The 144,179-nt window shown below is 39.6% G+C and overlaps 2 protein-coding genes and 2 long non-coding RNA genes across 12 annotated transcripts in view; 2 read left to right on the top strand and 2 right to left on the bottom strand.

Moving 5' to 3' along the window:
• Positions 1-1,919, bottom strand: part of LOC6586689 (WD repeat-containing protein 6) — a 3,363-nt gene extending 1,444 nt beyond the window's left edge. The window contains exons 1-4 of one of the 4 annotated variants that reach the window (XM_044009346.1): positions 1,717-1,918; positions 1,619-1,656; positions 925-1,123; positions 1-872 (exon numbers count right to left, since the gene is read on the bottom strand). The exon at positions 1-872 is cut by the window's left edge and continues 1,444 nt beyond it. In XM_044009346.1, the coding sequence (XP_043865281.1) occupies positions 1-872; positions 925-1,123; positions 1,619-1,656; positions 1,717-1,786 (1,179 nt within the window). In that variant the 5' untranslated portion in view covers positions 1,787-1,918. Of the gene's footprint in view, positions 873-924; positions 1,657-1,716 lie in introns of all 4 variants that reach the window. The other 3 variants (XM_015160263.3, XM_015160266.3, XM_002012263.4) reach the window with 3 other exon arrangements.
• Positions 1,920-39,142: 37,223 nt separating this feature from the next.
• LOC6586675 (stromal interaction molecule homolog) lies at positions 39,143-136,011 on the top strand. 5 transcript variants are annotated; one of them, XM_032733358.2, is made up of 11 exons: positions 39,143-39,295; positions 67,888-67,975; positions 73,767-74,209; positions 97,888-98,051; positions 103,538-103,630; positions 103,692-103,805; positions 123,205-123,437; positions 134,635-134,750; positions 134,810-134,982; positions 135,040-135,631; positions 135,686-136,011. In XM_032733358.2, exons 3-11 carry the CDS (start codon positions 73,864-73,866, stop codon positions 135,856-135,858), a joined length of 2,004 nt encoding a protein of 667 aa, XP_032589249.2. In that variant the 5' UTR covers positions 39,143-39,295; positions 67,888-67,975; positions 73,767-73,863; the 3' UTR covers positions 135,859-136,011. The 5 variants fall into 5 exon arrangements, with proteins under 5 accessions (XP_032589249.2, XP_032589250.2, XP_043865271.1 ...); XM_032733359.2 differs by lacking the exon at positions 67,888-67,975; XM_044009336.1 differs by lacking the exon at positions 67,888-67,975 and having other exon boundaries at positions 39,145-39,295; positions 135,682-136,011.
• A 3,023-nt stretch (positions 136,012-139,034) lies between these two features.
• On the bottom strand, positions 139,035-143,136 carry LOC116804692. 2 transcript variants are annotated; one of them, XR_004364698.2, is made up of 2 exons: positions 143,049-143,136; positions 139,035-141,152 (listed from the first exon to the last, which is right to left on the bottom strand). It is a non-coding gene; the product is annotated as an uncharacterized LOC116804692 (long non-coding RNA). The 2 variants fall into 2 exon arrangements; XR_006357429.1 differs by lacking the exon at positions 143,049-143,136 and adding an exon at positions 141,502-141,630.
• LOC122757401 lies at positions 142,312-143,311 on the top strand. The gene is made up of 2 exons (XR_006357430.1): positions 142,312-142,637; positions 143,083-143,311. It is a non-coding gene; the product is annotated as an uncharacterized LOC122757401 (long non-coding RNA).
• The last annotated feature ends 868 nt before the right edge of the window (positions 143,312-144,179 follow it).

Genomic DNA, 144,179 nt, shown 5'->3' with positions numbered 1-144,179 from the left:
TATAACTTTTAAAGTGGATTCATGCGCAGCACTTATTATGTATGCAAATTTGTCATCAATCCTTAACAGTTTTAGGACAATAGATCCCATGTTGCCATGCAAGTCTTTGAGCACATGTTTTATTTGTAATTGTGGTGAGCTTTCTCGTGTGACAATCATAACTTTTCCATTACGGCAACTCATTAATAAACAATTTGAGTTAACAAGTATTGCAGATGTAATCCAAGATTTACGACAAGTGCTGATATTTATACTACTATCAACTTCCATATTATTTCCTTTCAGTAAATGGCAGTTTCCATATTCATCAGATATTAAATAGAGGTCTTTGCTAAGAAAATGAAATGATTGAATAAGACCTTCAAACTTTATTCCATCATATATTAGTTCGATATACCCTGTATCCACATTATAGTTTAAAAGTGTAATACGTTTATAGCCACAAGTAGCAATTAATCCGTCGCACACAGCTAAAACTGTGCACTTATATGAAGGAAAGATGGAAACTGGTTCCCAAATTTGACTTTTTTGCAAATTCATAAGTCGCATGTAGAATAGGTGATTCTTATTGCTTAGGGCAATGATGGTGCTGTTAGTAAGATATTTAATTTTTACCAAATATTCATTAGATAATCCCATATGCATTAGTTGCTCTGAATGGGCTTGATTTGGACTTAATATGCTTTTTAGATTATATGCATATATATTTCCAGTTGAACCAGTGCTATATAGGCTTGCAGAAACATTATCAAAAGCAAGGCGCCATACCGGTGCTCCAAACTGCTGACGTCGTTTTAATAACATTTCACCTGTTTGACTCCAAACACATATATTAGAATCCTCACCACCGCTTATAACAAAAACTTGGCCTTCTATAAAATACAATGATTAATTTAATGTAGCTATTTTATAAAGTTTACTTACCGTACTCTGCTATTATAGCACAAATTACTCGTGCAGTATGTCCAAAGCAACTGAATGAGGGTTTTATAGACGATGCATCAAATTTTATACCTGGATTAGTTACTAATTTCCAAAACTTTAAAGAACGGTCATCGGATGTAGTTACCAACAACTGAGCTGCTAAATTGAAGTCAATAGAAAACACAACACCATTATGCGCCTTAAGACGCATGAGAAGTGGATATATGAAGGAACGTGTACTAATATTAAAATTAAGAGGAGAATGTGGCTGCCAAATGAGTATTTCTCCAAATCCATTTCCACTTATTATAATAAGCTTGGTGTAGCTGTTACCATATAAACTTGTGCTATATAACATAGAATAATCAGTACACCTCGCTAGCTCTAAAATACTACATTCTCCAAATTGCAAATTACTCGTGTTATCGTATTGTAAACGCAGAAGCGAACTATGAGCCATATGTAAGGCAAATTGACAGCCTTCTTCGTTCTTTAAAAAAATAGCTGCATTGATCCAGTCCTTTGTCTCACCTTCATAAATTAATATAAAGATATCTTTCTGACTTAGATCATATTTATAAAGAGAAAACTCATTTTCGGCGTAAAGTAATAGCAACCCTGTAAGCTCACATTTTGGGTTACATACAGAGCCGTGTATTTTTTTATAATGCATTTTATTTGTTACGCGTATTACCGAGCTATTTATAAGGAAGAACGCTTGACTGCCAATAGCTAAAAATAAAAAACACGTAACTACGTGTATAAAAGCTACTTTTAATTATTATAACAAACCAGTAAATAGCGAGTTATTCGAAATATTCAATAACAATGCATCCGTAAATAATATCTGCTTTTCACACATCTTTGGATTTGAAAAGGATTTTATATGAAAATGGCTTTATTTTAATACAGTTGTCATGCAAAGAACTTGATGAAAACCTTGTATTAAACATCCTTATTATCGATATTTTCTCCGATGGTTATTATTTTTATTCATATATGTACATACATATAATCACTAATGCCAAAGGTAATTACACCCATTCATATACACTTCGCGTCATCAGGTTAGCGCCCCCCCTTACACTCATTTTCTTTTACGTTTTTCTCTTTGTCTATTGCACGTAACTTCTTGGTTTTTTTTTTTATTTCATTATCATCATATGAGATGTCTCTCATACCAAAAAAAAAGCGCGAGTAAAAACCCGTTATGTTTTATTTTCTATTCTGCTCTATTTTCGCAAAAAATGTGTGCACTTATTTTGCGTCATCAGATTAGCGCCCCCAAATGCAATTGTAATTATCTTGCTTATTTTGGCAATTACACTCACCAAATTTTTTGTGAAGCTCAAAGTATTCAAGATATTTATAGTATGGGTGAAGAAACAGTTTTATCTTTGGTTGAAAATCAAAGATTGAGGCATACTTTGAATCTAGACTATGCAACCATAAAATTGCTGAAAAATCAGGAAAAAACACAAAACTAAGTGGCAATTTTCTTACAAATAGGGAAAACTATGGAAAAAACTATATAAGCGGCAATAATCAAGTGATTTCAGAAGGAAATAGAAGAGCATTAGTTCGAGAAGCTTCGAATTCCCACGAATCGACCACCAAGATTAGGGTTAAAATCAGTGTTAAGACGAGCTTATCAACGGTCTAAAGAGCAATTAAGAAAGTTAATTACTTAAAGAAACAGAATGTAAAAAAAAAGTCACCAGTCGATATGCTGAGAAAAGAAATACGCATTAATTTTGGCCGGGCGAATATGACGTGGTCTACCCAATGGCAGCATGCTGTCTTTTCTGATGAGAAAAAATTGAATTTGGAAGGAACTGATGGACATAATTATTATATCCATGACCTACTTATAGAAGAACATTATTTGGAACGGTTTCCAAGCCGCTGCGGCGGGGGTGGTGTGGCATTTGTGTAGGTATCAATATCTTACTACAGCACTTGCAAGCTTCAATTTTTTGACATCGCGCATGAACGCATAGGACCATAATATCGTGTTTAAAACTGCTGTTCCGCATTTCTATAACCTGTCTGAAAACCGGCATTAGATTTTCCAGCATGATAATGCCCCAATTCAGACCGCCCGATCCCTGAAGTCCTGGATTCAGGGCCAAAAAATTGATCTCATGGAGTGGCCACCATACTCACTCGACCTTAATATCATTGGAAACGTCTGGGGATGGTTGGTCAGGAAAGTATATGAGTCCGGAAAGCATTATAGTACAAAGACAGAGTTAATCGAAGGTACTGAACACGCTTAGTCAACCATATCCTTGAATAATATTGAACAACTTTATAATTCCATTTCTAATCGAATTTTTTAAGTAATTTCAAACAAAAAACGGCACTACGCACTACTAATATTACTTAAAAATAACAATAGCTTAAAATACAGGTGTTATTTTTGGTCATTAGCTTAAATAAATTGAATTTAATGCAGGGGGCGCTAATCTGATGACCAAATTTTTGTTACAAATTTTTTGTACATTTTACAAAAAAAATTATTAAAAAATAATCCTTATTGTTACAGTAGCCATTCTTTTTGTATTTTAAAGAGAAATAAATGGAGTATAATATAAAAAAATTTCAAAGATGGAGCTCTGATGGTTTAGATTTTATTTAGCTTTGAGGTTGAGTGTAAAGGGGGGCGCTAACCTGATGACGCGCAGTGTATGTATATATACACTGACCAAAGAACACATAGATGAGACATGTAGAACAAACTTTTTCACCATCGAAAAAATGTGCATTAGGGACTACTCACCTTCGTAGTTGCTCGGCTCCGTCTCTTACGGCTCGAGCAGTGAAAATACAACACTACAAAGTCAGTTCGTTGCGAGCGCTCAAACGAAATGGTCCCATTCTTATATGAAGCAAGGCTATGCGCTATTTGTCCTACTCTCTCTCTTACTCTATCTCTCTCTTTGGTCTTTCAAATCACCGAACTCAGCAGCGCACAAAAATTGAATTTTGTTCGCGATGATCCCAGCTCTTTCCCTTTGAAGTGAAGGGTATACCTTATCATAAAAGCGTTTGTCACGCTCATGCAAACAAAATGTAAGCGTTTGTATGGTTATTCGTGAGAAAGGTATGAAAGCGTTGATACTAATGGAAATGCTTTCGCGACGAGTGTGCACACAGACACACACACTTGCAGTCTCTGGAAACATGAGCACTCGTGTTTTGGTAGTGCTCGCTTTCTCACTGTCTCTTTTTCTTCAAATAGTCTAAGTCCCAGCATCGCGGACGAACGAAACAAAATGAGCCATGCTTACATACCGACACTAACCAGAGAACACATAGACTAGACACACTAACCAGAGAACACATAGACCGGACAAGTAGTGTAAAGCGTTTTGCACACTTTTTTTCGGGAGTTATCTCCCATACACTTCGTATTTGCTCGGCTCCTCACTTTTTGGGTTTGGGCTACGAAAATATACGAAAGCACAATCATTTTACTTCATGCGCTCGACCGAGATGGTCAAATTTTGAACAAAAGATCCCTCTATGCTCAATGTTTCCCTTGCTCTCTCTCTCTCTCTCGATGCTCTCTGCTCACCCAAATGTGTATTTGTATGTATGCATGTGAGCACAAGCAGCAGCTCACAAAAATTGAAATTTCTTCGCAGCAAGAAGTCATGTCTTCCCTTCTGTGTGAAGAGTATACCGAACTTTTCAAACCGTTTGCCAAGCTCATACAAAATATTTGCGTTTTCGTTATTATTTGTGGGAAGGGTATGAAAGCGTTGGTGCTCATAATGAAAATGCTTTCGCGACGAGCGTGCACGCACACACTCTCCCTTGCTACATGTACTATGAGCATTTGTATGCCTGTGTGCGAGGCTCTTGCTGCCTGTACCAATTTTAGGGCCCAGCATTTGCATTAGGTCGATCTTGTGAAATGCTCACACTTACATACATATGTTTGATTGTGTGTACGCAGGGGCCGCGATGCGCACAAATGATGGGGTAATCATTGTGGAAGCATTTGAGCATTTCAGTGCCTTTATATGTATGTGCGTATGTTTGTGTATGTTTATGTGTGTATGCATGCGACATGAGCATTGACGTGTGCCTACGACAACTTAGAATTGTGTGAACGATTTTGGGTTTTAATTGAAGAGGCGCGCTTATATTTAAGTACGTGATTTTATGTCAATGATCGTGGGTTTGCCTATCAGAATAATTTTTTTTACAAAAATGTAGTACCTGATTAATCCCAGTGGGCAAAATGGGATGCGATTTTCGAACCAATGCACTTGTGCACACATATGCCGGTCAATTTGACCTTTTTTATGAAATATTAATCCGCATACAGGTCAAATTGACCCTTTTTGAAAGGGTGCATACGTATTAGTTAACAACAAATATATTCTTCAAGTTAAAAACAAAAATATTCTACATTGCAACAAAACCCAATGGGAATTGTTGCAACGCAAATAAAACGTAACAAGCTGATCAGACCAATAAGCCAAAACTGCTGACACAATGTCTAGCGGACTTCCTGCACACGCCAACCAGAGCTCCAGCAATTTTAAGAAGAATTGCACAACGGTTCAACAACACCACGAGCGACGCCGCTGCCAACGTCGTCGACTGAACCACAGCTCAGCTAGGGATAGAATTGATTTAAGTAATTTAGTTGCAAATTTGTTCTTGAATAAAACGGACTGAATTTAAGCAGTAAAATATCAAAGCATCTTTTTTTTCCGTTTAAATAAAGAAAGAACTTAACTGGCGCCCGAGCAGGGACCGGCTTCGCGCGCAATACAGCAAAACGTTTAGTACGTGCGTGATACTGCAAGTTAAAAGCAGAGTCAGTTTAAATAAAACGAAAATTCGATCGCATTGCAACACAGCAAAACGCCTGTACGAGCGCGACCGAAAATCACTAAAGCAACTCACGTCGCGTAAGTTCGACGTTCAGTGAAATTCGTTAAAGGTAGTCTGTAACGTGATCGTTCGATTGCCCATCGGTGGACGGTAATCCTGTACGGTCCGCCCACAAGATACTTCAACGGAGTCTGGTCGCAGTATCCCCAGTAGGAACAGCCAAAAAGGATGAAATCCGGATCAGCAGTGAAGACCGCCATATCATCATTATTGTAAGTTAGAAATATAATAATACGAAACTAACAAAACTAAAACGAATAAGTGTAATACAATATAAGAAAATTTAAGAAAAATCAAAATTAAATGTTAAGAAAAATTTTTAGAAAAATAAAGAGAAACAAGTAAGAAAGCTCTAGTCGAGACTACTCGACTACGAGATCCCCTGAACCCTTGGAGTAATAGCTATTTCAATAATTTTTCGCGTCTTTCAGCTTACACAAGAAACACGCACACACACACACACACACACGCACACACAGGCATACATACACACACATACATACACACACATACACACACACACACACACACACACACAACCACACACACACATACACAAACAATTACATACATATACACACACAAGCATAAACACGCATGGGCGGCAGTGAGCGCTTACTATGAGAACTTAATTGCTTAATATTATAACATAATTATAACATGGATATGCATGTAATTGCCAAAGCACAAGTCTCTAGTATTTGAAATACGCTTTTTACAAAAGTGAGGGTGAATTTAAGGGTGGGGGGTAAATTTTAACAAAAACCGAAATTGTATAAATTGCATATAACATACATTAAAAATTTGGAGACTAGCAATAAAGGTGTAGGAGATATAATTTTATAACTGGTTTTCGATAAGGGTTTTTATCGATCGGGATGAGTTATCGATTTTTAATGATAATCTTGATATGCGCGCTGTAATTACGGATATTTAAAAAAAAATTTGAAGTCTTTAGCTCTTATATCTTCTGAAATCGACGCGTTCATACATACGGACAGACGGACAGACAGACGGACAGGGCCAAATCAACTCAGCTCGTCGCCCTGATCAAGAATATATATACTTTGTGGGGTCTGCCACGCCTCCTTCTGCCTGTTACATACATTTCAACAAAACCATTATACCCTGGGTTCAGGGTATAAAAATAAAATATTAAGAAAACACAAAAAATAAAAAAGCGTAAAGCGATCAAATTTAAAGTGACTACAATAGTAGTATAAAATAACCCAACTTTGCGATTCCCAAGGGACCCTCCAAAGTAGAAGGGAAAAACCAGCCACTGGTCTTAATATAAAATGAAAATAAAAAATTAAAATTTAAATTAAAAAAACAAAAAAAAAAACAACAAACAAAAAAAATTTTATAATAAAAATTTATTTATAGAAATTAAGTTGTACTAATGATAATCATAAACTAACACTAACATCAATAAATTCAATCAGAAATCCACCTGTAAACATAAAATAGATCAAAGTCACAATAAAAGGCAGTTAATAACGTATGGCTAACGAGAATAATTTGATTAGGCCCCCAGTGTTAGTCGAACAGCCCCAAGTAGGTGCACATATTATCAATAGACAGCAACAACGACATATAGACCGTCAGAACGAACACTTACAGAACAGAGGTTACCACCGCGTTCAATACGCACAAAATCCCCCTCAGATGATGAGAACTGTACCAATTGATTTCAGAGCTCAAGTGCCAATGCAACATGCATGGCCAAATACCATGAATCCGGGACACCAATACCATAGACAACAATATTACCAAACGCAACCTCATCAGGCAAACGTACCGCCCCGACCATTAGCACCCAAACCACAGCCTCGCCCGAACCAATGGACGTTGACAAAAGCATCCAAACACGGATAGTAAATTACATGAACAGGCCAAATTTTGAACCAGGGAAAAGACCCCCACCAATGGCAAATACAACAGATAAAAGACAAAGAAATTTTAATATTCAAACGGGAGAGGAATATCCCGACAATGACTACCACAACGCTTCCATAAGTATGGAAGAATACGGACAGACTATCGAAAGCTACGAACAACAGACCGAACACGAACAATCACTACAAGAGTACGCACAACAAATTGAACAAGATGACGACGAACAAGAGAGCCCCATTGAACATGATAGCATCAATTTTTTAGAATAACTAGCTCTTCGCTTCCTTACATAGAATGTAAGACAAAAAGCGGAGAGATACTTAAAATACTAATTGACACAGGTTCAAACAGAAACTACATACAGCCCAAACTAGTTTCTAACCCGATTCCCAATCAAAAGCCTTTCGAAGCCGTAACAGTCGGCGGAAATATAAAAATAACTCACCATAAAATCGTTAATCTCTTTGACAGACAAGATATCCAAGTAAAATTTTTCCTATTACCTACGTTAAAATCATTTGACGCAATTCTGGGCAACGACAGCCTAAAAGAACTAGACGCTGTAATCCATAGCAGCAAAAATCAATTAATAATTAAAGATACCATATTTATACCCCTTAGACAGAAAAAAATCGAGGCAGTTAACACTGTTATACCACGGACAGATCACATGACTATCGAACAGAAACAAAGATTAAAACAATTAGTTACGAAATACCCCAATTTATTTGCCACCCCAAACGAAAAATTAACCTACACAACCAATGTAAAAGCAGAAATTCGAACCAAGACAGATTCACCCATATATTCTAAATTTTACCAATTCCCAATGTCTTTAAAAGACGAAGTCCATAAACAAATACGAGAACTTTTAGAGGACGGAATTATTCGCCCATCCCGATCACCCTACAATTCACCCGTGTGGATTGTTCCCAAAAAAATGGATGCTTCCCAAGAGAAAAAGTATAGAATGGTTATTGATTACAGAAAGCTTAATAAAGAAACAATAGCAGACAAGTACCCTATTCCAGAAATAAACGAAGTACTAGCACAACTTGGGAATAATACAATTTTTTCAATGCTTGACTTAAAAAGTGGTTTCCACCAAATTCCATTAAAAGAAGCAGATATTGAAAAGACCGCCTTCTCCGTAAACAACGGAAAATACGAGTTTACACGACTCCCTTTCGGTCTGAAAAACGCACCCTCTATTTTTCAAAGGGCGTTAGATGACATTCTTCGTGATCATATCGGCAAGATATGCTTCATATACATAGATGACATTATCATATTTAGCAAAGATAATGAAACACATGCAGAAAATCTTGACACAATTTTTCGAACTCTTCAAGAAGCTAACATGAAATGTCAGTTAGACAAATGCGAGTTCTTTAAAGACAAAGTAGAATTTCTCGGCTTTGTCATCTCAGATAAAGGCGTCGAGACTAACCCAGACAAAATAGCAACCATAGCCAAGTATCCCTATCCAAAAACACTTAAAGATTTGAGATCTTTCCTCGGACTCTCTAGCTACTATAGAAGGGTCATAAGAGATTTCGCTAAGTTGGCAAAACCACTTAGCTCTCTTTTAAGAGGGGGGATGGACGAGTGTCCAAAAGCCAGTCTTCAAAAAACTAATTAATCTCAATCAAGAAGCCATTGATTCCTTTGATAAAATCAAAAACGCTCTAATATCCAATGAAGTCATTTTACAATACCCAGACTTTAATAAGGAATTTCAATTAACAACAGACGTATCTAATTATGCAATTGGAGCAGTCTTATCTCAGAATAAACGACCCATATGCTTCCTTTCAAGAACATTGTCAAAATCTGAAGAAAATTATGCCACTAATGAAAAAGAAATGTTGGCGATTATTTGGGCACTAAAAGCCCTCAAAAATTACCTTTACGGTAAGGCAAAAGTAAAAATATACACAGACCATCAACCACTTACACATTCGCTTAGCAGTTGGAATGGCAACGCTCGAATCAAACGATGGAAAACGTACCTAGAAGAGTTTGATTATGAACTCCTTTATAAACCAGGCAGGGATAACACAGTAGCAGACGCATTGTCAAGAATACCCATAGTAAACCAAATCAATTCAGTAACATCCACTCAGCATAGCGCAGAAAGTTCAAGTCATAACCTAATACCTAGTATGGAGGTCCCGATAAACGTGTTCAAGAATCAAATATTCTTAATCAAAGCAAATACAGACGACTATAAATTCCAAATTCCTTTCCCAACTTTCCATAGACACCTAATAACTAGACAAGAGCTCACAGAAAATAACCTAGTTCAGATATTAAAAAGTATTTAAGCCCTTCTGTAATTAACGGAATAATAACGTCAGAAGAAATCATGAACCAAATTCAACAAATATACCCCAAACACTTTAGGAATTATAAAATCAGATTCACCCAGACACAAGTGAAGGACTTGACTAACGAAACAGAACAGGACGAACATATACTAAAAATACACAATAGAGCTCAACGCAACGCAATAGAAAACAAGTAAGAAGACTCTAGTCGAGACTGCTCGACTAGGAGATACCCTGAACCCTCTAATCTGATATTCTAATCACTCTGCACTTCTTTTCGGCACACATGCATACACACACGAACATATTAGAACGCGCTCTGCTAACTGCGCAGTAAACAGCGACTGCGCTTGGGCTGCGCTGCAATGTGGACAACATTATAAGAATTTATTTGTTGAATAATTTAATTTCTAGACATACAATCTTAATGAAACTTTCAAAACATAATTATAATATTCAAATGTGTGTACATTCCAAAGCACAAGTCTCTAGTACTTGAAATACGCCTTTTACAAAGGTGTTGGTAAGGGGGTGGATATAGGGGTGGGGGGTAAATTACAACAAACAAGTAAGAAAACTCTAGTCGAGAGTTCTCGACTAGATACTACCCAATTAGTATGGCTGAAATTTCAATTTTTATGTATTTAAAAATATAAATAAAATACCAAACTCATTTAATAAAATATAAAAATATTTTGAAACAATTAAAAAAGTTAACATCAGTTGCATCGATCGGGATTCGAACCGCAACTTCTCGATCGAGCGTCATGCAGCTAACACACTAGGCCACCTCACTCCTGCTAGTGGCGCTGGCAAAACTCAAATAGATTCACTGCTGCAGAGCCATCTACCAAAACTAAACGAGACTAACTGCTGATGTGATTCTAAGAATCTGCTAGAATAACCAAACTATTAAAAACGCACATAAAGTATGGTTAAAATTTAAATTTCGGTGTATTTAAAAATAAAAATTAAATAGAAAACTCATTTATGAAAATTTAAAAATATTTTGAAACAATTAAAAAAAATTAACATCAGTTGCATCGAGCGTCATGCAGCTAACACACTAGGCCACCTCACTCCTGCTAGTGGCGCTGGCAAAACTCAAATAGATTCACTGCTGCTGCGCCATCTACCAAAACTAAACGAAACTAACAGCTGATGTGATTCAACGAATGTTTCTAGAAGAAGTTTGAATGTATGTGTGCACACGCATACGATGCTGTTGTAGCTGCTGCACGTGCGTTTGTTAATTGGTCAAATACATGATTATTTTTTATTAATTTTTGACTGAACGGAATTTAATGAAACTTTCAGCATATGATCTACATATTATATTAAATATTTGAGAAATTAAAAAAAAGAAAAATCATTCACAATTACCTATAGTGGCATCTGATTTGAACTTGAATGTTTTTACTCGATAAAAACATAACGGGATGATTTATCGAATTTTAAAAGCAAACTCGACGTCCGCGCTGTATATACGGTCATTTAAAAAAAAAATTCTCTCTTATATCTTCGGAAATCGACGCGTTCAAACATACGGACAGACGGACAGACGGACGGACGGACAGACGGACAGACGGACAGACAGACAGACGGACAGGGCCAAATCGACTCAGCTCGTCGCCCTGATCAAGAATATATATAGTTTGTGGGGTCTGCCACGCCTCCTTCTGCCTGTTACATACATTTCATCAAAACCATTATACCCTGATTTCCCATTTTCAATGGGTTCAGGGTATAAAAAGAAACAGTTAAAGAGGACAGAAACACAACAGTACTAACCTCAACAAATAGAGTCATACATAAAAGTAATATAAACAAGTAAGAAGGCTCTAGTCGAGACTGCTCGACTAGGAGATACCCTAAACCCTCTAATCTGATATTCACTCTGCACTTCTTTTCGGCACACATACATACACACGCACGTATTAGAACGCGCTCTGCTAACTGCGCAGTAAGCAGCGACTGCGCTTGGGCTGCGCTGTAGTGTGGGCAACATTATAAGAATTTCTTTGTTGAATAATTTAATTTCTAGACGTACAATCTTAATGAAACTTTCAGAACATAATCATAATGTTCAAATGTATGTACGTTCCAAAGCACAAGTCTCTAGTACTTGAAATACGTCTTTTACAAAGGTGAGGGTGAGGGGGTGGATATAAGGGTGGGGGGAAAATTACAACAAAAATCGAAATTATATAGAATATATATAAGTCTACATTTAAAATTTGGAAGCTCTAGCTCTAAAGGTGTAGGAGATATAATTAAATAACTAGCATTCGATAAGGTTTTTGATCGATAATAAAATATCGGGAGTAGTTATCGATATTTAAAGAAAAACTTGATATGCGCGTGATATACACGGACCTAGGAAAAACAATTTCAAGTCTCTAGCTCTTATATCTTCTGAAATCGACGCGTTCATACATACGGACGGACGGACGGACGGACGGACAGACAGACGGACAGGGCCAAATCGACTTAGCTCGTCGCCCTGATCAAGAATATATATACTTTGTGGGGTCTGCCACGCCTCCTTCTGCCTGTTACATACTTTTAACAAAACCATTATACCCTGATTTCCCATTTTCAATGGGTTCAGGGTATAAAAACTGTTGACATTTATAGACTACTACTTTGTTTTGTGTAATAAAAATACCTAACGTAGAAGAAACTGATTATGAAAACCTAATTGTGAAACCAGTCGTAAGAAATAACGTTTTCATAAATATAGAGTATGAATACAAAAATGTAATGTTTGGAATTATAAAAAATTTTAAAAAATATAATAACATTAAAATTAAAATTGTTCAAAAAAATAACATTGTCAACCTTAGCAATAGTACATGTTTGCCTAGGCTCCTCAATGGAGAAAAGTCGCTATGTGAGTTCAGTAACGCCGAGCATGTGGAACCCATCGAAGAAGTGATCAACAACAACTTTTATGGAATGGTGACATCGACGACAACAAGTACATGGTTAAATGGCACCTATGTCATTCGCTTTACCAACGAGTCCATTTCAATTGGCAACCGGACTTTCAACCACCTAGAGAGCAGCACACTGAGAGTCGGCTCCTCGATAATCCAGATGACACCAGAACAATCGAGACGACTCCAAATTCTATCACTAAAGGCTTTGCAGGCATTACACATCAACAATAGCCAAAGACTAGAACACCTAAAACTTACGACACATGCAATATCATCCATAATATTGGTCTGCATAGTCGTGATAATCATTGTCATTGCCTTCCTCTACACGAAGAGGGCGAAAAAAATTACGTTACTATTGGACAATAGCCAAGTAAAGAAAGTAACAGAGGCACCAAGACGAACCATAGAAAACATACAGTTCACGACATTCCCTTCCTTTAATGATCGCTTGAGGACAAGCTCAAATCAAAGGGGGAAGAGTTAACAACAAATATATTCTTCAAGTTAAAAACAAAAATATTCTACATTGCAACAAAACCCAATGGGAATTGTTGCAACGCAAATAAAACGTAACAAGCTGATCAGACCAATAAGCCAAAACTGCTGACACAATGTCTAGCGGACTTCCTGCACACGCCAACCAGAGCTCCAGCAATTTTAAGAAGAATTGCACAACGGTTCAACAACACCACGAGCGACGCCGCTGCCAACGTCGTCGACTGAACCACAGCTCAGCTAGGGATAGAATTGATTTAAGTAATTTAGTTGCAAATTTGTTCTTGAATAAAACGGACTGAATTTAAGCAGTAAAATATCAAAGCATCTTTTTTTTCCGTTTAAATAAAGAAAGAACTTAACTGGCGCCCGAGCAGGGACCGGCTTCGCGCGCAATACAGCAAAACGTTTAGTACGTGCGTGATACTGCAAGTTAAAAGCAGAGTCAGTTTAACCCTCTAAGACTACTTTCTAAAATAAAGGCAGAAATTAGTTCGAATAATTTTTTTAAAAGTAAATCGGGGCCCCTGAGCTCAAATATGAACTCAGAAAAAATCTAGAAGCTTTCGTTTACCTGGAAGGTGAGAAAATGTAAATAAGTGCCTCAAGGCACTCTTGGGGCTTAAAGGGTAAAAAAGTAGTTTCCAAATAAATTGATTTTTTTTTTTTTAATATATGTTTTATTTTATTTATTATATATATATATATATATATATATATATATATATATATATATATATATATTTACATTTTCTCACCTATAAATATATATATATATAAATATATTATCATTATATTTTTATTATATACATTTTATTTGTATCGATGATACTCAGCAAAACAATTTTTGCTGGCCGAGCAGCATAAATGCAGTTTGCATTTTGTGCAAATGCACTGCGTTTGTGAAGTTTTGCAGTGCTTGCACCATCTTTTTCCCGTATCCAACCACTCGGGAAAATGGTTCTTAAGGTCACACCTTAAGTCCATTATTGGGTGATTTGATTTTTATACCCTGAACCCATTTTCAATGGGAAATCAGGGTATAATGGTTTTGTTGAAAAATATGTAACAGGCAGAAGGAGGCGTGGCAGACCCCACAAAGTATATATATTCTTGATCAGGGCGACGAGCTGAGTCGATTTGGCCCTGTCCGTCTGTCTGTCCGTCTGTCCGTCTGTCCGTCCGTCCGTCTGTCCGTCTGTCCGTATGTATGAACGCGTTGATTTCAGAAGATATAAGAGATAGAGACTTCAAATATTTTTTTAAAATGTTCGTAATTACAGCGCGCATATCAAGTTTATCATTAAAAATCGATAACTCATCCCGATCTTTTTTTATCGATAAAAAACCTTATCGAAAACCAGTTATAAAATTATATCTTTTACACCTTTATTGCTAGAGTCTCGAAATTTTTAATGTATGCCTGTATGCAATTTATACAATTTCGGTTTTTGTTAAAATTTACCCCCCACCCCTTAAATTCACCCCCTCACCCACACTTTTGTATTTCAAATACTAGAGACTTGTGCTTTGGCAATTACATGCATATCCATGTCATAATCATAATCTGAAAGTTTCATGAAGATCGTACGTCCACAAAAAAGTTATTAAGCAATTAAGTTCTCATAGTAAGCGCTCACTGCCGCCCATGCGTGTTTATGCTTGTGTGTGTATATGTATGTTATTGTTTGTGTATGTGTGTGTGTGTGTGTGTGTGTGTTTTTTTTTTTTTTTTTTATATTCATTTATTGACAAAATAAAAATTGCAAGTTGTGTGGTGGCTAGGATAGCGCGCGGTGCTTGCGGGACGGCCGTAAAGCATTGCTTCGCAAGCACTATGCGCTACCTTAGCCTGGGACAGCTCGTCTTCTCAGTCGCTCGACTCTGCGGGAGCTCCATCATCACTGTGGCCGCGAAGGTGCTTGTTAGTTCCCAAGCTTCTTCCGATTCCAGCATGGCGTTGACTAAGTTGTCCGCTCTGATGGAGCGGCCCACTGCCTCTTCCAGACGACGCCTCTCCTCCAGGAACCGTCCACATTCGAAAAGAATGTGGTTGGCGTCTTCCACATGCCCTCGCTCGCACCAGGGGCACTCGTCAGATTCCTCGTGGCCAAAGCGCTTCAAATAGCTCCGAAAGCATCCATGACCCGAGAGGATCTGCGTAAGGTAGAAGTTAACCTCGCCATGTTTGCGGTTAACCCATGGTTCAAGCTCCGGGATGAGCTTGTGCGTCCACCGCCCTTTAGCTGAGCTATTCCACCTTCTTTGCCATCGTGCGATGCTGTTCGCCCTGACAGCGTTGAGTCGCGTAGGCCCGTGCGAATTCCGCTCCACGGCTTCGGCGACCAAATACTCCAGTGGCACCATACCGGCTATGACGAGCGCCGCGTCATCGGAGATAGTCCTGAAAGCGCAGCTGACTCTGATTGCGCTCAGCCTGTAGATCGCGCAAATGCCTCGGCTGTAGCTCGGCGTTGCCATCGCTCTTGCCCATATTGGCGCAGCATAGAGGATGACAGACCTAATGACGCTCATTAGGAGGGAGACGTCGTTGCTGTTTAGGTCCCCGCGTGTTAAGCATGATTCTCGAGAGAGCTCTACAAGAATCAGCTGCCTTTTTATGCACATATTCTAAGTGCTCGCGGAAAGTTAATCTTGTGTCTATCATGACACCAAGATATCTTATCGCCCTCTTTGACGCAATGGTGACGCTGCCGATCTTTACATTGGCAGTTTCCACTCTTTTGCGACTGCTGACTAGTACCACTTCGGTCTTGTGTGCCGCTAGCTCGAGCCCAGCTCCTGTCAACCAGCTTCGTATGCGATTGATACTTTCGCTGCACATATCCTCTGTATCTTTGAGCTCCTTTCCTATGGCTACGACAGCTACATCATCAGCAAAGCCAATGGTGTGCGCGCCTGCTGGTAGTTCCAAGCGCAGTACGCCGTCGTACATGATGTTCCATAGGAGAGGCCCCAGCACTGAGCCTTGGGGTACTCCAGCTGACACTGTATGAGTTTGGGGACCCTCACTCGTGTTGTATACCAGTGTTCTTCCTCTGAAGTAGCTCTTTATTATCTCTCTTAGATATTTAGGGATATTATATTGTGACAGCGCATTCAGTATCATATCCCAACTAGCTGTGTTGAAGGCATTCCTTACATCCAGGGTCGCGATGATACAGTATTCCTTCGTCCCGTGCCTCCATCTGGTGCCTTGAATAGCGGAAGTGGCCAGACCAACAACTTTGTTAAGCGCGTCCGTTGTTGACCGGGCCTTCCGGAATCCAAATTGGTTTGGTGACAGGCCTCCGGCGCTTGCAATCGCAGTCTCCAGCCTAGAGCAGATCAGTTTCTCAAACACCTTTCCCATGGTGTCTAAGAGACAGATCGGTCTGTACGAAGATGGCTCATCTGGTGGTTTGCCAGCCTTGGGTAGCAATACCAGATTCTGGGCTTTCCATTTTGCCGGGAACGTCTCTTGGATCAGGCATTCGTTAAATAATTCGGCGAACGTACTTGGGTGCAAGGCGAGGGCTAGCTTTAGCGCACGATTTGGGATCCCGTCCGGCCCCGGAGCTGTGTTGGTTCTAAGACCTCGGAGAACTACTGATATTTCTTCCTCTGTAACTAAAACAATTTCAGCAATTTCAGTGCTCGTTGAGCCCTGATCAGCAGACTCGGACTCAGGGGCGTGAATGGAGCTTAAACTTTCTGGAAAGAGTGTTTCCACAATCGATTTAAGCTCCAGACGATCCGTAGGCTGCACCTGTCTACCTGCGTATAGTCTTTTAACTACTATCTTATATGCCCTGCCCCAAGGGTCATATTCGGCTGAGTCGCACAACTGTAAAAAACATTCTCTTTTGCTTGCCCGAATGGCCTTCTTCAGCTGTCTTCTAGCTGCCTGGTAAGCTAACTGTTTCTCAAGAAACGTTGGCCTACCGCGAGCCCGTTGGTAGCTTCTTCTCGCCTGGATGCATTTGCGACGAATGTCACCTATTTGCGTATTCCACCAATACGTAGGCTCATGTTGTCGCGTGAACTGCTTGCGGCGTAACATGCTGCTATTGCAGGCACTCTGTATTTGGGCTACCATTTGGCATGCTCTGGCCTCAGCATTACCAATTGTACCCAGAGACTGAATGGCCTCTGAAAAGACCGCGGGATCAAAAGTATCTAGCCGATACGACTCCCTCCACAATGTTGACGCCCTGGCAGGTGGCTCACCTATTGTGAACAGAAGTGCCGTATGATCGCTGCCTGTATAGCTATCGCAATGGCTCCATGTTGCTCCCCGAAAGAGGGATGAAGTGACAAAAGTAATGTCGATAACAGACCCGTATCCCGCCCGACTGAAGGTGTACTCATGGCCAGTGTTGAGCAGTGCAACATCTAGTGTCGCGAAGATCTCCAGTAGGATACGACCTCTGGCATTTGTTGTTGGGCTACCCCATTCTAGCGCCCAGGAGTTAAAATCTCCAGCTATAATGGCCTTCCGACCCCTAGCATCCTCGGCAAGCTCGTCGAGCACCGTCGTGAATTCACTGAGCTGCATGCTGGGGGCCAGATAGCAACTGTAAAGCCACAAGCTACCATATCGGCCACGTACGAACCCATTGAATGACTTAACATTCGAAAGTACGTTCGTTGAGTTGCCGCATACCCACAACGCAGCTTTGCCATTAACGTCTGTTGACCATGTCCTAGGGCAGCTGGTTCTACAGTGGTGAGGCTCACTGAGAAAAGCTACATCTATACATTTTTCCCTAATGGTCTGCTCTAGAAGATCTTGGGCAGCAACACAATGATTTAAGTTAAGCTGCAAAAACCTTAACATTTCATTTTACGAGCAGCTTCACGGTAAGATGGGCACTTGAAGCTGCCTGCTGAATGGTCCGTCTGCTTTTCACCTTTCCGGATGCAGAGGCTACATTTTGGTGGCTTGGTGCATGCTTTGGCACTGTGACCCATTTCTCCACACCTGAAACAGGCGCCCTTTAAGTCACAGTCACTGCCGCAGTTTGCTGCCAGTGTGTGTGTGTGTGTATGTATGTGTGTGTATGTATTCCTGTGTGTGCGTGCGTGTGTGCGTGTGTGTGTGTGTGTGTGCGTGTTTCTTGTGTAAGCTGAAAGACGCGAAAAATTATTGAAATAGCTATTACTCCAAGGGTTCAGCGGGTCTCGTAGTCGAGTAGTCTCGACTAGAGCTTTCTTACTTGTTTACCTTGTTTAAGTTGTCGCTGCAAGGATCGCTGAGAAATTGGCGACTGCATAGTATGTGATGGCGACCGAGTTGATCGCGCAGACAAAGTTGAAGATGGTGAAGATAAATAGTTGTTCTTGAGTGGACGACCTGGCAAGTTTTTTGACTGATATCTCACTAGACCCGCTGCAATAGACTCTCGAAAATCCGGAAGCTGCTCATGGTTTCCTTCTGTATACGTCTGTATAGGATGTAGGCGTTTGTTATGGCCATATCTACTAAATGGTAGAAAATTCGGGTTGCAGCATCTTGAGTTTTACTTCTTATATGGTATCGGCCCATAAGACCATCCATCAGATCCACACCCCCCACATGAGCATTATACTCTCTAATAATTTGTGGACAATCAACTTCTACATGGCGCTTCGACTTTCTGTCGTAACGAGAGGTCTTTGCTGTTCCTTCTTGTGCATGTGACCTCTCAAACGGCTTAACGCCCACATAGGTCGATTACAACCGAACGGCCTTGTTGTCTTTCCACAGTACGTTACTAATTTCTACTCCATATGAGGAGTTTTCAGATCAGTTAATTTTGATGGCAACGAAGAGTCGCCTTGAAAAGCTACATTGTTTATGTGCAATTGCATTGATTGATGTCGCCATATAACTTTACTGGGTTCCTTTTTAATCGATTTAATATCTAATGAAATAAAATAATGAGTTGTATTATAATTCAAAGTAATGACTTGCTTACTAAGCCCATTAAAGCCATCAGAAGATGGTAAAGTTGTATGTGTTGCTCCTTCAATAACTGGCAATGGAGATTGAGGCCTTTTAGGAGCTTTTCGGGAAAACTCATGGTTCTGCACAGTATTTTCAATGTTTTCAAGATTACTGCACATTAAGGATACCGTAGAGGTATCTTCTATTGCAGTGTTTAGTGCCTCTGCTAGGTCTTCATCTTCTTCATCCTCGTTGTCACTTGATATACTCGACATATCCACATCCGACGGGACTGATTCGAACAACTCCAGCAGTTGTTCATCCGTCAAATCAGACCATTTATAGCGAACTTTCAAAGCCATTATACAATTTCTATTAACAAAAATCAACAATAAATAAAAATCACACACAAATCACACAAGAAATGCAAGCAGCTGTGAAATAGCTGCTGACAACTAATTTTGCCGTGGAGCCCCAAGAGTGCCTCAAGGCTCTTATCACTTTTATGATACTACAAAGCACAATTTTATAAATTCGCTTCTATCAACACTTCAAATGACAATATGCAGCAGCTGAAATTTTTGGCGCCAAATAACATATGATTCGATCATATGTTTATTAAAAGTACCTATTATTGTGTCCGAAAGCTTTCAAACTTTTTCAGGGCATTTTGGCAAGTATTTTTAACAGTCCTACCATTTGTAAGTTAACTAAAAGCTCTTAGTTATTTTTTTAAAATTAAAAATAAAATAAGTGCCTAGAGGCACTCTTGGGGCTTAGAGGGTTAAATAAAACGAAAATTCGATCGCATTGCAACACAGCAAAACGCCTGTACGAGCGCGACCGAAAATCACTAAAGCAACTCACGTCGCGTAAGTTCGACGTTCAGTGAAATTCGTTAAAGGTAGTCTGTAACGTGATCGTTCGATTGCCCATCGGTGGACGGTAATCCTGTACGGTCCGCCCACAAGATACTTCAACGGAGTCTGGTCGCAGTATCCCCAGTAGGAACAGCCAAAAAGGATGAAATCCGGATCAGCAGTGAAGACCGCCATATCATCATTATTGTAAGTTAGAAATATAATAATACGAAACTAACAAAACTAAAACGAATAAGTGTAATACAATATAAGAAAATTTAAGAAAAATCAAAATTAAATGTTAAGAAAAATTTTTAGAAAAATAAAGAGAAACAAGTAAGAAAGCTCTAGTCGAGACTACTCGACTACGAGATCCCCTGAACCCTTGGAGTAATAGCTATTTCAATAATTTTTCGCGTCTTTCAGCTTACACAAGAAACACGCACACACACACACACACACACACACACACACAGGCATACATACACACACATACATACACACACATACACACACACACACACACACACACACAACCACACACACACATACACAAACAATTACATACATATACACACACAAGCATAAACACGCATGGGCGGCAGTGAGCGCTTACTATGAGAACTTAATTGCTTAATATTATAACATAATTATAACATGGATATGCATGTAATTGCCAAAGCACAAGTCTCTAGTATTTGAAATACGCTTTTTACAAAAGTGAGGGTGAATTTAAGGGTGGGGGGTAAATTTTAACAAAAACCGAAATTGTATAAATTGCATATAACATACATTAAAAATTTGGAGACTAGCAATAAAGGTGTAGGAGATATAATTTTATAACTGGTTTTCGATAAGGGTTTTTATCGATCGGGATGAGTTATCGATTTTTAATGATAATCTTGATATGCGCGCTGTAATTACGGATATTTAAAAAAAAATTTGAAGTCTTTAGCTCTTATATCTTCTGAAATCGACGCGTTCATACATACGGACAGACGGACAGACAGACGGACAGGGCCAAATCAACTCAGCTCGTCGCCCTGATCAAGAATATATATACTTTGTGGGGTCTGCCACGCCTCCTTCTGCCTGTTACATACATTTCAACAAAACCATTATACCCTGGGTTCAGGGTATAAAAATAAAATATTAAGAAAACACAAAAAATAAAAAAGCGTAAAGCGATCAAATTTAAAAGTGACTACAATAGTAGTATAAAATAACCCAACTTTGCGATTCCCAAGGGACCCTCCAAAGTAGAAGGGAAAAACCAGCCACTGGTCTTAATATAAAATGAAAATAAAAAATTAAAATTTAAATTAAAAAAAAAAAAAAAAAAACAACAAACAAAAAAAATTTTATAATAAAAATTTATTTATAGAAATTAAGTTGTACTAATGATAATCATAAACTAACACTAACATCAATAAATTCAATCAGAAATCCACCTGTAAACATAAAATAGATCAAAGTCACAATAAAAGGCAGTTAATAACGTATGGCTAACGAGAATAATTTGATTAGGCCCCCAGTGTTAGTCGAACAGCCCCAAGTAGGTGCACATATTATCAATAGACAGCAACAACGACATATAGACCGTCAGAACGAACACTTACAGAACAGAGGTTACCACCGCGTTCAATACGCACAAAATCCCCCTCAGATGATGAGAACTGTACCAATTGATTTCAGAGCTCAAGTGCCAATGCAACATGCATGGCCAAATACCATGAATCCGGGACACCAATACCATAGACAACAATATTACCAAACGCAACCTCATCAGGCAAACGTACCGCCCCGACCATTAGCACCCAAACCACAGCCTCGCCCGAACCAATGGACGTTGACAAAAGCATCCAAACACGGATAGTAAATTACATGAACAGGCCAAATTTTGAACCAGGGAAAAGACCCCCACCAATGGCAAATACAACAGATAAAAGACAAAGAAATTTTAATATTCAAACGGGAGAGGAATATCCCGACAATGACTACCACAACGCTTCCATAAGTATGGAAGAATACGGACAGACTATCGAAAGCTACGAACAACAGACCGAACACGAACAATCACTACAAGAGTACGCACAACAAATTGAACAAGATGACGACGAACAAGAGAGCCCCATTGAACATGATAGCATCAATTTTTTAGAATAACTAGCTCTTCGCTTCCTTACATAGAATGTAAGACAAAAAGCGGAGAGATACTTAAAATACTAATTGACACAGGTTCAAACAGAAACTACATACAGCCCAAACTAGTTTCTAACCCGATTCCCAATCAAAAGCCTTTCGAAGCCGTAACAGTCGGCGGAAATATAAAAATAACTCACCATAAAATCGTTAATCTCTTTGACAGACAAGATATCCAAGTAAAATTTTTCCTATTACCTACGTTAAAATCATTTGACGCAATTCTGGGCAACGACAGCCTAAAAGAACTAGACGCTGTAATCCATAGCAGCAAAAATCAATTAATAATTAAAGATACCATATTTATACCCCTTAGACAGAAAAAAATCGAGGCAGTTAACACTGTTATACCACGGACAGATCACATGACTATCGAACAGAAACAAAGATTAAAACAATTAGTTACGAAATACCCCAATTTATTTGCCACCCCAAACGAAAAATTAACCTACACAACCAATGTAAAAGCAGAAATTCGAACCAAGACAGATTCACCCATATATTCTAAATTTTACCAATTCCCAATGTCTTTAAAAGACGAAGTCCATAAACAAATACGAGAACTTTTAGAGGACGGAATTATTCGCCCATCCCGATCACCCTACAATTCACCCGTGTGGATTGTTCCCAAAAAAATGGATGCTTCCCAAGAGAAAAAGTATAGAATGGTTATTGATTACAGAAAGCTTAATAAAGAAACAATAGCAGACAAGTACCCTATTCCAGAAATAAACGAAGTACTAGCACAACTTGGGAATAATACAATTTTTTCAATGCTTGACTTAAAAAGTGGTTTCCACCAAATTCCATTAAAAGAAGCAGATATTGAAAAGACCGCCTTCTCCGTAAACAACGGAAAATACGAGTTTACACGACTCCCTTTCGGTCTGAAAAACGCACCCTCTATTTTTCAAAGGGCGTTAGATGACATTCTTCGTGATCATATCGGCAAGATATGCTTCATATACATAGATGACATTATCATATTTAGCAAAGATAATGAAACACATGCAGAAAATCTTGACACAATTTTTCGAACTCTTCAAGAAGCTAACATGAAATGTCAGTTAGACAAATGCGAGTTCTTTAAAGACAAAGTAGAATTTCTCGGCTTTGTCATCTCAGATAAAGGCGTCGAGACTAACCCAGACAAAATAGCAACCATAGCCAAGTATCCCTATCCAAAAACACTTAAAGATTTGAGATCTTTCCTCGGACTCTCTAGCTACTATAGAAGGGTCATAAGAGATTTCGCTAAGTTGGCAAAACCACTTAGCTCTCTTTTAAGAGGGGAGGATGGACGAGTGTCCAAAAGCCAGTCTTCAAAAAACTAATTAATCTCAATCAAGAAGCCATTGATTCCTTTGATAAAATCAAAAACGCTCTAATATCCAATGAAGTCATTTTACAATACCCAGACTTTAATAAGGAATTTCAATTAACAACAGACGTATCTAATTATGCAATTGGAGCAGTCTTATCTCAGAATAAACGACCCATATGCTTCCTTTCAAGAACATTGTCAAAATCTGAAGAAAATTATGCCACTAATGAAAAAGAAATGTTGGCGATTATTTGGGCACTAAAAGCCCTCAAAAATTACCTTTACGGTAAGGCAAAAGTAAAAATATATACAGACCATCAACCACTTACACATTCGCTTAGCAGTTGGAATGGCAACGCTCGAATCAAACGATGGAAAACGTACCTAGAAGAGTTTGATTATGAACTCCTTTATAAACCAGGCAGGGATAACACAGTAGCAGACGCATTGTCAAGAATACCCATAGTAAACCAAATCAATTCAGTAACATCCACTCAGCATAGCGCAGAAAGTTCAAGTCATAACCTAATACCTAGTATGGAGGTCCCGATAAACGTATTCAAGAATCAAATATTCTTAATCAAAGCAAATACAGACGACTATAAATTCCAAATTCCTTTCCCAACTTTCCATAGACACCTAATAACTAGACAAGAGCTCACAGAAAATAACCTAGTTCAGATATTAAAAAGTATTTAAGCCCTTCTGTAATTAACGGAATAATAACGTCAGAAGAAATCATGAACCAAATTCAACAAATATACCCCAAACACTTTAGGAATTATAAAATCAGATTCACCCAGACACAAGTGAAGGACTTGACTAACGAAACAGAACAGGACGAACATATACTAAAAATACACAATAGAGCTCAACGCAACGCAATAGAAAACAAGTAAGAAGACTCTAGTCGAGACTGCTCGACTAGGAGATACCCTGAACCCTCTAATCTGATATTCTAATCACTCTGCACTTCTTTTCGGCACACATGCATACACACACGAACATATTAGAACGCGCTCTGCTAACTGCGCAGTAAACAGCGACTGCGCTTGGGCTGCGCTGCAATGTGGACAACATTATAAGAATTTATTTGTTGAATAATTTAATTTCTAGACATACAATCTTAATGAAACTTTCAAAACATAATTATAATATTCAAATGTGTGTACATTCCAAAGCACAAGTCTCTAGTACTTGAAATACGCCTTTTACAAAGGTGTTGGTAAGGGGGTGGATATAGGGGTGGGGGGTAAATTACAACAAACAAGTAAGAAAACTCTAGTCGAGAGTTCTCGACTAGATACTACCCAATTAGTATGGCTGAAATTTCAATTTTTATGTATTTAAAAATATAAATAAAATACCAAACTCATTTAATAAAATATAAAAATATTTTGAAACAATTAAAAAAGTTAACATCAGTTGCATCGATCGGGATTCGAACCGCAACTTCTCGATCGAGCGTCATGCAGCTAACACACTAGGCCACCTCACTCCTGCTAGTGGCGCTGGCAAAACTCAAATAGATTCACTGCTGCAGCGCCATCTACCAAAACTAAACGAGACTAACTGCTGATGTGATTCTAAGAATCTGCTAGAATAACCAAACTATTAAAAACGCACATAAAGTATGGTTAAAATTTAAATTTCGGTGTATTTAAAAATAAAAATTAAATAGAAAACTCATTTATGAAAATTTAAAAATATTTTGAAACAATTAAAAAAAATTAACATCAGTTGCATCGATCGGGATTCGAACCGCGACTTCTCGATCGAGCGTCATGCAGCTAACACACTAGGCCACCTCACTCCTGCTAGTGGCGCTGGCAAAACTCAAATACATTCACTGCTGCTGCGCCATCTACCAAAACTAAACGAAACTAACAGCTGATGTGATTCAACGAATGTTTCTAGAAGAAGTTTGAATGTATGTGTGCACACGCATACGATGCTGTTGTAGCTGCTGCACGTGCGTTTGTTAATTGGTCAAATACTTGATTATTTTTTATTATTTTTTGACTGAACGGAATTTAATGAAACTTTCAGCATATGATCTACATATTATATTGAATATTTGAGAAATTTAAAAAAAAGAAAAATCATTCACAATTACCTATAGTGGCATCTGATTTGAACTTGAATGTTTTTACTCGATAAAAACATAACGGGATGATTTATCGAATTTTAAAAGCAAACTCGACGTCCGCGCTGTATATACGGTCATTTTAAAAAAAATTCAAGTCTCTAGCTCTTATATCTTCGGAAATCGACGCGTTCAAACATACGGACAGACGGACAGACAGACAGACGGACAGACAGACAGACGGACAGGGCCAAATCGACTCAGCTCGTCGCCCTGATCAAGAATATATATACTTTGTGGGGTCTGCCACGCCTCCTTCTGCCTGTTACATACATTTCAACAAAACCATTATACCCTGATTTTCCATTTTCAATGGGTTCAGGGTATAAAAATCGAAATTATAGAAAACACATATAAGTCTACATTTAACATTTGCAAGCTCTAGCTCTAAAGGTGTAGGAGATATAATTAAATAACTAGCTTTCGATAAGGTTTTTAATCGATAATAAAATATCGGGAGTAGTTATCGATATATAAAGAAAAACTTGATATGTGCGTGATATACACGGACCTTGGAAAAAAAATTTCAAGTCTCTAACTCTTATATCTTCTGAGATCGACGCGTTCATGCATACAGATGGACGGATGGACGGACGGACGGCCCGACAGACGGGGCTTCGTGGGGTCTGCCACGCCTCCTTCTGCCTGTTACATACTTTTAACAGAACCATTATACTTTGATTTCTCATTTTCAATGGGTTCAGGGTATAACAAGTAAGAAAGCTCTAGTCGAGACTGCTTGACTACGAGATCCTCTGAACCCTTGGAGCAATAGATATTTCAATAATTTTTCGCGTCTTTCAGCTTACACAAGAAACACACACACACACACACACACACACACACACACACACACGCACGTACGCACACACAGGCATACATACACACACACGCATACAGACACAAACGCATACACACACTCACATACACACACACATACAAAAACACATACATACACATACACAAACACAAACACATACACACACATACACAAACACATACACACACAAGCACCCACGCATAAACACGCATGGGCTGCAGTGTGCGTTTACTATGAGAACTTAATTGTTTAATAACTTTTTTATGGACGTACGATCTTCATAAAACTTTCATATTATGATTATAACATGAATATGCATATAATTGCCAAAGCACAAGTCTTTAGTATTTGAAATACGCTTTTTACAAAAGTGTTGGTGAGGGGGTGAATTTAGAGGTGGGGGCACATTTTAACAAAAACCTAAATTGTATAAATTGCATATAACATACATTAAAAATTTGGAGACTCTAGCAATAAAGGTGTAGAAGATATAATTTTATAACTGGTTTTCGATAAGGTTTTTTATCGATAAAAAAGATTGGGATGAGTTATCGATTTTTAATGATAAACTTGATATGAGCGCTGTAATTACGGACATTTTAAAAAAAAACTTGAAGTCTCTAGCTCTTATATCTTCTTAAATCGACGCGTTCATACATACGGACAGACGGACAGGGCCAAATCAACTCAGCTCGTCGCCCTGATCAAGAATATATATACTTTGTGGGGTCTGCCACGCCTCCTTCTCCCTGTTACATACATTTCACAAAACCATTATACCCTGATTTCCCATTGAAAATGGGTTCAGGGTATAAAAATCTATAAATCCCATTTAATATTTTATGTTTCATATTAATTAATTCAACTCAAAAATTTATTTTCACTTATCGACTAATCTTATATACATAAATCCAACTCAATATTTCCTCTTCCTTATTAAATAATTCAACTCAAAAATCTATTTTCCCTTATCGGTTAATCTTATGAGGCGGTGATCGGCGAGCCGCCTCACTACACTCCGCTACTTGCCTAGTCAGCATCTGACCCGCTGGCTTGTGTTGCTCGCTCTTAAGCTTTTGACATTCCTCGCATCGCCTCACATACCTGGCCGCTTCCCGGAACATCCCTGGCCAGTAGTATCGCTGTGCTAACCTCATGACCGTTTTCCTCACGCCTTGGTGCCCCGCCGTGGGAGCGTCATAGCATTCTTGCAGTACTCTTTTCCGCTGGTGAGTTGGGACGCACAATTTCAAGGGAATATAATCCTCATCGTCCATCCGGGGGAGTGGCCTCCATCATTCGCTGGCAGCTTTCCACAGGTTGTCGAGAGAGTGCGTCGGCCACAACATTCAATTTCCCTCGTCGATAGCGGATGTCGAATTGAAATTGTTGTAGCTCCAGTGTCCACCTCGCGATCCTCCCCGTGGGGCTTTCTATCGAGTTGAGCCACGTCATCAACGCCAAGTGGTCTGTAATCACCTCAAATCGATAGCCCTCGAGATAACACTGCATCTTTCTGATCGCCGAGACAATCGCGAGGCACTCCTTCTCTGTGGCTGAATAATTGAGCTCCGCTTTCAGCATCTTCCGACTAGCATATGCAATCACCTTTTCCTCGCCTTCGACATCTTGCGTGAGCACCGCGTCCAAGCCGTAATCGCTGGCATCCGTCTGTAGTACGAACCTCGCCGAAAAGTCAGGACACGCCAACACTGGCGCGGTCGAGAGACTTTCTTTGAGTTTCTTCAATGATTCTTCCTGCTCGTTGCTCCACTCCCATTTCTGGCCCTTCTTAAGGAGTCTCGTCATTGGTTCCACCATCGACGCAAAGCTCGGTACAAATCGCCTGTACCACTATGCCATTCCCAGACACTGTCCTAATTCCTTGAGGGTCGAGAGTGCCGGAAAACGGCGGATTGCCTCGACCTTTGCGGGATCCGTGCATATCCCTTCTTCACTAATGACATGTCCGAGATAGACTAGCCTTTTTCTGAAAAAAACTACATTTCTTCCGGTTTATCCGAAGGTTGGCTTTCCTCAATCGGTGGAAGACCTCCCTCAAGTCGCCGATCACCACAATGTCATCTAAATAAGCAAAAGCGTGCGGCTCCATGTCCGGTCCTATTAGTGTGTCCAACGCTCTCTGGAACGTAGCGCCTGCTGAATGTAAACCGAATGGCATCACTCGCCATTGGAATAGTCCTCTCCCCGTGAACGCCGTGCATTCCCTGCTGTCCGCCACCATGGGGATCTGCCAGTATCCGCTCTTCAAGTCTAGGGTGGATATGTATCGTGCGTGTCTCAGCCTCTCGAGGATGTGATTGATCCGCGGAACGGGGTAGGCGTCTGGGATTGAGTGTGCATTTAGCTGTCGGTAGTCCACACACATGCGCCAATCTCCGGTCTTCTTCTTTACTAAGACGATGGGCGCACTATGCGGACTTCGCAACGGCTCGATAGCTCCAGCTCGAATCAACTCGTCCACCTGTTCATCGATCACTTTCCTCATAGCCGGATTCTTGGGATAATACCTTTGCTTAAGAGGCTTATCATCCCGCATCCTTATGCTATGCTCGGCGATATTCGACACTCCTTCCAGCCCCTCGAAAAGAGCCAACTCCGCTTTCAGGAACTCCTTCAGTTCATCTTCCAAGTCTTCCGGCCACCCGGTGTCGCCGGGGGAAGACTCCGAATTCTCCTCGTCCTTGGCCTATTGGCCTCTGCGGCGACAGGCTTCTCCGAATTTCACCCACATCCTCCGCCGTCAATAATCTTTGCGCTTACCGCGTCGCCGGGCTACTCCGAAATCCGCCCCACGTGTCCACCAATTTAACTTCTGAGGACCGCTCCTCGGGCCCTTTCTCCAGATCCTTCGTTATCGCTAGCTGAGGGCACTCTTTAAGTTCCACTTTCGGCGTACTGCAACATCTCTTGATCGACCGGGCGGGTGACTCGCCGTCCCTCGACGCGTCACGCACATCGACCGGCAATCCTCCGCCCGCTAACACCGCGTCCCCCTCTAGCGTCGGGGACCAACACGGTGCCTCGGGGCCTCTCTTTCGTTCTTGTCCACGAACCTTTGGTCGAGCAAGCGATTTCGGACCTCCAGACCGGTCGCTCTCTATCGATATGTTTGGCCGGCTTCTCAAGGACGTTTCCTCGCTCGGCTCCTCCTTCATCCTCATGGTGAGTGCTGCGTTGCCACAATACAACGTGGTGTCTATAGCGCACAAGAAGTCCATTCCCAGGATAAGGTGGTCCAGCATCGCCGGCATGACGAGCAATGTCATTTTAACATCCTGTCCTACGGGACCCACTTCTACATTCATCCTCTTCGTAATCTCCAGCGTAGATCCATCAACCAATCTGATCCGTGACTGCATCTCCTGGATTTCGCCTCGAATCATCTGCCGGCACACACAGTCCTCACTTATGCAGCTGCGTGTGGCCCCAGTGTCAATTATGGCCGTCATCGCTCGACCCCCAATCACCACCGCCGCGACGATACTCCCCTCCTCCACTGAAAGGGGATTCTTCGCCTCATCTTTGCTGTTTAGGTGGTGCCGCCCCGCTCCAGCGTGCTTTTCCCTTTCCTTCCGCAGCGGCCACAAGACGGCGCCTGTCCGCTTTGGCATTCGCGTGCGAAATGGCCTACTTGTCCTCATCGATAGCACGTTCGTCGTGTTCCCACTCCGGGCTCAGTCTCCTGTGCCATCATCCGGTGGACAGCCTCTTGAGATGTCGCCGCGGGCGTCACCGCTGCTCCTGCCGCCTGACCTCTAGTTTGGGATCCCGGCGTCTGTGCGCGGAATGGGTTGTTCGGTCGATTTTCGGCCGGCTTCGACCATGCAGCCTTCGTTCTGCTTGCTGCAGCCTCTCTGTCCTGTTCCCTCCCGTGTCCTTGAGCATTTTCGTATTCGGCTGCCATCTGCGTGAGTTGCGTCAGTGTGACAAAGTCATGACACCTCACGTATAACCGATAGTCCAGGGCAGCGTTCTCATAGGCTCGATACAGCTCCTGTGCCGTGCTGTATCGTGCTTGCCGCATCAACAACCTATGTTCGATCAGGTAGTCTTTGAAATTTTCTCCTTCTCTTTGATGGCGCGACCTTATTTGATCCTCCAGGCGCTCGAAATACTGCGGGGGGAGGAAGAAATCTAAGAATTCCCTCCTGAAATCAGCCCACGATGCGTCCCTCAATCCGCTGGTCAAGAACCATTCCGTCGCCTTATCCGTGAATATCTCGCTCATCGCCCGTGGCATCCGATCTAGCTCGATGCCGTAAGTGATCGCCCTTTCTTCCACGATCTCTACGAAGCCTAGCGGGTCCGTTCGGCCATCGTACCGCATGCCCCATTTACGAACTTGCTCGGCGACCCCCCAGGGCGGGGATCTCTCCGACGGGATCGTTGGCGCGGGGATTTGTCGACCAGTCTTCGAAGCCGTCGATAGCGCCTCATCCTCTCCAGCGTTGCTGAGCTCTTTCCGCTCTTCACGACGCCGCGCCGCTGCGCTGTTCACCATGGGCACCCTTAGTTTCAAGGACTCTGTCTGAACGGGACCATGCTCCTGAACCTTTCGCAAATCCGGCTCCGATTTCTGGTAGGCTCGGCTGCCCATGCTTGGCGGAGCGCCTCCCAGAGTGCACTCCGACCCCTTCTCGATCTCGGCCAATCTCACTTTGGCCTCCGCCGAGTAATTGTTGCTTTGTATGAACGTAGAGAGCCTTTTCCTCAGATCCTCTACTCGCCCTTCACCATCCAGGCCAAACTCGCGAGCTATTGTGATTAGCTCCTCCTTGCACCGCTGGTAAATCCACCCGACGCTCAATCCAGGGTTATGATATTCGGCGTCTTCCATCTTAAATGTTTATTTATTCCTCTCAGTTTATTCAAAACTTATTCCGTTACCGCTGCTCTATTTATTTATTTTATTATATATATATATATATATATATATATATATATATATATCTCCCTTTTTCCCTTGTTTTTTCTCTTGACATTTTTTTTCTTTTGACCTTTTTTTTCCTTTTTCCTTATCTTATTCAATTTCGCTTACATGTACCATCTTATTCTATTTCATTTCATTTCCTCTTAATCTAACCTTTGTTCACTTATTCTAGCTTTATTTTATTCTCTTTATTTCCTCTTCATCTTTCCGTCATTCTCTTTTGTTTCTCTTTATTTCGTCTTTATCTATTTACTTTTATTTTATTCTCTTTATTTAATCTTAACCTATTGCATTCTCTTTCGCTTTTAATTTATTTTCCGTTAGTTTAACTTACTTTATTTCATCTTCATTACCTTGCATTTACATTTCTTGATTAATTTTCTTTTGTTACCTTCACTTAATTTTCTTCGTTACCTTCACACCATCTTCGTTATCGGATCTTGCCCTTCTTCATTTTCTACTTGCTTTATCTCTCTTCCCTTTACTCTTGCTTAATCTTGCCTAGTTCTCTTTATTTTGCCTTCCCACTTCTCGAATTTATACTACTTCACCTCGCTTTATTCCGATTCGTTCCGCCCCCTTTTTATACCCTGAACCCATTGAAAATGGGAAATCAGGGTATAATGGTTTTGTGAAAAGTATGTAACAGGCAGAAGGAATCATCGCAGACCCCATAAAGTATATATATTCTTGATCAGGACGACGAGCTGAGTCGATATAGCCCTGTCCGTCTGTCCGTCCGTCCGTCCGTCCGTCCGTCCGTATGAGCAAAAGGATCTCAGAAGATACAAGAGCTAGAGAGCTGAAACTTGGCATGCATACTCGTGTATACCATAGGCAGTACGAGTTTGCTTTATTTTTTCGATAACTCATCCGATAACTTTTTTATCGAGAATAATCGAAAAATCGACATTGTTTTTTCAGCCTAATTTGAACACTTTTAGACCTGGACACTTCAAATTTGCGTTGTATATAAAGTTAATGGATATAAAGATTTTGTAATTTACAGATTTTGGATACCACGCCCCATTCGCTCCCAATTTGTAAAAAACGCATTTCAAGTACTAGAGACTTATGCTTTGGAATGTACACACATTTTAGCCATATGATTACGCTCTGAAGGTTTCATTAAGATTGTACGTCTACAAAAGAAATTATTCAACAAATAAATTCTTATAATGTTGCCCACACTGCAGCACCGCCCAAGCGCAGTTGCTGCTTACTGCGCAGTTAGCAGAGCGTGTGCTTATAAGTGCATGTGTATATATGTGTGCATAAAAGAAGTCCAGAATGATTAGAATATCAGCTTGGAGGGTTCAGGGTATCTCCCAGTCGAGCAGTCTCGACTGGAGCCTTCTTACTTGTTTTTTTTTTTTTTAATAATATATAATAATTATTTTTAATTTGTGTTATTTTTACTACATTATTATTGTTTATTTAATTATTCTCGTTTATTTAATTATTATCGTTTATTTAATTTTTATTTTATTTTATTTTATTTTGTTTTATTGTATTTTATTTTATTGTATTTTATTTTATTTGGGTCGGATATGCCCTAGGTAGGGTATCGCGAACAAACTATAGTAGTCGAGCTGCAAAGTGAGCCCCAGGCCACCAAAACGAACAAATCTCAGTAAAACGCGTTTTCATACCAACATGTCGGATATGCCCTACGTAGGGTGCAGCTAGCCCATGTAACGGACAAACGGCCAAAAGTTGACCCTCACCCTCTTTGTCTCACTCGCCTATACACTCATGCACGCTCACATGACTATGTTTTCAGCTTGGTATCCGCTGCACTCGTCCCACTGTGCGCTCCGATTTTATGGCCCCCGCGCCGTTAAGCCGCTCTCTGGCCGAACGGTTAATCCAGCGAACACCACTCTGCGTAAATATATGTCCACTTTGGCCGCGCATATACATATATCTATGCCCGCATACTCGTATACACCAAAGCTCATGTGTTTACACTCACTTCTTCTCGCATATATTTATGCACATATATGCACACCCAAGATCGCATATATATGAACACCAACGATCGAATATATCTATACGCTCACCTCCTTGCACATATATGCACCCCCATCTTCATATATATATATATATATACACCCTAATAATCGTGTATATGTATATACGCTATTACTTACACTCCTTTATATACACTTCTGCACATATGCGACTATGACCGCGCATATAAACGCACACCCAAAGACTCAATCATATACACACACCAACGCTCGCGTATATATGGGCCCTTGTCCCCGCATATATATGCGTATTCTCTTACTTGCACGTAAATATGCGCTCGCTCTCGCATATATATATATACACCTATACTCATTTATATATGTACACGCCTTTATTCTCGCGCATAAAATCGCACAGTTAACATATATATATATATATCCATATATATATACCTGCCCTTGAACATTATACACACCTATCTTCGTATACGTATATTTATTTATTTATTTTCTTAAAGCTATTGACAAAAATGAGAGTCAATTTTAATTTAAACAAGTAAGAAAGCTCTAGTCGAGACTGCTCGACTACGAGATCCCCTGAACCCTTGGAGCAATAGATATTTCAATACTTTTTCGCGACTTTCAGCTTACACAAGAAACACGCACACACACACACACACACGCACGTACGCACACACAGGTATACATACACACACACGCATACAGACACACATACACAGACACACGCATACAGACACAAACGCATACACACACACACATACACACACACATACACATACAAGCAACCACGCATAAACACGCATGGGCTGCAGTGTGCGCTTACTATGAGAACTTAATTGTTTAATAACTTTTTTTATGGACGTACGATCTTCATGAAACTTTTAGATTATGATTATAACATGAATATGCATGTAATTGCCAAAGCACAAGTCTCTAGTATTTGAAATACGCTTTTTACAAAAGTGAGGGTGAGGGGGTGAATTTAGAGGTGGGGGGTAAATTTTAACAAAAACCGAAATTGTATAAATTGCATATAAGCATACATTAAAAATTTGGAGACTCTAGCAATAAAGGTGTAGAAGATATAATTTTATAACTGGGTTTCGATAAGGTTTTTTATCGATAAAAAAAAGATCGAGATGAGTTATCGATTTTTAATGATAAACTTGATATGCGCGCTGTAATTACGGACATTTTAAAAAAAATTTGAAGTCTCTAGCTCTTATATCTTCTGAAATCGACGCGTTCATACATACGGACAGACGGACAGACGGACAGACGGACAGACAGACGGACAGGGCCAAATCAACTCAGCTCGTCACCCTGATCAAGAATATATATACTTTGTGGGGTCTGCCACGCCTCCTTCTCCCTGTTACATACATTTCAACAAAACCATTATACCCTGATTTCCCATTGAAAATGGGTTCAGGGTATAAAAAGCCTATGCGCAATTATACTCATTTACATATATACACCCCCTGATCCTCGCGCATAAAATCGCACAATTAACCCATATATATATGTATCCATATATATATATGCACTTACACATTATAAACTTCGCCTATATAAAATTATGCATGCATATATGTATGTATGCACGCATTCACTATTTTCACGCAAACTATTCTCTTCTCCTTTTTTTTCTAAGCCAGCAATATTCGCCATTATATTTGCGTATATGCGCAATTTTTTCAATTTTGTCATTTTCATGCATCTCTACGCGTTCATTTGTTAACTTTCCTATTCACTTTCCTTCTCGCTCGCATACTTACATACTTGCATACATGCATACACGCGTAGCCATCTACTCCCATCCATATACGTACATTCACATATGCGCGCTCATTTGATCATTTTTCTATTCTCTCTTCTTTCGCTAATCCGCTAATACATACTTACACGCCGGCCGTTACAACGGTACCGGCTAACCCACGCTACAATTTCGGCGCGCTTTTGGTACAGCACGCGCAAAAAATTTAGAATTCGCGAACTCTGGAATGTTCGCGATTTCTCGATCAGGCTACGGGGGGTTTTATATGTTAAAATTTCACAATTTTCGACCTCTAACTGTCGGTCATTATACGCACCGCGCACCACCCTGGGTCCCTGCTCAGGCGCCACTGTAAGGTAGTAAATTCACAGCTGGGGAAGACTCAGTCTGCCCAGGGTTATCTCACAAGAAATTTATTTGTATATACGTGTGATACCAGGGGGGGGATGATTAAGCGTTATGGTAGGCGATGGGGAAAAGAGGGGTGAAATTAAAAAGGAACCGCCACTCACGAGTAACTCTTACGAAACTTTATCCTCCGTTATGTCATCTGCCCGCCGTTGGATCCTCTGCCAATCTTTCGTAATTGCTTTCACCGCCTTTCCCAATAGATTAACTTTTCTCGTTCCAGTTGCCAATTGCCGTTTATTTTCACAAATTACTTAACCTCTTTTAAAAACTAACCGCTTTTTTTAAAACTAATCGCACAATTTGAATTCACTTCTACTCGTCGTCCGACGACTTTCGCTCCTCAACGCCGACTAACTCTCGGTTTTTTCTTGCTCGCCCAAAACGCTCGACGTCGGCGACGCAACTCAATTCAAAACTCTCCACGCAGGGTTGCGCCGCCGATCGCCGATAGATCATTTACGCTTTGGGCGGCTGTTTTTAATGAAAAATTTAAATAAACACTAATACTACTCAATTGATTAACTTAAACTCTAATTACTATTCCTAAATCTTAACCTTAACCTTAACTAATTCAACTTAAAAAATCTATAAATCTAATTTAATATTTTATATTTCATATTAATTAATTCAACTCAAAAATCTATTTTCACTTATCGTAAAAGCTTATATAAATCCAACTCAATATTTCCTGTTCCTTATTAATTAATTCAACTCAAAAATCTATTTTCCCTTATCGGTTAATCTTATGAAGCGGTGATCGGCGAGCCGCCTCACAGCTTTGACCACCAAGTTGATGTTGCTGTGCCTCGACTCACAGCTGGGGTTGGTAAGCCAATGCACAAATCTATAATACTTTAGCACTTCACTTTGTACTAATCACAAACATTTTTCCTTGTGGATTGAATTGAAGTATTAACAAGTAAGAAGGCTCCAGTCGAGACTGCTCGACTAGGAGATACCCTGAACCCTCCAAACTGATATTCGAATCATTCTGGACTTCTTTTATGCACACATACATACACATGCACGTATAAGCACGCGCTCTGCTAACTGCGCAGCTAGCAGCGGCTGCGCTTGGGCTGCACTGTAGTGTGGGCCATATTATGATAATTTATTTGTTGAATAATTTCTTTTGTAGACATACACTCTTAATGAAACTTTTAGAGCGTAATCATATGGTTAAATTGTGTGTACATTTTAAAGCACAAGTCTCTAGTACTTGAAATGCGTTTTTTACAAAATGGGGGCGAAGGGGGCGTGGTATCCCAAATCTGTAAATTACGAAATCTTTGTATCCATTAACTTTATATACAATGCAAATTTGAAGTCTCCAGGTCTTAAAGTGTTCAAATTAGGCTGAAAAAACCAAGTCGAATTTTCGATTCTTCTCGATAAAAAAGTTATCGGACGAGTTATCGAAAAAATATGATAAACTTGTACTGCCTATGGTATACACGAGTATGCATGCCAAATTTCAGCTCTTAAGCTCTTATATCTTCTGAGATCCTTTTGCTCATACGGACGGACAGACGGACAGGGCTATATCGACTCAGCTCGTCGTGCTGATCAAGAATATATATACTTTATGGGGTCTACGATGATTCCTTCTGCCTGTTACATACTTTTCAAAAACCATTATACCCTGATTTCCCATTTTCAATGGGTTCAGGGTATAAAAATACTTCATCCGACTCGAAGGACCATGAACGAATACACTTGACTATGATGGTGTTTAGTTGCGTATTGATCTTTATTCTTCTGAGCCTGGGTTTATATATCCAGACTCATGCATAATTTCAACCCTTAAATCTAGTGCGTCTATTGCTGAGTGTGTAAGGCTCAGCATTGGTCTATTACATATTCTTATCTTATCGCAGTGTTTGTAAGGCTCCGCGTGGGTCTATTAGCTATTCTTAACCTATCGCTGAGGTTGTAAGGCTCAGCGTTCGTCTCTTACATAATCTTGTCGCTAAGGGTCAGAGTCATGTGTTATCTATTATATGTATGCTAGCTGTTGAGTAATTAGAGTGTACATATGTTCCCATACTTATCACATTTCTATGTTCATGCATGTGCATGAACAGCAGGAGATATTTTCGCGTTTGGGTATACCAAGAACGCTGAGAACCGACAACGGTCGGCAATTCGTAAGTCTCGAATTTCAAGATTTTTGCCGGAACAACGGTATTACCCAAATAACGACTCCGCCGAACGAAGTAGAAAATATGAACAGGTCTTTAGTAAAACGCCTAAAAATCGCGTGGTCGAAAGAGAAAGACTATAAACAAGACATTCAAAACTTCGTCATGATGTACAACGTAAAACCGCATGGGACCACAGGAGCTGCACCGTCGAAATTGATGTTTAACAGAATCATTAGAGACAAAATACCAGACATTCAGGACTTGGTAGGTGATGTTGGTGAATCCTCGGAAAGAGACTTTGATAGCTTAAACAAACAGAAGGGAAAAGAGAGAGCAGACAAGGGAAGAGGCGCCAAAACATCGGATATCCAGCCCGGCGACAAAATCGTGCTGAAGAATGTCCTGTGCCCACACAAACTGACACCCACGTTCGATACAACCGAGGACGTGGTAATCAACAGAAAGGGGAATATAGTCCAAGTGCAAGGAGGAGGAAAAACACTAACAAGGGATGTGAGTCATTTAAAAAAGATTACAGTTGCAGGTACTCATGGAGCTGCAGCGACAATCGATAGTGTCCAGGACACGGGCACACATAGGCAAACGCCTCAAGTACAGGAAACTGGAGCCGGCGCGCAGGACAATGGGTTGAAGATGAAGCTGAAAAATATTGGAGGGATGTGGAGAACCGTACCAAGAGAGCTTTCTTTGGAAGGCGATCCACACACAGAAAGCTCCGCGGCACAAGCCACTGAATGAGCTTTCATATGCGAGCTTTATTATTATTGTTACTTTTGTTCCTTTTGCTACTTCTATTCTTCTTGCCAGCGGGCGTGGCTGATCATCGCGACGCGCGAATAAATAAATATTAATTTGCAAACTAATAAACCGATAACTGTATTTACTTAAACTCGGGCAAACACGGGCTGATACAGTGGTTATTGTTCGTTAGGTAAATAGTGACGCTATCTTGATTATATTTGGTTACTTGGTTATTTCAATTTAAAAAAAATCGAAAATCATCATTGATTTGCAATTCCTATTCGTATATATATGTATGTAAATTTATTTTTTGCAACGATTTTATTTGATTTATATTTTGTAATTGATATAATACATTTTTACGTTGCAAATCAAATTTTTTTTTGGATGCACTCTAAGATAAAATTTTAGTTGTCTGTGTATATTTAAAGTTCGTATACTTAATGTTTGCTTAATCTCATAATTGTGAGTACTTAAAGAATCTTAGAGCTTACATTTGTTTTCAATTAAGCAATATCAGCCTTATGTATACACATACATACATATGTATATTATACTTGGCTATGGTCAACAATACGAAATTGAGTTATATAGTATATTTATTCGTTCAACCCATTCACAATATATATTCAAAGTAGTGTTTTTGTGCAAATGTATACAAATAGTAAAAGGAGGCGTGGCAATTCAGTTTAAGTTTATTAATTAATATGTTTATGTTATTTATCTAAGCTGAGTCTATCTAACCGTGTCAATGTGCTCGCCAGGGGATCTGCCAATTCAAATTAACGCAGTGAAATCGTATTGGACAAAAGCTGGGAACTTCAAATTATATATGTACATACATATGAATGTATTTGCACTGTTTGTTTATAATGTTTTCGTAAAGCAACTTTTTTCATTGGGGGCTAATAAAACACAGTGTGTGAAAATCGCACAATCGTAATATGCATCCTTTAAAATATAAAAAAATTGTTTAAAAATTTAGAAACATTTTTAAAAATTAACATGGGATTATTGATATTCTTACTTCATATAAAAATAAAATAACAACTAAACTAAATTGAAAACATTACATCTTCAGACCATAAAATCGTTCATCGTAAATCGGAAAGCTATGTACGTCTCTTAAAAAAAAAGCTTAACTAAAGCAATCATTTATTTTAGTATTTTGTTGGTCCCCTTGGTCATTTTTAAGCGTTTCAATTCTTTTTGGAAGTTTCCACAGCTACATACATATGTATATTGTTCCACTCCTTAATATATACATACAGCTTAAGATCGTGCCTATTCAAAATGCTGTGAACCCATTTTCAATGGGAAATCAGGGTATAATGGTTTTGTTGAAATGTATGTAACAGGCAAAAGGAGGTGTGGCAGACCCCACAAAGTATATGTATATATTCTTGATCAGACGACGAGCTGAGTTGATTTGGCCCTGTCCGTCTGTCCGTATGTATGAACGCGTCGATTTCCGAAGATATAAGAGCTAGAGACTTCAAATTTTTTATGGACGTACGATCTTCATGAAACTTTCAGATTATGATTATAACATGAATATGCATGTAATTGCCAAAGCACAAGTCTCTAGTATTTGAAATACGCTTTTTACAAAAGTGAGGGTGAGGGGTGAATTTAGAGGTGGGGGTACATTTTAACAAAAACCGAAATTGTATAAATTGCATATAAGCATACATTAAAAATTTGGAGACTCTAGCAATAAAGGTGTAGAAGATTTATTTTTATAACTGTTTTTCGATAAGGTTTTTTATCGATAAAAAAGATCGGGATGAGTTATCGATTTTTAATGATAAACTTGATATGCGCGCTGTAATTACGGACATTTTAAAAAAAAATTTGAAGTCTAGCTCTTATATCTTCTGAAATCGACGCGTTCATACATACGGACAGACGGACGGACGGACAGACAGACGGACAGGGCCAAATCAACTCAGCTCGTCGCCCTGATCAAGAATATATATACTTTGTGGGGTCTGCCACGCCTCCTTCTGTCTGTTACATACATTTCAACAAAACCATTATACCCTGATTTCCCATTGAAAATGGGTTCAGGGTATAATTAAGTTCTCATAGTAAGCGCACACTGCAGACCATGCGTGTTTATGCGTGGGTGCTTGTGTGTGTATGCGTGTTTGTGTGTGTGTATGTGTGTGTGTATGCGTGTGTGTGCATGTATGTCTGTGTGTGCGTTCGTGCGTGTGTGTGTGTGTGCGTGTTTCTTGTGTAAGCTGAAAGACGCGGTATTTTATTGAAATAGCTATTGCTCCAAGGGTTCAGGGGATCTCGTAGTCGAGCAGTCTCGACTAGAGCTTTCTTACTTGTTTTTACTGGTATGGTAACTAGATATTTTGTAAGGTCTCATATTATAGTTATTGCATACTCATTGGAATTCTGCATTCTCCATATGGGTGATTTGTCGATTTTGGCGGCATGAAGTCTGGAGCCTTCTTACCTGTTTATGAATAGTCAGGTTCGCCTGAGGCTGTGCCGTAGACTGACTGACTTTGTTTATTTACTCCTATACTATTGTATAATATGAGAGCAGGACCGAAAACTGTCACTGTTATCAAGCCTACTGAGTATCAATGGAAATTTGAATCTTTAGAGAAAAAACGCGTTTTTCAAGTATTCTTCAAATTTTTTCAGTATTTTTAAGATCTACTATCCTACTCGTAGCGAAAACAAATCCAAACCTTTAAAACAACTCTCTTTTATATATATAGATAATATGTAGATCATATGCTGAGTTTCGTTAAATTCCATTAAGTCAAAAATTAATTAAAACTCATCAAATATTTGGCCAATAAACAAACGCACATGCAGCAGCTACAACAGCATCGCATACGTGTGCACACATACATTCAAACTTCTTCTGGAACATTCTTTGAATCACATCAGCTGTTAGTTTGGTTTTGTCAGCGCAGCTTCCAAAAGTGAGGTGGCGTAGTGTGTTAGCGGCATAGCGCTTGATAGAGAAGTCGCGGTTCGAATCCCGATCGGTGCAACTGATGTTAATTTTTTTAATTGTTTCAAAATATTTTTATATTTTCATAAATGAGTTTTCTATTTAATTTATATTTTTAAATACACCGAAATTGAAATTTTAACCATACTAAATGTGCGTTTTTAATAGTTTGGTTATTCTAGCAGATTCTTAGAATCACATCAGCAGTTAGTTTGGTTTAGTTTTGCTAGATGGCGTTGCAGCAGTGAATCTATTTCAGTTTTGCCAAAACGGCTTCCGAAAATGAGGTGTCGTAGTGAGTAGCTGCGTGACACTCGATCAAGTCGCGGGTACGAATCCCGAGCGGTGAAACTTATGTTAATTTTTTTAATTGGTTCAAAATATTTTTATATTTTATTAAATGAGTTTTGTATTTAATTTATATTTTTAAATGCATCGAAATTGAAATTTTAGCCATACTAAACGGGCATTTTTATACCCTGAACCCATTTTCAATGGGAAATCAAGGTATAATGATTTTGTTAAAAGTATGTAACAGGTAGAAGGAGGCGTGGCAGACCCCACAAAGTATATATATTCTTGATCAGGGCGACGAGCTGAGTCGATTTGGCCCTGTCCGTCCGTCCGTCCGTATGTATGAACGCGTCGATCTCAGAAGATATAAGAGCTAGAGACTTAAAAATTTTTTTTCCTAGGTCCGTGTATATCACGCGCATATCAAAATTATTCAACAAATAAATTCTTTTAATGTTGTGTGTGTATGCGTGTGTGTGCATGTATGTCTGTGTGTGCGTTCGTGCGTGTGTGTGTGTGTGCGTGTTTCTTGTGTAAGCTGAAAGACGCGGTATTTTATTGAAATAGCTATTGCTCCAAGGGTTCAGGGGATCTCGTAGTCGAGCAGTCTCGACTAGAGCTTTCTTACTTGTTTTTACTGGTATGGTAACTAGATATTTTGTAAGGTCTCATATTATAGTTATTGCATACTCATTGGCATTCTGCATTCTCCATATGGGTGATTTGTCGATTTTGGCGGCATGAAGTCTAAAAATAAAGCTAAAAGCCAAAGTTTTTTTTATACCCTGAACCCATTTTCAATGGGAAATCAGGGTATAATGGTTTTGTTGAAATGTATGTAACAGGCAGAAGGAGGCGTGGCAGACCCCACAAAGTATATATATTCTTGATCAGGGCGACGAGCTGAGTCGATTTGGCCCTGTCCGTCTGTCCGTATGTATGAACGTGTCGATTTCAGAAGATATAAGAGCTAAGGACTTCAAATTTTTTTTAAATGTCCGTAATTACAGCGCGCATATCAAGTTTATCATTAAAAATCGATAACTCATCCCGATCTTTTTTTATCGATAAAAAACCTTATTGAAAACCAGTTATAAAATTATATCTTCTACACCTTTATTGCTAGTCTCCAAATTTTTAATGTATGCTTATATGCAATTTATACAATTTCGGTTTTTCTTAAAATTTACCCCCCACCCTTAAATTCACCCCCTCACCCTCACTTTTGTAAAAAGCGTATTTCAAATACTAGAGACTTGTGCTTTGGCAATTACATGCATATCTATGTTATAATCATAATCTAAAAGTTTCATGATGATCGTACGTCCACAAAAAAAGTTATTAAGCAATTAAGTTCTCATAGTAAGCGCTCACTGCCGCCCATGCGTGTTTATGCTTGTGTGTGTATGTGTATGTTATTGTTTGTGTATGTGTGTGTGTGTATGTGTGTGTGTATGTATGTGTGTGTATGTATGTGTGTGTATGTATGCCTGTGTGTGCGTGCGTGTGTGTGTGTGTGTGCGTGTTTCTTGTGTAAGCTGAAAGACGCGAAAAATTATTGAAATAGCTATTACTTCAAGGGTTCAGAGGATCTCGTAGTCAAGTAGTCTCGACTAGAGCTTTCTTACTTGCATTACTAATATATTTTTGAATTTTTTCTCTTAAATAGTTCCACGCCTTTTTTCGCCTCCTTTTAAGTATACGTAAATTTCAGTTGCTTTTTAAATGTCTTCATATATAGGGAAAAAACTCTTTGCAAAAACTTTGACACTTTTCTGGGTTGATAGAGAACTCACACCATATAGCTATTAATATATAGTAAAGGTTATTCGGCCGAGAAGCGTGTAGTTAGTGAACGCAAAGGAAACTTTAAGTGCATTTTCATTGGTTATATATATTGGTTTTGTGCAATGTCCGTCTTGCTGTCCGTCCGTCTGTCCGTCTGTCCGTATGAACGCAATTTCGGCGCTATTGAAGCTAGAGACTTGAAATTTGGAGCACATACTCGTGTATATTTCCTATTTATAAAGTGTTAAAATTTTCCCGATCCGCCCACTAGGGGCATGGCAAATCGGAAAATGCATTTTCCGATATACCAGAAATCATGTTAGTTAAAGAGCTAGAAAGCTGAAATTTGGTATGAAGGTCCGCGTCGACCACCCAAGATCACGAGCTATGGCGGATATATCTCCGCCCATTGAGGGCGTGGCAAATTGGCTAAAACTGTATCTCCTAAAGTTGTAAACCTAGAATGCTGAAATTTTGCATGTCAGCTAATGTTATGATTCTATAAAGTCTTAAGACAAAATTATAAGTCTACGCCCATTAGGGGCGTGGAAAATCAGACCTAAAGATATAGTGATTTTTCGAATTCTGCTATATTTTGGACACTATTGATGCCAGAGATCTCAAATTTTGTATATATACTCGGGCTGATCACCCAAGACCAAGACCCAAGGATATATGTCCGCCCACAGGGGGCGTGGCAAACCGCAAAAGTTGATATCTCCTAAAGTATAATAGCTAGAAGCTTCAAATTTGGATAGTTGAGTTACTGGTAGCCTCCTCTATCGATGCCCCAAAAAATAATTTTTACGCCTCTTTAAGGGCGTGGCATATCGAAAAATACCATGTAATTTTCACATTTTTTGAGGGTAAGCATTCAAACTTTTTAGTTAGGGTACCATTATCACGTTCTAAGAACTGACCAAAAATGAGGTGTCTGCGCCCAGTAGGGGCGTAGCAAATCGGAAAAACCTGTATATTCCACAGTATTAGAGCGAAACTTAACTACTATATTGTTGATGGGATGTGAATGAGTATTCCGCAGTCGGTAACGCCCGACTGCATGGTTTTGTTAAAAGTATGTAACAGGCAGAAGGAATCATCGCATACCCCATAAAGTATATATATTCTTGATCAGGACGACGAGCTGAGTCGATATAGCCCTGTCCGTCTGTCCGTCCGTCCGTATGAGCAAAACGATCTCAGAAGATATAAGAGCTAGAGAGCTGAAATTTGGCATGCATACTCGTGTATACCATAGGCAGTACAAGTTTGCTTTATTTTTTCGATAACTCATCCGATAACTTTTTTTATCGAGAATAATCGAAAAATCGACTTGGTTTTTTCAGCCTAGTTTGAACACTTTTAGACCTGGAGACTTCAAATTTCGTTGTATCGTTGTATATAAAGTTAATGGATACATAGATTTTGTAATTTACAGATTTTGGATACCACGCCCCCTTCGCCCCCAATTTGTAAAAAACGCATTTCAAGTACTAGAGACTTGTGCTTTGGAATGTACACACATTTTAGCCTTATGATTATGTTTTGAAAGTTTTATTAAGACTGTATGTCTATAAATTAAATTATTCAACAAATAAATTCTTATAATGTTGTCCACATTGCAGCGCAGCCCAAGCGCAGCCGCTGCCTATTGCGCAGTTAGCAGAGCGCGTGCTTAAAAGTGCATGTGTATGTATGTGTGCGTAAAAGAAGTCCAGAATGATTAGAATATCAGCTTGGAGGGTTCAGGGTATCTCCTAGTCGAGCAGTCTCGAGCAGTCTGGAGCCTTCTTACCTGTTTATGAATAGTCAGGTTCGCCTGAGGCTGTGCCGTAGACTGACTGACTTTGTTTATTTACTCCTATACTATTGTATAATATGAGAGCAGGACCGAAAACTGTCACTGTTATCAAGCCTACTGAGTATCAATGGAAATTTGAATCTTTAGAGAAAAAACGCGTTTTTCAAGTATTCTTCAATTTTTTTCAGTATTTTTAAGATCTACTATCCTACTCGTAGCGAAAACAAATCCAAACCTTTAAAACAACTCTCTTTTATATATATAGATAATATGTAGATCATATGCTGAGTTTCGTTAAATTCCATTAAGTCAAAAATTAATTAAAACTCATCAAATATTTGGCCAATAAACAAACGCACATGCAGCAGCTACAACAGCATCGCATACGTGTGCACACATACATTCAAACTTCTTCTGGAACATTCTTTGAATCACATCAGCTGTTAGTTTGGTTTTGTCAGCGCAGCTTCCAAAAGTGAGGTGGCGTAGTGTGTTAGCGGCATAGCGCTTGATCGAGAAGTCGCGGTTCGAATCCCGATCGGTGCAACTGATGTTAATTTTTTTAATTGTTTCAAAATATTTTTATATTTTCATAAATGAGTTTTCTATTTAATTTATATTTTTAAATACACCGAAATTGAAATTTTAACCATACTAAATGTGCGTTTTTAATAGTTTGGTTATTCTAGCAGATTCTTAGAATCACATCAGCAGTTAGTTTGGTTTAGTTTTGCTAGATGGCGTTGCAGCAGTGAATCTATTTCAGTTTTGCCAAAACGGCTTCCGAAAATGAGGTGTCGTAGTGAGTAGCTGCGTGACACTCGATCAAGTCGCGGGTACGAATCCCGAGCGGTGAAACTTATGTTAATTTGTTTAATTGGTTCAAAATATTTTTATATTTTATTAAATGAGTTTTGTATTTAATTTATATTTTTAAATGCATCGAAATTGAAATTTTAGCCATACTAAACGGGCATTTTTATACCCTGAACCCATTTTCAATGGGAAATCAAGGTATAATGATTTTGTTAAAAGTTTGTAACAGGTAGAAGGAGGCGTGGCAGACCCCACAAAGTATATATATTCTTGATCAGGGCGACGAGCTGAGTCGATTTGGCCCTGTCCGTCCGTCCGTCCGTATGTATGAACGCGTCGATCTCAGAAGATATAAGAGCTAGAGACTTAAAAATTGTTTTTCCTAGGTCCGTGTATATCACGCGCATATCAAAATTATTCAACAAATAAATTCTTTTAATGTTGCCCACACTGCAGCGCAGCCCAAGCGCAGTCGCTGCTTATTGCACAATTAGCAGAGCGCGTTCTAATACGTGCGTGTGTATGTATGTGTGCCGAAAAGAAGTGCACAGTGATTAGAATATCAGATTGGAGGGTTCAGGGTAACTCCTAGTCGAGCAGTCTCGACTAGAGTCTTCTTACTTGTTATTAGTTGGGTTCAGGGTAATATCTAGTCGAGCATTCTTGACTAAAGTTTTCTTACTTGTTTTCATACATATTTCGTTTTATATAAAATAGATATTTTATTGGGAATGTGCGAGCTTGAATGAATGGCACTTAATACTTGTATTTAGTGGAATAATTTTATAAGCTTAAATTTGTTTCTTCTTGAATAGCCTTCAAATACATACATACATATGTATATATGTATATGAAAGTCTGCACGCATAGCATCAAGCATTCCAGCATTATACTCGCGCTCATTTGTATGTGTTGTAACGAACCTTCGGTTTATCCCGAGTCTAAGCTAGTTAGTTTCAGCTGACTGTGGATACGTGCCAACAAATTTATTTGTTGAAGCTCCTGCGAATAAAATTAGTCACTTGTGATTTATAGTTTATAGCGTAAAGTATATTTTCTTGAATATAAGCTTGTAAATTTACACGTCACTTATTTTAAGAAAACGCCAGGATTTGGGTCTGTGAACTCCGACGGTTCGCTTGGCTATACAGATGTCTCTTACTATTCCACTCGCTCACAGCACAACATTTCATTTCACTCACAACACTTCTCTTACGCACGGCTACGTGAACTTACTCAGATATGCAGGCCTCGCTGAAGCTGCTGAGCTGCACCAATACCCTTGTTGGTGCCGCTGAAGATCCTGCTTGCCTCTTTAGTCGTCGCAAGGATTCCCACTGGATGTCCTTGCTGTTCCCACGATGTCCTGGGAGTCCTGATCTGCCACTCGCGTTGACTTTCACTTTACTGTTTCACTTCGGCACTTTTGTCACTCTGACTTTCGCTCTTTAACTCCAACTCCTCGTATGGAGCTGCCGGCGTCCTTTTATAGCCCAGCCACAGTCCTGCTTCGGGTGGTAACGGGGCCTGTTCGGGTCTGGAGCTGGGCTGAATCTGTAGGAGCGAAAGAGGCCGACTATAGTCGGACCTTGACCTCTTTCCAGTCGCGAGGGTCGCTCCTACAGCAACTACGTACGTTCATATACATTAATATGTGCATACCAATATTGCTCCTCACACTCCCCTCTTTCTTCGGGAAAACACGAGACCATCGCGAAGTCGCTGGCCAGTGCGCGAGGATCGGTTGCCAAGCTTTTCCGACGCCCAAAGACTCATAGCCGGTGGAGCCAGTCGCTTGGTAGGCCAGTAAGCAGCCACATGCCGACTGCATGCCCCGCATACATGATGGACCGCCGCTGCCTCTGCCCTCGCCGAGCGCTGCTGCAAAACTCACCTGTTGGTTTTGCAGCCCCCCGGTGGCTTTGGCACCCGTGCGGTGGCCACCTGCTTCACCAATTCCCTCGTCGTACTCTCCTGCTGATGAAGGCGTTCCATGTTCGCGCACAGCTCCAGCAAAGCCGCTGGCCAGTACGCTAGGATCGGCCAGCAAAATGTGGCTAAGCCCAAGCACGGACAACCGGTTGGATTCGACGTGTGGCAGGCATCGATGGTGACCCGATCTCCCGACAGGCGACCCAAATATATGGCTGCTTGCTCTTCGTCTTCACTTGGAACACTTCACTCGACACACTGCACTCGAGCGCCGTCGGTCCACTCACAAGAAGACCGGCCCGATGCCCACATGCCCATTTATACCCTCTGCTGCCGCGCCGCCGGCTGCGTAGGCGGCAGCATATAACGGGTCCTGTGTCCTCTGTTCAGCCCACTCTAGCTTTCCCTACCTAATGACTGAATTCCAGGCAGGCACGGTATCACCTTGATACCGTTTTTCCCACTCTCATCGACGCATGCATACACAGCCCTTCGGTGGCCGAACATTCAAATGCAAGCTCTTCTGCTGTTGGCCGTTTTATTTATCTCTTTGTTGTGGCTGTTTTATATGTCTCTGTCGCTTTTGTTGTTGGCTGTTTTAGATGTCGCTCGCTTTGACATCTTCGTGCGCTAGCGATCGCTGAGCAGCCGAAATAGGCCCTTGATCCTTGCCTACGCTCGCTTGCTCTCGCTTCGCTGTGTGTGTGTGTGTGCAGCAATTCTTTCGCCTGGAATATGTGCGGTTTGTTGTTGTTTTTCCGCTTTCTCTTTCATTAGAAAATGCATAATTTCGGCTGCGCGCGTTGTTGTTGTCCAGTGCGCCTGCACTGTAGGTGGGTGCTGCTTGCACCAGCACTGCTTGTTGTATTCCATTGCGCATGCTAAGTTTTAGGTACCGAACTGTACACTGCTTGTCGCCATGAGCGCGCAATTTAAACATTTGTTGTTGCGCAATTATACAGTTAATTTCCCGGTGGTAACTGTGATTTTCCAGCCACAGATGCGTTTCGACGACAAAATTATGCATTTTGAGCAACATTTTTGCTGTTATTTTTTCTTAAATGAGAAGCAATACACTTCGCTGTGTATTCACTCCCTTTTTTCCGGAAAAAAACGAAACAGCTCTATTGCTCACCCGTGTCTCCTCTCCACGGCTTGAGATCCGCCACATGCGCCGTCCTGGTCCGCTTCTCTGCCTCCGACCTGATCCGGCAGATAACTGGGGACACAAAACTGGCCACTATATATGGGCCTCCATAGTGTGGTGCCAGTTTTGCTGCAAAGCCGTCAGCGGCATTAGACAAGTGGCGTTCCTTTGCCCACACCTTGTCACCTACGGCCGGCTTCCACTGCCGCCTCCGTAGGTTGTAATGCCGCGCCTGATCCTATCCAGCTCTCTCCAGGTTCCGACGCACTATCTCGAACACCTCGCGCATCTTGTTGGCTCTCTCGACTGGGCTCTGTGCCTCCTGGCCGGTGCCGATAGTTTGCGCATCGAACAGCGATTTGGGCAGCCTTGGCTCTCGCCCTTGCGTGATAAAGGCTGCCGAATACCCTGTAGATGCTGACACGCTGCTGTTGACCGCCAACGTCAACTCCGGCAATGTGTCATCCCAGCATCTCTGGTCGCCTCCAGCGAACTGCGCAATCATCGTTTTCACTGTCCTGTTGGCCCTCTCAGTGGGATTCTCTTGAGGTGTGTATGGTGCTGTCAGCTGGTGGCGCACCACAAGCTCCTCTAGAAACACCTTGAATGCCCGACTGGTGTATTGGGTACCATTATCCGTAATGAGCACCTTTGGCGTGCCGAACCGCGCCAAGATCCGCTCTCGAGAAACGGCCGATGAAGACCATGAGCATGGTGTTTCCGTGCTTTGATCTCGGCAGCGGGCCAACAAAATCGGCACACACTGTTGCCCATGGCTCCTCGGGCACCTGCGTCAGCATTTGCTCAGCAACCTGCAGCTGACTGGGCTTATATCGCGGACACACTTCGCAGCGCTGTACGTATGTCCGCACATCTCTGTACATACCCGGCCACTAATACCGCGCTGCTATTCGAGCAATTGTTTTTCGGCTTCCAAGGCGGCCAGCGGTGGCTGCGTCGTGTTTGCTTGCGCCGGTCCGCCGGTACGCACAACTTCCATGCAGGCACATCCTCGTGGCCGGCTTGATGCGGGATGTGCCGATATACGTTTCCAGATTCTTCCATATAGTCTGGAAACTTATGTGGTGCCTTTTTTAGGTCCTGACGAAGCTTGGTGAGCGAGCGATATCCTGTCCCAACTGGCATCTCCTTGCTCTTGACCAAACGGCACGCCTCTTTGCCCAGAGGCTGCCGTGAGAGCGCATCTGCCGCTACATTCTGCTTGCCCTTTCTATAGTGAATCTCGAAGTCGTACTGCTGCAGCTCCAGTGCCCATCTGGCAATTCTTCCCGTTGGGCTCTCTATAGAATTGAGCCACTTCAGAGCCAAGAGTCAAGCAAAACGGCTTCGAGAAATCGGCACGCCAGCATCGGTGACTCCGTCAGTTTCACCGTCTCGAACGCCCTTTGCCGCTCCTCCGTCCACTCCCACTTCGTGTTCTTTTTGAGCAGTGCATTTAGAGGATGCACTGTGGATGCAAAATCTGGTCCAAGCGGCGGTACCATGAAGCCACGCCCACGTATTGGCGTAACTCCTTCATGCTCGTGGGCGGCTTCAGCTCGGTAATAGCTGCAACCTTCTCTGGGTCTGTACAAATGCCATTCTCCGTGATTTTGTGACCCAGATACTTCAGCAGTCGGCCCAGCTCGGCGATCCTCAGTGAAGAGGAATGCTTCCTTCATTCCTCTCAACCAACTCGCCGAACTGCCTCCGCATCCGCATCCAGTGTGCATGACAAGCTCACTCTGAACTCGTCACCATAACCCACGCTCGCACCATAGTCACAAATTCTTCTTAAACTCTTATCGTAGGGCCCCACGTTGGGCGCCAGTTGTAACGAACCTTCGGTTTATCCCGAGTCTAAGCTGAGCTAGTTTCAGCTGACTGTGGATTCGCGCCACAGCGTAAAGTATATTTTCTTGAATATAAGCTTGTAAATTTACACGTCACTTATTTTATGAAAACGCCAGGATTTGGGTCTGTGAACTCCGGCGGTTCGCTTGGATATACAGATGTCTCCTACTATTCCACTCGCTCACAGCACAACACTAGCTTCATTTCACTCACAACACTTCTCTTACGCACGGCTACGTGAACTTACTCAGATATGCAGGCCTCGCTGAAGCTGCTGAGCTGCACCAATACCCTTGTTGGTGCCGCTGAAGATGCTGCTTGCCTCTTTAGTCGTCGCAAGGATTCCCACTGGATGTCCTTGCTGTTCCCACGATGTCCTGGGAGTCCTGATCTGCCACTCGCGTTGACTTTCACTTTACTGTTTCACTTCGGCACTTTTGTCACTCTGACTTTCGCTCTTTAACTCCAACTCCTCGTATGGAGCTGCCGGCGTCCTTTTATAGCCCAGCCACAGCCCTGCTTCGGGTGGTAACGGGGCCTGTTCGGGTCTGGAGCTGGGCCTTTCTGCCATTCTGCGAGTGAAAGTGTCTATTACTACCCGGCCCGAACGGCACCTCGGCTAACGGTCCTCGATGATCGACGTGTGTGCGACGCGAGCCCATTGCTGAATCTGTAGGAGTGAAAGAGGCCGACTATAGTCGGACCTTGACCCCTTTCCAGTCTCGAGGGTCGCTCCTACAGTACTCGCGTCGCTGTGTGGAGCAACATGTATATGCATTTATATGCATATAAACGCACAGCAACTACGTACGTTCATATACAATAATACGTGCATACCAATATTGCTCCTCACAGTGTGTATGTATGTACACATAAATGCGTAAGAATCTCAGTTGCGATTGATTTGTCTTTGCATTGTTTTTTAATTTTCAGCCGCTACACTGGCTTTTCTTTGCTATATGGCGTCATAACAAAAATGTGATTTCGTGTTAATTACTGTTGTTCGAAACGACGCGTTGGTGCTGTAGGCAGAAGCGCCGGCGATCTTTATTTTAGTTATTTTGACAAACATGCTTGGCTTGGGTGCGAGTTCAAATCCCGCGGAAAACTCTTTTTTGTAAATTGCAGCTTTTTATACTCATTCACGAAAGTGAATCAGTATATTGGTTTTGTACAATGTCCGTCTTGCTGTCCGTCCGTCTGTCCGTCTGTCCGTCCGTCCGTCTGTCCGTCTGTCCGTATGAACGCAATCTATTTCGGCGCTATTGAAGCTAGAGACTTGAAAATTGGAACACATTCTCGTGTATATCTCCGATTTATAAAGTGTTAAGATTTTCCCGATCCGCCCACTAGGGGCGTGGCAAATTGGAAAATGCATTTCCCGATATGCCAGAAATCATGTTAGTTGAAGAGCTAGAAAGCTGAAATTTGGTATGTAGGTCCGCGTCGACCACCCAAGATCACGAGCTATGGCGGATATATCTCCGCCCATTGGGGGCGTGGCCAATCGGATAAAACTGTATCTCCTAAAGTTGTAAACTTAGATAGCTGAAATTTTGCATGTCAGCTAATGTTATGATTCTATAAAGTCTAAAGATAAAATAAGAAGTCTACGCCCATTAGGGGCGTGGCAAATCGGATCTGAAGATATAGTAATTTTTTAAATTCTGCTATATTTTGGACACTATTGATGCCAGAGATCTCAAATTTGTTATATATACTCGGGCTGATCACCCAAGACCAAAAAGCCTTGTCGGATATATGTCCGCGCACAGGGGGCGTGGCAAACCGCAAAAGTTTATATCTCCTAAAGTATAATAGCTAGAAGCTCAAATTTGGATAGTCGAGTTACTGGTAGCCTCCTCTATCGATTCCCCAAAAATAATTTTTACGCCTCTTTAGGGGCGTGGCATATCGAAAAATACCCTGTAATTTTCACATTTTTTGAGGGTAAGCATTCAAACTTTGCAGTTAGGGTACCGTTATCTCTTTCTAAAAACTGACCAAAAATGAGGTGTCTGCGCCCAGTTGGGGCGTGGCAAATCGGAAAAACCTGTATATTCTACAGTATTAGAGCGAAACTTAACTACTAAATTGTTGATGGGATGTGAATGAGTATTCCGCAGTCGGTAACGCCCGACTGCAACGTTCTTACTTGTTTTTTTTGAGAGTAAGCATTCAAACTTTGCAGTTAGGGTACCGTTATCTCGTTCTAAGAACTGACCAAAATTGAGGTGTCAACGCCCAGTTGGGGCGTGGCAAATCGGAAAAACCTGTATATTCTACAGTATTAGAGCGAAACTTAACTACTAAATTGTTGATGGGATGTGAATGAGTATTCCGCAGTCGGTAACGCCCGACTGCAACGTTCTTACTTGTTTTTATATATTTTAAATTTCATTAAAATGTTTCTTTCCGTATTATGAATATCTATTAAGCTTATTTATATGTACAAATACATAAATAGATGGCTGACGCATATAAATGTCGCAATTCGGGCACTATGCCGATTGCCACGCCCCTTTTAACCGTACATATAAAATTTTTTCATCCATCTTCTTCACTTCAGCATTCTAGACTTATAACTTTAGGAGATACAATTTTATCCGATTTGCCACGCCCCCAATAGGTGAAGATATATCCGCCATAGCTCGTGACCTTATGTGGTCGACGGACCTACGTACCAAATTTCAACTTTCTAGCTTTTAAAATAATATGATTTCTGGTATATCGGAAAATGCATTTTCCAATTTGCCACGCCCTAGTGGGCGGATCGAGAAAATTTTTAAATCGGAGATATACACGAGTATGTGTTCCAAATTTCAAGTCTCTAGCTTCAATAGCGCCGAAAAAGATTGTGTTCATACGGACAGACAGACAGCAAGACGGACATTGCACAAATCCAATATACTCATTTCACTTTCGTGAATGAGTATAACAAGAACGTTGCAGTCGGGCGTTACTAACTGCAGAGTACTCATTCACATCACATCAACTTAGCTTAGCTTAGCTCTAATTCTGTAGAAAGCGCACTTTTTCTCGATTAACCACGCCCCTAATGAGCGTAGACACCTTATTTTTGGCCAGTTTTTAGAACGAGCAACTGCTAACTTAAATGCAAAATTTGAAGTCTTACGCCCAAAAACGTCAAAATGACAGGGTATTTTTCGATATGCCACGCCCCTAAAGAGGCGTAATAATTATTTTTTGGGGCATCGATACAGGAGGCTACCAGTAACTCAACTATCCAAATTTGAAGCTTCTAGCTCTTAAACTGTAAAAGATATCAACTTTTACGGTTTGCCACACCCCCTGTGGGCGGACATATATCTACCATAGTTCGTTGGACTTGGATGGTCAACCCGCGTATATATACAAAATTTCAGGTCTCTGGAAAAAATCACTATATCTTCCGATTTGCCATGCCCATAGCAGGCGTAGATATATAATTTTTTCACTCACCTTTATAGAATCGAAACATCAGCTTACGTGCAAATTTTTAGCATTCTAGGTTTACAATTTTAGGAGATACAGTTTTATTCGATTTGCCACGCCCCTAACACTTATAAATGGGAAATATACACGAGTATGTGTTCCACATATCAAGTCTCTAGCTTCAATACCGCCGAAGTAGATTGCGTTCATACGGACGGAAATCAAGACGGACATTGCACAAAACCAATATACTCATTTCACTTTTGTGAAAGAGTATAAAAATGTTCTTAATATTTCACCTTAAATTTTTGGACTTTATGCCGCCTATCACGGAAAATCGCCCATAGTGCAGTGTCAAAATTTGTGTTTTGGGATGTTGGTTATATTCGGGCTTTTGTATGTATTGTTTTCTTAGCTCTTTGGCAGTCTAAACACGTCTTACAGGGTTTATAATTGTGTATGGCATATTGAGCCAATAATGCCTCCTCGTATTGGATCGTTATGATATTTTGATTAACTTATTAATTTGACTTTCATCATTTTTGTCTAGTTGTGTCGCCTTTGGTAATAGCGCTATTTTGAAATCTTATAAATTTGTATTGCCCTTATTTTTAAATTCACTTAAAGTCACATATTCGAAAATTTGTTCACTTGGTGACAGCTGTAAGTTGTGTATCCCGGCTTCTGAAGTAAGCCTTTGAATAAATTAACCTAAATAGAATTTTTCAGTAGAATATAAATCATTAATTGAAATTTGTGAAATAATCTGGTTTCCTCTTTTGAATAAACACTTGAAATTATGCGCATGTTTGAAAGCGTCGATTTCAGAAGATATAAGAGCTAGAGACTTTAAATTTTTTTTCCAAGGTCCGTGTATTGCACGCGCATATCGAGTTTTGCTTTAAATATCGATAACTTGCCCCTTTATTTTGTTATCGATTAAAAACATTATCGAAAACCTGTAATAAATTTATATCTGCTACATCTTTAGAGCTAGACTCTCCAAATCTTGAATGTATACTTATATGCATTTTATACAATTTCGGTTTTTGTTAAAATTTACCCCCCACCCTTAAATTAACCCCCTCACCCTCACTTTTGTAAAAAGCTTATTTCAAATACTAAAGACTTGTGCTTTGGCAATTACATGCATATTCATGTTATAATCATAATCTGAAAGTTTTATGAAGATCGTACGTCCACCAAAAAAGTTATTAAACAATTAATTTCTCATAGTAAGCGATCACTGCCGCCCATGCGTGTTTATGCTTGTGTGTGTGTGTGTGTGTGTGTGTGTGTGTGTGTGTGTGTGTGTGTGTGTGTGTGTGTGTGTGTGTGTGTGTGCCTGTGTGTGCGTGCATGTGTGTGGGAGTGTGTGTGTGTGTGTGTGTGTGTGCGTGTTTCTTGTGTAAGCTGAAAGACGCGAAAAATGATTGAAATAGCTATTACTCCAAGGGTTCAGGGGGATCTCGTAGTCGAGCAGTCTCGACTAGAGCTTTCTTACTTGTTTCTGTTACAGTGTTATGGAATCTTTCGACGTCTGCATTGCCAGTGTGGCTGTTCGGTTTCACAAAATGAACTTCTATATTCTCATTTCTTAAATATTCTTTTATATTTACACTATTAAATTCATTATCAGTTATTAATTTTTCAAAGCTTCCTCTTTGAATTTGTGTAGATGTCCATATGAACAATTTTTATACCCTGAACCCATTTTCAATGGGAAATCAGGGTATAATGGTTTTGTGAAATGTATGTAATAGGCAGAAGGAGGCGTGGCAGACCCCACAAAGTATATATATTCTTGATCAGAGCGACGAGCTGAATTGATTTGGCCCTGTCCGTCTGTCCGTATGTATGAACGCGTCGATTTCAGAAGATATAAGAGCTAGAGACTTCAAATTTTTTTTTAAATGTCCGTAATTACAGCGCGCATATCATTAAAAATCGATAACTCATCCCGATCTTTTTTATCGATAAAAAACCTTATCGAAAACCAGTTATAAAAATAATATCTTCTACACCTTTATTGCTAGAGTCTCCAAATTTTTAATGTATGCTTACATGCAATTTATACAATTTCGGTTTTTGTTAAAATTTACCCCCCACCTCTAAATTCACCCCCTCACCCTCACTTTTGTAAAAAACGTATTTCAAATACTAGAGACTTGTGCTTTGGCAATTACATGCATATTCATGTTATAATCATAATCTAAGTTTCATGAAGATCGTACGTCCATAACAAAAGTTATTAAACAATTAAGTTCTCATAGTAAGCGCACACTGCAGCCCATGCGTGTTTATGCGTGGGTGCTTGTGTGTGTATGTGTTTGTGTATGTGTATGTATGTGTTTGTGTATGTGTGTATGCATGTGTGTGTGTGTATGCGTTTGTGTCTGTATGCGTGTGTGTGTATGTATGCCTGTGTGTGCGTACTTGCGTGTGTGTGTGTGTGTGTGCGTGTTTCTTGTGTAAGCTGAAAGACGCGAAAAATTATTGAAATATCTATTGCTCCAAGGGTTCAGGGGATCTCGTAGTCGAGCAGTCTCGACTAGAGCTTTCTTACTTGTTTCTTGTTGGTTGTGCTACTACTTTCGCCTCCTCTGCTTTTCTGGCTTTTCTGGTGACTTTTTGCCACAGATTCTGTTGTCCCTTGCAATGTTTTTTGCCGGACTCAGACTCTAAGGGCTAGGGGCCTGTCTCTTTTGAATGGTAGGTGATTCCGCCGTTTCCATGATCCGTGCCTCCCTCTCTGCTGCTGGTTCTAATTGCTTCTGCTTAGTTGCTTCAGCTTCCAGCTTCTTCTAGGAATTCCTGCAGTGTCCTAGAATATCGAGTAGTTCGTCTAGGTCGGATACCCCATCCAGACAGATGTTTTTTTGATTATCGACAGCGGTTTTTATACGCCGCAGCGTCTGGCGACATTTTAGAATGGCATCCTCTTCCTCGGCCCGGAGTTTCAACATGTACTCATGCCTTGGTGAGATTACTGCCTCTGCAGTAGTGCTTAGGATACCTGCTTCCGCGGTGGCGGTTTTTGGAGTTCCCTCCACACTTCTTGGCGCCTGTGCTACAGGGCTCCTTTGCATTTTTGAGCTTTTGCCAAAGCCCAGTTTTGGGTCCGTGAAACGGACCTCACTATCTTCTTGTGGTGCTCCACAGATTATTTTTTTTTATATAGAGTTTCCATGTTTAAGGGTCCAGACTCCTCCAGACGCCTTCTTAGATCGGGTGTACAGTCACTCAAGCGGTCCTCATGGTTGTCTGTGCATAGGAGGGAGGCCATGCGAGGGCTGACGTTGGTCCTTATTGGAGGCCTGCCAGGGCTTTAACGGGACGGGGGCAGCTGCAGCATTGACCCAGGAGCCATTTCCGCAGGATGTCACTACTGATCACTGAGGTCCTAGAATGCAGCACCTGTCAGCCCAGGAGCAAACATTTCCACAATCGTGTGTTTTTTCGCTTCGAGCATTCCTTTTGCTCATTTCGTTCTTATTATTGAGACACTATGCAATGAATATGATGCTTTGATTTTTGTTTATTTTATTATTTTATATTAATTATATTGATTAATTATTTATTAATATTGATTATATTAAAAAAATCCTTTCTAATACTTCCATTCAGGTATCATGCATAAAAAGTAAAACAAACAAGTAAGAAAACTCTAGTCGAGAGTGCTCGACTAGATACTACCCTGAACCCAACAAATAAAAATGCCCATTTAGTATGTCTGAAATTTCAATTTCGATGTATTTAAAAATATAAATAAAATACCAAACTCATTTAATAAAATATAAAAATATTTTGAAACAATTAAAAAAGTTAACATCAGTTGTACCGATCGGGATTTGAACCGCGACTTCTCGATCGATCGTCATGCAGCTAACACACTACGCAACCTCACTTCGCCAAGTGATGCTGGCAAAACTCAAATAGATTCACTGCTGCAGCGCCATCTACCAAAACTAAACGAAACTAACAGCTGATGTGATTCAACAAATGTTTCTAGAAGAAGTTTGAATGTATGTGTGCACACGCATACGATGCTGTTGTAGCTGCTGCACGTGCGTTTGTTACTTGGCCAGATATTTGATTATTTTTTATTAATTTTTGACTGAACGGAATTTAATGAAACTTTCAGCATATGGTCTACATATTATATTGAATATATGAGAAATTTAAAAAAATGAAAAATGAGTCACAATTACCTATAGTGGCATCTGACTTGAACTTGAATGTTTTTACTCGATAAAAACATAACGGGATGATTTATCGAATTTTAAAAGCAAACTCGACGTCCGCGCTGTATATACGGTCATTTTAAAAAAGTCTGAAGTCTCTAGCTCTTATATCTTCGTAAATCGACGCGTTCAAACATACGGACAGACGGACAGACGGACGGACGGACGGACGGACAGACGGACAAACAGACAGACGGACAGGGCCAAATCGACTCAGCTCGTCGCCCTGATCAAGAATATATATACTTTGTGGGGTCTGCCACGCCTCCTTCTGCCTGTTACATACATTTCAACAAAACCATTATACCCTGATTAGACTCATTCACGAAAGTGAAATGAGTATATTGGTTTTGTGCAATGTCCGTCTTGCTGTCCGTCCGTCTGTCCGTATGAACGCAATCTATTTCGGCGCTATTGAAGCTAGAGACTTGAAATTTGGAACACATACTCGTGTATATCTCCGATTTATAAAGTGTTAAAATTTTCCCGATCCGCCCACTAGGGGCGTGGCAAATCGGAAAATGCATTTTCCGATATACCAGAAATCATGTTTGTTGAAGAGCTAGAAAGCTGAAATTTGGTATGTAGGTCCGCGCCGACCACCCAAGATCACAAGCTATAGCGGATATATCTCCGCCCATTAGGGGCGTGGCAAATCGGATAAAACTGTATCTCCTAAAGTTATAAACCTAGAATGCTGAAATTTTGCATGTAAGCTGATGTTTTAATTCTATGAAGATAGGTGAAAAAATCTATATCTACGCCTACTAGGGGCGTGGCAAATCGGACCTGAAGATATAGTGATTTTTCGAATTCTGCTATATTTCAGGCACTATTGATGCTAGAGACCTGAAATTTTGTATATATACGCGGGTTGACGACCCACGTCCAACGAGCTATGGTAGATATTTGTCCGCCTATAGGGGGCGTGGCAAACCGCAAAAGTTTATATCTCCTACAGTTTAAGAGCTAGAAGCTTTAAATTTGGATAGTTAAGTTACTGGTGGCCTCCTCTATTGATGCCCCAAAAATAATTTTTAAGCCTCTTTAGGGGCGTGGCATATCGAAAAATACCCTGTAATTTTCACATTTTTTGAGCGTAAGAATTCAAATTTTGCATTTAGGTAACCGGTTGCTCGTTCTAAGAACTGGCTAAAATTGAGGAGTCTACGGCCACTAGGGGCGTGGCAATCGGCATTTACAGTGCCCGAATAGCGACATTTATATGCGTCAGCCATCTATTTATGTATATGTACACATAAGTAGGCTTAATAGGCATTGATAGCACGGAAGGAAACATTTTTATAAAATTAATAAAATATAAAAAAGCTAAAATAACATAAATTTGCAATTTACAAAAAAGTGTTTTCAGCGGGATTTGAACTCGCACCCAACCCAAACAGCATCAGCAAATCAATCGCTACGGGATTCTTAGAATTTGCTAGAGCACGCATTTATGTGTACATACATACACACATACAAATGAGCGCGTGTATAAGGCTGGAATGCTTGATGCTATGCGTGCAGGCTTACATATATAATTATATATACATATGTATGTATTTGCGTATATGTATTTGAGGGCTATTTAAGGAGAAACAAATTTAAACTTATAAAATTATTCGACTAAGAAAAAGAAAAGTATTAAGTGCCATTCAGTCAAGCTTGCACCTTCCCAATTAAATATCTATTTTATAAAACACGAAATATGTATGAAAAAAATAAATAATATCATAGTAGAGGTTCGAACCTCCCCTACTCTAACATTACTTGCGTCGCCCTTAGCACCCGCGCCACTGCTTTGCTCGAGCAATCAGTTGCTAAAATAGAATAGCTTAATAAGAGAGCGTCATCAGACAAAACTACAGTAACGGCTAGAAAGTCCAGAAATCAATCGAAATTCTAAGAATGTGAGAAAAGGCGCGCTTCTGTCTGTACGCATAGAATAGACGATGAGTGTGTGCACAAGCATAGGAAAATCGCGCTGATCTGCTGTTAGCTTGAAGCCGGTATCCAATGTATGGATATAAGTATATAATAAAAATCAAAATTGTATAAATTATATATGTATGTAATTTGAATGCAATAGCTATCGATGATTTTCCAATTTTAATGGCATCATGCCGTGTTTTTTGCTGCGCACTAGACTTGAAAATTGCACTATATACTCTGGTTGATAGCGTTTGGGCTGTGAATGAGTCTTCTGCAATCGGTATCGCCCGACTGCAACGTTCTTACTTGTTTCCCATTGAAAATGGGTTTAGGGTATAAAAACAAGTATGGTGGAAAAATTGTCGCATTCGAAAAAAAACTACTCAATATTTTCAAATAAAAACATTATTTAAGATGTGCCAATTCCTAATAATTTGAAATGGTCTCTTAAGGCTTCGCTAAATTCTGAGGTTGAATTGTTCATTTAAAAGTGACATAAGATTTTTGTTGGGCTGTCGAAAAATATAAATATAACAAGTAAGAAGGCTCCAGTCGAGATTGCTCGACTAGGAGATACCCTGAACCCTCTAAGCTGATATTCTACTCATTCTTCTTTTATGCACACATGCACACACATGCATCCACACGCATATATAATCACACCTGCTGACTGCACTGCTATCAGCGACTGCGCTTGGGCAGCGCTGCAGTGTGGGCAATATTATTTTTTTTGTCTAATAATTTATTTTGTAGACATAGAATCTGAATGAAACTTTCAGACATACATCTCTTGTAGACATACAATCTTAATGAAACTTTCATATAGTAATAATGTGTGTAAATTCCAAAGCACAAGTCTCTAGTACTTGAAATGCGTTTTTTACAAATTCAGGTCTAAAAGTGTTCAAATAAAGCTGGAAAAAAACAAAATCAAATTTTCGATCATTCTCGATAAAAAAGTTATCGGACGAGTTATTGAAAAAATAAGATAAACTTGAACTGCGTATGGTACACACGAGTATACATGCCAAATTTCAGCTCTCTAGCTCTTATATCTTCTGAGATCCTTTTGCTCATACGGACGGACAGACGGACAGGGCTATATCGACTCAGCTCGTCATCCTGATCAAGGATATATATACTTTATGTGGCCTGCCACGCCTCCTTCTGCCCGTTACATACTTTTTCACAAAACCACTATACCCTGATTTCCCATTTTCAATGGGTTCGCAAACAATGGGTACAAAGTTTTGAAAAATTTCAAAATGATATTTGATATGTAACAAAAAAAAAATCGATGTATCAATATTATCCGATTTTTTTTTTCAATTTTTTCCCCACAATAAATTTATAATCCGTCCCGAAAAAAACAAGGATTATAGGAATAAGTATTTTTTTTATTAAAATGATGATGATCGCTTAACCCCAGTTGAACGAATACACTTGACTATGATGGTGTTTAGTTTTGTATTGATCATTATTCTTCTGAGCCTGGGTTTATATACCCAGACTCATGCATGATTTCAACCCTTAAATCTAGTACGTCTATTGCTGAGTATGTAAGGCTCAGCATTGGTCTATTACATATTCTTATCTTATCGCTGAGCTTGTAAGGCTCCGCGTGGGTCTATTAGCTATTCTTATCCTATCGCTGAGGTTGTAAGTCTCAGCGTTCGTCTCTTACATAATCTGACTCTGGGGCTGCAAGGGTTGGTGTACATTTGTCTATTTATAGAGTCCGTACATGTGACCCTTATCTTTCCCCAGCGCACTACCTGCTAGTCGTTGATTGCATCGGAGGCATGTATACAATCTTCGTGTATTCATATGTTCATGCCCTAACACCAGTATTCGGTACTCAAAGTTTAAAAAAAACGCGTTCCGTGATATGAGTATCCATAATACGACTTTGTGAGTCGCTGACAACACTTTTATTGCCGACGGAAGTCGCTCCAAGGGCCCTGAGCTACCAGGGGTGGTTAGGAATCGATCTTCGATTACCACTGATTTAATGTATTTTTCTTCAATTAATGTTGTTATCTGGAAAATAAAATACATATTTGGCAACGCGTATTGACTTCATGATTATACTACATAGCAAAGCAATCGAAATTAATCCATACCTGCCTTGGCCTGGTTAGGCACCTTAAATTGCGGCACACATGACTTGAAAAGGCGTGTTAGACCTACTTTCTCCAGGAATGTTGGGTCTGCATAAAGACAATAGCTTCTAATATATCACTTGTCTTTTTTCCATTTTCTAAAATGAAGAAAAAGTTAATAATATCCAGATTATACGTTTTGCTGAATTGTTTGGTTTTCACCAGAGTTCATTAAAACCTAATTATTTAGAAAAACGAATAAAAATTTAGAATCATACTTTGCGAAACAATCCAAATGAAAGTCAATCGTGTGTGTAAGCGCGGGCTTTTACATTACACACGCGCACAAACAGAACAAGTAAGAACGTTGCAGTCGGGCGTTACCGACTTTGGAATACTCATTCACATCCCACCAACAATTTAGTAGTTAAGTTTCGCTCTAATACAGTAGAATATACAGGTTTTTTTTTCCCCTATTTGCCACGCCTCTACTGTGCGTAGACACCTCATTTCGGGCTGATCACCCAAGACCAAAAAGTTTTGTCGGATATATGTCCGCCTACAGGGGGCGTGGCAAACCGCAAAAGTTGATATCTCCTAAAGTATAATTGCTAGAAGCTTCAAATTTAAATAGTTAAGTTACTAGTAGCCTCCTCTATCGATGACCCAAAAGTAATTGTTACGCCTCTTTAGGGGCGTGATATATCGAAAAATACCCTATATTCTCACATATTTTAGCGTAAGCATTCAAATTTTGCACTTAGGTTACCGGTTGCTCGTTCTAAAAACTGACCAAACATGAGGTGTCTACGGCCACTATGGGCGGATAATCGTCATTTGTAGTGTAGAATTGCGACATTTATATTCGTGAGCCATCTATATAAATAGGCTTAATAGGTATTGATAACACGGAAGGAAACATTTTTATGAAATTTAAAAAATATAAACTAAATTATAAATTTCTAAAGAATTTAAAAACAATTTAAATTTTACTGCTGTCGAAAATATATTGAAATATCAATATATCGATAATATTTTGATTCAAAATTTTATTTATATCGGGATATTTTTTTTTTTTGCCAAATGTCGAATAATTGTTGCGATTTTTTGATATATTTGAGTTAGTTTGATAAGTGAAACAAGCGCAAAAGTAAATAAGTAAGAAAACTCTAGTCAAGAGTGCTCGAAGGCTCTAGTCGAGACTGCTCGACTAGAAGATACCCTGAACCCTCCAAGCTGATATTCTAAACATTTTGCTCTTCTTCTATGCACACATACATACACACGCACGTATTAGAACGCGCTCTGCTAACGGCGCAGTAAGCAGCGACTGCGCTTGGGCTGCGTGGGCAATATTATACGAATTTATTTGTTGAATAATTTAATTTCTAGAAGTAAAATCGTAATGAAACTTTCAGAACGGAATAATATTGTTCAATGTATGTACATTCCAAAGCATAAGTTTTTAGTACTTGAAATGCGTTTTTTTTTTTTATACCCTGAACCCATTCAAAATGGGAAATCAGGGTATAATGGTTTTGTTGAAATGTATGTAACAGGCAGAAGGAGGCGTGGCAGACCCCACAAAGTATATATATTCTTGATCAGGGCGACGAGCTGAGTCGATTTGGCCCTGTCCGTCTGTCTGTCTGTCCGTCTGTCCGTCCGTCCGTCTGTCCGTCTTTCCGTCTGTCCGTCTGTCCGTATGTTTGAACGCGTCGATTTCCGAAGATATAAGAGCTAGAGACTTGAATTTTTTTTTAAATGACCGTATATACAGCGCGGACGTCGAGTTTGCTTTTATAATTCGATAAATCATCCCGTTATGTTTTTATCGAGTAAAAACATTCAAGTTCAAATCAGGTGCCACTATAGTTAATTGTGAATGATTTTTCTTTTTTTTAAATTTCTCAAATATTCAATATAATATGTAGATCATATGCTGAAAGTTTCATTAAATTCCGTTCAGTCAAAAATTAATAAAAAAAATAATCAAATATTTGGCCAATTAACAAACGCACGTGCAGCAGCTACAACAGCATCGTATGCGTGTGCACACATACATTCAAACTTCTTCTAGAAACATTCGTTGAATCACATCAGCTGTTAGTTTCGTTTAGTTTTGGTAGATGGCGCAGCAGCAGTGAATGTATTTGAGTTTTGCCAGCGCCACTAGCAGGAGTGAGGTGGCCTAGTGTGTTAGCTGCATGACGCTCGATCGAGAAGTCGCGGTTCGAGTCCCGATCGATGCGACTGATGTTAATTTTTTTTAATTGTTTCAAAATATTTTTATTTTTTTCATAAATGAGTTTTCTATTTAATTTATATTTTTAAATACACCGAAATCGAAATTTTAACTATACTTTATGTGCGTTTTTAATAGTTTGGTTATTCTAGCAGATTCTTAGAATCACATCAGCAGTTAGTTTCGTTTAGTTTTGGTAGATGGCGCTGCAGCAGTGAATCTATTTGAGTTTTGCCAGCACCACTAGCATGAGTGAGGTGGCCTAGTGTGTTAGCTGCATGACGCTCGATCGAGAAGTCGTGGTTCGAATCCCGATCGATGCAACTGATGTTAACTTTTTTAATTGTTTCAAAATATTTTTATATTTTATTAAATGAGTTTGGTATTTTATTTATATTTTTAAATACATCGAAATTGAAATTTCAGCCATACTAAATGGGCATTTTTATTTGTTGGGTTCAGGGTAGTATCTAGTCGAGCACTCTCGACTAGAGTTTTCTTACTTGTTTTTTTACAAATTGGTGGCGAAGGGGACGTGGAATCCAAAATATGTAAATTACAAAATGTTTGTATTCATCATATGTATATACACAGTAAATCAGTCTCCAGGTCTAATAGTATTCCAGGCTAATAGTATTGAGGCTGAAAAAACAAAATCAGTTTTTCGATTATTCTCGATAAAAAACTTGGATGATTTATCGAAAAAATAAGAAAAACTCGTACTGCGTATGGTATACACGAGTATGCACGCCAAATTGTAACTCTCTAGCTTTTGTATCTTCTGAGATCGACGCACTCAGACGGACGGGCGGACGGACGGATGGACAGACGGACAGGGCTATATCGACTCAGCTCATCGCCCTGATCAAGAATATATACTGTATGGGGTATGCCACGCCTGCTTCTGCCCGTTACATACTTTTTCACAAAACCATTAGACCCTGATTTCCCATTTTCAATGGGTTCAGGGTATTATGAGCGAGAATAAGTGAAGCCTTAAAACGGAATAAAAAGGATGCCAAAGCGTAAAGGCGTCGATTCTCTCGAGATTATGCATGCATTTTCTACTTCGTATTTGCTCAGCTTAGCACATTTTCATATGCTATGCGCTATTTTTGCGTTACTTTCTCTCACATACTCTTCCCTTTGTCTACTTATGATCTCTCCATCTGTGTCACTCAACATATATACATACATATGTATGTATATTACGAACTGTTAATTTGAACACCGTTTTTCTGGAATTCATTCAGCACTCTAGTACATACATACATACATGTATGTATTACAAAAACAAATGACATGACGCGCTCTTACTAGCTGCAATTGGCAAAATGTGTTAGCGACTCACGAAGTCGTATTATGGATACTCATATCACAGAACACGTTTGTTAAAAAAAAAAAAAAAAAAACGGTCTTCATCATTTTAACAAAGAATCGAAAAATATTGATATATAGATTTTTAAAGTTACATATCAAATATAATTTTGATATTTTTTCAAAACTTAAAATATCATTGATATGATATTTTTTTTCGAAATCGGCAACCCTACAGTCTACGCCCAACTATTAAATTTATATGCGCGTGCCACTTATAAATACTCATATGTATATGTTTCCAGAGACTGCAAGCGTGTGTGTGCTTGCCCGTCGCGAAATCATATGCTTTATGCGCATCAACACTTTCATACCCTTTCCACAAATAATCATCGAAATGCTTACAGTTTGTTTGCATGAGCGTGGCAAATGCTTTCAAGATTAAGGTATACTCTTCACTCAAAGGAAAGAGCTGGGATCGTCGCGAACTAAATTCAATATTTGTGCGTTGCTGACTTCGATGATTTGAAAGACCATAGAGAGCTAGCGAGAGAGGGATGAAGTGAGAAATAGCGCATAGCTTTGCTTCATATAAGAACGGGACAATTTCGTTTGAGCGCTTGCAGCGCACCTACATTGTCGTGCAGTATTTTCACTGCTCGAGTCTCCAGCGACCGAGCCGGACAAATACGAAGTATAGTAGTCCACCAACTTAACATTTTCTGCTGTAAAAAAATTTGTTCTACATGTCTAGTCTATGTGTTGTCTGGTTAGTGGTATATATTAACATGCAACATCTCGCCTATATCTGAGGGAATAGGTGCTTCTTCGAGCACTTGTTTCTATGAATTACGGACGTATTTTGCTGTTTGGCAGATTGTAACGACCTCGATCGCTAATTTGGTAATACTTGGAATTAAGTAGTAAATGAAAATTTGCTTGGCGTTTTCTAGCTCGGTCCTATGAGCCCTATTATGTTTATCAACAACTATTTCCCTCTGCTCCTTTTACGACGTCAGTATGGGAATGTTTTTGCCAATTTATACTGCACAAATGCTGTAAATGTAAATACAGTATTATTATTATTATTTTTTAGCAATATCGCATATCCTTTTTACTGGCGTATATTTATTCAAAAAATGTATATCTGTGATATCATTGTTATAGGTTTCCCGCTTTGAGACAAAACATCACCCAAACCAAAGAAGGAAGCGATGGTTGTCAAGTCAAAAGATTTTTTTATAATCTGGATAAGGTAAAATTAGAATGTCCTAAGCTTTTTGAATGCATGGGACTGCGTTTCGTCAAAGTTGACTTGTATTTTCTTTGACTTACTTTGCCACTTTCGCCTCTTAAAATTGTGCCTATTGTTTTTGCTTAAGCGCAAAATCATTAATAAAACATCTATAGTAGCTTGCTAGTTCTAACAACCACTTGACATTGGATTGAATTACTCATTCAATACTGTCTCGAAACAAATTTGATTTTTCAAAAGAAACTCTCATGTTGTCCTCATCCCATTTATCCAAAACCCATGCGATGTGCTTAACATGGCTAACGTCGTCAATATGAACTTAACAATAATTCCCGCTTTGTATTATGATCACATCCACTATCACTCTCTGAAGAAGAATATAGATCAAATCGAAACTAAACACTATCATATTAAAGTGTATTCCTACAGGGTTATTATTTTCTGGTTCTTAAAGTAAGTTTGCTGAAGTCTGTCGAATCAGATTATTCCATCAGACGTTTGGCAATAGATAAAATACCATATTTCTGTTAGGGTACGAGGGATTTTCTATCTGGATCTAGATTAGTTGTCGATTAATTCTTTGTTAACTGTATTCATTGCCTGCTGATGTATTTTGTTCACTGTTCTGGTATATTTTCTCGAAGTTGCTACCCTTCTTCTAATTATTTCGGAGAACGGTCAAACGTACGTCGCTTAACGACTTCCTTTTTCCTTCGTGTATTACGAAGGGAATCCGCTATATATTTTTGTTGAACGATGTAGCCACACTGATTGTAAGTTATATAGTGTTTAGTTATTATAGTTTTGTTTGTCAGCAGAGTCAACATTTTTTCTACCACATCTTAATAATGCAGCAAAGTCACATTTCCCTGGCGAAGCGCTGATATTTCTTGCTTGATTAGGTAAACGGGTCGTTTGTCTGAGTATGTAAAATCTAATCTAAATATGATGGAGAGTTAAGAGCAGTATTAAAAAACTATAGTACCATATCGCCTCAGCACTTTATTTTATTTCGTAATATCCACAAAGCGTAGACATTTTTTCAACTACCATCATATCTTTCATAAACCTTATATGCGTTTGTCTCATTTCTGCCCTCAAAACCTGGTGGTACTTTATATAAATCACACCTAATATTATAACAGCGTCCTGAATCAGGAAGCAGTGATGCCAATTTGTCCTTTTTCCGAACAGATCTATCCTGTTTTTAAGGGCTTCGTCCGGAAAAATATCAAACATCCTCTATCCAGAAATCTGTTTTCCCAGTTGGTTAGTAGTTTTTCAGTTGATCGTTTGTGGATGCAAGAGAATTTTATTAATTAACATTGCAGAAGAGTTGAACATAACTTTAGCATTAAATCACTAAAAAGAGAACACATAGACTAGACATGTAGAACAAACTTTTTCAACACCGAAAAAATGCGCTGAAGCGACCGGACAACTTAGTATTTGGTCGGCTCGGTCGTTTGAGGCTAAAGCAGTGAAAATAAGGCACGACAAAATCATCTAATCTCTTAATATATCTCTGTGGTCTCTCAAATAGCAGCAGCGCACAGAAGTTGAAAATTGTTCGCGACGATCCCAGCTCTTTTCTTTTGAGTGAAGGGTATACCGAAATCAGAAAAGCGTTTGTCACGCTCATGCAAACAAATTGTAAGCGTTTCAATGGTTATTCGTGGGAAGGGTATGAAAGCGTTGATGCGCATAAAGAATATGATTTCGCTACGGGCAAGCACACACACACTTGCAGTCTCTGGAAACATGTGTGAGAATTTGTGGCCTGTGTGCGTAACATTTACTGCCTGAGCAAATTGTAAGGCCCAAAATTTAGCGTTGATCGGCCTTTGAGGGAGCACATACATTTGCATACATATGTGTATGTATGTATGAGATGGGATGATAATTGTCTGGCGATTCAGTAGCTTGTCAATTCTGTATGGTTTGAATTGTAGAGTGAATGTCAAATGAACCTTTATGACTTAATTAGTAATTTTGGCAATAAAGGTCATTTCGACATGTGAATTTCATTTCCACTTGAAGTTTTTATAGTCCACTAGCCAAAGCATTTAATAAACTTATTAGTATACCCTGATAAAATTTTTTCGGTTGAAATTTGAATAAAATATGTAATTATAATTATATACAATAATATTTCTTTTTATCAATACACGCATTTATAAACATGATTAGATATAATAGCATATAAATGTATGTAAATATTTATTTATTTATTTATTTAAAGATATTGACAAAACAAGAGTCAACTAAAATTAAAATAGCATATAAAAAGTACAACGCATTATAACAATAGTATCGCCAACCCGATGGGGGTATTTTATTTGCCAGTGCGGCCAGCTATGCCCACCTCGCAGCCAAATGTGGTCAGTGATACTATTGAAACTATGAAAGACAGTGTTAAAATGAAAAACTTAAAATTAGATATTAAAAGAACTTAACTATTTATTTACTTAAAGATATTGACATAACGATAGTCAACTAAAAATTACAAAGCCTAAATTAATTACAGTACAAGTAAGAAAGCTCTACTCGAGACTGCTCGACCACGAGATCCCCTGAACACTTGGAGCAATAGCGATTTAAATAATTTTTCGCGTTTTTCTACTTACACAAAAACCGAAATTGTATAAATTGCATATAAGGATACATAAACAAGTAAGAACGTTGCAGTCGGGCGTTACCGACTGCGGAATACTCATTCACATCCCATCAACAATTTAGTAGTTAAGTTTTGCTCTAATACTGTAGAATATACAGGTTTTTCCGATTTGCCTCATTTTTGGTCAGTTTTTAGAACGAGCAACCGGTAACCTAAGTGCAAAATTTGAATGCTTACCCTCAAAAAATGTGAAAATTACAGGGTATTTTTCGATATGCCACGCCCCTAAAGAGGCGTAAAAATTATTTTTGGGGAATCGATAGAGGAGGCTACCAGTAACTCAACTCAATTTGAAGCTTCTAGCTATTATACTTTAGGAGATATAAACTTTTGCGGTTTGCCACGCCCCCTGTGGGCGGACATATATCCGACAAAACTTTTTGGTCTTGGGTGATCAGTCCGAGTATATATACAAAATTTTAGGTCTCTGCCATGAATAGTGTCCAATATATAAGAGAATTTAAAAAATCACTATATCTTCACGTCCGATTTTCCACGCCCCCAATGGGCGTATACTTATAATTTTATCTTTGACGTGCAAAATTTCAGCATTCTAGGTTTACAACTTTGGGAGATACAGCTTTATCCGATTTACCACGTTCCCAATGGGCATAGATATATCCGCCATAGCTCGTGATCTTGGGCGGTCAACGCAGACCTATATACCAAATTTCAGCTTTCTAGCTCTTTAACTAACATGATTTCTGGTATATCGGAAAATGCATTTTCCGATTTGCCACGCCCCTAGTGGGCGGATCGGGAAAATTTTAACACATTGAAAATGGGAAATCAGGGTATAATGGTTTTGTTAAAAGTATGTAACAGGCAGAAGGAGGCGTGGCAGACCCCACAAAGTATATATATTCTTGATCAAGGCGACGAGCTGAGTCGATTTAGCCCCGTCCGTCTGTCTGTCTGTCCGTCCGTCCGTCCGTATGTATGAACGCGTCGATCTCAGAAGATATAAGAGCTAGAGACTTGAAATTTTTTTTCTTTGGTATATCACGCACATATCAAGTTTTTCTCTAAATATCGATAACTACTCTCGATATTTTATTATCGATTAAAAACCTTATCGAAAGCTAGTTATTTAATTATATCTCCTACACCTTTAGAGCTAGAGCTTCCAATTTTAAATTTTAAATGTAGACTTATATATATTTTATACAATTTCGATTTTTGTTAAAATTTACCCCCCACTCCTATTTCTACCCCCTCACTCTACCCTTGTAAAAAGCGTATTTCAAATACTAGATACTTGTGCTTTGGAATGTACATACATTTGAACATGATCAAGAATATATATACTTTGTGGGGTCTGCCACGCCTCCTTCTGCCTGTTACATACTTTTAACAAAACCATTATACCCTGATTTCCCATTTTCAATGGGTTCAGGGTATAAAAAGCAAATATAGAAAACACAGCATACCACGGATCAAACCTTGCATAGGAATATATAGCCACCAAGAAAAATCAACTGACCGCAGTTGTGTGAAATATAATAAAAGCAATTAATTATAAAAAACAAGCAAATTTGCAGAGCAGAAAAACAAACACGTCTTTAAACTCTCACTGAGAACTCTCAATAATGTACATATACATCTGCGTGGAGTGGATATGGCAGTCCGTAGGACCAACCAACCAGCGACAGAATTGACAAGCTACTGAATCGCCAGACATTTATCATCCCATCTCATACATACATACACATATGTATCCAAATGTATGTGCTCCCTCAAAGGCCGATCAACGCTAAATTTTGGGTATTACAATTTGCTCAGGCAGCAAATTTTACGCACACAGGCCACAAATTCTCACACATGTTTCCAGAGACTGCAAGTGTGTGTGTGCTTGCCCGTCGCGAAATCATATTCTTTATGCGTATCAACGCTTTCATACCCTTCCCACGAATAATCATCGAAACGCTTACAATTTGTTTGCATGAGCGTGACAAACGCTTTTCTGATTTCGGTATACCCTTCACTCAAAAGAAAAGAGCTGGGATCCTCGCGAACAATTTTCAACTTCTGTGCGCTGCTGCTATTTGAGAGACCACAGAGAGAGATATAGTAAGAGCAGAGCTTGAAAATGAGAGTTGAGCGTTTTTTCGTTTATTCTCTTTCTCGCATCATACCCAAAAAAAATTGTGTAGACACGTCTCTCTCTGACCGTCACTTTCTGTTTTCTTTAGCATCTATTTCGCTCAGACGCAATGCGAACACTCATTCGTGTGACGCTCTCACATGAGTGTCGCGTAAAACTAACACGATTTTCCCTCACACAAAGCCTCTCAGCAAAAAACACTTTGACTAACAAACTCAGCAGAAAATGTTTTTGCCTTCGTGTGCATGTAAATACACGCATACATACATACAAAAAGAACGCAGCAATCGCGCGTGATTACCCATACAAACGCAACTTACCGTTACTTCATTTAACTCAAGCAGACGATCAGTGTTTTACTTGAGGAAACGAAAACAGAAACAACTATCTCCCTCAGAGCGCGAGAGAGCTAAGCCAGACGCGACAAAAACACTTTCTGTCTGAGTTTTTTTGACTGTGTCACTGAAAGACACTTTTTTGCAGACAACGAAAAAGTGTTAACAGTTATTTGCGAGCTATGAGTAAGAGTGTAGGACAAATAGCGCATAGCCGCGCTTCATATAAGAATGGCGCCATTTCGTTTGAGCGCTTGCAGCGCACTGATTTTGTCGTGCCTTATTTTTACTGCTTGAGCCTCAAACGACCAAGCCGACCAAATTCGGTGTTGAAAAAGTTTGTTCTACATGTCTAGTCTATGTGTTCTCTGGTTAGTAATTAAATATACTAAATTGTATACCGATAGTAGGCTAAGAACTATGCCAAAATGAGTATAACAGTGATAAATTTAATTGTGTTAATGTCCTGCAATTTCGCATTGGATCTCTTCTCTTATGCCGCGAGTGCAGTTGCTACTGCGGCTTCCTCGTTATTTATAGCTGCTATTCTTGAAATATTTTCGGTTTTTTTTTAATTTCCCAAATTGACTTGTGTAATAATTAGTTATATGTAGTAAACCTTCATTATCCTTTATTATTCATGTTCTATTATTGTTTTTATTTTCAAATACACAGAATTTAAACTATACGCTGGTCCCATACAAAAAAGGATTACAAATAACTGAATAATTTGATTCAAGTTGAGTACTTGAAATCGCAAAAATCATTTAATATGCGTAATAAATCTTTTTGGAGCTGTCTACTTATTCTATTGTACAACTCATCCATTACCGATTGTCTGGTATGCAGTGTAACTGGAAGTACTGTAGAAGACGAAAAAACTTCAAATCATCATAACACAGCAAATGAAAAATTACTCAGCATGCATATAAGAACATCGTCCATGCCTATAGCAACCACCCCGGCACCTTCGGGATCATTGCAAATGATGAATGTTGTTACTTCGTTGTCTAATGCAGGAAGTGGGGAAAATATTCTAAAAAGTGATCAACAACATCATAGAAGTTCATTCAATCTTCTAAGCGAAGCTATGTCCCAGGCGGTTAGCAACGAATACAGTAAGTTTATTGTTTATTTTTTTATTTGTTCTTACATTTTATCCAATCTGTATGATATGTACATATATTGTATAAATTTGCTATATTTGGCTTAAGTTTACTGATTTTTCCATGCTGAAGGATAGGACTGCAAATCCATCGATGGCTATTGATAGTATCGATGGTTTTGGGCTCTCATGATATATCGATGGTTTTTTTCATCCATCGATATTTTACTACTAGGTGGCGCGAAGAGACGCATGTAAGCATTTTCCGGAATATACATATATAACATAACATATATATATATAAACATTAAGTTAATAATATTATTATATTGTGATTAGCTTTTATAGCTATATTTCAATGATATTTTTGGTTCTTCGTAAGAAGAATGTATGGATAAATTTTGAAAGCCATCAATTAAGCATGAAACTGATGTTTAAAGTGCAAGTGTGTTTTTTATTATATTATGTACATTTAAGATGGCGCTTCTGCTTCTAAGTCTTCCACTGCTGCTGCTAGTGCTACTCGATTTTTGCCCACCGCTTCTGAGGATGATGCATCCAATTTTGTCCATATGTAATACAATATATATTTTATTAGATATACAACCATCATATAAATATCCGATTACTATTGTATTGGATTCTTATACAAAATTGCACGAATAATTTTATGCTGGATGAATGATCGAAATTATTGAAAATTTATTCATTTGTAAGAACTTCAAATCTACGATGGAACTATCGATAGTATCGATGGTTCATTCCATTGATGGATAAATCTATCGAGGGTAACCTCTATCGATGGCTTTGCAGCCCTACTGAAGGATATTCTTCATGTGTAGGGTCCAAGCACTAACCAGAGAACACATAGACTAGACATCTAGAACAAATTTTTTCACCGACGAAAAAATGCGCTGAGGAGACTACACAACTTCGTATTTGCTCGGCTCAGTCTCTTGAGGCTCAAGCATTGAAAATTAGGCATGACAAAATCAGTGCGCTGCGACTGCTGCCACGAAATGCACACATTATCAAATGAAGCACGCTAACATTTTGTATGAACGTGGCGAACGCTTTACAAATTTCGGTATACCCTTCACTCAAAAGGAACGAGATGAGATCGTCGCGAACAATTTTCAATTTTTGTGCGCTGCTGCTATTCGAGAGTTCATAGAGAGAGAGAGAGAGAGAGAGCATAAAGAGAGGGAGAGAGTGAGTAAGGGAAAAAGAGCGCATAGTCGTGCTTCATTTGGTAATGCGTGCATTTCGTGGCAGCAGTCGCAGCACACTGATTTTGTTCAATGCTTGAGCCTCAGAAGACCGAGCCTACCAAATACGAAGTTGTCCGGTCCGTTCAGCGCATTTTTAACTTAATTGTTTAATAACTTTTTTTGTGGACATACGATCGTCATGAAACTTTTATATTATGATTATAATCTGATTTATATATTATGATAATCATGAATATGCATATATTTGCCAAAGAGACTTGTGTCTCTAGTATTTGAAATACGCCTTTTACAAAAGTGAGGGTGGATATAGAGGTGGGTATAGAGGTGGGTATAGAGGTGGGGGTAAATTGTAACAAAAACCAAAATTGCATAAATTGCATAAAAGCATACATTAAAAATTTGGAGACTCTAGCAATAAGGGTGTAGGAGATATAATTTTATAACTGGTTTTCGATAAGGTTTTTTATCGATAAAAAAAGATCGGGATGAGTTATCGATTTTTAATGATAAACTCGATATCCGCGCTGTAAATACGGACAATACGGTCCAAATCGACTCAGCTCATCGCCCTGATCAAGAATATACATATATACTTTGTGGGGTCTGCCACGCCTCCTTTTGCCTGTTACATACATTTCAACAAAACCATTATACCCTGATTTCCCATTGAAAATGGGTTCAGGGTATAAAAATATATACACTCAATCTCAGTTTTAGCATCTTTATAAAAATTAATAACGAAAATGCAGGAAAAGCATATACACTACTATTAGACACGGGTGCACATATATCAATTTTAAAAGAAAATATAGATATCTATATATATAAAAGAGAGTTGTGTAAAAGTGTATTAGCACTTAAAACTCGAGATCTGCTGGACCAATTTTCATGGTTTTTGATTTGTTGGATTTGTCTCCGCCACGAGGCGGATCAGTAGATCTTTAAAATACTGAAAAAATTTGACGAATACTTGAAAAACGCGGTTTTTTTCCCTAAAGATTCAAATTTCCATTTATACTCAGTAGCCTTGACAACAGTGACAGTTTCGGTCCTGTATAGAAGTAAATAAACAAATGTAGTCAGTCAGTCTACGGCACAGCCTCGAGCAGACCTGACTATTCAACAAAAAAAAAAAAAAAAAAAAAAAAAAAATCAACAAAAAAAAAAAAAAAAAAAAAAAAAAAATTTTTTCCAAATCAAAAAGAAAAATATTTCAAATCAAAAATCTGCAAAAATTCAAAAAAATCAAAAGATTAAAACCTGACTGTTCAAAAAATAAATAAAAAATTCAAAATTCCAAATTAAAAAAAAAATAAGTTAATTATTAAAAAGTGTATTTTTGGCTTTTTATATTTTTGGACTTTTAAACTTTATAAATATTTCAAATAAAAAATCTGCAAAAATAAAAAAAAAAATCGAAAGATTAAAACCTGACTAATCAAAAATAAATAAAAAATTCAAAATTCGAAATTAAAAAAAAAAAAAAGTTAATTATTAAAAAGTGTATTTTTGGCTTTTTATATTTTTGGACTTTTAAACTTTATAAATAATAATTGTGCGCGTGCGTACAAAAGCTAAATATCTCGAATGTTCAGGTATTTGTTTGTCTCAAACCTAAATTTGTGAAAATTATTTATATTTATATTTCTCGATTGTTTTATATGGTTTTGTGCGAGGGCAGTATTACTATTAATAAAAAATACCGCGTCCTAGAAGATCTAATCTTTCCCGGCGGACCCATAATGCAATTAGGCAACGGAATATCGCGAGTCAATTATCTGACGAAGAGCGAGAAATCGCCCGAGAAAGGCTCCGCGTTAGTACCCAGCAAAGAAGGGCCTTAATTCGTGCTTCTCAAAGAGAGGCAGCCCGTGAAATGGCAATAAGAAATGGTTCAAGGATTGATTTGAATCGAGAAGCGTTTCGATATGATTGCACCATTGACTACAGCTTGAATCGTTTAGTTTGCATTGGTCCAATGGACGTTGTTTGCCAGCATTGTGGCGCATTGAAGTTTGCTGGTGAAACGCCCGGTTTGTGCTGCTTTAGTGGTAAAGTGACATTGCCATTAGTGGTCCCGCCACCAGAGCCATTGCGTTCCCTACTTTTCAGAGACAAATCCAACAAATCAAAAACCATGAAAATTGGTGCAGCAGATCTCGAATTATAAGTTTTGTAACAAACTCTACTTTGTTTTATATATATAGAGACTGTTAGGCGGTACGAAGTTCGCCGGGACAACTAGTATTTGATAATGTAAATAACAACATTTCAACACAAATATCAGGTATTGGTGAAGGTTCAGTTTTTTCAAAAGGTTTAGCATTCGTAGAATTATCTACAGGCAAACATGTAATACCACATAATTTCCACTTAGTCGATAAAGACTTTCCAGTTCCATTATCGGTATAGATTTCATTAAAAAATATAATTGCCAATTAGATTTCACACAATCAAGTGATTCACTAATACTAAGGCCAAAAATTCTAAATTATCCAATACATATACCAATCATACACACATGTGATAATAATGCCACAATGCTTCCAGCTCGTGCTGAAGAAGTCCGTCAAATTAATATTACTTCGAAAGAACAAAATGTTCTTATTCCAAACCAGGGAATCGAAGAAGGAATTTTTATTGGAAACACTATTTCAAATAAAAATAATACATTTGTCCGAATATTAAATACAACCATTCCAATTAGAGTAATAAACCTTAACAAGATAAAAATAGAAACGCTAACTGACTACGAGATAGTCCAAGAAATTAGCGAAGGGAGACAACATACTGTCATGAAAAATTAATTCAGAACTTTCCACCATTTCAAACCAGTTTTAACAAACCTCTCCACAAAATATACAGATATATTCGGACTGACAACCGAATCTATATCTAATAATAATGTTTATAATAATGTTTATAGAATACCACACGCCCACAGAGAAGAAGTAGACAGGCAAGTCAATAAACTCATTCTTGATAAAATAGTAGAGCCTTCAGTTTGCGAATACAACAGTCCGATATTACTGGTACCTAAAAAAGGTTTACCAGGTTCAGATAAAAAACGATGGCGATTAATAATAGACTATCGTCAAATTAATAAAAAGCTATTATCTGATAAATTCCCACTTCCACTAATTGATGATATTCTTGACCAGCTAGGGAGAGCAAAATATTTTTTATGCCTAAACTTAATGTCTGGATTTCATCAAATAGAGTTAAAAAACATTCTAGAAATTTAACGTCCTTTTCAACCAGCAATGGTTCATATTGTTTTATACGATTACCCTACGGTTTAAAAATTCTTTTCAAAGAATGATGACTATAGCATTTTCTGGATTAAACCCTTCACAAGCTTTCTTGTATATGGATGATTTAATTGTCATCGGTTGTTATGAAAAACACATGATCAAAAACTTGACAGATGTTTTTGACCTGTGCAGAAAACACAATCTAAAACTACATCCAGAAAAATGTTCTTTCTTCATCCACGAAGTGACATTTCTAGGTCATAAGTGTACTGATAATGGTATTTTACCAGATGACAAAAAATATGATGTCATCGAAAAATACCCAGTCCCCACCGACGCTGATAGCGCTAGAAGATTTATTGCATTCTGCAACTATAATAGACGTTTCATTAAAAACTCCGCCGAACATTCACGGCACATAACTAGATTATGTAAAAAGAATATCAATTTCCAATGGTCTGAGGAATGCCAATACACAAAAAGTCCCGCGCGGGTAATGTTCAAGATTTGCCTATGCAAACACTTGACAACGCTTCTAAGCCCAACGTATATAAAGTCATTTGCAATGACGAAATACGGAAAGTAGTGACCTTGCACATAACGAATAATACATGTTTTTTTGAAGCATGGAAAGAAAGTTATAGCAAGAATTGATGTTGACGATCTGTACACCAATGGAACCCTTGACTTAGGTCAATTCTTCCAAAGGCTTGAAAAGCAAGCCGGTATACTTAGAATCAGCCAGCTCAAAGTGGCACCGAGCGAAAAGATCTTTGAAATAATTTCAATAGAATCTTTCAAAAAAATGGGCAATAAAATATTGAAAGCATTATGAGTAGCGCTAGTAGATCGAGAAGCGATACTGTTTACATACCATGATGATCCAATTCAAAGAGGTCATACAGGCATTACAAAAACTTTGGCCAAAGTAAAAAGATATTATTATTAGAAAAATATGACACGTCATATCAAAGAGTACATTAAGAAATGTCCAAAATGCCTAAAATCAAAAGTAACAACAAACGTAAAGACTCCAATGACAACAACGGAAACCCCGATACATGCTTTTGACAGAGTGATAGTAGACACTATAGGTCCACTACCACGCTCGGAAAATGGAAATGAATACGCAGTTACGTTAATATGTGATTTAACAAAATACTTAGTTTCAATTCCAATTCCGAATAATAATGCAACAACTGTTGCCAAAGCTATATTTGTTCATACACATGCATGAACATAGAAATATGATAAGTATGGGAACATACACTCTAAGTACTCAACAGCTAGCATACATATAATAGATAACACATGTGGCAAGTGTGAATTGTCTGACTAGAATAAAAATGACTCTGACCCTTAGTGACAGGAATATGTAAGAGGTGAACGCTGAGCCTTACAACCTCAGCGCTAGGTTAAGAATAGCTAATAGACCCACGCGGAGCCTTACAGCCTCAGCGATAAGATAAGAATATATAATAGACCAATGCTGATCCTTACACACTCAGCAATAGACACACTAGATTTAAGGGTTGAAATTATGCATGAGTCTGGGTATATAAACCCAGGCTTAGAAGAATAAAGATCAATACAAAACTAAACACCAACATAGTCAAGTGTATTCGTTCAATATTCGAAAATTTTATTCTGAACTACGGTCCAATGAAGACGTTCATTACGGACATGGGAACAGAATATAAAAACTCAATTATAAACGACTTGTGCAAATATTTAAAAATAGACAACATAACGTCTACTGCACATCACCACCAGACCCTAGGGACAATAGAACGAAGTCATTGAACATTGAACGTATTCGTTCGTTCATACATCTCTGCAGACAAAATTGATTGGGATGATTGGATGCAACATTTCACATATTGCTTCAACACTACACCATCAGCAACGAAACAGGTCACAAATTAGAACACGCATATATAGGGTCTACACAGTAGAGAAAATAGAAGATAATCACAACATTTTCATTAAGGCACTAACCAGAGAACACATCGACTAGACATGTAGAACAAACTTTTTCAACACCGAAAAAATGCGCTGAAGCGACCGGACAACTTCGTATTTGGTCGGCTCGGTCGGTTGAGGCTCAAGCAGTGAAAATAAGCCACGACAAAATCAGTGCGCTGCGACTGCTGCCACGAAATGCACGCATTACCAAATGAAGCACGACTATGCGCTCTTTTTCCCTTACTCACTCTCTCCCTCTCTTTATGCTCTCTCTCTCTCTCTCTATGGACTCTCGAATAGCAGCAGCGCACAAAAATTGAAAATTGTTCGCGACGATCTCATCTCGTTCCTTTTGAGTGAAGGGTATACCGAAATTTGTAAAGCGTTCGCCACGTTCATACAAAATGTTAGCGTGCTTCATTTGATAATGTGTGCATTTCGTGGCAGCAGTCGCAGCGCACTGATTTTGTCATGCCTAATTTTCACTGCTTGAGCCTCAAACGACCGAGCCGACCAAATACGAAGTTGTCCGGTCGCTTCAGCGCATTTTTTCGGTGTTGAAAAAGTTTGTTCTACATGTCTAGTCTATGTGTTCTCTGGTCAGTGATACAACACTACAAACAGGGTGACCGAATATGGTATTTTAAATACTTTTTGGTATTTTATCAGCTCCGATTTTGCTCAAAAGTATTTTAATGGTATATAGGTATTTAGTAGCATTTTTCTTCGATTTTATGGTATTATATGGTATTTTCGGTTTGGTCACTCTTTAAGTCTTAATGAATCGAATGCTTAATGCTTAAGATTTGCTTAATTTTAAAACAAATAAATAGAAAACATGAGCAATAAGCAAAAATATAGAGCTGAGTGGGAGACTATGCCGGAAAATGAAAAATGGCTGGGAAGGAGCGCTAATAATATGGATGCGCACTGCAAAGCGTGCCAGACTAACATTTTGAGTAGGCTGGCGTCACTTAAGCAGCATGCGGCTACACAAAAACAAAGATTTAATAATTTTGCCCGTTTCTAATCCGTCGTGTGAACGCATATTCTCTCAAATTAATTTAATCAAAACGAAAAATCGAAACCGCTTTAAAAATATAAATATATCACATATATTACATGTACAATAATCATTGCGCGAAAATGGGTGCAATAATTTTAAGCCCAGTGAACAAGTGTTATGTAAAGATTTCAACAAATTGAATTTAAGCTGCTCTGACGAAGAAGGCTAGTAAATATAATTAAATGATCTTAAGAGAAACTAGCAAGACTGAACAAAGAAGTTCCTTTATTATTTTATTTTAAGAAAATGTTACAAAATGAATTTTAAGCATTTAATTAATTTTAAGACTTTAAATATGTATTGGAATATGGAATTGAATACGAATGCATATTGTTCTAGTTTTATGTTGGACTGAAATATTATTAATTTTTTTAAATGAAATAAACAACAAACATTGTTTGCAATGGGAAAACCCTTATTTTTTCTATATATAATAAGTCAGTTATTATTTTATTATAATTTGAATTTCCAGACGATTTATTTGTTATGGTATTTATAGTGGTATTTTGTAAAATATGAAATAGTATTTTATAGTATATTTTTGAGACCAAATTGGTATTTTTCGTTTGGTCCGGCGCGGTCACCCTGCTATAAATACATACTTCAAATGGGACATGAAATACACATGTCATATTAAGTCATAAAGGCCCATTTGACAGTCACTTTACAATGCAAACCATACATAATTTACAAACTATTAAATCGAGAGACAATTATCTTCCCATTCCATACATACATACACATATGCAAATGTACAGTGGGTCAAAAAAGTATTGGCACACTTGAAAAATCAAACTTCTAAGAGGTGTAACTTTTTTTCGAACACAGCTATAAATAAATGAAAAACGTTATTTGTTAAAACCATGTTTTCTAATATTACTTAACAAAAAAAAATTAAATTTCTAGTTTGGTTCACATGCGCAGAACTAAAATATAAATATAGGCACAAATTTTCGTCAAAAAAGTATTGGCAAAAAGGCGTAATCAGTCATTTTCATCGGTAGTTAATCACCCCAATACTTTGTGGGTCCTCCTTTAGACTGAATACCCGCCTGCAAACGTCTCTTCATGATAATTATTGGCCTTGACGTTTCATAAGTAGTGATTTTGGCCCATCCAGCGCGTAGGGCCTCTTTAAGAGAATCCTTTGAGGTTATTTGATGATATCGGATCTTGAATATCTTGAATTCTCCAGACTCCAGAAGCACTAAAACACCCCCAAACCATCACATTACCTCCACCGTGCTTAACCGTTTTGAGCAAGTTATTTTCCTGAAGCTCCTTCTTAGGTTTCCGACAGATTTTTTGCGCTCCATCTGTGACAAGTCCAAATTTAATCTAATAGGGTCTAACTTTATCTTTGATTGATAGATCTTTGTTTTCAAGGTATATAATTCTTATTTTTATACCCTGAACCCATTGAAAATGGGAAATCAGGGTATAATGGTTTTGTTGAAATGTATGTAACAGGCAGAAGGAGGCGTGGCAGACCCCACAAAGTATATATATTCTTGATCAGGGCGACGAGCTGAGTCGATTTGGCCCTGTCCGTCTGTCTGTCTGTCCGTCTGTCCGTCTGTCCGTATGTTTGAACGCGTCGATTTCCGAAGATATAAGAGCTAGAGACTTCAAATTTTTTTTAAAATGTCCGTAATTACAGCGCGCATATCAAGTTTATCATTAAAAATCGATAACTCATCCCGATCTTTTTTTTATCGATAAAAAACCTTATCGAATACCAGTTATAAAATTATATCTTCTACACCTTTATAGCTAGAGTCTCCAAATTTTAAATGTATTTTTATATGCAATTTATACAATTTCGGTTTTTGTTAAAATTTACCCCCCACCCCTAGATTCACCCCCTCACCCTCACTTTTGTAAAAAACGTATTTCAAATACTAAAGACTTGTGCTTTGGCAATTACATGCATATTCATGTTATAATCATAATCTGAAAGTTTTATGAAGATCGTACGTCCACCAAAAAAGTTATTAAACAATTAATTTCTCATAGTAAGCGATCACTGCCGCCCATGCGTGTTTATGCTTGTGTGTGTGTGTGTGTGTGTGTGTGTGTGTGTGTGTGTGTGTGTGTGTGTGTGTGTGTGTGCCTGTGTGTGCGTGTGCATGTGTGTGTGAGTGTGTGTGTGTGTGTGTGTGTGTGCGTGTTTCTTGTGTAAGCTGAAAGACGCGAAAAATGATTGAAATAGCTATTACTCCAAGGGTTCAGGGGATCTCGTAGTCGAGCAGTCTCGACTAGAGCTTTCTTACTTGTTTCTGTTACAGTGTTATGGAATCTTTCGACGTCTGCATTGCCAGTGTGGCTGTTCGGTTTCACAAAATGAACTTCTATATTCTCATTTCTTAAATATTCTTTTATATTTACACTATTAAATTCATTATCAGTTATTAATTTTTCAAAGCTTCCTCTTTGAATTTGTGTAGATGTCCATATGAACAATTTTTATACCCTGAACCCATTTTCAATGGAAAATCAGGGTATAATGGTTTTGTTGAAATGTATGTAACAGGCAGAAGGAGGCGTGGCAGACCCCACAAAGTATATATATTCTTGATCAGGGCGACGAGCTGAGTTGATTTGGCCCTGTCCGTCTGTCTGTCCGTCCGTCTGTCTGTCCGTCCGTCTGTCCGTCTGTCCGTATGTATGAACGCGTCGATTTCCGAAGATATAAGAGCTAGAGACTTCAAATTTTTTTAAAATGTCCGTAATTACAGCGCGGATATCAAGTTTATCATTAAAAATCGATTACTCATCCCGATCTTTTTTATCGATAAAAACCTTATCGAAAACCAGTTATAAAATTATATCTCCTACACCTTTATTGCTAGAGTCTCCAAATTTGTTATGTATGCTTATATGCAATTTATGCAATTTCGGTTTTTGTTAAAATTTACCTCCCACCCCCATATCCACCCCCTCACCCTCACTTTTGTAAAAAGCGTATTTCAAATACTAGAGACTTGTGCAAATACACTTCGCGTCATCAGGTTAGCGCCCCCCCTTACAGTCATTTTCTTTTACGCTTTTCTCTTTGCCTATTGCACACAACTTCTTGGTTTTTTTTTTTTTTTCATTATCATCATATGAGATGTCTCTCATACCAAAAAAAAGCGCGAGTGAAAACCCGTTATGTTTTATTTTCTATCCTTCTCTATTTTCGCAAAAAATGTGTGCACTTATTTTGCGTCATCATATTAGCGCCCCCAAATGCAATTGTAATTATCTTGCTTATTTTGGCAATTACACTCACCAAATTTTTTGTGAAGCTCAAAGTATTCAATATATTTATAGTATGGGTAAAGAAACAGTTTTATCTTTGGTTGAAAATCAAAGATTGAGGCATACTTTGAATCTAGACTATGCAACCATAAAATTGCTGAAAAATCAGGAAAAAACAGAAAACTAAGTGGCAATTTTCTTACAAATAGAGAAAACTATGGAAAAAACTATATAAGCGGCAATAATCAAGTGATTTCAGAAGGAAATAGAAGAGCATTAGTTCGAGAAGCTTCGAATTCCCACGAATCGACCACCAAGATTAGGGTTAAAATCAGTGTTAGGACGAGCTTATCAACGGTCTAAAGAGCAATTAAGAAAGTTAATTACTTAAAGAAACAGAATGTAAAAAAAAAGACACCAGTCGATATGCTGAGAAAAGAAATACGCATTAATTTTGGCCGGGCGAATATGACGTGGTCTACCCAATGGCAGCATGTTGTCTTTTCTGATGAGAAAAATTGAATTTGGAAGGAACTGATGGATATAATTATTATATCCATGACCTACTCATAGAAGAACATTATTTGGAACGGTTTCCAAGCCGCTGCGGCGGGGGGATGGTGTGGCATTTGTGTAGGTATCAATATATAAATACAGCACTTGCAAGCTTCAATTTTTGACATCGCGCATGAACGCATAGGACCATAATATCGTGTTTAAAACTGCTGTTCCGCATTTCTATAACCTGTCTGAAAACCGGCATTAGATTTTCCAGCATGATAATGCCCCAATTCAGACCGCCCGATCCCTGAAGTCCTGGATTCAGGGCCAAAAAATTGATCTAATGGAGTGGCCACCATACTCACTCGACCTTAATATAGTGGTAAACGTCTGGGGATGGTTGGTCAGGAAAGTATATGAGTCCGGAAAGCATTATAGTACAAAGACAGAGTTAATCGAAGGTACTGAGCACGCTTAATCAACCATATCCTTGAATAATATTGAACAACTTTATAATTCCATTCCTAATCGAATTTTTTAAGTAATTTCAAACAAAAAACGGCACTACGCACTACTAATATTACTTAAAAATAACACTAGCTTAAAATACAGGTGTTATTTTTGGTAATTAACTTAAATAAATTGAATTTAGCGCAGGGGGCGCTAATCTGATGACCAAATTTTTGTTACATGTTTTTTGTACATTTTACAAAAAAAATTATTAAAAAATAATTCTTATTGTTACAGTAGCCATTCTTTTTGTATTTTAAAGAGAAATAAATGGAGTATAATGTAAAAAAATTTCAAAGATGGAGCTCTGCTGGTTTAGATTTTATTTAGCTTTGAGGTTGAGTGTAAAGGGGGGCGCTAACCTGATGACGCGCAGTGTACATGCATATCCATGCTGTAATCATAATCTGAAAGTTTCATGATCGTATGTCCACAAAAAAAGTTATTAAACAATTTAGTTCTCATAGTAAGCGCACACTGCAGCCCATGCGTGTTTATGCGTGGGTGCTTGTGTGTGTATGTGTTTGTGTATGTGTATGTGTATGTGTATGTGTTGGTGTATGTGTATGTGTGTTTTTTTTATTTTTATATTCATTTATTGACAAAATAAAAATTGCAAGTTGTGTGGTGGCTAGGATAGCGCGCGGTGCTTGCGGGACGGCCGTAAAGCATTGCTTCGCAAGCACTATGCGCTACCTTAGCCTGGGACAGCTCGTCTTCTCAGTCGCTCGACTCTGCGGAGCTCCATCATCACTGTGGCCGCGAAGGTGCTTGTTAGTTCCCAAGCTTCCTCCGATTCCAGCATGGCGTTGACTAAGTTGTCCGCTCTGATGGAGCGGCCCACTGCCTCTTCCAGACGACGCCTCTCCTCCAGGAACCGTCCACATTCGAAAAGAATGTGGTTGGCGTCTTCCACATGCCCTCGCTCGCACCAGGGGCACTCGTCAGATTCCTCGTGGCCAAAGCGCTTCAAATAGCTCCGAAAGCATCCATGACCCGAGAGGATCTGCGTAAGGTAGAAGTTAACCTCGCCATGTTTGCGGTTAACCCATGGTTCAAGCTCCGGGATGAGCTTGTGCGTCCACCGCCCTTTAGCTGAGCTATTCCACCTTCTTTGCCATCGTGCGATGCTGTTCGCCCTGACAGCGTTGAGTCGCGTAGGCCCGTGCGAATTCCGCTCCACGGCTTCGGCGACCAAATACTCCAGTGGCACCATACCGGCTATGACGAGCGCCGCGTCATCGGAGATAGTCCTGAAAGCGCAGCTGACTCTGATTGCGCTCAGCCTGTAGATCGCGCAAATGCCTCGGCTGTAGCTCGGCGTTGCCATCGCTCTTGCCCATATTGGCGCAGCATAGAGGATGACAGACCTAATGACGCTCATTAGGAGGAGACGTCGTTGCTGTTTAGGTCCCCGCGTGTTAAGCATGATTCTCGAGAGAGCTCTACAAGAATCAGCTGCCTTTTTATGCACATATTCTAAGTGCTCGCGGAAAGTTAATCTTGTGTCTATCATGACACCAAGATATCTTATCGCCCTCTTTGACGCAATGGTGACGCTGCCGATCTTTACATTGGCAGTTTCCACTCTTTGCGACTGCTGACTAGTACCACTTCGGTCTTGTGTGCCGCTAGCTCGAGCCCAGCTCCTGTCAACCAGCTTCGTATGCGATTGATACTTTCGCTGCACATATCCTCTGTATCTTTGAGCTCCTTTCCTATGGCTACGACAGCTACATCATCAGCAAAGCCAATGGTGTGCGCGCCTGCAGGTAGTTCCAAGCGCAGTACGCCGTCGTACATGATGTTCCATAGGAGAGGCCCCAGCACTGAGCCTTGGGGTACTCCAGCTGACACTGTATGAGTTTGGGGACCCTCACTCGTGTTGTATACCAGTGTTCTTCCTCTGAAGTAGCTCTTTATTATCTCTCTTAGATATTTAGGGATATTATATTGTGACAGCGCATTCAGTATCATATCCCAACTAGCTGTGTTGAAGGCATTCCTTACATCCAGGGTCGCGATGATACAGTATTCCTTCGTCCCGTGCCTCCATCTGGTGCCTTGAATAGCGGAAGTGGCCAGACCAACAACTTTGTTAAGCGCGTCCGTTGTTGACCGGGCCTTCCGGAATCCAAATTGGTTTGGTGACAGGCCTCCGGCGCTTGCAATCGCAGTCTCCAGCCTAGAGCAGATCAGTTTCTCAAACACCTTTCCCATGGTGTCTAAGAGACAGATCGGTCTGTACGAAGATGGCTCATCTGGTGGTTTGCCAGCCTTGGGTAGCAATACCAGATTCTGGGCTTTCCATTTTGCCGGGAACGTCTCTTGGATCAGGCATTCGTTAAATAATTCGGCGAACGTACTTGGGTGCAAGGCGAGGGCTAGCTTTAGCGCACGATTTGGGATCCCGTCCGGCCCCGGAGCTGTGTTGGTTCTAAGACCTCGGAGAACTACTGATATTTCTTCCTCTGTAACTAAAACAATTTCAGCAAATTCAGTGCTCGTTGAGCCCTGATCAGCAGACTCGGACTCAGGGGCGTGAATGGAGCTTAAACTTTCTGGAAAGAGTGTTTCCACAATCGATTTAAGCTCCAGACGATCCGTAGGCTGCACCTGTCTACCTGCGTATAGTCTTTTAACTACTATCTTATATGCCCTGCCCCAAGGGTCATATTCGGCTGAGTCGCACAACTGTAAAAAACATTCTCTTTTGCTTGCCCGAATGGCCTTCTTCAGCTGTCTTCTAGCTGCCTGGTAAGCTAACTGTTTCTCAAGAAACGTTGGCCTACCGCGAGCCCGTTGGTAGCTTCTTCTCGCCTGGATGCATTTGCGACGAATGTCACCTATTTGCGTATTCCACCAATACGTAGGCTCATGTTGTCGCGTGAACTGCTTGCGGCGTAACATGCTGCTATTGCAGGCACTCTGTATTTGGGCTACCATTTGGCATGCTCTGGCCTCAGCATTACCAATTGTACCCAGAGACTGAATGGCCTCTGAAAAGACCGCGGGATCAAAAGTATCTAGCCGATACGACTCCCTCCACAATGTTGACGCCCTGGCAGGTGGCTCACCTATTGTGAACAGAAGTGCCGTATGATCGCTGCCTGTATAGCTATCGCAATGGCTCCATGTTGCTCCCCGAAAGAGGGATGAAGTGACAAAAGTAATGTCGATAACAGACCCGTATCCCGCCCGACTGAAGGTGTACTCATGGCCAGTGTTGAGCAGGGCAACATCTAGTGTCGCGAAGATCTCCAGTAGGATACGACCTCTGGCATTTGTTGTTGGACTACCCCATTCTAGCGCCCAGGAGTTAAAATCTCCAGCTATAATGGCCTTCCGACCCCTAGCATCCTCGGCAAGCTCGTCGAGCACCGTCGTGAATTCACTGAGCTGCATGCTGGGGGCCAGATAGCAACTGTAAAGCCACAAGCTACCATATCGGCCACGTACGAACCCATTGAATGACTTAACATTCGAAAGTACGTTCGTTGAGTTGCCGCATACCCACAACGCAGCTTTGCCATTAACGTCTGTTGACCATGTCCTAGGGCAGCTGGTTCTACAGTGGTGAGGCTCACTGAGAAAAGCTACATCTATACATTTTTCCCTAATGGTCTGCTCTAGAAGATCTTGGGCAGCAACACAATGATTTAAGTTAAGCTGCAAAAACCTTAACATTTCATTTTACGAGCAGCTTCACGGTAAGATGGGCACTTGAAGCTGCCTGCTGAATGGTCCGTCTGCTTTTCACCTTTCCGGATGCAGAGGCTACATTTTGGTGGCTTGGTGCATGCTTTGGCACTGTGACCCATTTCTCCACACCTGAAACAGGCGCCCTTTAAGTCACAGTCGCTGCCGCAGTTTGCTGCCATATGACCGTAATCGAGGCACTTGAAACAGCGTTTAGGCTGCTCCACGGCTCGGATACGGCAAACTACCCATCCTATTCTAATTTTGGACAGCTCGAGCAGAGTTTTAGCTTTCCCAATTGGAAGAGCAACCGTAGCTCTTTGCTGTCCACCAAAAAGCTGGCCGAAGCGATTTGATAGCCTCAATGGGGAGTGAGCTATCCTTCAACTCCACCCTAATTGCCTCCAAGATCTCCTCTTTGGTCGCTAACTCATCTAAATCGCGAATCTCAACTTGCGCCGATTCGGTAAGTGTTTTAACTACCGCTCGGTCTCCCAAGGCCTTGCCTACAGCTTCGTGCAGAGCCTCAGCGCTATGCTCCGGCTTCCTACTCAGTTGCAGTAAAAGGTCCCCCTTAGCTGTCTTCCTAATGCCTTGAACGTCGCTGCTCAGATGCTTCAAATTTGGGTCGTTTTTAACTACACGAAGCATGTCCGCGTAGCTGCAACCCCCTACGCCTGAAATCGCAATCGCGTCAGTCCTGGGACATTTTTGCATAGGCTTTCGCCCTTTGACGACTGTCCAGCTGCTCTGGTTTGTCTGTCGGGCGGCCTGGTTTGAAGTTTCAGATTCAGCTGTAGCCCGTAGAGCCATTGGTTCTTTTGGGTTCGCTGCACTTCTATTGGGCCTCGGCTTTTTTGAGGGAGTTTTCCTCTGTTCGGAGGCAACTTCCCTCGACCGCTTGGGAGTATTGCTACCTACTGTAGCACTAATGCTCGCTGCCTTAACGTTTTCGCCTACTTTGAGTGGCGTGGTCTGCACCTCACAGTTTTTAACCGAACGGTTGCAGAACGCTTCGGCCGTCTTGTGAAGGCTGACCAGCCTAGCCAGCTCCTCTCTCATTAAGGCATTTATATGCCGCTGACCCCCAAATAAGGCAGACAAACCCTCTAGTGTAGCTCCTATTTGAGCTAACGCTTCTTTTAGTGACTTGGGTGCCTGGCACTCAGCCACTGGAGCCTGGTTAGAAGTCGACGGCTGCGCCAACACCCTCTGTTGTTGCTGCGGCGATCGCTGCAACGAGGAACGACGCGCAAAAGCTTGCAGCTCGTCCTCCATCATGGCATCCATTTCTGCTCCGACTACAACGGCGTGAAGCCTGTAGTGGGCAATGGCTACTAAAATAATCTGAGTTTACAACCCGCAGTCACTTAAACTCAACTTGACTAAAGCGAGAGCCCGAAAGTATGCACTACTTTTAATAACTGCTACTTCACTCCAGCAGCTAGGTTGCTGTCTTTGCTAAGGCTTAGCAACTCACCAACGTTAGTGAGCAGCTGATTGCTCGATGCAATTTCCAGCACTACTAACAGCTGTTAGAGTGAATGCACCTGATTTTTCTTATTGCGCAAGTGTGACGCCTAAAGTAACAAAATTTACGCGCCCACAAAAGACAAGGAAAGGAAAGAAGCCCTGACGCCAAAACACTGACGCTATCGCCCCCCCTCTCTTGCACCACCGAATTATACCGCTTGGGAATTCCACGAACCGCCGCGCAGTAAGTCTCTGGTAGTTTTTTGAGGTCGCTGGGTACGCCGCGCCCACAGCAAACACGTTGACTTCAGTTCTTTCCACTTTCACAGGGGAAAACACAGTTCAAGCTATTGTCTACGATGGACCACGATGACATCGACCGCACTCCGTGAAAACGCAACTCGAACTCCTATGTGTATGTGTGTGTCTGTATGCGTTTGTGTGTGTATGCGTGAAATGAGTATATTGGTATTTTGCAATGTTGAAATTTGGAACACATACTCGTGTATATCTCTGATCTATAAAGTATTAAAATTTTCCCGATTCGCCCCCTAGGGGCGTGGCATATCGGAAAATGTATTTTCCGATATACCAGAAATTATTATTTGAAAAGCTAGAAAGCTGAAATTTCGTATGTAGGTCCGCGTCGACCACCCAAGATCACAAGCTATGGCGGATATATCTCCGCCCATTTGGGGCGTGGCATATCGGATAAAACTGTATCTCCTAAAGTTGAAAATCTAAATTGCACGTGAGCTGATGTTTTAATTCTATAAATATGAGTAAAAAAATATATATACGCCCACTAGGGGCGTGGCAAATCGGACCTGAAGATATAGTGATTTTTCCAATTCTGCTATATATTAGGTTTATACCTCCTACAGTTTAAGATATATAGTTGAGTTACTGGTAGCCTTCTCTATCGATGCCCCAAAAATAATTTTTAAGCCTCTTTCATATTTTTTGAGCGTAAGAATTCAAATTTTGGATGTAGGTTACCGGTAGCTCGTTCTAAGAACTGACCAAAAATGGGAAGTCTACGGCCACTAGGGGCGTGGCAATCGGCATTTATAGTGCCCGAATTGCGACATTTATATGCGTCAGCCATCTATTTATGGATTTGTACATATAAATAAGCTTAATAGATATTCATAATACGGAAATAAACATTTTTATGAAATTAAAAAAATATAAAATAAGCTAAAATAAGAAAAATTTGCAATTTACAAAAAAGTGTTTTCCGCGGGATTCGAACTCGCACCCAAGCCAAATAGCATGTTTGTCAAAATAACTATTATAAAGATCGCCTGCGCTTCTACCTACAGCACCACCGCGTCGTTTCGAAAATCAGTAAGTAAAACGAAATCACATTATTGTTATGACGCCATATAGCAAAGAAAAGCCAGTATAGCGGCTGGAAATTCAAAAACAATTCAAAGACAAATCAATCGCAACGAGAGTTGCTAAAATAGAATAACTTAATAACAGGGCCTCATCTGAAAAAACTACAGTAACGGCTAGAAAATCCAAAAAGCAATCGAAATTCTAAGAATGTGCGAAAAGGCGCGCTTCTGTCTGTACACATAGAATAGACGATAAGTGTGTGCATATGTAGAGGAAAATCGCGCTGATCTGTTGCTAGCTTGAAGCCGGTATCCAATATATGGAAATAAGTATATACTAACAAGTAAGAAAGCTCTAGTCGAGACTGCTCGACTACGAGATCCCCTGAACCCTTGGAGCAATAGATATTTCAATACTTTTTCGCGACTTTCAGCTTACACAAGAAACACGCACACACACACACACGCACGTACGCACACACAGGTATACATACACACACACACGCATACAGACACAAACGCATACACACACACACATACACATACACATACAAGCAACCACGCATAAACACGCATGGGCTGCAGTGTGCGCTTACTATGAGAACTTAATTGTTTAATAACTTTTTTTATGGACGTACGATCTTCATGAAACTTTTAGATTATGATTATAACATGAATATGCATGTAATTGCCAAAGCACAAGTCTCTAGTATTTGAAATACGCTTTTTACAAAAGTGAGGGTGAGGGGGTGAATTTAGAGGTGGGGGGTAAATTTTAACAAAAACCGAAATTGTATAAATTGCATATAAGCATACATTAAAAATTTGGAGACTCTAGCAATAAAGGTGTAGAAGATATAATTTTATAACTGGGTTTCGATAAGGTTTTTTATCGATAAAAAAAGTATGAGATGAGTTATCGATTTTTAATGATAAACTTGATATGCGCGCTGTAATTACGGACATTTTAAAAAAAATTTGAAGTCTCTAGCTCTTATATCTTCGGAAATCGACGCGTTCATACATACGGACAGACGGACAGACAGACGGACAGACAGACGGACAGGGCCAAATCAACTCAGCTCGTCACCCTGATCAAGAATATATATACTTTGTGGGGTCTGCCACGCCTCCTTCTCCCTGTTACATACATTTCAACAAAACCATTATACCCTGATTTCCCATTGAAAATGGGTTCAGGGTATAAAAAGGCAATAGCTATCGATGATTTTCCAATTTTAATGGGATCATGCCCTGTTTTTTGTTGCACACTAGACTTGAAAATTGCACTATATACTCTGGTTGGGCTGTGAATGAGTATTCTGCAATCGGTATCGCCCGACTGCAACGTTCTTACTTGTTTTTAAATGTCCGTATATAGAGCTAATGATGGCACGATTAATCATTTGATACACATTAATTGATTATTTTGTTTCAATTCACGATTTAAAATGGGTTTTGAATAATCGAGACAATCGATGATTTGCTCAAAAAATCGCATCGCTATAAGCAACATTGGCGCGCAAAAGTTGGAAAGCGAAGCGTAATTATGGCACCAACAATTAGTAAAGTGTGGAGATTTTTTTTTATTGTTATAGTTGTCTATCCATCACTGTAATAGAGCCACTAACCAGACAACACATAGACACGACATTTAGAAGAAACTTTTTCAACACCGAAAAATCTGTCTAGTAGGTACCAATCAACTTCGTGTTCGCTCGGCTCGGTATTTGGTGGCTCGGGTAATGAAAGATAGCACGACGAAATCAGTGCGCTACAAGCACGCAAACGAAATGGTCCTGTTGTATGCGCTCCGCGGTTTTTGTCCTACTCTTTCTCACACTCAATCTCTCTCTTCTCTCTCTCTCTCTATGGGCTCTCAATTTATCAAGCTCAGCAGCTCACAAAAACTGATATTTGTTGGCGACGATCCCAGCTCTTTCCTTTTGAGTGAAGAGTATACAGAAATCTTAAAAGCGTTTGCCACGCAAATGCAAACAAACTGTAAAGCTAGGTACACACGATGCAAACAATTTGCAGAAAGTTGAAAATAATTTGCAGCAAAGGTTTGCACAAATGTTCACACCAATGCACATATTGCATGCAAATTACTTGCTGCAATCAATTTTTGTTTTGCACGCAAACTTTTGCATGGCTATTTTGTGCAATATATTGCATTAATGTCTACACGTGTTTTCATTTTTTGTTTTTGTTTGCACTGCTTGCAAGTGACACTCATTCGCAAGTTCACTTGAATTGAAAAATTCAAAGAATAACGACGTGTTTATATTATGTCGGCACAACAATCGAGAGTTGCTGCTGTTGCTATATTAGCAATTTTGATAAAAAAAAAAAAAAAAAAAAAAAATGAGAAGTCTGCCAAAAAAAAAAGTTTTGGGTGAAAAAGTGGATTTCTAAAAGAGATGAAAAAGGAGTGCATCAGAACCTTTTAAAAGAGCTACAATATGGTGATGAAAAAAACTATTACAATTTTCGCATGTTAGTCAGTGATTTCAATTTTTTATTAGAAAACGTAAATTTTGTTAGCAATTTCGCGAAAAGCCTTTTGCTTTTTATAATTACTTTTAAAGTCTGCTGACGAAACATCCCATAAAACTCAAAAATTCTCGTACAATTCAATTAATTCAATCGTTTTCTCGCGATCCCACATTTTGCTTTGCCTGCTGCAATATTGCGGCTGAAAGCAAACAGCACATGCAAACAACTGACGTAACCAAGCTAACGGCAAAATTCTGTGTTCAGACGACAAGCAAAAAAAAGTAGCTGCAAACAGTTATTGCAAATTTTTTGTTTGCAGTTTGGGAAGGGTATGAAAGTGTTGATGCGCACACACACTTGCACACTTAGTACATGAGCATTTGTATGACAGTGTGCGAAACCCTTGCTGCCTGTAGCAATTTTAAAGCAACCCAGCATTTGCATTTGGTTGGTCTTACGGACTGTCATAACCACCTCACACATTTGTACAATGTATGAACATACATATGTATATAAGTATATTCATATATTAGTATAGCTAATTATTGATTAAGTCATAAAGGCCCATTTGACAGTCACTCAACAATTCAAACCATACAAAATTAACAAACTATGAAATCGAGAGGCAATTATCATCTCATCTCATACATATACACACATATGCAAATGTATGTATGTGCTCACTTCACAAGGTCGATTGACGGTAAATTTTGGGCTTTACAATTTCCACAGGCAGTTGTACACATAATACACAGTATGGGCTTTAGTGTGCGTGCGTCGCGAAACTAAATTCTTTCTCAATATGTTCGTCAATCATCCGTTGCAGTTCCGTTTTACATGTATTTGCCATTATGTGTTAGTGTGGGAAACTATTCTTGCTGTAAGTGTGTATGTTTATAATACGTGAACATTGCAAAAGGGTGTGCTAAACGAGCTTTTATTATCACTTCAGTGTTTATTATTATTATTATCTTTGCTTCTTATGATTTGTTTTTTTTTTTTTTTTTTTTTTTGCATTTAGTTTTCTATTTTTCGAATTATAAAATTTATGAAATAATATTGAACAGATTCCTATTTAAGACAATTGTTTTTATGAATTGGTGACTTTGATATGCAAGCACACGTTCATTGATACAAAATAAGGTACTTAAATAAAAGCGCGATTCTGCAATTCGAGCCCAAAATAATAAATATGCCTCTACAAGTGATATCCCATAATTGTGAGCATACATATTTGAACACTTCACAAGATTGACCAATGCAAGTGCTGTGCATTAAAATTGCTACAGGCAACCAGAGCTTCGCACACAGGCATTCAAATGCTCATAGCACATGTAGCAAGGGACAGTGTGTGTGTGCATGCTCGACACGAAAACATTTTCATTATGCGTACGATTTGCATGAGCATGCCAAACGATTTATCAAATTTCAAATATATAAATTTCAATTTTCGTGAGCTCCTGCTTGTAATGACATGCATACATACATATACATATTTGAGAGACCGTCCGTCCGTATGAGCAAAAGGATCTCAGAAGATATAAGAGCTAGAGAGCTGAAATTTGGCATGCATACTCGTGTATACCATAGGCAGTACAAGTTTGCTTTATTTTTTTGATAACTCATCCGATAACTTTTTTATCGAGAATAATCGAAAAATCGACCTGGTTTTTTCAGCCTAGTTTGAACACTTTTAGACCTGGAGACTTCAAATTTGCGTTGTATATAAAGTATTTCAAGTACTGGAGACTTGTGCTTTGGAATGTACACACATTTTAGCCTTATGATTATGCTCTGAAAGTTTTATTAAGACTGTATGTCTACAAAAGAAATTATTCAACAAATAAATTCTCATAATATTGCCCACATTGCAGCGCAGCCCAAGCGCAGCCGCTGCCTACTGCACAGTTAGCAGAGCGCGTGCTTAAAAGTGCATGTGTATGTATGTGTGCGTAAAGGAAGTCCAGAACGATTAGAATATCAGCTTTGAGGGTTCAGGGTATCTCCTGGTCGAGCAGTCTCGACTGGAGCCTTCTTACTTGTTGAAGATTAAAAACCTTATCGAAAGTCTGTTATAAAATCATTTCAACTACATCTTTAAATCAGAGTCGACAAATTTTTAATGTTAATTCATATGTTTTGTATAAATGCTAGATTTTTATTATAATTTATATCATTATTTATTTATTTTATTTAAAAGTTAATAAGTTAATTTATTTTATTAGTTTTATAAAGATTAGGGCTGCCATCCGTCCTCAATTTCCGAGACAATTCCAGCTTTTGGAGGTAATGTCCCGGTGTTCAGGGGATTCCGTAGTCGAGCAGTCTCAACTAAAAATTTTTGTTTTGTCTAATATAGCTGTGAAATAATCAAAAGACGCATACGAAATTGCAAAATAACCTTCGATGTAAAAATTTTGATACAAGTCTTACTTGTATTTAAAGCAGAACTGCACCACATATCATATCAAAATCTTGGTAACAAATCTTGCTTTCGAATAGTAATGCATTGAGGATAGTATTACATTGCTTTCCGTTCATATATACATTTTTGTATGTAGTCGGATTGCATTTTCTGCTTCCATTAGCTGCATTTCTTTGTTAATGTCGTCCAGTCAATATTTACTGTCAACAAAGAACCTGTTGTTATTACATACATTATAGTCAATTGATTTAGAAAATGCACTCATATAAATGCCATTCTTATGAGATATTTTGATGAGATGAGTCCTTTTATAAGAAATGCTAATTATCAATAAATTTTTCGAAGCATAGTGGTAGCGGCAACTTCGCAGTTAGAAGAGAGTGCGCTTATGCCTGTGTATTTGTGTGTGTATGAATGAAAATTAAGCTGTACTATGTAACATATACAAATGTAAACATTTACTTTTTTATTGTTTCCATAGGTTCTTCAAGCAGCATGTCTGCAGATGCTACATGTAATGCAGAGGATTTTGACTGTGAAAACGAAAACGTACAAGATCGGCTTGGGATGGAGGCTATCGCCAGTTTGCATCGTCAACTAGATGATGACGACAATGGAAATATTGACCTGAGCGAATCGGATGATGTATGTTATTAATAGTATCTTTTTATATAATATTTACAACATCCTTTTAAAAATTTTTAAAGAGGGTTTAATATTAGTATGTGTTATATCGGCATAAAAGTTGAGTCTAAATAAAAATTCGCGATTATCCGTGCCAAAAGAGCGTCAAAATTTGAGGCGTCCAACGGCAAAATACCTGTCCCTACCATCTAACCTTTTTCATTTTCGATGGTTTTGGAACATAGGCACAAACTCTGATGACAGCCTTCATCATACACAATAAACAGCATGATCCCACATACACATACACACAAATAGATGAACCGTCGTAATCAATTAAAGCTCTAAAGATGTAAGAGATATAATTATACCCTGAAACTATTAAATGTGGGAAATCAGGGTATAAAGGTTTTGACGAGATGAGTCCATTTAGCCTAGTCCGTCTGCCCGAACCACATTGTATTATTATATCCTGAGCCCATTGACATTAACATATGTGAACATATATGTATAAGTTAAAAAACGTTTTGTTTCGTTTACTTTGAAACTAAAACTCTATTACATTATTAGGTGGCTTAAATATCGACTACAGCGGATGCGCCAGCGGTTGCACCAGCGGTTGCGCGTGTTGCTCTCGTAACCATAATTCTTAAGAATTGTTTTGCTGCATGGAGCGGATGCAATGCAGACCGTAGGTCAGCATTTTTGGCGCAGCGCGTGTTGCAGGGCGTTGAACTGCTTTTGACTTTGCTTACGTTAACTCTTCCATCCTCAATTTGACAGTTGTCCTCAAGTGTCAGAAAAACGGGATGTTGGTGATTTGAAGATTTGGAACATGTTCGGTGTTGGTGATTGGGTGATTGACGGTGTTTGGAATTTCGGAAGCGATTTGTAGGATTACTTCTTCTTTGTTAGCTCGCCTTTTTGAGACTAACACTATGTTATGGCAAAACCTACAAGCAATGCTAATAAACCAATGCTGTTGGTAGCTTGGTGTTATTTATTTGAAGATTATCTAATGTTTTTAGACTGAGGATCCGCAAGCGTTTGGCCTCGGATACCGATATTTGTATGATCGGGGTTTTGGGGTTGATATGTGTTTCTTCTGTATTGGAGAATATTCGGTCATCGATCGTGATAGAGCAGTTGTGGTATTTTATAAGTAAAGTGCCTTGGACAATTTTATCAGTGTCCTCCCACTTTATTCTGCCTTGGAAGTTGTTAAGTAGTATGATGTCTTCTTGGATTTCCTCTAAGCTTTCGATGTGATCTGCGTTGCTGTAGTCGCACTTTGCATCTTTTCCTAACATTAATTTGGGTATACAATTGTTTTCTCTTAAATCTATTAAATCTTTTTGATTACAAATTTTTATGTTGCTATAAGTTTTACAGCTGTTTCTTAATCCTAACATTGTGTTTTTATATTTGAAAATTTCTTTGAATTGTAAGTTTACTATTGTATTGTCTTTAATTATAGGTCTAATAATTATATTCTCATAATTTATATTTTCTAGATTAGGAATTTTGACAACATATAATATTATGGTATTATTATGTAAGACGGATACGTCTGCTAACTCTAGCATCTCTTCTATTGTTAGATCTATTTCAGCTTTATTTATTTGTATTAGGTCTAAATCTTTATCATTTAAGAGGATGCTGTTTACTATGTTTAGTTTAACCCATTGTATGGCGTATTTTATGTTTGTTATTTTCTCTTTAATCAGACGGATTTGTATTTGTATGTTAGTATCTAAATTGTTAGTAGGGTACGAATGTTTTTGGATGGCGTTGGTTAAAATATTGTTAATTTGAGTAAGATTATTTAATCGTTGTTGAAATTGTGTGTTTATGATGGTTTGTTGGTTAGTATTCTGAATGAGTTTATTTAGGTTATCTTCTATAGCGACTAAGTCATCGTGGTCAGGAGAGCCAGCCACAAATTTCCAGGCTGTGCCTAAAGCATTTATGGATCTTGTGTGTCTGGTCTTATTTGCGTATAATAAAGAGTGAAATATTGATTTTGACGGTTCTACTTCGAAATGTAGAGTATGATGTAAATCGGACGACTTTAATTCTGTGTCTATGTGATTTGCAAGTTTGTCCAAAGCCTTTTTTAGTTGTAATACGTCTATCAAATGAATTATCCTGGTCGAGGAGTTAGTTATTTTACCTAATCCGTCATGAAGGGTGAGTATGGGACTATTTGTATAATTAGTCATTTCCACTCGTGCCTGTATTGGGATTACTCCCAGTATCCTGTAGAGAAAAGTCATTTTTAATATTGCTTTTATGTACTATTTTTCCTGACTCTGTTTTTATGGTTGTGCCGTTGTCTTCTTTAACTATTTCTTTTTTGTATCTGGAGGAAAGTTTAGATCCTAGTCGTGTGTTGATTTTTACGTAAATTATCTGTCCAGTTTTGTAGGTTAGTATAGGGTTTCTAGATTGGTTGTGATATTTTAGGTCTTTGGTCTGCTGTTCTTTTAGTTTTGTTATGTTATTTTTGCGTGCTTGTTCGAATTGTTCGGGGTCTGTGGTAATCTTTCTGCCAAAGAAAATATCTAGTGGGCGTTGTTTAGTGACTGAATTTATGGAATTGTTTCTATTTTTCTATCTTTGCCTTCTCTTTTAAGACATCTCATTATTTCTGATAAAGTGGAGTGTAGTCGTTCTATCTGTCCGTTTACTGAACTCTTATATGGTGGTACTTTGAAAATTTCAATGTTGGGCTGATCTTTCATCATGAAAGAGATGGAAGCCGAATTAAGTGATTTTTCGTTATCTACTACTACAAATTTTGGTACTCCATAGTAGAAAAGTATTTCATGTAATGGTTGTCTGATATCTTCTATAGCTTTAGATTTTATAATTCTACCTTGCGCAAGCTTTGAGAATTTGTCTATTGCAGTGAGCACGAGGTGCTTTTCGGTAGAATAAATGTCTATGTGAATGATGTGGCCTGGATACTCGGGTATCGGTGTTTCCTTCAGACTTGGGTTTGTTGGTCGTCTATCGTATTTTTCTTCTTTGCAAACCCTACATTGCTTTACTATGTTTGTAATTTTGGTTTTCATTCTTGGGAAGTAGTATCTGTTTTTGGTTTTCGTATGCGTTTCTATGTGCTCTGTTGTGTGTTTTTAATATTTCTTCCTCTTGATCCGAGTCTTTTTCTAAATCTATAATTCTGTTCTGCGAAAATCGTATCTTGAAAGTATTGAAGTGAGACGGGTAGATATTCTGTAGCTTGGCCATGATATCTTCAGTTGTGAGAATTCCATTCATGACAGATGGGTTTAAGTACTTTTTTAGTAAGCTGATAAGGTCGGTTTCTGAAAATTGTTCTTTCGCGATGTAGTGTCTATGGATGGTGGGGAACGGAATGCTAAATTCGTAAGTTTCTCTGTTTTCCTTTGCAATTATGATTTGATTCTTATAAACATTGATAGGGGCTTCAAGGCTTGGTATCAAATGATGGCTTGAACTATCTGCACTATGAATGGTGGCTGTCATTGAATTTATTTGGTTATTTAATTGGTTAGGGGTTCTGGACAATGCATCGGCGACTATATTTTCTTTACCTGGCTTGTAAACTAGCTGGTAGTCGTATTCTTCTAAGATTGCCTTCCACCTTTTAATTTTGGCGTTCCTATGCCAACTACTAAGGGAATGTGTAAGAGGTTGGTGGTCTGTGAATATTTTGACCTTTGAATTTCCGTAAACGTAATTCTTGATGGACTTTAGTGCCCAAACGATAGCTAACATTTCTTTTTCATTTGTTGCGTAATTTTCTTCTGCTTTACACAATGTTCTAGATATGAAATAAATAGGGTGTCCGTCTTGGCAGAGAACTGCACCGATTGCGTGATTCGATGCATCGGTAGTCGTCTGATATTAATGAACTTTTCTGGGGCAACTGAATCTAATTTTATGGATATCTTATTTGAAGCTTGCTTCGATATTCTGCCGTCCTCACCACGTAACAACGAGGTGAGAGGTTTTGCTAATATTGCATAATCTTTGATGAAACGGCGATAGTAGCCGGATAGGCCGAGAAATGACCGAAGTTGTTTAAGCGTGTTTGGTGGTGGATAGTTGGCAATTGCTTCTACCTTTTTTTTATTAGTTTCTATGCCTTTATCTGAAATAACAAAACTTAAAAATTCTACTCTAGTTTTAAAAAATTCGCATTTGTCTATTGCGCTTTTTGAGTTAGCTTCGTGGAGCGTATGGAATATTGTTTCGAGGTGATCTAGATGGGATTTTCCATCTTTGCTGAACACGACTATATCGTCTATGTAAACATAGCAGATTTTTCCTATGTGTTGCCTTAGTATGTCATCTAAGGCTCTTTGAAATATGGATGGCGCGATTTCAAACCAAAGGGGCGTCGTTTAAACTCATATTTTCCATTTTTTATGGAGAAGGCAGTTTTCTCTATGTCCTTTTCTCTTAATAGGATCTGATGAAATCCGCTTTTCAAATCAAGTACGGAGAATATTTCGTTGTCTCCTAGCTGTGCTAATACCTCGTTTATTTCTGGTATGGGATACCGATCGGCGATGGTTACGGAATTTAACTTCCTATAGTCAATGACTAATCTATATTTCTTTTCGCCAGATGCGTCTAACTTTTTTGGTACTATTATTACAGGAGAGATATATGGAGAACGAGAGGGTCGAATTATGTCGTCGTCTAGCAGTTTTTGTATTTGTGCTTCTACTTCTCGTTGTAAAGACATGGGATAAGGGTAATATTTCGTATAGATTGGAGCGTCTGAGGTGGTTCTTATTTCTGCTTGGACACAGGTGGTAAATGATAATCTGTCATTGGGTTTTGAAAATAAGCTCGAGAATTTCTTTGTTAAGTTTGTAATGCTAGTGAATTGTTCTTTAGACATGTGTTCGGCTCTAATATTTAAATTATTAACTGCTTGTATTCGTATTTCTTTGATAGGAATATTGTATTTGTTCTTTAAAGTCATAATGTTGTCGTTAGAAAAGATTACTGCATTTAGCTGCTTAAGACTATCGTTTCCTAGAATGGCATCGAATGAGTCGGCAGTAGAAAGAATTTAATTCTTACGTCTTTGATGTCAAACAAATTTGCTTCTATGTGCTGTGTTATTTTTATGTTATCTCCTACAGAGATTGCATCGAATGGTTCGATGTTTTCTTTTGGGTTTCTTACTAAATTTGGTTTGATATAATTATTGTTCGAGCCAGTGTCAATTAAAATTTTCAAGGTCTTTCCTCCTCCAAGCTTGCATTCAAAGTTTGGAAGTGAGGCGGACTTTTTTCTAAAAAAATGTATGTCTGAATGTCCAACTTGATAATCTTCACCCGAGTATTCGTACTCGTGTGGTGAGTTGTCGGCTAGATTTTCTACGTCTGCATAGTGTTCGTTACCGTATTGTTCCAATTCTGCCTGTCTTTGTTCTTCTATGTGAGTTTGATTTTCGTTTTCTTCGGCGGTTTCTATATTATAATTTCGTGTTTTTTTTTTAGTTTTGGTCCTGTGTTGTATGGAGGACGTTTTCCTATATCGAAATTTGGGCCGTTACCGTGTTGTTCCAATTCTGCCTGTCTTTGTTCTTCTATGTGAGTTTGATTTTCGTTTTCTTCGGCGGTTTCTATATTATAATTTCGTGGTTTTTTTTAGTTCTGGTCCTGTGTTGTATGGAGGACGTTTTCCTATATCGAAATTTGGGCGATTAATATAATTAACCTGCTTCGTTTGCATGGACTTGTCTACGTCCATGGGTTCGGGACGAGGGTAAGGTTTTGGTCCAGACGGACGAGGGGGTGCTACAGGATAACTGTAGTTTGGCTGTTAAAAGAATTGTTGTCCGGACGGACTAGGCTGTGCTATTGGGAAGGTGTAACTTGGCTGTTGCTTGAATTGCTATCCATAAGGTGTTATTTTATTTTGTTGAAAACTGGGGTTTGGCCTATAAGATTGAATTGGTTGACGTGGAATGTTATTTTGTGTTATTGGAGGAGCTCGGAATGATTGCATACGGCCTTTTTGGTTGGCTTAGGAGGCGACATACTTTTGATTTTCTAACTTGAGGCATAAATGAAGGGCTTGTGGAAAGTCGGTGGGTTCTTTAATTCCTAGAAGTCTGGGAGATCACCTTGGAGACCTCTTACGAAGGTGTCAAGTGCCTTATCACGATATACTTTAGTCAGTAATCGCTCAACCCACTTTGTTAAGAATAAGTGACAAATGTTTATAAACGACTGAATGGAATTCTTCAACAGATTGATTACCTTGAGTCAGTCCAGTCATCTGATATTCTAGGGTTATTATATCCCTCTTATCAGCGTAATGTAGAGTCAGGCAATTAGTAATGGCACTCCAGTCGAGTGGTACGTTGTAAGATTCTATTGCTGTATCTCCTAGTCCGGTTATTTTGTTTCTTATTGTATGAAGGATGCCGAAATATCTAGGGCTGCCTTCCTGTCCTGTATAAATTTCCATTATTCTGTCAACACTCTTCTTCCAGGAGCTAAACTCAGCTGGATTTCCATTGAATTCTCTTAAACCTTTGACTGTATCTGGAACATTGTCTAATTCGGATATTCTATTACTATATTCAGGTCTTATTGATACGTCAGGGGCGTCGAAAGGGCTTGGTCTGATTGATTCAGCTGTATTGTTTAGTGCTAGAGTCTCGATGACAATTTTCGAAATTAATTGTGTTAGTTGGTCTATATTCATTTGGGTGTTATTGGGGGGTGTTGATCTGGAGGATGACGCATCATCGGACAACAATGATGGTCTTATTAAGTTACTTGGGTTTGCCATGATTAACTGTAATTATATATTTTTTTTTTGTGATTTACTTATCTAATTCCGTTTTTGATTACTCATTTGATCTATTCTTTTAAACAAAATATTTACTTTTTTAATTCAGTTTTTGATTACTTAATTTATCCATTCTTTGAAACAAAATGTTTACTTTTTTTTTTTTTTTTTTTTTTTTAATTTAGTTTTTTTTTACAATTTCTTATTTTAACTTACAATAAGATAGCAGCTCTGGTCATCCTCTGCGGAAGGTCAAAAGTCTCCTTTTTGGGTGTCTTGATGTCCTACTCAGGTTTTGAGGTCTTCACTTCATCCAGTGGTTGGCTAGGAGCGGGTCTTGTAGCCTTGACGGTTGCTGCTTGGCACGTAATAATTGAGTTATTGTTGTGCTTTATTTATTTTTTGTTGTTTGACGCTTAATAATTGTTTTATTGTCGTGCTGTTTGTTTTGGCACTTAATAATTGTTTTATTTTTTTGCTTTAAATTTTACACGTAATAATTGTTTGATTTTTGTGCTTTTTATTTTACACTTAATAATTGTTTTATTGTCGTGCTTAATTTTGTTAATAATTTCACAGCCACAAATGAATTTATGGGAGTTTCACTGTGAGAATTATTTGAACCAGCGACGGTATCAACTTATGAACACTTTGGGCTATATTGTTATACCGATTACGCACTTAGAAACTGGGTATTCTATTGTACGCGCTGGTCCCTGCTCGGGCGCCAGTTAAAAAACGTTTTGTTTCGTTTACTTTGTCGCAGCAAAGCGACTTATTTTTTCGAATACCAAAATGAAACTAAAACTCTATTACATTATTAGGTGGCTTAAATATCGACTACAGCGGATGCGCCAGCGGATGCACCAGCGGTTGCGCGTGTTGCTCTCGTAACCATAATTCTTAAGAATTGTTTTGCTGCTTGGAGCGGATGCAATGCAGACCGTAGGTCAGCATTTTTGGCGCAGCGCGTGTTGCAGGGCGTTGAACTGCTTTTGAACTGATTTGCTTACGTTAACTTATATGTTAGATAAATGTCTGCCCAATCAGGGCGACAAGCCTAGTTGATGTAGAAATTTCAAGTCAAGTTATATAAAAAATTATAGTATTTTCTAAGAATCACAGTTGAAATTGAATTATGGTTTAATTTTCAGCTGCTCTAGCGGTGTTTTTGCTAACTGTTGCTAAAGGTGTGAAATGACGAAAATAGTGAACTAAAATCCTTAAACTATTAAGCTTCTTATTTTTTCTTTTTGAACACCCGATTTATTGATTGTGGTGCGTCTTTAATGCTCGAAATTTTTGTTCGAGGCCTTTAATTAATGTTACGATTCTATACATATCGATGAAATAATTATATATCCACGCACGCTGGGGGCGTAGCAAATCGGATCTAAGTGTATCGGGATTTTCAAATTCAAGCTAGAAACCTGAAATTTGTTATGGATTTTCGGGTTGTTTACCTAAGACTAAAAGTTATAGGGAGTATATCTTCGCCGACAGGGGGCAAACGTTTATATCTCCTACAGGGCCTGAAGCTTAAAATTTTGAAAATAATGGTTGCGCCTCTTCAGGGGCGTGGCGTATCGAAAAATATACTACAATTTTCACATTTTTGGACTGTAAATATCCAAATTTTATATTAACGTTACTTTTGGCTCGTTCTAAGAACTGGCCACAAATTAGTTGTCTACGATCACTAAGGGTTTATAGTGAAAATTGTAAGATTGTTGAATATTTTTGAAATATCGTACCGATGGTATTTTAAGTTTTGAAAAAATATATTAGTAAGCAAAAAAAAAAAAAAAAAAATAACAATATGTTTCCATTAACAAAAGAAAATAACAAAAAACAAAAGAAGTAACAAAAATCAGCTGACAAGACAGTGTTTACACAACTAAAACAAATTGAATATGCATATTCTTACAGTTTATATTTCGCTTCAAAGTAAAAAATTAAAATTTTTTCCTAAACCCATTTTCAATGGGAAATCAGGGTATAATGGTTTTGTTGAAATGTATGTTTCTTGATCAGGGCGACGAGCTAAGTCGATTTGGCCCTGTCCGTCTGTTTGTCCGTCCGTCCGTATGTATGAACGCGTCGATCTCAGATATAAGATATAAGAGCTAGAGACTTGAATTTTTTTTCCTAGGTCCGTGTATAGCACGCGCATATCGAGTTTTGCTTTAAATATCGATAGCTTGCAAACTCGACTTTTTTTTTGAGGTGCTGGTTGAAATAAGCTGTGAACCACTGTACATATATACAGTGGCTGACAACTTTTTTCGTGCAGCGGTATAGTAAACCAGTAAAGATACCCAAAAAATGAAATAGGGTTTTTATTAGTACTTCATTTCTAGTCATTCATTATGTATTTTGGCACTTCATTATTTTTCTGCTCTAACAAATAACATTTAAAACTAAAGAAAACTAACATGATTGGCTTTTTCCATGTCACAGTTTATTACGTGCACTTCACTTTCAATGACTTTATTGCCCAAAAATTCTTAAATTTGTATTTCGGCAGCAATCGAGTGGCGCAGTCAAGCGCTCTCGAGATTGCTGGGGTCGGGGTTGCGCGGGCGCGCCGTGGGGAATTAGAAATGCCACTACGGGTGGTAGACCGCAGGTCGAGGTCGCGCCCTGCGTTGCCGCCGGCGTTCGCTCCGAGACCACACAGTTTTACTGCCGGAGATTTGCTCGTCCGGCGAACGGGCTGAAGCCACGTTCAAACTACCAATTAGTACTACTATTGCAGACTACTGTTAGTATAAAAGGTTAATAAAGCGGGCAAAATAACTACCAATGAGTACACCTACTTTATTCTATAACAAAACCAACTCCTCAAGCTTTAACGCTAAGTGCTCTCGCGACAAGCTTACAAAATCCAAAATGCGCGCGGTCGCTCGCGCCGAGCGTCGAAATAATTAGCCCTGCCAAAATCGCGTCTGCTCGCTTCGAGTGCTCAAAATCAATTAATTTACGCTTGCAGATTTCACTGCTAGTCTGCTTAATCAGCGTCGGCAATGTAACTTCACCACAGCGAGCTTTTAAGCTGCATGGTTGCATTGCCGATCGCGCGCCGGGACACTATTTAATTCCTACTTAATCTACAAAAACTACTTGCTATGACACTTATGACCACTTAGAGAGTCCAGTCAGACATTCAAGGGGAAAACCTAACAAGTAGAACAGATTTAGTTCAGTTTATATTCGGACTAGAGAGAGTTTAGACCTATCGTTCCAAATTGTATAAAATATATTATTTCATTGAACACAAAGTTGTTATATATTCACAAGAACCCAACACATTGAACACAAAGTTGTTATATATTCACAAGAACCCAACACAGCGTCCCCAATCACTAGTACTCTAGTGTGGAAGCGCTTAACTCTCATTTGCGAGCTCTGATATATATATATATATATATATATATATATATATATATATATATAAGCTCGCAAATGAGAGTTGATCGATTTTTCGTATATGCTCTGCTTCGCATCATAACCGAAAAAATTGTGCGGACACGATCTCGCTCTGAGCGACACTCTTTATTTTCTTTAGAATCTATTTCGGTCAGACGCATTGCAATGGCTCATTCGTGTGACGCTCTCAAATGAGGGTCGCATAAGGACTAATACGATTTTCGCTCACACAAAGACTCTCAGCAAACGACAGTTTGACTAAAAAACTCAACAGAAATGATCTTTGCCTTCGTGTGCATGTAAATACATGTACACATACATACAAAAATAACGCAACAGTCGCGCGTGATTACCCATACAAACGCAACTGACAGTTTGCTTCATTTAACTCAAGCAAACGATCAGTGTTTGACTTGAGCGAAACTAAAACAGAAATAACTGTCTCGCTCAGAGTGCGAGCGAGCTAAGCCAGACGCGACAAAAACAGTTTCTGTCTGAGTTTTTTTGATTGTGTCAGTGAAAGACACTTATTTGCAGACAACGAAAAAGTGTTAACAGTTATTTGCGAGCTATGATATATATACAGTAACTCACACCTTATTTCGTGCAGCAGCATAGTAAAACTTTGAAACCGTATTCCCGCTAAAACAGTAAAGATATCCAAACAATTTAAATGAGGTCTTATTTATTGGTTATTCATTATGTATTAACGCAGTTCACTGTTTTATATTTTATTTTATTTTATATTATAATTAATAACATTTTTAAACTAAGACAAACTAAAAGAACTGGCCTCTTCCATGTCACTGCTTATTTCGTGCACTTCACTTTCAATTACTTTATTGTCTAAAAATTCTTAAATTAGGATTTTTTTTTACCTCCTTTTTGTTCAATCACCTCTTTTAATCGTGATTACATCGAGTTTAACAATTTTCGGGTGATTTCGCTGGAGATTTTTGGCCATTCCTCCAATAGGGCCGTTTTGACGTCAATTTTATTGGATATTGAGCATTTCCGAATGGCCACGCCCATGGGTCAGTGGATTGACCACATTTGGACTGTTCCAGATCAACCAGGACTAGTCAATACCCGGTTTATGTTTTTGGTCATTTGCCTGATTCAATCATGATCGCCCTTCTAGACCCAGTTTTTCGGTACTTTGAAGCAAATTCTCCTTTAAAAAGGATAGGTGCATATTATTGTTCATATCACCAATTAAAACTAAGTATCCAACTTCCGAACCCGACTTTCAGGCCCAACCATGCAAGAGCCACTGCCATAGCTCATATTTGGTTTTAGGTGCTGATCTTGGAGCTCAGTATTTGGTGGGCGCCAGGAATATTTTGTACTTAAATACAAAATAATTAATTCACTATAAGTGTGTGGGGTGCACGCTTTCGACTAGAAAGCGTTGTAAAAAACCGAAGTATTCTTTATTTATTACCAATAATAATGATATTTAAAAGAAAATCTGTCAGCGCAATGGAGTGCACAATATTCTTTGTTAGGGCATCTTTAGCCAACACAAAAAAACTGGATGGTTTTCCGACGCGAGATCATACCACATATAGTTGTCCGTGAAAAAAAGCATGGTGTTTCCAAATCTAAGCCACATACAGACAACGTTTGGCCTTGTGACTTATTGATTGTCATCGCGTATGCCAATCTAATTGGGAATCGAATGCATTTAACAGAGCGTCCGATGATGCGCGTTGCAAATGGTAACTTCTGGTGATTATAGTTGCAACGTGCATCCACGCGATTGGCGAGTGCGCGTTCGGAGTCCATAAAGTCAATTTGTAAAAATTTATAAGGTTTTCGATTTTGAATCTGGAATTAAATTGTTGACAATTTGCAGCAGTATTTTTAACTATTTCTGTTGCTCTAAACAATGTGATTTGAAAACATGAATTGAATTTTCGAATTGACAGCAATAACAGCAAAGAATCTGGATCAGTACCAATAAGCAAGTCGTGCAATGGTTCCGGCAGTGTTTCAATTTCTGGGATTTTTACTTTTCCTGATGAGCAACACATCCCAATCATTTTTAAATTTAAGGGCATGGTAGTGCGGGCATTTCTTGTCCAATGTACCAATGACCACTTTGGAATGAGCGTAATGTTCAACATAAAGCTCATGCTGAAATGCTACGCGAAGAAATGAATGTGATGTAAATGCTTGAAGTACTTGTTGACGTTGTCGGTCAATTCCTCTACGTCTATTGACTACGACTCGTACCTCGTGCTATTGTGGTGCACGTAACTGCGTCATGCTTACACGGACATCTGCATTGCTTTGTTTCCTTTCTTCATCTGATCTTTGTGCTCTGCTATCTTGCATACCTCTAGATTAATGTGTTAGACGACTCAAATTAGCCCCCTTGCGCTTTCGTGGCATTGTTTGCTAATCAAATATAAAAATATCAAGTGCTATTATGGTGCACGTAACTGCCTTACCTTTATGACTAATAAAACACGTATATTTCACATATTAAAATATGCATGAATAATTTTTGCACTATATATGTATATTGCTCATAAATTCACGACGAAGGTTAAGTTTAACATGAAGACATGACCGAAAGCTGTCAAAGTAGGGTCTGTAATGTTTTCTGGATGACAGCTGATAGCGGTAGACACCTAGCGGAGATAATAGGAGCTCGAATGATAGTTGATAAGTCGACTGGTGAAGGTTGAAGAACACTTTGAATTGAGGAAATAAATATACATTAAAGAAACTCTACATAAAAGTGTTCGTAATGCAATTCTTATATCCGTTTGAACGGTAAAGTAGGGGTTGACGATAAAATGATAAAAACTTGGTAGCCCACCCTTTAAACTTAGGGCCATGAAAAATAGATGTTGGCAGATTCTCAGACCTGCCCGACCGATCGGTCGAACCATTTCGGAGGAGCTTGGTAACAAACACCGCAACACGAGAATTTTATATATAAGAAAGATATATAATATACACGAATTGCGTCGTCTTTACCAATCACGCCACTGCTTTGCTTGATCAACTAGTAGGTAAAATAAAATAACTAAATAAAATAAATCTGACGACTTCAGTAATGGCTGGAAACCCAGAAACTAAGGCGATTCCAAGAATGTGCTAGAAAGCGCACTTTCCCAGCACGTTGAGAGTAAACGTGTGCACACATAAAGGATAATCGCGAGCTTAATGACGGTATCCAAAATATAACAAAATTCAAAATTTTATAAATTATACATTTAATTTAAAAGTACTACCTACAAGGATGTACTTACTGTATATAAAAGGGATGATTTCCCGATTGTAATGGAATCATGTCCTGCTTTTTATTGTGCGCTAGATACTTGAAAATTGCACAATATTCATTCTCGGGTTGACAGTTTTTGGGCTTTGAATAAATATTTTTATACCCTGACCCCATTGAAAATGGGAAATCAGCTTATAATGGTTTTGTTGAAATATATGTAACAGGCAGAAGGAGGCGTGGCAGACCCCACAAAGTATATATATTCTTGATCAGGGCGACGAGCTGAGCCGATTTGGCCCTGTCTGTCTGTCTGTCCGTCCGTATGTATGAACGCGTCGACTTCAGAAGATATAAGAGCTAGAGACTTCAAATTTTGTTAAAATATCCGTATATATACGGATATTGAGTTTATTTGCAAAAATCGATAACACATCCCGTTCTGCTCGACTATGAGATCCCCTGAACCCTTCGAGCAACAGCTATTTCAAAGCTGGTCTTTAGTCTTGAGGTCTCTAGCATCAATAGTGTCAAAATATAGAAGAATTTAAAAAATCACTAAATCTTCAGGTTTGATTTACCTCGCCCCCCCTGGGCGTAGGCATATAATTTTTATTGGACTTTATAGAAGCATAACATTAGCTTACGTGCAAAATTTCAGCTTTCTAGCTGTAAAACTCTTGGAGATACATTTTTATCCGATTTGCCACGTTCCCAATGGGCGTAGATTTATCCGCCATAGCTTATGATCTTGGGTAGCCGACGCGGATCTACATTCCAAATTTTCTAGCTCTTCAACTAATATGATTTCTGGCATATCGGAAAATGCAAATGGGCGGATCGCGAAAATTTTAACACTTTAAAATTCGGATATACACACGACTATGTGTTCCAAATTTTTCTAACTTCAATAGCGCAGAAAAAAACTGAGTTCATACGGACAGACGGACGGACATACGGACAGACGGACGGACAGCAAGTCGGACATTGCACAAAACCAATATAGGAATTCACTTTCGTCAATGAGTATAAAAACAAGGTAGCATGCATCATTGCATAGTGTCTCTTTAAAAGATCAGTAATAACACCAAAATGTGCAATATATTTGCTCATAACAGAACTTTTGCACTTGTTCGGCTTTGATTAGTTAAAATATGTTAGCAAAACATGCTATCATTGACTTTGAATTTTTTGGCTGTGGTTGACCTTTCTGGAGAAAAGCCCATATGTTCTTAAACGAAAAATCGACTCACCTCGTCGCCCTGATCAAGAATATATATACTTTGTGGGGTCTTTCACGCCTCCTTCTGCCTGTTATATACATTTCAACAAAACCATTATACCCTGATTCCCCATTTTCAATGGATTCAGTGTATAACAAATAAGAAAACTCTAGTCGAGACTGCTCGACTACGAGATCCCCAGAACCCTTCGAGCAATAACTTATTCAATTATTTTTCGCGTCTTTCTGCTTACACAGGACACACACACGCACACACACACACACACACACACACACACACACACACACACACACACACACACACACACACACACACACACACACACACACACACACACATACACACACACACATACACAAACACATACACACACATACACATACACGCACACAAGAAGCCACGCATAAACACGCATGGGCTGCAGTGTGCACTTACTATGACAATTTAATTGCTTAACAACTTTTTTTGTGGACATACGATCTTCATAAAACTTTCAGATCGTGATTATAACAAATGAAATGCGTTCACTTGACAAAGTACAAGTCTCTAGTATTTGAAATACGCCTTTTACAAATATGTTGGTGAGGCAGTGGATATAGGGGTGGAGGGTAAATTTTCTCAAAAACCGAAATTGTATAAAATATTGTAACGAGCCTTCGGTTTATCCCGAGTCTAAGCTGGGCTAGTTTCAGCTGACTGTGGATTCGTGCCAACAAATTTATTTGTTGAAGCCCCTGCGATATTAATTAGTCACTTGTGAATTTAGGTTTTATAGCGTAAATGTATATTCTCTTAATAAATTTGAAATGTATACGTCACTTAAATTTAAGCTGGTTCGCTGGTTGGCTTTAGCGAAGCACACCTACTGAGCGCTGGTTCAACGCACTCCGGCTGGGAGAGTGTTGTGCTAAAACACGGTAGTTTACCGGGACGATTCGGGAAACGCCAGTACCTCGCTCTGTAAACTCTAGCGGTTCGCTCAGATATACAGGCCTCTCCTACTATCCCACTCGTTCACAGCACAACACTAGCTATGTTTCACTCACAAACACTTCTCTTGCGCACGGCTACGTGAACTTACTTAGATGTGCAGGCCTCGCTTAAGCTCCGGCTGATGTCCTGATCGGTGCCGCTGATGATCCGCAAGGATTCCCTCTGGATGTCCTTGCTGTTCCCACGATGTCCTGGGAGTCCTGATTTACCAATCGCGTTGACTTTCACTTTATATCTTTTCACTATAGTTTCGAAAGCCTCGTATGGAGCTGCTGGTGGACTTTTATACCCCAGTCACAGGCCCTGCTTTGTGTGGTAACGGGGCCTGTTGGGCTGGAGCGGGGCCTTTCTGTTGCTCGTGCCCATAAAACGGTAAAGTGGAGTGATCTGGGTGACGCCTCCAACAGGACTTTGACCCCCTTTCCAGTGCGAGGGTCGCTCCTACAGTATTTGCGTCGCTGTGTGGAGCAACATGTATATGCATATAAACCCACAGCAAATACGTACGTTCATATACATTAATACGTGCATACCTATATTGCTCCTCACACTCCCCTCTTCCTTCGGGAAAACACGAGACCATCGTATTTGAATTTGGCGCCCGTCTCCGCTGCGCTGCTCCGTTTTGCGTCGCTCCATCCCTCGATGCACTATTCTGCGCTGATCGCTGCTGTTAACGCTCTGTTAATGTTATCAGCTGCATTTTTTCCTTACCGCTGGCAATGTTGCATTCTGCCGGTAAGTGAATGGGGTTAATATTTTTATGTCTCAATAAAATTTTAATAAAAATATTGTTTTCAGGCTGGGCATCTTTTCCTTCATGCCCCTTGACCTAATGGCCTGCCGCTGCCAATGCCCACGCCGGACGCTGCTGCAAAACTCGCCTCTCGGTTTTGCAGCCCCCGGTGGCATTGGTGCACGCGTGCACGGCAATGGCCATTTCATGCATTTGGCGCATGTTGTCCCTCGCCGCTGGAGACGTCTCTCTGCTGGTTTCTGCTGCTCTTTGGACCCTTGGGGATGCTCCGGTGGGGCACTGCAGTCATTCCATGTACTGCTGCTATGAGATCGGGCCACAGACGTCGTTCGCAAATGGACACCGGTGTCAAGACTTTGGTGTCGGTACGCTTGTTCGCGCACAGCTCCAGCAAAGTCGCTGTCCAGTGCGCGAGGATCGGTTGCCAAGCTTTTCCGACGCTCAGAGACTCGTAGCCGGTGGGGCCATCCGTGTGGCAGGCGTCTGTAGCCACACTCTCACAGCACACAGCCACATGTCCCACTGCATGCCCCGCGTACACGATGGGCCGCCGTTGCCTCTGCCCACGCCGGACGCTCCTGCACAACTCACCTGTTGGTTCTGCAGTCCCCGGTGGTTTTGGCACCCGTGCGGCGGCCACCTGCCATGCCAACTCACTCGTCGCAGTGTTTTGTTGTGGGCTGTTTTATATGTTTCTGTCGCTTTGTTGTTGGCTGTTTTAGTTGTCTCTGTACGTTTTGTTGTTGGCGGTTTTAGATGTCGCTCACTTTGACATCTTCGTGCCGCTTCGTGCGCTAGCGATCGCTGAGCAGCCGACGTAGGCCCTTGATTCTTGCCTACGCTCGCTTGGTCTCGCTGTGTGGGTGTGTGCAGAACTCTTTCGCCTGGAATGCGTGCGGTTTGTTGTTGTTTTCCGCTTTTCGCTTTCGCTAGAACAAATACATAATTTAAGCTGCGCGCGTTGTTGTTGCGCATGTACCGTATATGAGTGCTGCTTGCGCATGCACTGCTTTGTTGTTGTATCTGTGCATAGTGCATTGCGCATGCACTGGCAGCTAAGTTTTTCGGCGCAGTACTGTACACTGCTTGCTGTCGTGCGCGCGCAGTTCAAATTGTTGTTGCGCACCCACGTAATTTTCCTGGTGGCAACTGTAGTTTTCCAGTCACAGATGTGTTTCGCAACCGAAATTATACACTTTTTTTATTCTTTTTTTTTTAGACTCATTCACGAAAGTGAAATGAGTATATTGGTTTTGTGCAATGTCCGTCTTGCTGTCCGTCCGTCTGTCCGTCTGTCCGTATGAACGCAATCTATTTCGGCGCTATTGAAGCTAGAGACTTGAAATTTTGAACACATACTCGTGTATATCTCCGATTTATAAAGTGTTAAAATTTTTCCGATCCGCCCACTAGGGGCGTGGCAAATCGGAAAATGCATTTTCCGATATACCAGAAATCATGTTTGTTGAAGAGCTAGAAAGCTGAAATTTGGTATGTAGGTCCGCGCCGACCACCCAAGATCACAAGCTATGGCGGATATATCTCCGCCCATTAGGGGCGTGGCAAATCGGACAAAACTGTATCTCCTAAAGTTATCAACCTAGAATGCTGAAATTTTGCACGTAAGCTAATGTTTTAATTCTATGAAGATGGGTGAAAAAGTTATATATCTACGCCTACTAGGGGCGTGGCAAATCGGACCTGAAGATATAGTGATTTTTCGAATTCTGCTATATTTTAGGCACCATTGATGCTAGAGATCTGAAATTTGGTATATATACGCGGGCTGATCACCCAAGTCCAACGAGCTATGGTAGATATATGACCGCAAAAGTTTTTATCTCCTACAGTTCAAGAGCTAGAAGCTTCAAATTTGGATAGTTAAGTTACTGGTAGCCTCCTCTATCGATGCCCCAAAAATAATTTTTAAGCCTCTTTAGGGGCGTGGCATATCGAAAAATACCCTGTAATTTTCACATTTTTTGAGCGTAAGAATTCAAATTTTGCATTTAGGTAACCGGTTGCTCGTTCTAAGAACTGGCTAAGGAGTCTACGGCCACTAGGGGCGTGGCAATCGGCATTTACAGTGCCCGTATTTATATTTATATGCGTCAGCTATCTATTTATGCATTTGTACATATAAATAAGCTTAATAGATATTCATAATACAAAAAGAAACATTTTTATGAATTTAAAAAAATTTAAAAGAAGCTAAAATAACAAAAATTTGAAATTTACAAAAAAGTGTTTTCCGCGGGATTTGAACTCGCACCCAACCCAAACAGCTTGTTTGTCAAAATAGCTAAAATAATGGTCGTCGGCGCTTCAGCCTACAGCACCACTGCGTCGTTTCGATCAACAGTAGTTAAAACGAAATCACATTATTGTTATGACGCCACATAGCAAAGAAAGCACATAGCAAAGAAAAGCCAGAGTGGTGGCTGGAAATTCAAAAACAATGCAAAGACAAATCAATCGCAACGATATTCTTAGAATATGCTAGAGTACGCATTTATGTGTGCATACATACACACATACAAATGAGCGCGTGTATAAGGCTGGAATGCTTGATGCTATGCGTGCAGACTTACATATATACATATGTATGTATTTGCGTATATGTATTTGAGGGCTATTTAAGAAGAAACAAATTTAAACTTATAAAATTATTCGACTAAGAAAATGAAAAGTATTAAGTGCCATTCAGTCAAGCTCGCACATTCCCAATAAAATATCTATTTTATAAAAAACGAAATATGTATGAAAAAAAAAAAAAACACATAGTAGAGGTTCGAACCTCCCCTTCTCTAACGTTACTTGCGTCGCCCTTAGCACCCGCGCCATTGCTTTGCTCGAGCACTCAGTTGCTAAAATAGAATAGCTTAATAAGAGAGCGTCATCAGACAAAACTACAGTAACGGCTAGAAAGTCCAGAAATCAATCGAAGTTCTAAGAATGTGAGAAAGGCGCGCTTCTGTCTGTACGCATAGAATAGACGATGAGTGTGTGCACATGTATAGTAAAATCGCGCTGATCTGCTGCTAGCTTGAAGCCGGTATCCAATATATGGATATAAATACATGTATATTATTAAAAGTCAAAATTGTATAAATTATATACATATGCATGTAATTTGAATGCAATTATGCAATGATCATAGCAATAGCTATCGATGATTTTCCAATTTTAATGGGATCATGCCCTGTTTTTTGTTGCGCACTAGACTTGAAAATTGCACTATATACTCTGGTTGACAGCGGTTGGGCTGTGAATGAGTCTTCTGCAACGTTCTTACTTGTTTTTTTTTTTTTTTTTTTAAATGAGAAGCAATACTTCGCTGTGTATTCACTCCCTTTTTTTTTTTTTTTTTTTTTTTGGAAAAAAAAAAAACAAAACAGCTCTATTGCTCACCCGTGTCTCCTCTCCACGGCTTGAGATCCGCCATATGCGCCGTCCTGGTCCGCTTCTCTGCCTCCGACCTGATCCGGCAGATGACTGGGGACACAAAACTGGCCACTTTATATGGGCCTCCATAGCGTGGTGCCAGTTTTGCTGCGAATCCCTCTGCGGCATTAGACAAGTGGCGTTCTTTTGCCCACACCTTGTCACCTACGGCCGGCTTCCACTGTCGCCTCCGTAGGTTGTAATGCCGCGCCTGATCCTATCCAGCTCTCTCCAGGTTCCGACACACTATCTCGAAAACCTCGCGCATCTTGGCTCTCTCGGCTGGGCTCTGTGCCTCCTGGCCGGTGCCATAGTTTGCGCATCAAACAGTGATTTGGCTCTCGCTCTCGCCCTTGCGTGATAAAGGCTGCCGAATACCCTATAGATGCTGACACGCTGCTGTTGACCGCCAACGTCAACTCTGGCAATGTGTCATCCCAGCATCTCTGGTCACCTCCAGCGAACTGCGCAATCATCTTTTTCACTGCCCTGTTGGCCCTCAAAGTTTGATTCTCTTGAGGTGTGTATGGTGCTGTCAGCTGGTGGCGCACCACAAGCTCCTCTAGAAACACCTTGAATGGCCGACTGGTGAATTGGGTACCATTATCCGTAATGAGCACCTTTGGCGTGCCGAACCGTGCCAAGATCCGCTCTCGAAATGCCTTTTGGAGAGCCGCGCTATTCGCACTCCGCAGCGGAACCATCTCCGTCCATTTCGAAAAGCGATCTATGAAAACCAAAAGCATAGTGTTCCCATGCTTTGATCTCGGCAGTGGGCCAACAAAATCGGCACAAACTGTTGCGCATTGCTCCTCGGGCACCTGCGTCAGCATTTGCCCAGCAGCTTGCAGCTGACTGGGCTTATATCGCTGACACACTTCGCAGCGCTATACGTATGTTCTCACATCCCGGTACATACCTGGCCAGTTATTACTGGTATTCCGCGCTGCCACCCGGCGATTGTTTTTAGGCTCCCAAGGTGGCCAGCGGTAGCTGCGTCGTGATTTTCCTCCAGTACTTGTTTGCGCCGGTCCGCCGGCACGCACAACTTCCATGCAGTTACATCCTCGTGGCCGGCTTGATGCGGGATGTGCCGATATAGGTTTCCAGCCTCTTCCATATATTCTGGCGCCTTCTTTATGTCCTGTCGAAGCTTGGTAAGCCAGCGACATCCTGTCCCAACTGGCATCTCCTTGCTCTTGACCAAACGGCACGCCTCTTTGCCCAGAGGCTGCCGTGAGAGCGCATCTGCTACCACATTCTGCTTGCCCTTCCTGTAGCGAATCTCGAAGTCATACTGCTGCAGCTCTAGTGCCCATCTGGCAATCCTTCCCGTTGGGCTCTCGATCGAATTGAGCCACTTCAGAGCCATATGGTCAGTGACCACTACAAATTTGCAGCCTTCCAGGTATGGCCTGAGCTTTCGTATGCCCCTAATTATAGCCAGACACTCTTTCTCAGTAGCTGAATAGTTCTTTTCAGCACTGTTCAGTGTCCGGCTGGCATACGAAATGACGCGCTCTCCGTCCTCCGAGGTCTGCGTCAAGATTGCCCCAAGCCCATAATTGCTTGCGTCCGTTTGCAAGCAAAACGGCTTCGAGAAATCAGGGCACGCCAGCACCGGTGACTCCGTCAATTTGCCTTTACCGTCTGGAACGCTCTTTGCCGCTCCTCTGTCCACTCCCACTTCGTGCCCTTTTTAAGCAGTGCATTTAGCGGATGCACTGTGGCTGCAAAGTCTGGTACGAAGCGGCGGTACCATGAAGCCACGCCCACGTATTGGAGTAACTCTTTTACGTTTGTGGGTGGCTTCAGCTCGGCGATAGCGGCCACTTTCTCTGGATCCGTGCAAATGCCATCCTCCGTGACTTTGTGACCCAGATACTTTAGCTCCTTCTTGAAAAAATAGCACTTGTCGATGTTGTATTTCAAGTTGGCTGCCCGTAGTCGCCGGAACACCTCTCGTAGGTTGTTCATATGCTCCTGTCGCGTTCGGCCGATGACGATGATGCCGTCCAGGTAGGCAAAGGCATGGGGCTTAATTTCTGGGCCGGTAACTCCAGTGCTCGCTGAAATGTTGCCGGCGCAGAATGGAGTCCACACGGCATCACTTTCCACTGATAAAGCCCCTTTCCTGGCACCGTGAATGCCGTCAGTGGTCTGCTGGCTTTCTCCATAGGTATCTGCCAATATCCATCCTTCAAATCCAGGCTGCTGATGTAGCGCGCCTCTCGCAGCTGATCCAAAATGTGATGCACACGCGGCAAAGGGTATGCATCTTTAATGGATCTGCTGTTCAGCTGTCGAAAATCCACACATAGCCGCCACTTCCCATTCTTCTTGCGAACCATGACAATCGGCGCGCTATGTGGGCTCTTCGAGGGCTCGATGCAGCCTTTGGCCAGCAGCTCATCCACCTGCAGGTTGATCTCCGCCTGAATTTTTGGATTTTTGGGGAAGTAGCGCTGCTTTATGGGCCTGTTGTCCTGCATCCTGATCCGGTGCTCCGTGATCCTGGTGTTGCCTTTCACATGCTGGAACTTCTCCAGCTCATGCCTCAGAAAAGCGTCCACCTCTGGGTCTTTGTGCATAGGCGTTGGCTGCTCCATCTTCGCCTCCGCTGGCGTCTCTGGGTCCGCCTCCACTCTGGCCACAGCCACGGACAGCTTCTCCTCTGACTGTCCGCTCGACTGTGGAATTCTCGGCTTGATCCTCAGTGTCAAGCCGCCGCATTCCAGTGTGGTGCCCATGCTGGCCAAGAAATCCCAGCCCAGCACCAAATCGTCGATCACTCCTGGCAGAATCAGCAACGGGATCTGGATTTGCTGATTCCCCAGGCTGATCGTCGTCTCCAGTTGCGAGTCCACCTGACTGCAACTGCCGTCCGCTAAGCGTATGCGCCGCCGTGTAGCACGCACCACGCCCACTCCTCCGAGCCTGTCAGCAAGCTTTTCGCTGATAAAGCTGCTTGTGGCTCCCGTGTCGATCGCAGCTCTTTGTTGAGTAGCTCCAATGGCCACGATCGCTGTCATCTGGCTGCCTTCATCCTGAAGACGGCCCACTAGCACCTGGGGGCTCCTGGCCGCTGCTCCCACTCGCCCCTTGATGGCGGGTGCCGCTGTTCGTTTCCCGACTGGCAACAGGCAAACGTTCTCACTCCAATGCGCCCGCACTGCTAGCAGAAATCCAGTGCCTTGTTGCGGCACTTAAAAGCGCGGTGCCCCTCCTGGCCACACACTCGGCATGCCCTGCCTGGGTTTGGGATGTGTGTTCGTGCTCCGGCTGTGCCTGTCCTTGGCGCAGGCGAAGGCTTTGCCTCATCCTCCATGCGGCGATACTCCACATCGCCTCCAGCGTCGTCCATGGCCATCAGTCGTGACCGGCCAGGCCGTGGCTGTTGCCGCAACCGCTCGCGGTCCCTCTCCAGCTCCTCAAACTCATCTGCCAGTTGCATCAATTCCACTAGATTATGGAATTGATATGGGCGGGCGTAGGCACGCAGATCGGGCAGGCTGTTGTTATAGATGAGCTTCATCTCGCGGTCTGCTCCATAGCGCAGAGGCCGTATGAGAGTCTGCATCTCCACCATGTAGACCTTGAAGCTCTCATCTACCATTTGCCTCCGGCGTTTGACGTCATCCTCCAGCTTCTCCAGATAACCTCTGGGCAGGAAAAACTCCTGGAAGCTGCGCACGAATGTCGCCCACGCCGTCCACTGCCGGTTGTTGGCCACGTACCACTTCAAGGCCATGCCTTTCAGCAGCTCTGGCATCGCTCTCGGGATCATGTCCAGATCCAGGCCATATGTGTCCGCCGACCACTCCACCTGCTCCAAGAACTCCAAAGGCTTGGTGGTGCCATCAAATCGGAAGCTCCACTCTCGCACTTGTTTGGCCACCTTTGGATATTCTTGGGCTGTGTTGCCGAGTCCTCGTGGCCTTATTTCAGGTTGCGGGGTGGATGTGGCTCTCATCTCACCCTGTGTCCTGCAGTCGCGCTGCTGCGCTTGTGGAGGGCACACAGAGCCGCGCCACATGCGCAAGCTCTGATTCCAGGTCGTCATCCACCACGGCTGTTGTCGCCTCATCCCTGAGTGAGGCACGGCGTCCATGCAGTCGCCCCAACTCGGCGATCCTCAGTGAATAAGGAATGCTTCCATCATTCCCCTCAACACAACTCCGCATCGCGTCCAGTTTGCCTGACAAGCTCACCCCGAACTCGTCACCATAACGCAGCACTTCATCCTATTTCAGATTATATACCCACGCTCACACCATATTCACAAATATTCGCTAATTAATCTCTTATCGCATGGCCCCACGTTGGGCGCCAGTTGTAACGAACCTTCGGTTTATCCCGAGTCAAGGCTGGGCTAGTTTCAGCAGGCTGTGGATTCGTGCCAACAAATTTATTTGTTGAAGCCCCTACGATATTAATTAGACACTTGTGAATTTAGGTTTAATAGCGTAAATGTATATTCTCTTAAATAAGTTTGAAATGTACACGTCACTTAAATTTATGCTGGTTCGCTGGTTGGCTTTAGCGAAGCACACCTACTGAGCGCTGGTTCAACGCACTCCGGCTGGGACGATTCGGGAAACGCCAGGACCTCGCTCTGTAAACTCTGGCGGTTCGCTCAGATATACAGGCCTCTCGTACTATCCCACTCGTTCACAGCACAACACTAGCTATGTTTCACTCATAAACACTTCTCTTGCGCACGGCTACGTGAACTTACTCAGATGTGCAGGCCTCGCTTAAGCCGCTGATATGGACGGACAGGGCCCAATCAATTCAACTCGTCGCCCTGATCAAGAATATATATACTTTGTGGGGTCTGCCACGCCTCCTTCTACCTGTTACATACATTTCAACCAAACCATTATACCCTGATTTCCCATTTACAATGGGTTCAGGGTATGAAAACCTGGACAAGTTATCGATTATTGAAGAAAATCTCGATATGCGCGTGGTAAACACGGACCTTGAAAAAAAATAAAGTCTCTAGCTCTTATATCTTCTCAGATTGACGCGTTAAAACATACGAACAGACGGACGGACAGGCGGACAGGGCTAAATTGACTGAGCTCGTTGTGGGGTCTGCCACGCCACCGTGATTTGCCATTTTCAATGGGTTCTAAGTATAAATAAAAGAACACAAGGTCATTCCAGGATTAAAAGATCTCCTAGTCAGCCACCGCAACTGGAATTTTCTTAGTTATTTGCTACTTTATTTTAATTTAATTACTTTTTTTTCAATAGTTTCTACGTGAAGAACTTAAATATGACTCTGGCTATGAAAAACGTCAAAAAGCATTTCATTTCAATGATGACATGCATATTTCAGTAAAGGAATTATGGGATGCTTGGTTGCGCTCTGAAGTACATAATTGGACCATTGAGCAAACAACCGATTGGTTGGCACAATCAGTTCAGCTGCCCCAATATGTTGATCTTTTTAAACAACACAAAGTAACCGGTGCTGCTCTACCAAGGTACGTAATTTTATTGTATTGGATAGATATACATACTTAGTAAGGTTGTCACATTAATGCGCTTAGAACCTATAAAAGCTAAAAACTTACAAATGTAAGCACGATTTGACACTCAGTAAAATTATGTTTTATCTGTTTCATCAAGATCAATTAAAAGCGATAAAGAAATTCAGGTATCAGACCATATACCAAAATTTATCGATTAATATACAATTTCCTTTTTAGCTATATATGTATGTATATATATTTATAAATTTTATATGATAGTAAGTTGTAATTTTTTGTATTCTTCACTCGTTTAATGGTTTTGTTGAAATGTATGTAACAGGCAGGAGGCGTGACAGACCCCATAAAGTATATATATTCTTGATCAGGGCGACGAGCTGAGTCGTCCGTCCGTCTGTCCGTATGTATGAACGCGTCGATTTCAGAAGATATAAGAACTAGAGACTTAAAATTTTTTTAAATGTCCGTAATTACAGCGCGCATATCAAGTTTATCATTAAAAATCGATAACTCATCCCGATCTTTTTTTTATCGATAAAAACCCGTATCGAAAACCAGTTATAAAATTATATCTCCTACACCTTTATTGCTAAAGTCTCCAAATTTTTTATGTATGCTAATATGCAATTTATACAATTTCGGTTTCTGTTAAAATTTACCCCCCACCCCCATATCCACCCCCTCACTCACACTTTTGTAAAAAGCGTATTTCAAATACTAGAGACTTGTGCTTTGGCAAATACATGCATATCCATGTTGTAATCATAATCTGAAAGTTTCATGAAGATCGTATGTCCACAACAAAAGTTATTAAACAATTAAGTTCTCATAGTAAGCCAACACTGCAGCCCATGCGTGTTTATGCGTGGGTGCTTGTGTGTGTATGTGTTTGTGTATGTGTGTGTATGTGTGTGTGTGTGTATGCGTTTGTGTGTGTGTATGCGTGTGTGTGTGTGTGTGTGTGTATGTGTGTGTGTATGCGCGTGTCTGTATGTATGCCTGTGTGTGCGTGTGTGTGTGTGTGTGTGTGTGCGTATTTCTTGTGAAAGCTGAAAGACGTGAAAAATTATTGAAATAGCTATTGCTCCAAGGGTTCAGGGAATCTCGTAGTCGAGCAGTCTCGACTATGGCTTTCTTACTTGTTTATCGATAAAAAACCTTATCGAAAATCAGTTAAAAAATTATATCTCTTACATCTTTGGAGCTACAGTCTCCAAATTTTGAATGAATATTTATATGCATACATAAAATGCATTGTATAAAATGCATATAAGTCTACATAAAAAATTTGGAGACTCTAGATTTAAAGATATAGATATAAATTTATTACTGGTTTTCGATCATGTTTTTAATCGATAACAAAATAACAGGGCAAGTTATCGACATTTAAAACAAAACTCGATATGCGCGTGCTATACACGAACCTAGGAAAAAAAATTTAAAGTCTCTAACTCTTATATCTTCTGAGATCGACGCGTTCAAACATACGGACAGACGGACGGACGGACAGACGGACGGTCTGCCACGCCTCCTTCTGCCTGTTACATACATTTAACAAAACCATTATTTTCCCATTGAAACTGGGTTCAGGGTATAAAACACAGCTAATAACAAACAAGTAAGAAAGCTCTAGTCGACTCTGCTCGACTACGAGATCCCCTGAACCCTTCGAGCAATAGCTATTTCAACCATTTTTCGCGTCGTTTTGCTTACACAAAAGACACGCACACACACACGAACACACACACGAACACACACACGAACACACACACGCACACACACGCATACACATATACACGCACACAAGCATCCACGCCTAAACACGCATGGGCTGCAGTGGTGGCTTACTGTGGGAATTTAATTGTTTAATAACTTTTCTTGTGGACGGACTATGTTCATGAAACTTTCAGATTATGAATATAACATAGATATGCATGTATTTGTCAAAGCACAAGTCCCTAGTTTTTGAAATACGCCTTTTACAAATGTGATAGTGAGGGGGTGAATTAGAGGTGGGGGGTAAATTTTGACAAAAATCGAAATTGTATAAAATGCATATAAGTCTACATAACAAATTTGGAGACTCTAGATTTAAAGATGTAGGAGATATTAATTTATTACTGGTTTTCGATAATGCTTTTAATCGATAACAAAATAACGGGGCATGTTATCGATATTTAAAACACGCGCATGCTATACACGGACCTAGGAAAAAAATTTCAAGTCTCTAACTCTTATATCTTCTGAGATCGACGCGTTCAAGCATACGGACAGAGCTAAATCGACTCAGCTCTTCGCCCTGATCAAGAATATATATACTTTATAGGGTCTGCCACGCCTCCTTCTGCCGGTTACATACATTTAACAAAACCATTATACCCTGATTTCCCATTGAAAATGGGTTCAGGGTATAAAAATAAAATATCTATATATATATATATATAATAATAATAAATAATAATATTAATTCACATACATACATATATGTAATCTAAATAGATATTAGATTTTTATACCCTGAGTATATATATATATATATATATATATATATATATATTTTTTTTTTTTTTTTTTCTATTTTCTAATATTCCTATAGGATATCCCTTTTGGGGAGATCTATTGGGTGGCACTTTTTGAGGCGTCTTTTCCTCGGCTTGGCTAGCAAATTTGTGTGCCTGTCAAGCACACAATTTTGCCGACCTTTGCAATCTTTACATCCTTTAACGTCCGCTTGGGCGACCCTAATTTTGTTCAAGTTTGTTTTTGTCGCAATGTCGTATATCTCTAGGGCGTATTTCCAGATAGGGCTTAGGAATCTCTTGCATATCGTGGTTTAGCCCATTCTTCAAAGCTATTCACGTACTGCTGCAAGGATTCCGTTTCTGTGTTAATGCTCGGACTTCTAGTCAAAACTGCAGTGTCATCCGCATAGGTTGCTATCAAGACATTGTCCTCATCTTATCCTGCAACTACATTTATGGTCGGCATATCGGCTGTATATAGATTGTACAGCGTTGGTCCAAGCTTCGAGAATTTTTCTCCATTCACAACAACTCTGAAACATCTATCCATGAAGAAGCTCGTAACAAGTTGGAATAGCTGTGGTGGTAAGATGCTCTTCAATATATATTGAAGACCATCGTGCCACACCCTGTCAAAAGCTTGCCGGATGTCCATAAAATCAGCAGCCGCATACATTTTTTGCTCCATTGCATCGAGGGCGAATTTGATGACACCCACACGATGAAGCAGTTCCGGCGTACCGTGTCCTCGTCTAAATCCAATAAACAATAAACAGCAGCGCTCTTTGTGGCAGGAGTTTTAAAGTTCTATTATTCAGCAAGTCTTCTCCATGGGCTTTTTTAGTTTTCAGCTTATTTATTTGCCGCAAAACCTCTTGAATTGTGACTGGAATTGCAGGCAGTGACATCTGGAAGGGCGTCTCCAAACTTACCTCAATATCTCTTCTTGTTCTGTCAGAAGTAAGATTAAATGGCTTAAATCTTTCAACTAAGCTGTCCTCAAAGATTTTAGCCTTCTGTTGATTGGAATAACACCAACCACACGACTGGTTTTTGTTTGGCGTTTTCGGCATGGCGACTCTTTTAAATCAGCTTGTAAGCTTCCAGAGTGTGTAATTGAAAGATGCATCAGGGCCCGCACTTTCTAGTATTCCTGCTTGGCTTTTGCAAGGACATTTTGCAGTCGGTTCGAAAGTCTAGTGTAGATCTGGTGGACTTTTCTAACTCTTCTTTTCAGACGTAAGAGAGCGTCAACGTTAACCACTTCTTATCGCAAATAGATAAATAGATTTATAACGGTTCTTCCGGTTTGTTCTACAATATTCAGCCAAGCAAAATTGGTGGCGAAGGGGGCGTGGTTCCAAAATCTGTAAATTACAAAATGCTCGTATTCATCATATGTATATACACAGTAAATCTGAAGTCTCCCCGTTTGAATGTGTTCAAATAAGGTTGCTAAAACAAAGTCACTTTTTCGATTACTCTCGATAAAAAAGTTATCGGATGAGTTATCGAAAAAATATGGTAAACTTGTAAGATATAATCACTAACCAGAGAACACATAGACTAGACAACTAGTGGAAAGCTTTTTGCACGCTATTTTTGAGGCTTTAGAACCCCAGACAGCTTTGGACTCGCTCGGCTCCTTACTTTTAGGTTCGAGCTACGAAAAAATACGAACGCACAATCATTTCGCTTCATGCGCTCGACCGAGATGGTCAACTTTTGAACAAAAGATCCCTCTATGCTCCCTTGCTCTCTCTCTCTCTCGATGCTCTCTGCTCTCTCGAATGTGTATATGTATGTATGCATGTGACCACAAGCAGCAGCTCACGAAAATTGAAATTTCGTCGCAGCAAGAACCCATGCCTTCCCTTCTGTGTGAAGAGTATACCGAACTTTTCAAAGCGTTTGCCATGCGTTTGCGTTATTATTTGTGGGAAGAGTATGAAAGCGTTGGTGCGCATAATGAAAATGTTATTGCGACGAGCATGCACACACACACTTACAGTATGCTACATGTACTATGAGCATTTGTATGCCTGTGTGCAAAGCCCTTGCTGGCTATAGCAATTTGAAATCCTAGCATTTGCATTTGGTCGATCTTGTGAAGTGCTCACACTTACATAAATATGTTTGATTGTGTGTACGCAGGGGCCGCGATGCTCACAAATGATGGGGTTATCATTGTAGAAGCAGTTCAGTGCCTTTATATGTATGTGCGTGTGTGTATGTTTATAAGTGTATGCATGCGACATGAGCATTGACGTGTGCCTACGACAACTTAGAATTGTGTGAACGATTTTGGGTTTGACCGGAAGAGGCGCGCTTATATTTAAGTAGATGATTTTATTTCAATGATCGTGGGTTTGCCTATCAGAATGATTTTTGCTAGAAATGTAGTACCTGTGATGAAATATCGATACCAGATGCTTATCAGCTGACTGAACGACAAAAATATGCTAATGCACGCAATAAGATGACAGGCACGGCAAAATTATTTTTTGAAACTATTACAGTTGCTAATTATGATGATTTATGTATGGAATTGATAGAGGAGTTTGATCAACAACTGAGCAGTGTAATCGTAACAAGAGGCAAACTGGAAATTTTCATGATTACGTGTTAGAAATGCGTAAAATCGCTGCACTAGGAAAAATCGAAGATGAATCTACATAGTTGATGGACTAGAAGTGCGAGATGATTTGAAATATCCATTATATAGTTCAAGGTCGTTCAAGCAATTAAAGAAGTGTTATGACTTAATAGATGCTGTGGCTCAAAGGAGCCGTAATACACGCCGTTATGATATGCCGACCAGTGCTCATGCCAAAATATAAGACAGAGCTAAAAAAAATCCATTGTTTCAATTTTGGATCAACGGATCATAAAAAACCCGATTGCCAGGCAGGTATTAAATGATTCAAATGTGGTGGATTCGGGCATGTATCGAAAGAATGTTCGGGAAAGATGTAAACTATAAACGTAGTCGTTAAAACGTACAACGATAACCGAATGAAAGAGATGCAAATGGAAGACAGGAAAGTCAGAAGCTTGGCGGATACTGGCGCAGATGTATCGATAATGACGCGAGAAAATGCGATGAACTTTTTCAAGATCGTCCGCTTCAAAAACGTTGCGCTAAGCTATTAGGACTAGGCAATGTTGCTACGGTGGTACTAGGTGATGTTACTGCCAAGGTCGAGGTGGATGGATTAAGTACAGAACATACGTTTTTAGTTATTCCTAATTCCAAGTTGCAAGTCGATATGCAAATTGGTTATGACTTTCTTCAGAAAATCTTAGTCATTTTCAATGCTGCTACGCCGCGTGCGCATAAACTCAGACGTAGACGTTCTAACAAGAAAAAGCCCAAGACGAAGATAAACCTGGAGGAAGCTTCACTATAGCAAAAGTATCCGCTGATGCCACATTCGCCAGTGGTGACCATCGATACCAACCAGCAAGATGAGGTAGCGACGATACTCAATGGCGAAGGCAAGCGAATACGACGCAGCGCGTGTGTGGGTAAAGTGAAAGTCTGGGTCGATTATATCAAGAGATCAGCGCTAATGCCGGCTAGTGAGATGCCAATAAATCAATCGATAAGAGCTGCAGCAGCAAATGTTGATCAACTGTCCATGAATGTCGTGTGGGACGGGAAGACACAGCCCATGAAGCGAGGGCGCAACGCCATTAAACTCACACAATTCGTAAAAATCAGGAAGCTGGCAAACAAAAGCCCGAATATGACGTGCACCAGTGAGGACAACATGAAGCTTTGGCGTTATTTCGACTACAACGAAGGAACAGATTCCGAGGAATCATCTGAGGCAGACGATGATCAGGATGATCGAATGTGAAGTGGCATGAGAAGCGTTCTCGAACGGTGTGGCATCCTAGTTACACAATAGCAACAGGGTAGCAACTCCGTTTTAAAAACGAAGGCAGTTGTTGAGAAGGCGTTGATGGAACAAGACGGATAGAAGACATTTTAAGAAGAAGAAAGACTTACACGCTGGTGATTGGAAGTTAAGCAATCACAGTGTTCTAAAGTTGTTTAAGAGCTCAATACTCTAATAATTTCAATTACAAATATTCAATCTAATTAATAAAACACAATTATATACAAAATATTGTTACATATATATTCTTGATTAGGGCGACGAGCTGAGTCGATTTAGCTTTGTCCGTTCTACCGCCTGCCTGTCTGTCCGGATGTTTGAACGCGTCGATCTCAGAAGATATAATAGCTAGAGACTTGAAATTTGTTTTCTTAGGTCCGTGTGTACAACGCGCATATCGAGTTTACAAATCGATAACATACTCCGTTATTTTGTTATCGATTAAAATCATTATCGAAAACCAGTAATAAAATTTATATCTGCTACACCTTTAAAGCTAGAGTCGCCGAATTGAAAAGGTAAATTTCTATATACTTTATAGAATTTCAATTTTTTTCAAAATTTACCCTATATTCATCCCCTCACCCACACATTTGTAAAAGGCGTATTTAAAATACTAGAGACGTGTGCTTTGGCAAAAACATGCATATATATGTTATATTCATAATCTAAAAGTTTCATGAAGATAGTCCCTCCACAAAAAAGTTATTAAACAATTGAGTTCCCACCACTGCAGCCAATGCGTGGTTTTGCATGCTTGCGTATGTTTGTGTGTGGACGTGTGTGCATGTGCGAATAATTATGAAATATCAGTTGCTCGAAGGGTTCAGGGGATCCCGTAGTCGAGCAGTCTCCACTGGAGCTTTCTTACTTATTATACTTATTCACGAAAAAGAATTATTATACTCATTCACGAAAGTGAATTAGTATATTGGTTCTGTGCAATGTCCGTCTTGCCTTTCGTCCGTCTGTGCGTCCGTCCGTTTTCGGCGCTATTGAAGCTAGAGAGTTTAAATTTGCAACACATACTCGTATATATCTCCGATTTATAAAGTGTTCAACTTTTCCCGATCCGACCACTAGATGCATGGCAAATCTAAAAATGCATTTTCCAATATGCCATAAATTAAACAAGTAAGAACGTTGCAGTCGGGCGTTACCGACTGCGGAATACTCATTCACATCCCATCAACAATTTAGTAGCTAAGTTTCGCTCTAATACTGTAGAATATACAGGGTTTCCGATTTGCAACGCCCCAACTTGGCGTTGATACCTCATTTTTGGTCAGTTTTTAGAACGAGATAACGGTACCCTAACTGCAAAGTTTGAATGCTTACTTTAAAAAAAAGTGAAAGTACAGGGTATTTTTCAATATGCCACGCCCCTAAAGAGGCGTAAAAATTATTTTTTTGGGGAATCGATAGAGGAGGCTACCAGTAACTCAACTATCTAAATTTGAAGCTTCTAGCTATTATAATTTAGGAGATATAAACTTTTGCGGTTTGCCACACCCCCTGTGGGCGGACATATGTCCGACAAAGCTTTTCGGTCTCGGGTGATCAGCCCGAGTATATATATAAAATTTGAGGACTCTGGTATTAATAGTTTCCAAAATATAGTAGACTTCGAAAAATCACTATATCTTCAGGTCCAAATTGCCACGCCCCTAATGAACGTAGACTTATAATTTTGTCTTTAGACTTTAGAATCATAACATTAGCTGACATGCAAAATTTCAGCATTCTAGATTTACAACTTTAGGAGATACAGTTTTATCCGATTTTCCACGCCCCCAATGGGCGGAGATACATCCGCCATAGCTCGTGATCTTGGGTGGTCGACGCGGACCTACATGCCGAATTTCAGCTTTCTAGCTCTTTAACTAACATGATATCTGGTATATCGGAAAATGCATTTTCCGATTTGCCGCGCCCCTAGTGAGCGGATCGGGAAAATTTTAACACTTTATAAATCGGAGATATACACGAGTATGTGTTCCAAATTTCAAGTCTCTAGCTTCAATAGCGCCGAAATAGATTGCGTTCATACGGACAGACGGACAGACGGACGGACGGACAGACGGACATTGCACAAAACCAATATACTGATTCACTTTCGTGAATGAGTATAAAAATGTAACGGTCAGAACGAGGCGTTGCAGACCTCACAAAGTATATATATTCTTAATCAGGGCGACGAGCTGAGTCGATTTGACCTTGTCCGTCTGTCTGTCCGTCCACCCGTATGTATGAACGCGTCGATCTCAGAAGATATAATAGCTAGAGACTTGAAATTTGTTTTCTTAGGTCCGTGTATATCACGCGCATATCGTGTTTTTCTCTAAATATCTATAACAACTCCCGATATTATTGATTAAAAACCTTATAGAAAGCTAGTTATTTAATTATATCTCCGAAACCTTTAGAGCTAGAGTTTTCAAATTTTAAATGTAGACTTATATGTATTTTATAAAATTTCGTTTGTTTTTTAATTTACCCTCACCCTTATATTCACCCCCTTACCCCCACCTTTGCAAAGGCGTATTTCAAATACTAGAGACTTATGCTTTGGCAAATGCATGCATATTCATGCTATTATCATAATCTCTTCATGAAGATCGTATATCCACAAGAAAAGTTATTAAACAATTAAGTTCTTTAGTAAGCGCACACTGCACCATGCGTGTTTATATGTGGCTGCTTGTGTGTGTGTATGTGTGAGTATGTATGCGAGTGTGTGTGTGTGCGTGTTTCTTGTGTAAGCAAAAATACACAAAAAATGATTGAAATAGCTATTGCTCGAAGGGTTCAGGGGATCTCGTAGTCGAGCAGTTACAGCAGCTTATATGCAAAATTTCAGAGTTCTAGCTTTAAAATTCCAGCTGATACAGTTTTATCCGGAAATGCTTTTTCCGATTTGCCACGCCTCTAGTGGGCGGATCGAGAAAATTTTAACAGTTTATAAATCGGAGATATACCCGAGTATCTATCCCAAATTTCAAGTCTCTAGCTTCAATAGCGCCGAAATAAACTGCGTTTATACGGACAGACAGACGGACATTGCACAAATACAATATACTCATTTTACTTTCGTGAATGGGTATGAAAAACAACTAAAAAGGCTCTAGTCGAGACTGCTCGACTACGAGATCCCCTGAACCCTTCGAGCAACTGATATTTCAATAATTATTCGCACTTGCATACACACACGCGCACACACAGCCATACGCACCCACGCATAAACACACATTGGCTTCAGTGATAACTTACTATGGGAACTTAATTGTTTAAAAACTTTTTTTGTGAATAAACTATCTTCAGATTATGATTATAACATAGATATGCATGGATTTGCCAAAGCACAAGTCTCTACTATTTGAAATACGCCTTTTACAAATATGTGGATAATGGAGTGAATTAGAGGTGGGGGTAAATTTTGACAAAAATCGAAATTCCATAAAGTGCATATATTTTAAAAATTTGGAGACTCTAGCTTTAAAATTGTAGAAGATATAATTTTATAAAAAATTTTGGATACGATTTTTTATCGATAAAAAGTAACGAGATGAGTTATCAATTTTTTGCGATAAATTCGATATCCGCGCTATATATACGGACATTTAACAAAAAAAAATTTAAGTCTTTATTAGCTGCTAGATCTTCTGAGATCGACGCGTTCAGATGGACAGACGGATGGACGGACCGGGCTATATCGACTTAGCTCATCGCCCTGATCAATAATATATATACTTTGTGGGGTCTGCCACGCCTCCTTCTGCCTGCTACTTACTTTTTCACAAAACCATTATACCCTGATTTCCCATTTTTAATGGGTTCAGGGTATAAAACATAGAAATGCAAGCATAAAATCGCACTAGCAGCAGTGTGGGCTTATTATGAAATTTAATTGCTTAATAACTTTTCTTGTTGATGAACTATGCTCATAAAACTTTTAGGTGGTTAATATAACATTAAAGGGCGTGTGTCTGCCAAAGAACAAGTCTCTAGTATTTGAAATACGCCTTTTTCAAAGGTGATGGTGAGGGGGTGGATATAGAGGTGTGGGGTAAATTTTAACAGAAATCGAAAATGTATAAATTCATTTACGTATGTATACATTTAAAATTTGGAAGCTCTAGGTCTAAAGGTGTAGGAGATATAATTAAATAACTAGGTTTCGATCAGCTTTTTAATCGATAACAATAATCGGGAGTAATTATCGGTATTTAGAGAAAAACTCGATGACATACACGGACCTAAGAAAACAAATTTCAAGTCTCTAGCTTTATATTTTCTGAGATCGACGCGTTCATACATACGGATGGACAGACAGACGGACAGGGCCAAATCGACTCAGCTTGTCGTCCTGATTAAGAATATACATATATACTTTGTGGGGTCTGCCAAACCTCCTTCTGCCTGTTACATACTTTCCCATTTCAATGGGTTCAGGGTATAATGAGGTCAGCATATAAAAGGTTATTAAACAATAATTTTCCATAGTATCTCATACTGCAGGCAATGCGTGCTTATGCGTAAGGTGTTTGTATATATGTTAATTCTTCGGTAAGATGAAAAGATACGAAGCATATCAGATCCCAGATAAGTTCAGTGGATCTCATTATCGAGCGGTTTTGACTAGAGCTTTATTACTTGGTTTGCTTTAATATTGTCGAGCCGACATTGCTCACTAAATTGATATACACATTTCATATATACTTCACTGAACTATATTTCTGATATTATTAAAATGATTTATTTTAGGTTGGCTGTAAATAATTTACATTACGTAAGCAATGTTCTAGGTATAAAAGATCCAATACATAAGCAAAAAATTTCGCTGAAAGCCATGGATGTTGTTCTTTTTGGCCCGCCACGAGGTAGGTCTAAAGTTTTATTTGTCCGGCCGCCTTTTAAGTGCTTGACTTATTATGTACAGAAACCGGCACTCGCTGGAAGGATTACATTCTTGTCACTCTTTTATTGAGTGCTATAATAGGATGTTGGTATGCTTATCAGCAAAATAAAAATGCTAAGCGACACTTGCGCCGAATGGCGCAGGACATGGAAGGATTACAACGAGCTGAACAGAGTCTCCAAGAAATGCAAAAGGTATTTTAGGACTATGCTTTCGACAAAATATATTTTAAATGTAATCTGCTAAATTAGGAATTGGAGTTAGCTCGCATGGAGCAGGAAAATGTTGCCACAGAAAAAATGGATCTCGAAAGGCGGCTTAAGGAAGTGCCTTCATTTAGCACGTCAAGCTCAGATCTGGAGGTACAGCAGTTAAAGAAAGAAATTGAGATGTTACGCAATGAATTAACACGTGCCGAATACGAGTTGGTGGACAATTGTTGGACCCCACCTCAGCAGCTACAATCATGGCTACAGTACACATATGAATTAGAAAGCAAAAACCATCAAAAAAAACGTATTTCTGCGGAAAAACAACTTCAATCCGCACGTGAAGCATGTGAAAAATTACGTAAAAAGCGTTCAAGCTTGGTCGGCGCCTTCGTTTCAACTCACGGCAAGAGCATCGATGACGTTGATCGTTCTATTGTTGAAGCACGTAATGCTCTTGGCGAAGTAACTAATGAATTACAGGAACGCCTCCACCGTTGGAAGCAAATAGAAACGTGCCTGGGGTTAAATATTGTCAACAATAACGGACTATCATACTTAGAGAATGTTCTTTATAGTCGTAATGGTGGTAGTAACAGCTCTATTGGTATTAATTCTACAAAAGGCTCTAGAGGTGAGATTAACCATTTTATGATATTTAAGTTTAATTTTCACTATTTACAGCAAGGATCACATGCAGCACCGACGACCTTGATGACGAATCAGTACAAGGTAAGATGCATTTTGAGAATTTTGCACTGCTTGCAACGGAGTAGTTTTGTTGCGTTTGCCTGGCAAGACAACACAGGAATAATCTCTATTGCGGACCGAGCATGCAAAAACCAATGGATATATTTTTAAACATTCGATAATGTGTAATTATTAAATTTCATTCAACAATAATCTGAAATTTCACACTGTGGAAACTCTACCATTACTTGGCATATATATTTATAGACATGAAAGTTTTCTAATACGTATTTTTGATAAAGCATATATGTATACTTAAAAATAGATCTACATACATATTAATTTATTTTGGGAATACTGTCATATTTTAAAGTAAAATTTAAATTTTTTAAATTCCTTAAGCACATAGCTCGCAAATAACTGTTGACCGTTTCTCGTTGTCTGAAAGTAAGTGACTTTCACTCACACTTTGAGAAAGTCTCAGAGATCTTGACAAGCTTGTTCGCGCTCATTTTCGTTTTGTTCTCTTTTGCTCTGGTTGATCCCCGTTAAGTAAAATGAAAATAAAAGTCTTTTGGGATTGCGATCGAGAATTTAGTTTTGTGGGCTGTTGTGTTTATATACTTATCTATTAAATATATTAATTTTTATTATATAAAATATATATAATACTATATACATATATATGTATATAATACTACATGCAAATAGTACAGCGAACATTATTAGCAAATAAACTTAAATTGCTCTTTGAAAAAATTTATTTCTTTTAATCTAAACACACAAAATAATGTGTAGACCGTTTGCATTGAGTTTATCATTATCTCACTTACTGAGTCTCATTGCGTGAACGTCACATGGCACATGCGAGTACCGTGGTTGTAAACCCCCATCGGGGTACACGTCACGTAAAACAAATCAAGGATTCTGTCCGTCTGTCCGTATGAACGCAGTTTATTTCGGCGCTTTTGAAGCTAGAGACTTGAAATTTGGTACACATACTCGTGATTTATAAAGTGCTAAAATATTTCCGATCCGCCCACTATGGGCGTGGCGAATCGGAAAATGCATTTCCAACATTTCGGCCGGTATCTCACGAATAAATGCTTCAATGTTGTCTTCAAATGCGTCAATTGGTAGGAGCGCGAGTTACCAGTCTGGAGTCGTCCTCGGAGGATGGATGGGGAGTGCTGCGTATCAATTGCCAGTAATGAGACGATCCAGATGCTGTTGCTAGAGATATTCCTGTGTAATTCTTTGATTGTAATGAAAAAGACATCCGTCTTCTTTACTTGCTCGATTCGAACTGAGCATACATTTATTCAAGAAAATATATATATCGCTAAATCTAAACCAAGCTGACTGTAATGTATCTTTTGTTTATATGTGTCGCGACATTCTGCCCAAAGCTGATGTTGCAGTTTCGCAACATAGTCTTGGTCAGCAGTCGTGCCCACACGAATTGGAGCAATGTGCTGTGCTGAACCGATGCGGTTTGGTGGGGGCCATCTCAGGGGGAATTGAAGGGGCTGAGATGGTAACTCCTCCCCCCCTAGTGTGAAGCGACGGCCATAGCGACGGTATAGTTGGAAGTCCGTCTGAAGGTGTTTCCATCGGAGTAAACAGAATTTTGTTGGTTTTGCAGGTGCACACGATGCCAATCGTTATAGCAAATAATGCCATTAGGACGTATATTGCTGTTAAGTGGGTAACGTTTAAGTTTTTCATCTCTATTATTCCGTTCTGTGTGTTGAGAGTCTGTAGGTGGAGCTTGTGTAGACTGATATCATTAATAGTATTATTTATCTTAATGTCCTCGAGTTCTGGAATCGAGAGAATGTATTCTTCGGTGTAATCAATCTCTATGTCATCGTATTTCAATCTATTTATATTAATGGAGCAGTTCTTGAATGTGATAATGGCTGATCCGTTAATTCGTTTCGGTCTGCCACATGTGGATGTGATTGTTGTGTTAATTGTATTGAAGACGATAATGTGGAGCTGTTCTATTTCTTTAATGATTTCTTCGCTGCCAATATCTTTAATGTCGCATGTTGTCGTTTCTTCGTTTAGAATGCCCTTTAGGCACTGTTGGTTGATTGCTGGAGTAATGTTGTCTTCGCAGATATATGACTGATGGACTTTCGGACACTTGCTACTTATTTCTTTGATAATGCCAGCTTGGTTATGTATTACATATTTTGGTAAAATTAATATTTTGGTCTTATTAATAGGTAGAGGAACAATGTGTATTAATTCATAATTGTTTGTATCAAATATTGGTATGTTAATTTTAAAGGTTACAGTTTTTATACTCATTCACGAAAGTGAATCAGTATATTGGTTTTGTGCAATGTCCGTCTTGCTGTCCGTCCGTCTGTCCGTCTGTCCGTCCGTCCGTCTGTCCGTCTGTCCGTCTGTCCGTATGAACGCACTCTATTTCGGCGCTATTGAAGCTAGAGACTTGAAATTTGGAACACATACTCGTGTATATCTCCGATTTATAAAGTGTTAAAATTTTCCCGATCCGCCCACTAGGGGCGTGGCAAATCGGAAAATGCATTTTCCGATATACCAGAAATCATGTTTGTTGAAGAGCTAGAAAGCTGAAATTTGGTATGTAGGTCCGCGTCGACCACCCAAGATCACGAGCTATGGCGGATATATCTACGCCCATTGGGGGCGTGGCAAATCGGATAAAACTGTATCTCCTAAAGTTGTAAACCTAGAATGCTGAAATTTTGCAAGTCAGCTAATGGTATGATTCTATAAAGTCTGAAGATAAATTACAAGTCTACGCCCATTGGGGGCGTGGCAAATCGGACCTGAAGATATAGTGATTTTTTAAATTCTCCTATATTTTGGACACTATTGATGGCAGAGACCTCAAATTTTGTATATATACTCGGACTGATCACCCAAGACCAAAAAGTTTTGTCGGATATATGTCCGCCCACAGGGGGCGTGGCAAACCGCAAAAATTTATATCTCCTAAAGTATAATAGCTAGAAGCTTCAAATTTGGATAGTTGAGTTACTGGTAGCCTCCTCTATCGATTCCCCAAAAATAATTTTTACGCCTCTTTAGGGGCGTGGCATATCGAAAAATACCCTGTAATTTTCACATTTTTTGAGGGTAAGCATTCAAACTTTGCAGTTAGGGTACCGTTATCTCTTTCTAAAAACTGACCAAAAATGAGGTGTCTACGCCCAGTTGGGGCGTGGCAAATCGGAAAAACCTGTATATTCTACAGTATTAGAGCGAAACTTAACTACTAAATTGTTGATGGGATGTGAATGAGTATTCCGCAGTCGGTAACGCCCGACTGCAACGTTCTTACTTGTTTCTTTAATTATTGTATCTAAAGTTAATAGTCTATACAGATGTTCTTCTGAGTTAGTTGGACAATTTTGTTCATCAATTATTTGTTTAATTATGAGCATCTCTCTTTCTGTTAAGATAAATTTAGGTATTACATTTAGTTTCGTTAATAGGATGCTTTCTGCTATATTATTAATATGGTTGTACAAAATGTCGATATTGAAATTGATTCTAGATATGTATTGTAAAAGATGAATTTCATTGTGTTCTTCGTTCAATGATTTAAAAATGTTATTTTTATAGTTCTTAATGAATAAGTTTATGTTTTCCTGTTCCATATTTATATGGTCAGTAATGTTTTTGAATCTTATTGCTATGTCGTTATTAATGATATTTTGTTGATTAATGTTTTTAATTATATTTCTTTCGTTCTCTTCTAATTTGTTGAATTTGTTTGTAATGGTTATTTCGTCCGTGGCGTCCATGTTACCCGTTATTATTATACGCTTCCTAGTCCGTTAATTAACCCTCTTCTATTTCTGATCTTTGGTACTATTGCGTTAATTTTATGTTTTACTTGTGTTAATTTGGTTTTTACGGAGTTAATAATTTCTCCCGAGAATTTAGCGTCTTTAAGATCATTTAATGCTATTTCAAATTTGTTTACATTGTCAATAGAATCTTGTAGGTTAATTTTATGAATTAGGTATTTGTGTGAAATTACGATTTTTGCGTTACCGAGATTAATTTGTGCCATCTTATCATTGTCCGTTAGATGTTGAATGTTTAGTAATTGAGCGTTTATGTGGTGGCACCTGTAAGAGGTTATATATTTAATTTATTTTTCTTAGTCTCTTCCTGATTTTGGACTTATGTATCTTTTGGTACTTTGCTGTTAGAAGGGTTATGCCCTGATCTACTAATATTTTATGTTTAGAAAATCTAGCGGTTAATTTATTTCGTTGGGGGTTGGTTGGGTATCAATGATAGTTGTATGTATGGGAGGGGAGGTCCTAAATATCTATTTATTAAGTATCCTGATTGTTCTTGGAGGCTTTTACCTGAAAGTTTGGCTGGTCATTGTAGTTATGTAATTGAGCTTCAGTTTGCACGTTGTCTATATCCCTGGTAATTCCCTTGTCTAGAAGTGCTAGGTTTTGAATCTTCGATGCTACGGTTGTGGCCTTGTGTCTTGTGTGTGTTCTGGGTGAGGTAAATTTCACGCTCTTTCAAAGCCCATTGTAGAGCTTCTCCAAGGTTTGTGGGTTTCATTGCCCTGACTGCTGTACCTAAGGGACCCTTAATACCTGATAGGAATGAGTTCAGACAAATGTCGGCAAATAGATTTTTCTTAGTCTTGATTAGTGTTGGTTCTATCTCTTTTGTATCTGTCAATCTAAACAAGGCGATCTTAATTTCACATACCTTTTCGTACAAAGTACGAAGTGGTAGTGAGCTTTGAACCAACGTATGTAGCTCATACATTAAGTTCATCTCTCTTATCGGAACAATGTAGGATTAGAGCATCCTTTATTTAGTCCCAATTAAGGCTAGCTCCTTCCTCTATAATAGCTTCCATAGCTTTTCCCTCAATTTTGTTTCTAATAGCTCTTAATAGCATTTGGCCGTATGGAGTCTGGTCGGTTCCTCTAATGAGGAGAAGTATTTCTTCAACGTTAGTGATAAATTCACTGAGGGTCTTTGAATTGCCATCATAAGTTGGCAAGAAACGAATAGCGTCAGGAATTTTTAGTGTATTCAAACAGTCCACGTGATTATTCATATTGGGGATCTGACTGGGTGGTGGAGAGCTCGAAGTAGATGTCATTGGAGTAATGTCCTCAGTTCTCGCTACAGTCCGGGTTTCCCTAATGTCCGTTAGGCTACTGCTAATTCTAGTCCTACTTCTAGTGCTTGGGATAAGTTTCTTAACTTTACCTATAGTCGACATTAATTGGGTTAATTGTTGTATAAGTAAGTATGTGTGTTTGTATACCGTTGTAAAATTTTCTTAAGTGTGAGTGTATGTATATTAAATATGATTACTTAAAAATAATCTTAGTTTATTTTGCTCAGTGTGGAGTGAAGTGTGTAGTTATGTGTGGTGCCCTGGTGGAACGTTTCCTCAATGCTTTCATTTACATCTGCAGAATTGAAGAAATACAATTAGTGTTTGTTTAACGACATAATTATTTGTATTATTAATTTCTTATTTAGTGTTATATCTATTTTTATTTATTTATTTATATTTTGTTTTATTTATTTTCATATTTTTATTCAGTTCTGAACGTCGACTTCTGCATACAAAAAAGAAAAATATATATATATATATATATATATATTTTTTTTGTTTTTGTGTATGCAGAAGTCGACGTTCAGAACTGGTTCACCAGTATGTGTGAGTTCATACATGTCTGTGCGACAAGTCGTAAGTCGTTGCAATAAATCACATTGAAATATTGTTTCGGCCGACAAGTCTGTACCAGTACTCACAACATGTTGGCTCCGTTCACTCATACCGCTATGACTATCGTTGTGCTCCTTCGTTGTTATTTCTTTTTTTTATACCCTGAACCCATTGAAAATGGGAAATCAGGGTATAATGGTTTTGTTAAAAGTATGTAACAGGCAGAAGGAGGCGTGGCAGACCCCACAAAGTATATATATTCTTGATCAGGGCGACGAGCTAAGTCGATTTGGCCCTGTCCGTCTGTCTGTCCGTCCGTCCGTCCGTCCGTCCGTCCGTCCGTCCGTCCGTATGTATGAACGCGTCGATTTCCGAAGATATAAGAGCTAGAGACTTGAAATTTTTTTTCCTAGGTCCGTGTATATCACGCGCATATCAAGTTTTTCTTTTTATATCGATAACTACTCCCGATAATTTATTATCGATCAAAAACCTTATCGAAAGCTAGTTATTTAATTATACCTCTTACACCTTTAGAGCTAGAGCTTCCAAATTTTATATGTAGACTTATATGCACTTTATACAATTTCGATTTTTCTTGTAATTTACCCCCCACCCCTATATCCACCCCCTCACCCTCACCTTTGTAAAAGGCGTATTTCAAGTACTAGAGACTTGTGCTTTGGAATGTACATACATTTGAATATTATGATTACGTTCTGAAAGTTTCATTAATATTCAAGAAATAAATCCTTATAATGTTGCCCACACTGCAGCGCAGCACAAGCGCAGTCGCTGCTTACTGCGCAGTTAGCAGAGCGCGTTCTAATACGTGGATGTGTATGTACGTGCCGAAAAGAAGTGCAGAGTGATTAGAATATCAGATTAGAGGGTTCAGGGTATCTCCTAGTCGAGCAGTCTCGACTTGAGCCTTCTTACTTGTTTTTATATATATATATATGTATTCGTGTTCGTGATGTTCAGACAGTGTCTGTGCAACAAGTCGTATGTCGCCCCAATAAGTCGCGCTGACGAATTGGTTCGGCCGACCAGTTTGAATGCAGCAAGTTTGTCGTAAACGTCGCGTCATGTTGGCTGCGTCTGTTCATATGCCCTGAACGTATGACACGACGCAACATGCTAACTCAAACCGAAAATGCACAGAACTCGTTGGCGTGGGCGGTTCTTAATGTGTTTTTTATTTTTATTACTTTTCGGTTATGTATGTAAAGGGAAAACAATTATGTATATGTTATCTATGCATGTACATATTATATATGTATTTCGTGTCTGCGTCTGTCCGTGTGCGCTTCTCTTATTCTTTTCACTTTATTGAAATATGATATTCATGCATAAATACATGTACATATGCACGTTTAAGAATTTTTGTTTTAGTTTTTGTTAGCACTCGCAAACGACACAGTTTGTTTTACACACACATATGTATGCACATGCACAACCACAGTTTTTTTTTTTTTTTTCTTTTTTTTTCGTTTCGCATTTCTACGTTCCACCGTAGCACTTTTAACACTTTTGGAGCTTTGTTTTTTGCGTTATACATCTCGTCTTTATATTTATTTACGCAAGAGAATGTATATTTAACTTTTGTGTGAATTAGATTCTTACTGCTTACATGATAACTAATATTACGAGATTCCTCATGGTAGGTTCTTCTTGTGCGGCTGCGCCAGTTACCAGTCTGGAGTCGTCCTCGGAGGATGGATGGGGAGTGCTGCGTATCAATTGTCAGTAATGAGACGATCCAGATGCTGTTGCTAGAGATATTACTGTGTAATTCTTTGATTGTAATGAAAAAGACCTCCGTCTTTACTTGCTCGATTCGAACTGAGCATACATTTATTCAAGAAAATATATATATCGCTAAATCTAAACCAAGCTGACTGTAATGTATCTTTTGTTTATATGTGTCGCGACATCCTGCCCAAAGCTGATGTTGCAGTTTCGCAACATAGTCTTGGTCAGCAGTCGTGCCCACACGAATTGGAGCAATGTGCTGTGCTGAACCGATGCGGTTTGGTGGGGGCCATCTCAGGGGGAAGTGAAGGGGCTGAGATGGTAACTCGCGCGATGAACTTTCTTAACAGAGCACCTATTTTGATAATAAAATTCAACAAGATACCTATTGCAGAATACTCATTCACAAATGATGTCAACCGGAGTATATTCAGAGAGTTCTCAGTGAGAGTTAACAGACGTGTTTACTATTGTGCTCTTCAATTATTCTTGTTTTCTTAGTTAATTATTTTTATTAAATTTCACATAATTGCGGTTCGGTTGTATACAGCAAATATCTATATTATCCTGTGCAAGGTTTGATCCGTTGTTCACTGCGTTTTTAATAATTTGCTTTTTTAATTTGTGAAGCTTTGTGTGCAGTGTCGGTTCATTAGTTTCATTATTTGCATTTTTGCTTTAGTGTTTCTATTTGTTGGCGCTCTCCCCAGTTCACTCTTTCTAAGTTTGTGTGAGTGTGTGCATAAGTTGCTCTCACTATCTACGGTTGTTGTATTTGCCTCTCTTGAATCTTTGATTTTTGTGGTGTGCAAGTATACTCTCTCGCTGAGGACTTTTGATCTGCTCCGTAACGGCTGTTTTTGTTGTTGACTCGCTCTCTCAACATATATTTTCGTTGCGCTCTGTAACGGCTGTTTGTTGTTGGACTCGCTCTCAACACATTTATACCTCTCTTTGTTGTGACATTTCTGTTTACATTCAGTAATTTTGTGATCTATCCCGATTGCCA

Source organism: Drosophila mojavensis, unplaced genomic scaffold (genome assembly GCF_018153725.1).
Source record: "Drosophila mojavensis isolate 15081-1352.22 unplaced genomic scaffold, ASM1815372v1 contig_72, whole genome shotgun sequence".
Classification (NCBI taxonomy): domain Eukaryota; kingdom Metazoa; phylum Arthropoda; class Insecta; order Diptera; family Drosophilidae; genus Drosophila; species Drosophila mojavensis.
Note: the sequence above shows the minus strand (reverse complement) of the source record. Positions and strands in the feature narration are given on the sequence as shown.

Coding starts and splice junctions, on each gene's coding strand:
- LOC6586675 (XM_032733359.2), top strand. CDS start 73,864: ATGCGTAATAAATCTTTTTGGAGCTGTCTACTTATTCTATTGTACAAC. Junction 74,210..97,887: donor GGCGGTTAGCAACGAATACA/GTAAGTTTATTG, acceptor TTGTTTCCATAG/GTTCTTCAAGCAGCATGTCT. Junction 123,438..134,634: donor ACCGGTGCTGCTCTACCAAG/GTACGTAATTTT, acceptor GATTTATTTTAG/GTTGGCTGTAAATAATTTAC.